The sequence below is a fragment of the Coptis chinensis genome, chromosome 4, assembly GCF_015680905.1.
Source record: "Coptis chinensis isolate HL-2020 chromosome 4, ASM1568090v1, whole genome shotgun sequence".
In the NCBI taxonomy this organism is placed as follows: Eukaryota; Viridiplantae; Streptophyta; class Magnoliopsida; order Ranunculales; family Ranunculaceae; genus Coptis; species Coptis chinensis.
In genome coordinates, this window is record NC_141459.1 from 74,658,309 (window position 1) to 74,789,804 (window position 131,496).

At 35.8% G+C, this 131,496-nt stretch overlaps 5 protein-coding genes and 3 long non-coding RNA genes across 10 annotated transcripts; 4 read left to right on the plus strand and 4 right to left on the minus strand.

Moving 5' to 3' along the window:
* Positions 1-13,083: 13,083 nt before the first annotated feature.
* Positions 13,084-14,103, minus strand: LOC147504795 (uncharacterized). Its single transcript, XR_015220457.1, has 2 exons — positions 14,022-14,103; positions 13,084-13,736 (listed from the first exon to the last, which is right to left on the minus strand). It is a non-coding gene; the product is annotated as an uncharacterized LOC147504795 (long non-coding RNA).
* A 964-nt stretch (positions 14,104-15,067) lies between these two features.
* LOC147504796 (uncharacterized) lies at positions 15,068-18,409 on the minus strand. 2 transcript variants are annotated; one of them, XR_015220459.1, is made up of 4 exons: positions 18,267-18,409; positions 17,649-17,729; positions 17,440-17,505; positions 15,068-15,482 (listed from the first exon to the last, which is right to left on the minus strand). It is a non-coding gene; the product is annotated as an uncharacterized LOC147504796 (long non-coding RNA). The 2 variants fall into 2 exon arrangements; XR_015220458.1 differs by lacking the exon at positions 18,267-18,409 and having other exon boundaries at positions 17,649-17,789.
* Positions 18,410-22,923: 4,514 nt separating this feature from the next.
* Positions 22,924-23,982, plus strand: LOC147504797 (uncharacterized). Its single transcript, XM_086605364.1, has one exon. It carries the CDS (start codon positions 22,924-22,926, stop codon positions 23,980-23,982), a length of 1,059 nt encoding a protein of 352 aa, XP_086461490.1.
* Positions 23,983-24,045: 63 nt separating this feature from the next.
* Positions 24,046-26,511, plus strand: LOC147504798 (uncharacterized). The gene is made up of 2 exons (XM_086605365.1): positions 24,046-26,265; positions 26,377-26,511. Exons 1-2 carry the CDS (start codon positions 24,046-24,048, stop codon positions 26,509-26,511), a joined length of 2,355 nt encoding a protein of 784 aa, XP_086461491.1.
* A 3,845-nt stretch (positions 26,512-30,356) lies between these two features.
* Positions 30,357-30,986, plus strand: LOC147504799 (uncharacterized). Its single transcript, XR_015220460.1, has 2 exons — positions 30,357-30,423; positions 30,536-30,986. It is a non-coding gene; the product is annotated as an uncharacterized LOC147504799 (long non-coding RNA).
* A 17,657-nt stretch (positions 30,987-48,643) lies between these two features.
* Positions 48,644-52,514, minus strand: FZR3 (FIZZY-related 3). The gene is made up of 10 exons (XM_086557532.1): positions 51,882-52,514; positions 51,359-51,481; positions 51,052-51,156; positions 50,758-50,937; positions 50,525-50,587; positions 50,238-50,432; positions 50,045-50,146; positions 49,620-49,682; positions 49,433-49,501; positions 48,644-49,349 (listed from the first exon to the last, which is right to left on the minus strand). Exons 1-10 carry the CDS (start codon positions 52,353-52,355, stop codon positions 49,296-49,298), a joined length of 1,428 nt encoding a protein of 475 aa, XP_086413658.1. The 5' UTR covers positions 52,356-52,514; the 3' UTR covers positions 48,644-49,295.
* Positions 52,515-52,742: 228 nt separating this feature from the next.
* Positions 52,743-83,663, plus strand: LOC147504801 (uncharacterized protein At5g02240-like). The gene is made up of 7 exons (XM_086557533.1): positions 52,743-52,945; positions 53,309-53,580; positions 53,671-53,707; positions 53,812-53,909; positions 54,280-54,341; positions 83,109-83,232; positions 83,328-83,663. The coding sequence occupies exons 1-7, from the start codon at positions 52,762-52,764 to the stop codon at positions 83,445-83,447; spliced, it is 897 nt and encodes a 298-aa protein (XP_086413659.1). The 5' UTR covers positions 52,743-52,761; the 3' UTR covers positions 83,448-83,663.
* A 16,866-nt stretch (positions 83,664-100,529) lies between these two features.
* LOC147504802 (oxysterol-binding protein-related protein 3A-like) lies at positions 100,530-121,658 on the minus strand. 2 transcript variants are annotated; one of them, XM_086557535.1, is made up of 11 exons: positions 121,387-121,643; positions 120,476-120,569; positions 110,584-110,700; positions 110,411-110,483; positions 110,215-110,333; positions 109,254-109,375; positions 108,181-108,357; positions 107,765-107,909; positions 101,207-101,385; positions 101,070-101,128; positions 100,530-100,974 (listed from the first exon to the last, which is right to left on the minus strand). In XM_086557535.1, exons 1-11 carry the CDS (start codon positions 121,482-121,484, stop codon positions 100,895-100,897), a joined length of 1,263 nt encoding a protein of 420 aa, XP_086413661.1. In that variant the 5' UTR covers positions 121,485-121,643; the 3' UTR covers positions 100,530-100,894. The 2 variants fall into 2 exon arrangements, with proteins under 2 accessions (XP_086413661.1, XP_086413660.1); XM_086557534.1 differs by lacking the exon at positions 101,070-101,128 and having other exon boundaries at positions 121,387-121,658.
* Positions 121,659-131,496: the final 9,838 nt, after the last annotated feature.

Sequence of the window (131,496 nt, forward strand, 5' to 3'; positions counted from 1 at the left end):
GCTAACTTATGATACCAGATTACTAGGTACACATAGTTGATGGATTATCTCGGTGCCAAATCCAATGACTTTAGAACAGAACATGTACAGTATGTTGTATTATCTTACAATACTTGTTCCTGAACTCCACAATTTAGGTGCTTCAATCATATACACACCCCTAAACCCATAATAAAATTATCACAACAAATACAACTACAGCAAACTGATTTACATTTTAATAATAAAAGCTCTAATTATTGTCAGGCAAAACAACGAAACAAAACTCTATAAGAGGGAAACCTTGAAAATAAAATAAAATCCTTACCTCTAGAAGCTCCAAAACAGAAGTAGCAAGGACTTGAGTGGATTCGAGCTTCCTTAAAAGCTCAGAATTTTCACCCTGCAATCTTGAATTGGCCATTCTAAGCCCGGATGATTCTTCCTCCAACTCTTTTAATCTCTGTAAGCCTTTTCCAATGTCTACATCCCTCCCAACAATGCCGTATTCCTGATCTTTTAAGTCGGAAACCTTGTCCTGAAACATGGAGAGTTGTTCCTTGGTATGCTCTTCATCTAACCTAATCTTTTTCTTCAGCATCTTTAGCTTCGTTCTTACTAACTCAAGTTCAGCTAAGACTTTTGAATGATCAGCCACTTGTGCCTCCAGTCTTTTCTTATCGGCCTGCAACGACTCAATCTTGAGAGTGAAAAGCTTAGCTTCCATAGGGTTTATCTTTGAAAGAAGAGGCTTAATAACTTTATTAATAGAATTGGCATTACGTACTCCCAAATGGTTTTGATTGCTTGAGAAAATGGGTTTTCACCAGAAGAATTCCAATTATAATATGCATCATGAAGAATATTGAGGGGTCAGAACATTTTAAAAATGTCTTGATGACTCTGCAGAGAGTTTACTGACATTATTATCCTTCCAATATTGATAACCGTAAAAACAATAAAACACTAATATTAATGTTAACAACACTAATACGTAATCCTACCGTTCTTACGTTTAAATCAATTCTTCTTACTCTCAAAACATAATCATGCAATACAACGAGTAAGGATTTCGTTCCACTCTTAAACCCTCAAGACTTAAATAGAATTCAATTATTCAAACACAAGGAATAGTGAGAGTGATGTGTTTGGTGTTTAAACTAAAACTAATTATAAATTTAAGACAACTAAATCTAAAGATTCTAACTTTATGAAATTTAACAAACAATAATTAAAATCTAACATCAATAACTACGAAATGACTAACAACCAAGAAATGAAATTAGATCTAAGCAATAGATAAATGACAAAATCGAATTTGATCAATAATAAACTACTTGATTTATCTAATGAAGCAATAATAATATTTTAATACTTTAAATTAAAACAAGGGAAATGAAAACTAATAAAATGGAGATTCAAAACTAGATCTAGATCTAAAAACTAATCTAGATCTATCTTTTTCTAACCACTAAACTCCATTAACCTTAGCTTCCTAACCTAACTGCCATTAACAAAGAGTCAAGCTTTTGTTTTATACTTCAGATCAAAATCGTGCATGGGCTTGGAGCCATGTTTTGGGCGGAAAATCGGACCCAAAACCCACTTCTTTAGTCCAAAATGGGCTCTTGGCTGCAGTTGGCTTCGACAGATGTTTCGTCCATTTTGCTCCTCTGATTGGGCCAAGGCTTCGACCATTGGAAAGCTCTTTTCGAGCCGGTCGTTTTGACATAAGGTAGGCCCAATTCGAGTCTGAGTCCAAAGATATGGCATTCGGAAGTTCTACGAAATGTGCCACTTTAGCGAGATAAAGGAGCAAAAGTCGCCAGAACTTTCGAATGCCATATCTTTGACTCAGACCTCCTCGAAATTGGGCCTACCTTATGTCAAAACGACCGCCCGCTCGAAAGAGCTTTCCAATGGTCGAAGCCTTGGCCCAATCAGAGGAGCAGAAGTGGACGAAAACATCTGTCTAAGCCAACTACCGTACCAAGAGCCCATTTTGACTAAAGAAATTGGGTTTTGGGCCCGATTTTCCGCCCAAAAACATGGCTCCAAGCCCATGCACGATTTTTGATCTGAAGATAAAACAAAAGCTTGACTCTTTGTTAATGGCGCTTAGGTTAGGAAGCTTAAGGTTAATGGAGTTTAGGGTTAGAAAAAGATAGATCTAGATTAGTTTTTAGATCTAGATCTAGTTTTGAATCTCCATTTTTATTAGTTTTCATTTCCCTTGTTTTAATTTAAAGTATTAAAATATTGTTATTGCTTCATTAGATAAATCAAGTAGTTTATTATTGATCAAATTCGATTTTGTCATTTATCTATCATAGATCTAATTTCATTTCTTGGTTGTTAGTCATTTCAGTAGTTATTGATGTTAGATTTTAATTATTGTTTGTTAAATTTCATAAAGTTAGAATCTTTAGATTTAGTTGTCTTAAATTTATAATTAGTTTTAGTTTACTTACGTTGTGAATTCATCATTCATTTCGTAGGTAAACTATTCATTTTACTCTTATCAAATGGCGCCGCTTCCATCTTAATCTCGTTCAAGACAATAATTCAATTGCTTGAATCCAAGGGGCAATCCCCCATTCTCTACCCACCCACCCTTTTAATTTTTCATTCTTGTTTCTTGAATTTTCGGGGAATGTTCAATTTTTTTGGGCATAGGGAGGATTCACAGAGAAAAACACTGCGGTGAAGGTATTTCTAAATTTTCGAAAATTCTGAAAATATTGATACATAATATTTAATGTGTTGTTGATTTACTAGAATATTTTCAGATTTTTCAGAGTTGGTTTACCTTGTAAAACAAATACGATCTTTACGGTACTGCATTTCAGTTTTCACACCGTATGTTCTTGCAAAACAGACAAGTAAGGTTACTTAAGGAGTTCTAAAAATTCTATAATTTTTACAGGAGTATCTATCCTAATCCAGGAGTTTGTAGTAAAAATTTGATGAGTTTTTGATTTGTTTTGACCTCCTAAATAGTAGAGTGTTTCCAGTGTGTTTCTGCAGTGTTGCAAACACTTAATATCTGGAACACCATCCAATAAGGAGAGGTTATAGAACTCCAATTGCTCTAAACTTTTTACAGGAACAACTATAATCTCTCAGGAGTCTCCAGTAAAAATTTGGAAATTTTTGGATTTGTTTTGATGGGTTAACCATTCGGTTGTTTGAATTGTGTCCGAAAACCGTTTCGCAAACTTTGAAGGGCTGTAGAGGGACTTTCACAGCTCCGATTGATCTGAAATTTTACAGGCTACTTGATAGACGTCTTAGAAAATTACTGTAAAAATTTCAGATTTTTTGGAGTACGATAAAAGGCCTAAAACTTGAAAACCCTGGAGCGCGACCCGCGCCCAAAACACTGGACATTCGACAAAACAGAGGGCACTCGCGCCCAACTCGCGCCCACTCGCGCCCTCAAGGGAAAATTCAGTGTGAACAGCCCAATTTTCACAGAAAAATGCAAATTTTTATTCCTTAAAGTTATTTAGTGTTTCTAACTTGTTAAATACACTGAAATCGCGTATACAAGACGCTTATTCAAACGCGTAGCAAGGAGGCATTCGGTGCTCCTTCTTCCACTCCTCGCCTCTTACGTCCGAGGAGTTTTAATTCTAGTATAATCGGGCTTGTTTTTCGTAGAAAATAATATAACACGCCTATCTAGAATTTCACACACTACACCTGCATCAATGGCTAAAGAACAAGAGACTCCTCTCTCGATTTTTATAAAGCCCTAAACGATGGCCCTAAGTCGGTGCATCGTTCTTGCGGACCTAGTGGGGATTTTTGAATCCCCCTAATATATTTAACTTGTTACCGGTTTTCATGGTTTAGACCACGAGAAGCCTTACCAGCACATCGTAGGGATAGACCAAGTTCTCACTACATTCCATCATCCTAGCGTAAGTCCGAACAAGTTAAACTTAGGGTGTTTTTTTCACCCTAAATTTAAAAGGCGTCTTGGTTAACTGCCCAAACGCCAAACTCGTGGACTCATGGGCTCAACTTGTTCAATTGTTCATGGAACAATTTTACCCACCACTGAAGACAGATGAAATGCTTCACAAGATTCATTTCTTCACCCGGAATCCTCATGAATCCTTTTCGGAGGCCCGGAATCATTTCAGCGATCTTCTCATTGAATGCCCAAGATCATAATCTTCGCGAAGACACGCTTTGTTCGTTCTTTCTTCAAGGGGCTTTCACATTATCATAAGGAGGTTCTAGATATCATGTCCGGGGTAGTTTTCTTAGTAAAGGAGCCTTTGGAGGCTTATACATTCTTAGAAGATCAATCTAAGAGGAACAACAATTGGGGAGGTAACGATTCCTCCCGCCCTCTCCTTCTTCTCTTGAGGTTAAACATGATCCCGAGCTTAAAACTCTTATCGATGCCCTCACTAAAAAGGTAGATGCCATCTCTGTTCAACAACAACCCACTCCAACATGAACATTAACTCTACTTTCGTTGTAATGTGCATTTGTAGTCTTGAGCATTCCGACTTCTATTGTCCTTTGTCTATGCACAAACACCACCACAACCATCACACTTCAACCAACCGGTTAACTCAACATCAAGGACAAGGGAACTTAGGTGACCGAACTATCAACATCAAGACATGAACGCCAACAAGCTTTAATTCCAATACAACCATCTACGCACAAAGTAGTAGTGACCTTGTTGGAGAAACAAAATCAAATTATGCAACAAAACTCGACTTGATGAAAGATCGGCATGATCAAAACTCTAATATGATGAAACAAACGATGCAAATGATGCGATCTTTGTGCCAAAAGGTTATTGACATGTCTTCTAACCAAAATAATAACCAAACCGGCGTGTTTCCAAGTCAAGCGATTACCTAATCCTAAGTTAACAAACACCGCCTTTGAAATAAACAAGATTTACGGTAATGGTAATATAAACCAAGGGGACCTACATGCGTCACTACCGCTTCGTTCGGTGAGTAATTGATAACCAAGTGACTATGCCTAAAGATTACCCATAAAACTAAAAATGATACCATACCAAATACTATAATAGAAACCGAAGACCCTACAACCGTAGAAGTACCAGTTAAACCACAACCAAAAGGGAAAACATTACAAGACCCAATAATAGAAAGTGAAGACCCTACACCTAGAGGTTCCAATATGGATACCTAGATGGAAAACGGATAGAGATAAAGCAAAGCCTAATAATACTTTTATCCCTTCACGTTAAAAATAGCGATAAAGCACCATATCCCCAAAGACTAGTTGTGTTTAAAATGACGAGAATTTTGATGAGATTAGGGAAGTATTTAAAAATTTGACTATAAACCTACCTTTTCTAGAAGCTATAAAAAGTCTACCTGACACGCTAAGTTTCTAAAAGAGTTGTGCACCAAGAAGAGGAAAACCAACATACCCCACGAAGCATTCTTAATCCCGAACAATATCCTCTTTATCCAACATAACGGAATTGTTAAGTACAAGGACCCCGGTCGCCCCTATCAGTCTAAATGCACCTTAGGTGATACCTTCATAACAACTCGCTTTATTAGACACGGGGCAGTGTTAACTTACTCCCTTTTTATTTATATAAACAACTGGGGTCTAACAATACTTCAACCAACCAAAATGACTTTGCGGTTAGCCGATCGTTCTATTAAGTATCCCAAGGGTGTAGTTGAAAATATTCTTGTTAAAGTTCGTGGATTTTTACTATCCCGCCGACTTTGTTATTCTCGACCACGAAGTTGCTCATGATTCCATTCCCATCATCTTAGGGCGCCCTTTCTTGGCAACCGCCAATGCCCAAATCAATTGTCGGGATGGCTCAATGACTCTTTCTTTTGGAAATCTTTCTGTAGAAGTTAACATGTTTAGACAAAAACAGGGACAACTAGGTTTGCCTGTAGAAGGGGAAGTGAAGTCCATTGAGAGTTTTGTACCTCACATTAGTGCGGCTGACACTTTAGTCCCCACACTAGTAGATACCCCTCTTATGGAAGAAGACAAGGATCACAATTTCTACTCCCTAGACGTAGATAACATCAAGGAGGATTTCCTTCGACTCTTTTGCAACTCTTCTTTGCTGCCTCACGAGTTCTCTCCTATTGACATCCATTCATCTCTTGACGCCATGACGGAAGAAGAATTTTTCGCCCTCTATCCCAGTGATTCTTCTTACCCACCTATTGAGGAATGTCTTGCATATCTTAAGGCCTCTGATGATATAGACCTAAGAACACTAGTTGAACACCATTCACCCACCTCACATCCTCATGTCACTCATTCACCTTCCATCACGAATGTTCCTCGCCCTCTACCTTTTCAAAGAACCATTGAGTTTGTACTTGACCTTGGTGTTTCTCCTATGCTTCATAACTATCTAAAACCAACTAGTGAAGAAGTAACACCCAAGGACAAGCCACCTGACACTTTTTCATTTTTTCCATTTTTTCCTTCTCAAAATTATCCACATCCTACGTATCTTCCACAACCATCAATTTTCTCACGTTCATTTACTTGGCATCCCCTTCGTAGGAGGACAAAGATGAAACTGTATGCTCGATTAGGTTTTCGATCTATAAGGCTTTGCTCTCATTCCACTAAGCTACGTCATAGGAAATCTTGGTGCTTAATTCTGTTTGATGGTGCATTCCATGTTAATTATTTATGGAAAGACCCACAACTTTTTCGATTGTTGATATATGGTAAACTGCATTTTAATACATATATATCACTTTAAGTCTAGGGAATCTGACTTTAAAAGACCCACGTTTTAAAACAAATTTTTACAAACCTGTTTTCAAAATTTTGTTTGGGGGTGGGGTGTTTGGTTTTTCCATGCTTGATCACTAAACTTCCTATTCTTACCCCCACCTCGCTCCCTTTTAAAAAAAAAAAAAAAAAAAACTCCAAGTTTTACCTTCTTTTTGCTCTAAACTCCGGTTTCAAATAACGACGGCGCTGCCAAGCTTTTGTCGTCGAGCGCTACTGCTTCTTTTACTTTTTTTGAAGAATTTTGTCGAAAGCGCGATCGCCATATCTTGAAGCGACCCGCCATCCATCGGACCTAGAGCGACCGCCCTCATAATCGAAGCGCGACCAGCCCTCGATTTCTTATGGACCTAAAGCGCGACCAGCCCTCATACCAAGCGCGACTTCGGCCAAACACTGGAATTCTAAATACCGCAGGCTACTAGTTTCGCCACCAGCTGACTTCCGACTCGACCGGAAAAATTCCAGTTTTCCGCGGGTTGTTCCTTTGTTCATTCGCAAAATGTTCCAGAGCGTAGTTCGAGATGACATCTCCTATAATAATACCGAACAGTCTTTCAAAGATTTGTTTCAAAGCACTACTTATGGTGCTTGGTTTCGCGAAGTGATCACACACGTAGGTTGGGAACCGCTTATGGTTCTTGCTAGCATTTGTTCTTGGACTTGCTATGCCCGGCTGAATACAAGACCCATGGTGCTATTGGGTAGATAATATGTATGTCTACACTTATGAGTTTTTGCATGAGTCGTATGGGGCAGGCATTTTCCGTATCGTCGACCAAGAGGAATATAACGTCGCCCTTGGTAGCCTGTCCATGAACATAGGAACTGCTATGTTTTGGATCATGCTAAACATTTTAGGGGAATGGCATTTTTCTTACGTGAATGATGCCACTTGCGCCGCTTCTTCCTTGCTTTTAGCCACGGGGGCGTATGTGCCATGACCTTCCCGTAACTTTGATGTCTAGTTTAGCTCGAGCCCATAGCATGAGGCATAAGTACCTTCTTATGCCTCGCTCTAATTTCCGTATTATGCTATGTTTCTTTCCTATTTTTGTGCCCGTTTCACGGATTGGGTTGGGTCGACATTGTGAGACCCACCAATTATATTATCGATCTTTCCGCGTCAATGACTTGGCAAGGGTGGAGGATACAACCTCATCGGGTTGCACCTTACACCCCATCCCACCAAGTGGCTTTTAATAGGTTAGCAATCATAGATGATAAATGGCGTCGCAGATGGCAAATTATCATGGCATGGCAGATCGCGAAGAACCTCACTTCTTTATAGAAGAGGAGGATGACGTAAACGCCGGAGTGGAGGTAAGTTTTAGTTTCGGTTAGTGTCCGCTTATGTCCCAAGCAATTTAATTCGCTAACCCCATAATGGGTGGAACTCTTATAGAGTTCGCGTCGGTTTTTTTATTTCCTATATTAGTATATTCTAACCTTGTTTTGCGATGTTCCGAATTTCACGCATTTCCATAGTATTTTTCTACCCTCTTTATTTAAATGCTTTGAGGACAAAGCATGTTTCTTGAAAATAGATAAATGACAAAATCGAATTTGATCAATAATAAACTACTTGATTTATCTAATGAAGCAATAACAATATTTTAATACTTTAAATTAAAACAAGGGAAATGAAAACTAATAAAATGGAGATTCAAAACTAGATCTAGATCTAAAACTAATCTAGATCTATCTTTTTTCTAACCCTAAACTCCATTAACTTTAGCTTCCTAACCTAACTGCCATTAACAAAGAGTCAAGCTTTTGTTTTTATACTTCCAGATCCAAAAATCGTGCATGGGCTTGGAGCCATGTTTTGGGCCGGAAAATCGGGCCCAAAACCCAATTTCTTTAGTCCAAAATGGGCTCTTCAGCTGCAGTTGGCTTCAACAGATGTTTCGTCCACTTCTGCTCCTCTGATTGGGCCAAGGCTTCGACCATTGGAAAGCTCTTTTCGAGCCGGTCGTTTTGACATAAGGTAGGCCCAATTCCGAGGTCTGAGTCCAAAGATATGGCATTCGGAAGTTCTGCTGACGACTTTTTGCTCCTTTATCTCGCTAAAGTGGCACATTTCTCACATAATGAACTTTGAAGCCTGAAATGTATAAAAATACGTAATCAGTATTAACTCTTACTTATTATTCACATAATTGGTCTAACAGTATGATTATTAAGGGGTTAAAACTACAGTTTTGGGCTCTTATCAAATATCGGTCTATATAAGTAGGGGTAAATGATGTTAATCAGCCAACCATAGTGTGGTAGGTGCACCTATGAAGCCAATGGCTCTAATTACTGCACACAAAGGCAGGACAAAGAAATATGTGGAAAGAGATATGAGAAGAGTAATATATTACCTGGCTCACAAACATCTGTGCACATGATTGAAGAAGCAAAAACCTTCTACCCCACTTATCGACAGAATAGATTGCGACCAATGTGCTTGACACGTTTACAAAGCCAGTAATGACAGCAGATATCAATGAAACATTGTTCTTAAATCCAACAGTCTGAAAGAGAACATGCGCATAGAACATTATAGCATTAATCCCTGTAAATTGTTGGAAAACTTGAAGCAAGATTCCAATGAAAGAAAATGGAAAATCAAGTAATAAAAAATAAACCGAAACAATTAAATAAGCATGATCAGAAATAACCTGCTTGCGATTCATAGCAGTGCTAGAGTCGGTGGTACAACGAAAGTGGGGAGAAAGGGAAAGGTTTTTACTGCTCTGTTTCCACAATTAAGTCTCCTAACACTTCTTAGTTTAATTTTGGAAGAAGAGAAGAATAAGAGAGAGGGTTTGAAGAGATGATTTTTTTTTTGGAGAGTTAGGAGTGTTTGTAGAATTGAAAAAAGAGCATGGAAAGAGATTTTTATCTATTTTGGATCACGAACAATTGAAATCGGCAAAAAAGGGCATAGAATTCCCTTTTTTATGAAAAATCTTATGTGTCACTCTCAGAGAAAAAATGGGGGCTAACGTGGGTCACTGGGAGCATTTTCCACTACTCAGTATTAATGGTATTTGATAAGTAGCTAACTAACAAGCTAGGGCTTAAATGAAGCCCTAGACTTGCGTAGGTTTTTTAGGTTGAATTGGATTATTGTTCTCTGACTTAGAATTAATGATAAAACTTGGTTGATTTATCTGATATTAATAGGATTACTTTCATTAATTATATCTTGCATATTAAATTTCATGTCTTGACTAGTTAATAGTTAGATTATTCTATTGTTGATATAAAAGCATTGTGTTTGTGTTTAATTAAGTCTATGAAAAGTTGCATTATAAAAAGATAAGTTTTGCTAGGGATTTATATAATTGTATGCTGAAATTCAATTACCACTATTTGTTATAATTGTTAAGAGTTACACGTTCACATCTTCGAATAAATAAGAGTTATATTTTCCTCGTGCTACTCATAATAAAAAGATAACTTTAAACTAGTTGAACTAAGATAATCTATAACGATCTAGAGTGGATTATATTCGAATGCCTTAGTAATTTCTTCATTGATAGTTAAATTTTATTACGGGCATAGAATAGTTTAATTAGATATATTTATTTAGTTATTAGTAATTCAACTTCCATTCAAGACGCCATTGTTCGGATTAGGTTAAGTACAATCATATCACTCAATTGTCCCCAACAAGCATTCTCTGAGGGATCGACCTCGTATTTGCATACCTACAATAGATTTTGTGCGCTTGCGAGTATTACAATTATATGGTTTAATTAGCCTATTTAGTTAGACCGGTTAAAATTCTTATAAAGTTTTAGCACCTCTTATGGAATAAGATAAAAATCACAATTCGACTCCCTAGATGTAGATGAAATAGAGAAAGATTTTCTTCAACTCTTTTGCAACTCTTCTATGCCCACTCACGAGTTCTATCCTCTTGACATCCATTCATCCCTTGACGCCATGATGGAAGACGAATTTTTCACCCTCTATCCTAGTAATTCTTCTGACCCACCTCTTGTGGATTGTCTTGCTTATTTCAAAGTTTCTGATGATCTGGAACTGAGAACACTAGTTGAGCAACATTCACCCACCTCACATCATCATGCCACTCATTCACCTTCCATCACGAATGTTCCCCGCCTTCCACCTTTTCAAAGGAACCTTGAGTTCGCATTTGACCTTTTTGCTTCTCCTATGCTTCATGCCTTTCTAAACCCATATGGTGGGGAAGTAATACCCAAGAAAGAGCCACCTGCCACCTTAATTTTCAGATGTGAGACAGTTCAAACATACCCCTTTCAATGAGTTTTGTGTTAAACCCACTTTGACAAGTTTATGGTTGTAATCTTCCAATTTGCCTTATTTTAACATTCTATCTTTGGTTTCTTTTTCTTCAGGTGTGCCAATGATGGCTTTGCAGCTGCATCTGATTTTGATTCTCTAATATCCACCTGATGGAGAAGGAAGACATATTGTTGACTTTAAAAAAGAATATTATGTAATGAGGTAGGGCATCAATTTTTTATGCTTTAATTAGCCAATTAAATTCAAGGCTCGGTTAGCCACAATGAACAAAATGGCCCAATACTTTGGGCTAGTTTTTCCTGTTGAGGGGAACATCAATTTTCGTGTTGTAGTTTGGAGATTTTTATAAATCCACATGTTACGGAGGCAAATTAGCCACATTAGTTACAACTTTTTCATTTTTGTGGAGGCAAACCAACCAGCCACGTTTTTGTGGAGGCAAATCAGCCACGTTTGTTTTTTTTATAAGAAGCTATTTTGACTTGAACTAGGGTCTAGCCGTTTAGGGTATGCTTATTGACTTGAATATATTAAGTTTTTAGAATATGCTTGTAACTATCCAAATTTGATGCAAGGTTTATAGAAATATTTTCATTAGAAATTTGATGTAATTATTCTTTATAGAAATTGTATTATTGTATGAATTGTATATATTCTTGATGGAAGTTTGACATAACTATAAAATTTTAATGGAAAATTAATACAATTCTATTCCACCATCTGAGATATTTAGCGAAATTCAAGTCAAGGTCAGTATAATTTGGAATTTCTATTTTACCAATTGTCTCGTTGCTCCGAAACACTAAACTTAGTATTTTTTTTTTTACTATTACGGAATGATTATAAGAACATTATGAAAACGAACTCCAAAAAAACTCTACCTAATTAAATAGAAGCTAATTTTTTCTGTAGATGTTCTCCACATAGAGATCGACCTCACAAAAATTTAACTCATTTGAAAATATCTAATCTCGTTAAAAATGTTTAGAAAATTATGGAATTATCCGCACTCCGTAATTCTTAAAATTAAAAATAATTGTTGACAAGGGTTATTAGACATATTCAATGGAGCTTTTTTTTTTTTTTTGTGGAGGTGTTCTCCATTATGGAATGACTACCTCCACCCAAATCAACCCTCAATTAATTTTGTAAGTCAACCTTTGATAGTACGTTGAGTTTATTTAAAGTAATGTTCTAAAAAATGCTAGGCGCTAGGCGGTTTTTTTTTTTCAAATATATCTTATAATATATATAGTACATAATACACACCTATACTACAAGAAATGAAAAAAATATATAATCATTTACCATAACTCAAAAAATAAACACAAACAAAGATACTTATTATAAAAACTAGCAAGATGCACATGCTATGCACGCGATGTTAAACAAAACTTGCCGAAAAGTGTAAACATAATTTGGGTGAGCACGCTTACAATTGACATTATGTCTGAGCAGACACACTGGCAACCGTTTAAATTTTGAATTGAATGGAACTCCATTCCTATTTGATTTCCAGACATACCTAAGCAATAAACTTTTTAAGTATAGCTCAAAATAACATGTACTTTGAGCCTCTCATCCTAGCAAGTGCACGTTGCAAACGACAAAGATAAAATGTTAGTGCATCAAAAGCATCTATGTAACGGTGTTCACTGAAATCAGTATCCAACCCTTAGGTAAATTGGGCATGCTCGATAAGCATGAACTGGAGAGGTAGTCTTGAGTAATTGCTTCTATTTAATCGAGGACATTGGCTCTGGTGTTTCGCAATGTCGGTTGGCATGATGACATGTGCTGTAGAACGTAGACAACGAAAATTTTGAATATTTAAACAAAAAAATTGATTTGTGTATCTCAAATACATGGCAGCAAATTAAAGAAAATGGTGATATACATGGTAAGAGAAAAAAGGGCTGAGCTATGATGTCAGAAGAGAAAGAATGAAGCCTTGTGAACTGCATACTACTTCAAACTAGCAAATGCTCCGAGCAAATAATATGACACTTGGATGTTGGAATAGTGTTCTGTAGTAGAAGCACAAACTTATATATCTAACCATCACAATCCAATATGTTAAATATTTTACTTGCCAAAACAACGACACCGATCCTTGATAGAAGAAGCACTAAGAGTCATGCAACTGAAATATGAAATGTTGTTTTTGTTATGTATGCAATCATTTGGCAGTTCAACCATACAACTGGACTGGGCCATTTTTCCAGAGTGGTCCAAACTTGTATAGGCAGTGGTTTCAAGTTCCAGAATACAAAAATGCATCTATAGTCTTCTAGCTGCAAAATAGTCAATCATTCTTATCCAACAAAGTAATGGGCGAGTTTCTAAATACAGAATAATTTCAATTGCTCCCACATGCTAGAGTAACTTCTTCCTAACATATTTTTTATGGATGTTACCAGAAAACTGTTATGTAGATTTGCTTAGATATTGCAAAAACTTCCTCACCATCTTGGGTTCTGCAAAACATCTGGTAGAAATCGGACTACTGCTAGCATCAAGATATTATATTGCATCATAGCCACATTCAAAACATTTCTGTCTAGGCTGGTCACATTCAAAATATTATACTCGTCCATGCAAGCTGGATACAATTTTTACTATCCATGAGCTTTTTCTCCTACTCATTTACTAAGACAGACTTGATCTCCAAAAGAAACCTGGTCATCAGAAAAAAAAAAAACTATTTATGAACAAATATAGAGAAGAAACCCCATAATTGCAGTTGGGTCATCACATACCAATTTTGAGTTTTCAGAAGAAATTTGGATTTAAAAGCACAATTTAGTATCCAAGAGTTAGTTCGACAGATGAGAAAAAACAGTAGCAAACATATCTTTATGTCAAGTAACATCTGATAGTGGTAATACTTATTTACTTGGAAACATTTTCCCATCATTCTAGTATATAGTAGTCAGGAAGTTATAGAAAACTGTCAAGCTAACCTTATGGGCACTTTCAAGTGCTTGGCCACCTTTGATCAATACACCTTGAGAAGCACCAACTCCAAGCACCAACCATAACTACTGATTGGTAGTTGCGTGCCCAAGCATGCACATGGGTAGGCTATGGCCATAACAGATATTCCAAACTGAAGAGCCAACTGAAAGCTATCCATTGAAGGAGGTATCCAAGATTTCGGGTACCAACTAAGTTTACCGCCCATATACCAGGCGAGCCAAGTGGACAACGAAAGCATAATAACCTGCAGAAGTATAAGATATCATAAGATTCTAAATGGAGCTACACTGATTCAAAACAGATAGCATACAAAATTATTCCTACGGTCTAACTAAACTCAATAGGTCTATGAAAATTATTCAACTTCACAATAAAGATTATTGATCCAATCCCCAAATGGTCCAACACCTGAGGAACACTGAATTGTAATGTTGTCTACAATAAAATGCTGTTAAAGAAAAAAATGGTTTGTTATTCTTTTGGTCTTTCCATTTACTGAAATGTATAAAAAAGTGAATTGGCTAAATTTATCCAAGAACAAATTTCTCAAACTTTGCGAGTAAAAAAAAAGGAAAAAGAAAAAGAGAAGTCTCCAACAAACTGAAAGTGAAGAAGAAAATGGCAAAAGCAAATACTAACCAGAGGCACAAAATACTTGGAAATACGGTGAGCAAATTTCTGAACCGGAGCTTTGGCCATCTGTCTTTGATTCCACAAGTCGAACAATCGTGACGAGGGCACTTTCGGACCAAACTTCGTGTTGCTTGAACATGTAATACACCATTCTCATTCAAAGTTCCTCCAATCACTACATCACCCTTTTTCTTTGCCACGGTCGGGCTTCTCTTTATTATCATACTCGTTGACATGAACTTTGTCCCCATGTAACAATTCCATCCGAAGCTACCTTTGTACCGGGAAGTACCTTAATTAAATCATTCTTTTGTATTAATCGACTATCAACTTCTTTTTCATTTGTCACATTTCCCTCGGTGTCAAGAGTTAACAAAGATAGCCGCTGTTTAGGTGCCAATTTCATAAGCTTTGCAATGGCCTCCGACGTCTTTTCCTTGGCTAACACTTCCAAGTAAAGGACGCTTGTGAGAGTCGAAGGTGTGAAGAGCTGTACTAATCTTTCGAAGGTCAAATAGCTTGACAGTTTTATCAGTAGATCCCGTAGCGACAACCCACTCAATAAAGGGATAGATTAAATGCTAGACAATTCACCTAATAAAATTTTACAGTTAAACTAGCTGTGTATACAAGTTGTATTAATCTTTACATAAAATAGAAAGAAATAAAGAAACAAAAAACAGTAAGCAAGTACATATTTTTGCATATAAGCTACATGAGATAATCATTATGCTTAGGGTTGCAGCATTCTACAAAGAACTTTACCTCAGTTAGTAAGTCCTGTCTTCATCCATCTTTCATTAGTATTACATCTGAAAATTAATAAGAAAAATAACAAATTGATAACAGAAGTAGTTGGAGCAGGTATATGTTATTGGAGTAGGACTCCTAAAAGTTGGCGCTACATTCAAAAAAGGATTAGCTCCCAGCTGTTGAGTTGATGTCAGAGACTCTGACATCCCTAGTAAGGCATTTCAGATAATAAGGTAGACCTAGATAGGAAATCACAGCCCAACAAAAAGATCAGTGTCTAAAACCACATTGTCCCAATTCCAGACCACCCAACTGCAGAGCTTTTGAAACTGGATGGGAAACCCCTTACAGCTTTCCCACTTGTCACTTCTCTATGAATCACATATGTGAATCTCTTAAGTCAACCCCCCATCATCCCCCCCCCCCCCCCCAAACAAAGTATAAATCAATCCAACAATTTCAAATTGTTTGCCCGACTATCATCTTTTAACCAATTCCTTGGCAGCTAATTTGAACAGAAATGGTGAGGTGATGAGTGATGACCTTGTTTTAGCTTTTCAATGCTTTGAAAAGGAATCCATGTTTTCCTTTTATGGGTAAATCACCTCTTTTTAACAATGGAATCCATATCCCTAAATCTTTAATATATAGAAAAATGTGGGGGTTGAGTAACAGTGTTTTGGTGTACGTCCCAGGGGCAATTTGGTAATTCCCAGTTTTTTTTTTGTTTTTTTTTGAAGAGTAAAATAATAATTTAACATTTATAATTTTTAAAAAAAAAACTCAATGAAGCCCACGTGGGTACCACGTGCACAGTGGCTAGTATAACAGTAACAAAGCCCTTCAAATGGTGTCACATTCTTTTATATATTCACCAGTCACCACCAATGACTATTCGTATACACCGACTTCTCAAAGAAATATTCAAAGAAATGTTATTCAAATAGCAAAAAGGAATTAAAACCAAAATGAGAAGTTTCTGGTCGTAGTACTGAATAGACTGAGTAGAAGTATGCAGCATTGGTTCCTAAGGCAATTAAAACATCCATATTTGCAGACCGAATTCATCAACACGCATACCTTACATACATAGATTGGATGCACTTATTTGCAAGACATTTTAAAAAAAGAGATAATATAGTAACGAAGAAAAGGTCTATTGGGAGACTGGGTGGAGAGATGGCTTGGAACAACAGCCTTAACCGATTAAATTAAAAATACTAAACAATAATCAATTACGATGTCAGTCACTCGAGCAAAAACAATAATAAACTTCGTTAATAATTATGAAAGGCAAATGGAATTATGATTCATCAACTGAGCTTCTTTAGCCAAAACCTCACTCCTAAGGGAAGTGACATGTGTAATGTATACCTGAATAAATACAGTAGACTTCCAATTATATGATTGTTTGGTCTTTTCTTGCTATTTTTCTCTTCCTAATATTTTTTTGGATTAATAACTGCACTAATACGTCAGGAAGTTCAGTCTCACTAAAATAAAAAGATTCAATCTCCAAAAGCCTCTCCTGGAAATACTGTATATAATATATGTCTTTTCAGGTAAGTTTAGTAGTGAAGAAAAAAGAAAGACATGAACCCCACACACAAGTTGCTCTTCTTTTCCCTAATGATGGAAGTAAACCATGTCCCCTTGTCTTTTACATGACAAACCAAGAAGTTTAGGTAAAATAAACCAAGATGTTTAAGTAAAAATTTCAGGCTAAATAGCATGATAGCATGAACTTCAGCTATCATCATTATGCAAAAGGCAATTATTACCGAGCCAAAAAAAAGGCAATTATTAGGTTTTTTTAACACAAAAGAGTAAACAACTTACAATATTTGCATCACGAAGATCAAAAGAGTTGTCAACCACACTGTAGAAACAACAGTTGGTTGCGAATGTTTCAACTATGAATTTCGAAACCAGGTACCTGATGATGTTCGATCAAAGTCAATATCGTAAAATTACGAAACATAAATAGTTCAACTGGAAGTCAATAAAATACACTACCTTTTCTTCACCTTGAGATTGGGTACACCAATCTTTGAACGGTCTGATAAATAACTGTACACATGTCTGGATAGTAGAGATATCAAAAACATTAGGTTTCAATTAACGAAAATTCTCTTTCACAATTTATCAACATTCTAATATCATAATTAAATTGTGATTGTTAAGTATAATATAATCTTGCTTATGTTGTGTAAATATACACTCACCTTGGTTGTTCATTACTGAGGAACTGAATCAACACCAAATTTTGCCCCTGCTATAGCCTACAAACCATCATCGCATCTCTACTGGAGTAGAATGAAGAAAAGTTCTGAGCTGCCATAATTGGTTAAATGTCCGAAGGCATGGTGTTCTTAGAAGCATTGAACATGTTATACATAATATGTTTGAATTAATAGAATACACAACTCATGTCCCTGAGTACATCTTATGAGGAGTACAAACCATTCCTACATATGCACATGCAATGGGAAGCATTCCAAATGTTATTATACGTGGTTTATGCTCGGTACATCTGACTAATCTTAAACAGGGGAATACTTATTTTTCATTTTAAAAATGTTGAATAACTTTTGTAATTTAATAATAATAAAACCAACCACAGACATGCCCAATGTAGTTAGTTCATATAAGAAATGAAGTGCACATGTCTTGGCAGAACTTGGTGGACTTTCCTGTATCTAAGATAGCTTCCACTTACAGGAAATAATTAGATACCATTTGAGCATAAAACTCTAATGTAGATTATATAAATACATACCCTATTATACACAATTTACATGGAAATAATACATGAATATCTATAGAAAATGAATGTGACATACCTTGTATACTGCAACTTGCTACAGATGGAGCTTGTAATACTGCTGCTAAGACCAGTTTTAACGTCGTCATCACTATGAATGTCTTCATTGCCATTGCGTGTAATAAGGTCAACCTCATTGTTTAATTCCAATCCATGATCCATGCCGAAAGATATAGCAGAAGTTCCTTTAAGGGACAAATATAAACTAATAAATATAGCATAAAAATGGCAAAGTAAAATAAGAGCAGATTTATAAGAGAAGAATTATGTGAATGCCACGACAATTGAAATCAATGTGTAATGAGTCATTCTAAATGCTCAAGGATCCTTTACTGTCATGACCACTTAGTATAGATGATTCTGAGTTCAAATGTTGCTGCATAACTTGGACGAAACGACACTCATCAGCATTATCAACACGTACCAGTGTCAGATGCAGAAGTAGCATACTGCAATACTAGTGTACCTGATGGTCTCACATTTAATGTACCTGGATGTTCAGTTTGTGAACCCCCGGGGAATGTGATAACATGTAATGATTTTCGTAAAAATATTTGTTGGTCGTTTGTATGTTGAGTTTGTCGTGCTTGAGAAAGCTTAGTGGCTATATGTTCGCATGCACATATTCGCTGGCGCTCTCTCACCAATGATCTTTGTTCATCAGCTAGGCCTTCTTAATGTTGTCGATAACTATCACGACGACGTTCTAAATGTATAGCACGTTCTTCAGCAGTACGTGTTCTCTTCCGAAGGCGTTCACGTTGCAGATATGCATTTCGCTCTGTTTCAGTCATTTTACTCAATCGCTTTCTATACCAACTTGTGCGAGTAGGTCCCCGGCCAGAATTTTGGATATTATTAAGCTCAGAAAAATTGTTCTTTGGTACCTCCATTTGCGTCAAACAAATCACAGAAGCCATCGAGAAAGTGTTGCACTGAAATTTTTTTGAAATAAAAAATAATTAATACAAAATTTAGATGAAGGGAAATTAAATCACATATCTATAAAAGAACTCTACCTATAAAAAGAACTCTAAAATGATTGGAGTTAGTATTGCGAGAACCTTATATAAAATGCTTTAAATTGACGGCCGCCAATTCCCATGAAGATCCTGCTACTTTTTTTACAATTGCAGCATCGAAACATGAAAACACCACGCATAACAATAAATAGATGGGGTTGAAAAAATCAGTTGCTTCAGTTTTTCTTGTTCGGGTACTCTTACAATATCCGCCTTTTAGGCGCCCATCTTTTTCTCTGTTTCTATGCTCGATTAGCTGTGTTGTTGACCCCTTTATTTTTTTGAGATGGGAGAGGTCTTCTAAGAGATTTTATGTGAGACAAAGAAGGGATAAGCATCGGTTTTAGGCTTCTGTGCTAGTTCCAGGATGTGGGAGAGAATGGAAAAGAATCGGTTCTTATTCTCTAATTAGACTGTTCCATTTCTTAACCTTTTATTAAATAACGTAATTATTGCTAATTAAATGACATTAATAGTAATGCATACAAATGAGAATGACGTGGATTTGGTTTTCTAATATACTCCCACATGAAAAGATTGATTGGCCCTATTTAAAGGTGTTAAGCAATTGTTTTATTTAAGGACAATATCGGTACTGAAAATTTATAAACACATCTATCTAATAAAACATAACTGTGTGGGGCCCGAAGGGCCCAATCCGACCGCTCTAATTCTTTTTCACCAACTTATGACCTGGCAGAAAAGAAGAATCCCACCTGATATGTTGCTTCTATCCGCAACATATGGGTCCATATGATCACTCTTTTTTTACTGCTCGACTTCTCATCTCTCCCACATCCCTCATCTCTCCCACTCACTCTTTTCTACTGCTCGACTTCTCATCTCTCCCACATCACGCATCTCTCCCACATCATCTCTCGACTATATACATGCATGGTAAGTTTTTTTTTTGGGCGAGTTAAGTAGCAAGTTGAAGGTGCATGCTTCACTTGCTAAGCAAAGTTGAATGATTTTGATATGCTTTTGTGATGTAGGTTCCCCCCTGGTACTCCAGTCATTAATGCTTGAGAGTTAATGCCCTGCTAAGGGATTGTGTTGGCTTGACCAAGTAAAGGACGCATTTTGTTGTGATTTGAGAAACTTGAGAGTTGTGTAGGAATGTCTTTTCTAAGCAGCCATGAGTCATTGTAATTTGCATTTTAAGGTAAGTTCAATTTATTATCAATGCTATCAGTCTAGCTGTTTTTGTTTATTCCTTTTGATTTTCTTAGTTCTTTTCCGATTTTTTAATGTTGAAACCGGAAGTGAAAGAAATAGTAGATGTGAAGTAGTTCTTTTCGTCATCTGATGGAACTTCATTTCATGCTAATTCATTTATGGAGCTTAATCTTTCGCGGCCGTTGCTTAGAGCTTGTGATACTTTGGGATATCAGAAGCCTACTCCAATTCAGGTTTTGTTTTATTGTCACATTTAAGTATGTTTGTATGCGATTATTGAGCTTTTTTTCTTGCCTGTCATTGATTATTAGAGTTTTTTTTTTAATAAAATTGTAGGCAGCTTGCATTCCTCTAGCGTTAATGGGGCGTGATATTTGCGAGAGTGCTATGAAGGGTTCTGGAAAGGTAAGGTTACAATGTTTAAAGTCCATTTATTGTGTGTGATTTTAAAAACCCATAAAGGAACAACCTTTTCCATCATTTTTTCCGTCCTCAGTGTCAAGGCTCGTAATGTCTTACTAAAGGACGGTCTTTTTCGTCCCCACTTTTTTACTTCTTTCTTTTTGTAATCACTTTTTAGGCGCTCTTTTTGTTATCAAACCAACAATATAGCTTCGACTTTCTACGATTCCATGCTACGTACTTCAGTATTACTGCCATTGCAAACTCCAAACTTTCATTTTCGTTGTTAATATTTTTCTGTTCTACAGGATCGCATGGATAAGGGTAAACATCCAATGGACCCTTCTAAGGATCCATCGAACAAGAAAACCCATATTTTTGTTCCGATCGCAGATAGACTCTTCCTCCAACCACCTACGCCTCAACGACCTGCTCACACCCGGGTATTACTCTCACCTGGCTCCAGTAAATGTTTAGGCGCTCTTTTTGTTATCAAAACAACAATACAGCTTCGACTTTCTATGATTCCATGCTACGTACTTCAGTATTACTGCCATTGCAAACTCCAAACTTTCGTTTTCGTTGTTAATCTTTTTCTTTTCTATAGGATCGCATGGATAAGGGTAAACGTCCAATGGACCCTTCTAAGGATCCATCGAACAAGAAAAACCAGATTTTTGTTCCGGTTGCAGATAGACTCTTCCTCCAACCACCTACGCCTCAACGACCTGCTCGCTCCCGGGTATTACTCTCACCTGGCTCCAATAAATGTTCTGCTCAGTTGCGCTTGGCCAAAAACTACTTATGTTGCCCGTTCATTATAATTTGTTGGTTTCACATTACGTTTTTTAACTACTTATTTGGTTTATATAGCTTCCGACGCCACCAATTCTCAACAAAGGGAAACGCCCTTTCGACCCTTCTAAGGAACTTTCCAAGCATAACAAATATGCTTTTGTTGCCCCCGGATATACTTTCGAGATTCAACCGCCTCCTGGCTTATGGGTATTTATTGCTCCTATTTCTTTATCTCTATCTCGCCTATATATATTTCCCCGCTTACGTTGTCGTTACTGTTGGCCTATTTTTGCGTTTGGTTTATTACCATTTACTGTTTTATTCATTTCCTTCTGGTCCCAACATTTATAAAATTTACCATTTACATATTTATTCATATGTAATTTATTCTTCTTTCTCCCCATTCGTCTAAGTTTAGAGAACTACCCCTTCCTCCGACAAAGAGACAGAACTAACAAAAAGAATACTAGCCCAGCGTGCTCGAAGGGCAAGAGAAAGGAGCGCTCAAGAGAAAGGCATCTCAGACTTTGCCAACCAAGCACGTCGTGTAATTGGCCACCAGCTCATAGGTTCATCATTAAATACCTCTCTTTCACTTCCCCGCACTCCATCTACAACTGACAGGCGGCGAACACATGGTACTACAATTACACCTCGTACGACACCATATAGCCGCCTTCCTTCTTCTGAGTTTCTTCAAAAATCTCTACCATTCCTTAATCCTGTCAGGCTGTTTACACTCCCCGAAGAACATGTCGCATCAAGTACCCATGACAATGAGATTTTCGTGCCAACGCAGTCTCACCAAAACGCAAGGTTAGTACGAGGTTCAATGAACCTTTCTCTTGGTTCTTCCTGGTTTACATTTTAAAAAAATCTATAATATTTTCTTCTACATTCTTCGCAATGTGCGTAACTGTGTGTCTACTACCTCATCATTAGTTCATCCAATACCACCTTCAACAAATGCAGCTTCAACTTCTGCACCTTCAACTTCTGCATCATCCCCAACTAACCGAAATCCGCAGTATACTTCTTCACATTTATTAAAACATAAATACAAAAATATTGGCTCCTTTGTTTAAATAATGTAATTCTTCTCTCCTGCAGGCCACAAACATTTGCCGATCCTGCACAATACTGTGAGGATATTCACAATAATGGCTTTGACTATCCGATTTCTACTAATAATGTTGACATCAGTGATGACGAAGACGAAGTTGACAATATTGCTGCTATCGTCTGGTTGAACAAGGAAGACACTCCTTAGGGAAAATGGATGTTCAGTGCCCATTCTGTAATGCACTCCATTGGATGGATGAACGACTAACAAAATCATCGTTATCACATCCTCGATTTGGGACTTGCTATTTGCAGGGGAAAGTCAGATTGCCTCCACTCCGACCATTGCCGCCAGCCCTTAAAGCTCTATATGATGGAAATGATCGCAAGTCAAAGTCATTTCGTAAGTACATAAGGCAATACAATCAAGCTTTTGCATTTACGAGCCTTGGAGGAAATGAGCGTGTGTTTACTGGACGAGGTCCCCGGCCTTTTACTATCCATGGTCAGCTGCGTCATAGGACTGGAGCTCTAATTCCTGACTCTGGGCGGCAACCAACTTACTCACAACTTTACATATATGATCCCAGTGCTGCATTGGAGTTACGTCAACTTCGTAATCCTGGTTTGAACACAGATGTTCTAAAAATAATTCATGAAACTATGCTCCAGTATAACCATTTCTCTGCTATTTTTCGCCACATATACGATGTTCTTAGATCTGCCTCTCTTGGCCATGGCGAGAACTTCAACATCCCTGCGTATTTGCATTACAGTGCTACAACAGACAGACGTCGTTACAATTTGCCAACCGCAGATGAGATTGCTGTCATTTTACCTGGGGATGGCAGCGAACGGGGAAGTATTAGAGATATTGTCATATATCTTAAAAGAGGGCAAGAATTCATGCAAATCAGTGAATGTCATCCAGCTTACTTGCCTTTGCATTATGTGCTAATGTTTCCTTTTGGAGATCTTGGGTGGTCACCTGACATGAGACGTTCGAGCAGTTTAACTGGGGTAGTCACTAATTACCGATTGACACAGATGGATTTCTATTCTTATTGGTTGTTTGAACGCCCTGGGGAATATTCTGCAATCTTGCGAGGGCACAAACTATTCCAAGAGTTTGTGGTCGATGGGTGGGCAGTGACTGAACATAACAAAATGAGATCTTACAGACAACAACAAGACAAGCTTTGTGCCGAACTTTATCAAGGTATCACTGATGTCGCAGCTGAAGCTTTCGACCCAAACCAAATAGGAAGGTGAGTGGTCTTACCAGCATCTTGTGTAGGCAGCCCAAGGCACATGTTCGAAATTTTTCAAGATTCAATGGCCATCACGCGTTACAATAACCATCCTGATATATTTCTCACTATGACTGCAAACCCACACTGGGAGGAAGTTGTTGATGCATTGTCTAAACACCAAACCGCAACTCATCGACCTGAGGTGGTGGCCCGTGCGTTTGAACTCAAGCGAAGGGCCTTGATGAAGGAAATTAAAAAAAATGGTGTGCTTGGTAAGGCAGTTGCACATGTCTACACCATTGAGTTTCAGAAACGCGGGTTGCCACATATGCATGCACTTATATATCTTCAGCATTCCGACAAGATCCGTGTACCTGCTCAAGTTGATCATATTGTATGTGCAGAGTTCCCTGATCCAGAAGCCGAGCCTGAATTATTTCGAATCGTCCTCACATGTATGGTTCATGGTCCATGTGGACTAAAAAATCCTAACTCTCCGTGCATAGTAAATGGTAAATGCAAGCATCACTATCCCTGGACTTTTGCTGATGTTACCACCATGGACAAAGATAGATATCCTATCTACCGTCGTCGTGACAATGGTAGATCATATATTGTGAAAGGGCATACAGTTGATAATAGGGATGTTGTTCCTTACAATCCTTATCTTTCTAAAATGTTCAACTGCCACATTAATGTCGAGGTTTGTGCTGGGATCCGTTGTGTTAAATACATTCACAAGTATATATTTAAAGGGCATGACAGGATAACAATGGTGTACAGTGACTTGGATGAGATCCAACAATATTTGGATGCAAGGTACATTGGACCACCTGAAGCTGTTTGGAGGTTGTTAAGTTTCCATCTGCATGAGGAGATTCCTACAGTTGTGCGCTTGGCACTTCATCTCCCCGGAATGCACCATATCATTTATAAAGCAGACGAACCAATGGCTGATATACTATCAAGAGCTGAGCGTCAGAAGTCAACTTTGACTGCCTTCTTTGAGTGTTGTGCATCAGATGTAAGAGCAAGTAACCTCACTTATCAAGAGTTCCCGGAATACTACGTCTGGAACAAGCAATCACAGACTTGGACATACCGGATACAAGAAGGAAGATTTGCTATTGGTAGAATGTATTTTGCCAGTCCTAATTCCGGTGAGCGATTTTACTTGCGCTTACTTCTGACGGTTGTAAAAGGACCTAAATCTTTTGATGATCTGAAGAGGATTGGAAATGGTCCCCCACTTCCTACTTTCAAAGATGCTTGTGTCGCACGCGGACTTCTAGAAGATGACAGTGAATGGGTGCAATGTCTACAGGAGGCTGCAGTCATGCAAACCGGATATCATCTTCGCAGACTATTTTGTGTTATTCTCTCAGAGTGCAATCTTTTGCAACCCCATACACTGTGGAATGATTTCTGGGAAAATATATGTGATGACCTTCCACACAAGCTTCGAACATGGTTCGACATTCAAGAACCTACCCCTGCTGAAGTGCAAGATTATGGTTTATTTCTCTTAAATGAGATTCTAATAGAGTCAGGTAAATCACTAGCTAATTTCCCTCCGATGCCGATGCCTCTATTAACTACCAAATGGAACTTAGTTGTTACAAACCGTCTCATATGGGACCAACGGCAATTTCAGTTTGACCCTCAAAATGAAATTGCCCATAGCAACAGGGTGCTACTTAATGCAGAGCAAGACTTTTCATATAAAGCAGTGATAGATTCGGTTTCCCAAAATGAAGGGAAGTTATTCTTTTTGAATGGAGCAGCGGGAACAGGCAAAACTTTCGTCTACAACACAATCGCTGCTACGTGTCGTGCTGAGGGGCATATTGTTATTATGGTAGCTTCATCTGGAATAGATTCATTACTGTTGGCAGGCGGTCGTACTGCTCACTCAACTTTTCACATCCCAATAGATATTCTTGATACCTCTGTTTGTGGGTTCAGTAAGAATTCAATGCATGCCGAATTATTCAGGGAAGCCAAACTTATTATTTGGGATGAAGTCCCAATGCAAAACAAGTTTTGTGTGGAGGCAGTTGATCGGACACTCCGGGATACTCGCGATAATAGTAAACCCTTCGGTGGAATAACAGTGGAGCTTGGTGGTGATTTCCGTCAATGCCTTCCAGTTATACCCAAAGGGGTTCGGGAACAGATTGTGCGTGCTTCCTTGCGGTCTTCCTTCCTTTGGAATCACATTCATGTTCTAACTCTTGCCCAAAACATGCGATTGGAAAATGGAAACTCTGTAAATATTGCGTTTGCAAATTTCTTAATGGAGGTACCAAACTTTGCATTTTCCCTTCTACTATTTTCCTTCATTTGCATCATTCTTTGTACAATTTTTTTATTCGTACTACTATCATTACTATTTTCTCCTTGCCACGCTTAGATAGGAAGTGACCCAAGTGAGATGGTTGAACTACCATCAACAATTCGACGGTGTGCAAATCTTCAAGATCTTGTTTCTACTACATATCCTCAGTTGAATCAAGCTACCACTGTTACACCCCGAATATTTAACTGAGCGCACAATTCTATCAGCACGCAATGATGATGTCAATGACATTAATGCAACAGCTTTAAATATGTTCCCAGGGGAAAGTACTCTCTTTCTAGCTGCAGACAAGATGGCAGACGAGGATGCAACCAATCCAACAAATATTAATCAATACCCAAATGAGTACTTAAACTCACTTGATCCAGCCGGCCTGCCACCGTTTCGTCTTAACCTAAAAGTTGGCTGCCCTATAATGTTGTTGCGAAATATTGCTCCCAAAGATGGATTATGCAATGGAACCCGCTTGATGGTGGTCCAATGTCAGCCACATGTTCTTTTTGCAAGATTTTTAACTGGTGAAAAGGCAGGTAATCTTGTCTTCATTCCAAGGATATCTTTGTCGCCGTCATCTTCTGATTTTCCTTTTCATATGACGAGAAGACAATTTCCTGTACGTGTCGCCTATTCAATGACTATAAATAAGTCACAAGGACAATCAGTAAAATATGTGGGAATTGACTTTCGCACTGAAGTTTTCATTCATGGTGAGTTATATGTAGCCCTATCAAGGTGCACTTCTTCAGACAGAATAAGTATTCTCCTCCCTCCAAATTCGGGAAATCGTACCCCAAACTTTGTATACCCAAAAGTCTTACTATAATTCGTAAGTTCTTTTCCCATTTACTTTGAGTAGTTTGTCATTAACTTCATGGTCATCAAATTTATACATGTGTAGTGGCTCTGACTTGGTTAATGTGCTTCTTTCTATTTATGTAGTTATGTGATGTGGAGTTCTTTCTATTTATGTAGTTATGCGACTTGGAGTGTGTTTCCATTTTGTCCGTTTTTGCGCAGGAGACTTCATTACGCACCTTGATTAGTTATGTTTGGTTGCGGAGAGTATTCGATTGGCTGGACAGGCTTTGAAGGTATGATTTGTAGATGTTAGCTGTTGAATAATTTTGCTTGCTAGAAAATGGAATGAGACTATATATTCTTGTGAAATGCAGGCTGTGTATGTACTGTACTCATAGGATCATGCCTTAAAGCTCTTGTATTTCATTGCGATGGCTGGATTTGTTTGTGCCCTGTTTGCATTTGGGATTCCCCATTTGTCCGCTTTGAGAATCTGGCTTGGATTTCAACAGTCTTGACTTTAATATATATCGTCATAGCATTTGATATCCCGAATTTTTGCTGCTTTCTTCCATTTGATATCATCGTTAGCAGAAACTTTTGTGTAAGTGATTAGTAACCGTGCTTGGTTTCTTATTATTGTCCCATTACCTGATATTAATATTTTTAAGCTTTATTACATCTTAGTGAGGAGGATGTTGCTGCAATTGCTTTCGAAATTTTTGATGAGCTAATTGAATCTCCTGCACCTCTTGGGGACTCTATAAGATCTATAGTGCAGTTTTCTCTTGAAGTTTGTTCAAGTCAAAATTTGGAATCTAATACACGCCATCAGGTTGGAAATGTCAAATGCATCAATTCTCTTTTCTCTATGAATTGATTATTTTGACAGTATTAATTTTATAGCTATGCTCATGTCCCACAATCTCTGTTCTCTGCTTCCACATCAGGCTATTCAGATAATCTCATGGCTTGCCAAGTATAAGTCCAGTCCTCTTGAAAAGCACAAGCTGGTGATCCCTATTCTGCAAGTTATGTGCCCTTCACTTGCAGAAGCAACTGAAGGAGTTGAATTGGATGATCTTGCAGCAGATCGAGCTGCTGCTGAAGTCATCTATACAATGGCTATAAACTTGACATCACATGCACTTCTATTTTTGATTGATTGAGGGAGATAATAAGTATATCTAACTATAAATTTTCTGATTGTATGACAGGGTCCACTTTCAGTTAAGTTTAATCAACAACTGAAGATGCTTGCAGGGAAGATCAACTTGAAAAAAGTAAAAGACTGCTTGCACCTTCAATTTAAATCCTTTATTTCATGTGCAAAGTTTCTGATGCCCTTTATGTACACACATGATTCCATGTATATGAAGCTTAGCGTCACACCTCACTGGGTGCACCTATTCACCTGGCCCACAAAATGCAACATATATTAGCAATTTCTGAATTTCAGTAAATCACTATATCATATATTGGCCTAAGTTTAAGCCCACTGGGAAATTGAAGAGAGCGATTTTGTTGATTAGTTCCACATAGCGTATCATTTTTAGATCAAAATCACAAGTTCTTAGATAATTGAAGTTAGACATATGAAGTGGAGTTATCCTGATCTTACGTGAGAATTCCTTGAGTGATGTCTTGACTAAACTGCTATCTTCTTGTATAGATTGTTGGGTTTATTGTTGGAGTTGTAGCTCCATTGAGAAGGTGAATGATTGGTGAAAGTGCTCCTCTTCATGTGATCCAAGACTCTGCTTCTTTGCTAGGGTATGATACAAACAAAGATATTTAGTGATGGAAAGCATGTTCATTCATACTTTATCTCAGAAAGTAAAATTTTGAGCATAAATATCATACATATTGAAACACTATGTATTTGTGGCTTTTAGCTTTTAGACCTGATTGGCTGATTGCACTGTTTTTTTTATGGAACTGACAGATTATTAACATGTGTTATATGCTGCTTTGAATAGCTTAGTCTTTAAAGCTATGTGGTAGTTGAAGAAACCTGATTTCTTTGTTAGTATTGTTTGATGTCTACTGATACCATTTTCCTTGCTAACTTTGAACATTTTACCGAAATATTCCTTTTTCAGTACTAGATCCTTGAATATTATCTGAAGTGTTTGTCTCAGTAAATTTGTGTTTTCATAGTTTCTATCTCTGTCGTATTTTAATTTCCACATAAAACCTATCTAAGCAAATCAATGAATACACATATGGTTGTTTGTGGATGACAGTAGGGTTTCCTTATTCTTGTGAAATGCGGTCGCGTATATGTCTTGTACTCGGATGATCATGCCTTAAAGCTCCCGTATTTCATTGCAATGGCTGGATTTGTTTGCGCCCTGTTTGCATTTGGGATTCCCCATTTGTCATCTATGAGAATCTATCTTGGAGTTTCAACAGTCTTGAGTTTAATATATAATATCGTCATCGCATGTGTGCTATCGTTTCAAGATGGTATGTGTTGTCTTTCCCAAATTCTCAATGTCGTGGCCCTGGTCTAATGAAGTTCTGTAGAAGCTTTTCCTTTTTCCTTTTAGATGTAGTTATTTTCTTTATACATTATAAAATCCTATGACTTCAATTGTCAACACTATTAAATTTTGATATGTAACTTGCAGCAAGAAGTCGATACTGATCTAGCTTTACTGCCTTTCAAACCAGTGTTGCTAAAGGTTCTTCAATGTTCATTTCTTTATGGAATTAAGTAAGATCTCATACTATCAATCAATCTAATTAAAATGGACGATTCAGAGTTTTGAGATACTTTGAAGTTGATACATTTGTTGATGTTGATCGGTTTAAAGTTTAAACTTAAATTTATTGCACGAGTTAGGTGAACAATCATCATTAGAAGCACCAATAGTCTCATGCGCACAGAAATCGATGTCATGTCCCGGTGTCCTTTACAATCCAAATAAATTGGAGAGCTTTTCGTGCCCTTGATAAACGAGTTTGTTGAATTCAAGAAACAAATAAGGTATTTTTCAAGTTTCCTTGTAATCAAAATAACGGTGATTGTTTGGCGAGCCACATGTTTAGAAATTCTTACGCCTATAGTCTTCTTAAGTCTTACCAACATTCACTGATTTTCAGATTTGGGAGGACATCCGCTTACGGTAGAGCTGTGGAGGATAGTTCTTTACTTTCAAAGTTCCTTCTAATTTCTTTTGCTGATTTGAAAAAGTGGAGCTTCAACTACCGGTTTATGTTACACCGCTCTCGAAGGTTGATCCTCTAGCAACCTTGATTGATTTGAGGCCGCCTTCAGTCTACTTCAATCTAGAAGAGGTACCGAATTAAATTTTATATATCTGAGTACTGCTAAATATAAATGTTTAGATCTGTTCTTTTTGTTAATTGGTATTGGTTCTGATGAGAAATGGTTTATTCTGAGTAATAGGCCGAGTCCCTGTCAGCTGCTTGTAACGAATGACGTAACTCAAGCTTAACAGCAGGTCAGCGGAGAGGGTGCAACTTTTGAGTTGTTTTTAAACGCATGCTGAAGGAAAAGATCTGGTGGTGACTGTCATGTCTTCGATGGCAGAAGAGCAGATCTCAACTCTCAAAGACATTGGCCCTACAAACTAATTTCTATTCAGCAGCAGCCTATGTGCCTACCTGGTGGAGTAACTATGTGGAATAATTACTTTGTCTTTTGCTTCTGTTAGATCTATGTCCCACTACTATGATCAGGTAGTTGAGCTGTTAGACTTGTTTCTGGGTTTCTGCAAGGATTTAACGAAAGAAGACAGGAATTTATGGTCTTTAGAGGGGCCAGATCCAGAAAAATCTTTCTTTATGGGCTCAACTTGAGTTTAAAACCTAAGTCTTTACCTTTAATATTGAGTGTATACTCATTTGGTATTTTATTTCTCAGTGTCATTAAAAGTATGTGCTTTCTCATGGAGCAACTTTTTTCTTTTATTGCTCATGTTTTACCGAAGCCTGTATAACCGTTGGCAATAGCAGGGGCCTAAATTTGCCAATGGCTGATAGCAGAATGCAACTTATTCTCTCACCAGTCACCACTGGGCTCATAGATGCAATTGAATCTTTCCCCTAGAGTTTCTACAGATTATAGTGATATGTTGCCATATATAGATCGGGAATGTTTGCTGTGGATGCTTCGGAAAATGAACGTCAGAATAAAATGAGGGTAATTGACAGTCGTTGTCAGAAACATGTCTTCAGACTTTGTATCTTAAATGTATTTTTTAGAAAAATTACAATTAAGAGGGAATCGCGCTCACTTTGCAGGAAACGTATGATCAAGAGCATGCTACGAAAGAACCCAGATTGTAGATTGACCGTCAGGAACCCATATTGTAGGTTGACCGTAAGGCACGTGGAGCGTCAAGGTAGCGCTGTAGGCACATCCACGCCTCGCGGGCCGTAGGCACGGGCATACCCTAGTAAAAAGACAAAGTAGTCCTCATTAATAAATAGCTAGGCATCTGATTTTATTATTCATCAAGAGTATGCGTCAGAAAAAGTCCCGGATGAATTTAAGAGGCCACGATCATTATAGATTATACTAGTAGTAGAGATGCGTAATAGTTTAAGAAAATCGATTTCATATAAAAACATATTCTTTCATATAGTGGCATATAATTTACATTGAATTTTAGTCTTTTAAACTCATTCAAATTTTAAGCCTACATGGGTCTTTAATTTTCAACATTTAATCAATTCAAAAAAAAAAAAACTTGACTGGACCACCTAGAGGCTGTCTAGACCCGCCTAATCAGTCCACCGATTTTTTAAACAACTTGGGTCTAGGCGAGTCGGTTGGGCACCGCCTAGTGCCTAGAGACCGCCTTGGCAGCCGCCTATACCAATTTTTAGAACAGTGATTTAAAGGCATAATAAGGTGGAGTACATATATCCATCCCCAATAATAAGTACACATTTCCGTATTTATTTATATGCAGTGTTAACATAGAGTGTAACACTTCTGTCCAATTTACCCGGTATAAAACTATCTTCTCGAAACCCTATACGGCAAAGGAGAACAAACAAATATAATTGTTTTTTTTTACTATGTTCAAGTTCGATTAATTTACGACTAAAGAATTGTAATGAAGCTTCGACTGAGTTAAGTTCTTGTATGTTCAAGCTCGAGTCAGTTATAAGATGTAGCACACCCAATAATGAGCAACATTATATTTTGCTATCAATTTAGATTTGTTTCATCGACCAATCCATGATAATGAATATTATATATGATCAATGACAATTGATTAAACTAACCTTAAGCAATAGATGACACTGTATGTGAGCAAATAAGTTCTCGATTATTTGGATGACTATAAATAAACCACAAACATATATAAAACTAAAAAGTTGTGGTTTAGTAAACCAATCATCAAAAAACAAACATATAAAACTAAAAATGCTGGCGTCAAAACCCTCAAAAAGTTGGTTGTGGTTTAGTAAACCAAAGATATATTTTATTTTTTTTCATTATATATGTATCCCTATTTGAACTCATATTTTCATGATGCCACATTCATATGAGAAAATTTGAAAAAAAGTTTAAATATAAAAAGAAAAGTGAATTATGTGTAAACCCAAAATAGAGGTGATAATTTATGTATTATACTATATATTTGTGTAAACCCAAAAGAAAACAATATTTTCTTGTTATTTTACATTATATTTATGTGATAAAAAAAAATTATTAAATTAGTTTTCAATAGGGGATAAATTATAACATAATATAATATATGCACTTTTGTAATTGATTTAATAAACAAAAAATGTAGATATTTTAAGAATATCATCTAATTTTTTTTCTAAAGATATAAGCCATATAATGAAATCACTAAAAAATAAAAAATATATCCAAAATAAAATTACAAAAAAAAAAAAAACTAGTGGCTCCCCAAAGTCCCTCTTGTTTTGTCACGGGGGCTTTTATGGTTTGAGAGGCCTTTTGTTTAAATCCTCTTGTTTTGCTGTTGTTTTGCCCCATAAAACTAAAAGCTTAAGTTAGAAACAACAGTAGTATTTCATCTCCTATATTTAAGCCACCAAAAATGGAGTAAAAGCAACCAAAATTAAAGTTATTCAAGTTTCAATTGATTGCAAACAGACCACACCACCAAGCGGGCCCATCAACAAAGTTCTATCTCTTGCTCTAACCTTAGCACATGAAACATTATTATAGTGCAAATCCTTGTGCTATAAGAGCATTCCCAATGCAAGAGTAACTTTGTTATCTCATAGGAGCTATCTTTGACAAAGTTACCTAATTTTGAAAGGGTTTAAATGCAACCAATAGCACTATTCCAATGCAAAGGTAAACTATCTTCCTTCTTTAAAGAGAAGACCATGAGTTAACATGGATTCATACATAATTGGTTTTATACCTAAACTGCCCTCTACAAGTTAACTTATTTACTCTTTGTCCATTAAAAATTACACATCCGGAATTCTGATATTTTCAAATTTTGATATATTATAAATTTTGGAATGTACATTTTGCAACCCTAATAATGTTATTTGATTTCTTCAAAAACCGAAATACATATTTTGATAGAATTCTGGGATTTTGTTTGAAATGACGAACTATGTCAATTATTCATTTGTCGTCGATCTCCATTGCCAACACTGCGAATTCATTGCCTATGAATCACTCTTCCCTTTCGATATTCTCCAAATTCTATGTCAATCCCCAATTATTTTTATCTTCTTCACGCCACACACTATTGTTATTGAAATTCCTTCGACATTTGTTGATTCTCTCTTCTCATTCAAAACTTTGGATCAATTGAACACTTTGTGAAACATTTGTAAGGTTTTAACAAATTGGTTTGAATGTTGGAGAAATCACTTCTTCGTGGGGTTTTAACCATGTGTTATGTAGAATCATACAATTTTTAAGTTAACATTAATTTAATTTGATTATACTTGGTGTGTTATATTGGGCTTCAATAATACGTTGTAAGATCTGAATTTCTCAAATTAATGCGTTCTAAGATTCCTTAATTTTGTTTTTCTTGAATTTGTTCTTTATCCAACATGCAACATGCGCACGCGTACAACACATGCAGCATATAACCAAATCCCATATATTTTTTTTAAAAGAAATGGTTTAATAGGAAAATAAAATAAAATAAGTGATCGGCATTAGGAGGTCTTTTGGGAGTAGGGCCCAGAATTCTAATGCCTGTCCATCATAAAAAAAAGTGACTGTAACACTTTCTTCTTCATTTTCTTCCTCCTCAAAATCCCCCAATCATAGGCCTGGTAACTCCACGTCATTCGTTCACTTGTTGGCAACTATTTTCCAATAGTTTGTCAACTCAATACAGGCTTGTCTATAAGAAAATCCTTAATTACTCATCCTACTGTTTTTGTAGTCAAAGCCGAGAGTATTCCAACCACCTATTCTTTGAGTGTCCTTTCTCTACTGACATCATAACAGGTATTAAACGTTTTAAGGTTCGTTGGAATTGCAACTGATTCAAGGAGTACAAATAGGGAATGGTCCCCATCTTAAGAATTTATAAAGAGAGAAAACATGTGGAGGAGATCTATAAAGTATATATATGTGCTACAGTGAATGGAATCTGGAAAGAAAGAAATGCCCTAAGATTTTCTAATAGATCCCAATTTGCTGCAGTCATTCTTGCCCGAATCAAAAGACAACTAAAGCCTTATATTCAAGTTCAAGTAACCTCCTTGATGGATACTGCTGAGACATGGTCTTTGTGTTTAGCTTTGGGCATTCAAGTAGCTTTCAAAGCACCAATCACTAAATGGTGTAACTGGAAACCTCACCCTGAACCAAGAGCAAAATTGAATACTGATGAAAATTGAATATGATCAAAACACCAAGTGTTGATGAAAAAAGACGAAGAACGTAGAAAAGTAATTAGAAAAATGATGGTGATCGGGGAATGATGAGGCTGTACCTTGCGGTTGCCTCGCGTCACCAAATTATCGGTGGGATCAAGTCTCAAAACGTAGTTACGTATGAAAAATAATTTGGTATTTATATAGGTAGAGTAGAGAGTCCTTGTAGCTCAAGTAATCTTGTAGCTTGAGTAATTGTGATAGACTATAACTTTCAACCGATAATTATCTTTTTGATAAGAAATGAATCGGACATAAATCAACGTTACATTAGTGGCAAGCCATGTGGCTAAGGTTCACCTTAGCCACATGAGTTAATGGGCAATACATTGATCCATGATATTGCGAATTGGGCTTTAGCCTGTCGGTCGCGAATAAAGTGGAGACTCTACCAATGGGCGTTTGCCGTAGGTGGGGTCGAACACCACCCCCTCTTTGGCATGCGAACAAAGTTCATATGGCAAAGAAGAAAGAAAAATGATCAGAATGATAACGAAGTGTCGTGCGAAAAGAAATAATTGGAAAATTGACTGTCGAAAAAAAATTTGTGAATTATCGGGAACGAAATAATGGCAAACCAACGTATACGGGACGCAATGTAGTTAAATAAAAGATGGCCGAAAATGCACAGAAAAAATAAAATATGCACAGAAATAAAATTGCAAAAAAAACCGATTGGCGAAAACTGTACCGAACGCGTCACGTAATAATACGAAATTTGAATTCGACGATGCGTGCCAACGGAATAGCGATACGTGGATTATACCGTTGAAAATTAAACGTATGGGGCAATTTAGTAATAATAATAATAAAATGAAGTTAAATACGAATTGGACTCAAAGTGTTCGGATGAGATAAGAATTGAGAGTAGAGATGAAGTTGGAGTTGGAGAAGAATCCCACCAGCACTGGAAAACCCGCTAATCCTATATAAGTGCTGGGCATATCCCAATCCAGAAAAACACTATACGCTCATCCAACAGAACAGACGTAGGCAAGAGAAGTTTTGAAGTCGCATAAAGCTCGTCGTCTTCCATATTACTGCCGCTTTTGAACGTTGTGTGCCGTCTTCCACCGAACAGGCACATGTTCAGCTCATCGTAGATTTTTGGTAAGTAAAACTTTACTCCTTGTATTGATCCCATCAAACCGTACTTTTGTCCAGGTTGAAAACGCCACACCTTGATAGCACCAGGTATAACCATCCTCTTACCCTTATCATAAGGATGATTCAACCTGTCTAGGTGGGGAAAACACCAAGCGGTGGTGCTGATTTTCGTGGTCGTTTTTTCTTGTCAAAAGTTGTCTTACAGAACCACTACCGGAATCGGTGATGCGGGTACCTACTTCTATGGCGGCGAAAAATTTAATATGAACTTACTCCTCCACCGTCATCTCATCAAAACGAAGAAGTTGTAGGAAGAGGAAACGCTTTATCCGCAAAACCACGACTTTGTGGTTCGCGAAAACGATGAAAAAGGAGGGCTAGAATTCAAAACCAATATTAATCAAACCTTATACGGTGCAACACCTTCTAAGGAAGGGCACCGTACCTGTCCCATTGATTTGGTGTTTGTTTTTTCTTTTTTTCTTTTTTTTTTAGTGATCATGAAGAATTGCTGGAGAAGACGGTGATAAAAAGGTACTGAAGATGAAGATGGCACTCATGTTCAAATTGGTACTAACCAATATGATACGGTCCAGCGCTTGTTAATGAAGGGCACCGTACTGTTCTTTTAATATGGGCAAAGTGTATCCGGAATTGAAAGAATAAAACAAGATCTGGTGCCGCGACCACAAAAGAAGGGCACCGTGCACTGTTTGCCTTGAGTGACCGGTTCACCCTTGTGGAGCTAGTGCATCCGGTTTTGAGCTATCGACCCTATTTTTTTTTTTTTTTTTAAAAACGATCAGTATTATTACGGATAAAAGATAATCGAGAAGAAAAAACTTCGATGACGATCGGAGACTTGGTGAGGTGGAAAAGAAGGTGCGGATATATAGCAACTACGAAACCGCGTCGATGGTTTTTGAAGGAAATCTGAAAAAATACTAGGACTCGAGAAATTTGAGATGGAAGAAGTGTCACAATTTGAAACGAAAGTCGAAGAAGATGAAGTAGTAATGACTTACACACAATTAAATTGTAGGAATACAATTCCGTTGAATAAAGAAATTGCGCAATTATTGGAGTGGTGGCAAATTGCACCGGGACAACTGCCAATATCGTTCTGGTTAATCTTCACGAGAGCACACCGTTTACAAAATGAATTTAATGAAGGTTTGGGGCTCAAGAAATATTCGGCGTTGATATGACCGAAAGCCATCTTGTGAAAAGGGTACATAAAATTTGAAGTTGAATTCAAGGATTCAAACAGAACTTTTAAAGGGTTCCCAAAAGTATACACCGGATGGGATAGATTTCTGTACCGTTTGCGAGGGAAGTGGAATCCGGCGAGTTTAAAGTGCGAACAAATTTCGAGATAAGCCAAAACATAAGTATTGAAAACGTACTCACGAAAGTAACGGTTGACTAACACGAGGTATTTTGTGTCTAATGTAAAAACGTACAACTACACCAGACATTTGAATTGGACAAGGAAGTGGAGAACAACCTTCGTTTCTTCTTTCATGAATGTTACGACAAAAGATTGGTAGATCCGAGCTACTTTGATGATATTGTTGATTTCCGACACTACGGGGGTAACGAACAACAACCCGATAGGTCCAAGGAGACACATAGTGAAATGGCGAAGAAGAATAAGATTCTCGAAATGCAATATTTGGCGGCGATAGCGATAGTGAAAAAAAGAAGATGGAACGGAATTAACACAAATGGAGAATTAGTCTTGAGCTTGCCAAACACAAATAGCGAATTGTACAAAAAGAAGATGTTCCACAAGAAAATGGGCTTAACGGAGACCAAGAGAGACAACCAACGTTACAATGTATGATGCCTCGAGGGACGAGTCTACAATGCACAAAACAGCCCGACGAAATAAAGTACATTCTCAACACAAAGAGGAAAAGGTATGTACCGTGAAAAATATATATATGTAAAAGTGTGGGGAGATGTAATATCTCGCTCTGGTTTGGTGTATACAGAAAAAGAATGGCGGGGAAAAGAACGAAACCGTGATACATACAAAAGATAGTGCAGTGAAGAACACAAAGTCGGTGAAAGAAAACAAATGGCAAAACAAAATCACGGGGAGCAAAGAAGCCAACCACCAGCGGCAAATCTTGTCGGGGGTTTAGTACTACTCATGGAGGAAAACCACATAATTTGTTAACAATAAGTTGATCGTTGACTTTTACTATTGCGTTAGGACGGTAAAGAAATTTATGTCCGACACTAAACCGATGAAATTGGTAGATGAAGCAAAGATGTTCAAGTCTGGATGACGAAGCGAAGGTATCGCCAGGGACCACGCCAATGGAGGGGCTTGAAAAATATCAAAACTGTGACCAGAATACGGAGAACATCGGAGAATATGACAGAGCAGTGTCAATGATTTTCGATAATATGAACCAGGTATGATAGTATTTTTTTATTTTGTATTTTTTATCATTTACTGCAAACTTGTGTTTAAGTCTGAAAGATTGATGAAAACAGATATTTTTTACCCTTGGTTAAAAAAACGCGGCGATGAAATGCAGACCAAAGAAATTCATGAAAAAGTTGCGAAGAAAAAAGTATCGATCCGAATGAAGTCAATGTCGTAGAAGAAATAGAAAAGTGAAAATACTCAACCGAAAATTGGAAGAGGCAAAAAAAGCGTTAAAAGCGGAACCAACGAGAGTTAGAAGATCGAAAACAAAAACTTAACCGAAATGGACGGAAGAAGCCGAAAGCGAGATCGTCACGAAGACTTTGGGAAAGCCCTCGTGAGATAATGGAAGAACACAAACACTTAAAAGCAGATGTGATAGAATTAAAGGCACTTCGTGGCGACCAAAGATCGAACTTAAACGTCGCAAAAAAGGCGAGAAAAATAACAAGCAAATGACAGATTTAAACGAGCGGCTCGACCAAGATCACGTGCAAATGACACATTGTGAATCGTCCGTAAGACAATTGATAGAGACTTTAATAGAAACGGGAGATGAACTAGAACGTGAGAAGATGAATTACAAAGATTTGTACGAGTTGTATATGTGAAAAGTTTGTAAGGAACCATTGGATTTGCCCAAACCAATGATCATGTGATTTTGCGTTTGTAATACCATAGAGCTAAAAATTCTTTTTGAATAAAAATAAAGTATGTGTTGGCAATTGAATATCATTGTGATGTCAGATAACATACCTGTGGAAAACTGACAATGTTGTTGAATTATATAGATGACACGAAATAGAATGAAACGCCCCCAATGCTAACTTTAAACTTGCAAAATTAGATTGAGCGAAAAAATGCTCCGGCCTTGGGAGATAAGCGAAAACGGGGGTAACTTCATCAAATGTTGACATAACGCGAGTAACTGACTAAGCGAGCGTAAAATCGTTCAATTTAGACTCACGAAATTAAATGTGGTAAGTTCGTCAGATTTTGTCGTAACGATAATACGACTAAGTGAAATTAACGTATTTTATGTTCGACTTAGGGACCCCGAAAAATTAAACGCGGTAATTTCACGAGTTTGTTGTAGCGATAATACGACTAAGCGAGTGTAAAAGCGTTCAACTTGGACTGACGAAATTAAACGTGGTAATTTCGCCAGATTTTGTTGTAGCGATAGTAACGACTAAGCGAGCATAAAAGTGTTCAACTTAGACTGACGAAATTAAACGTGGTAATTTCGCGGTTTTGTTATAGCGATAATAACGACTAAGCGGCGTAAAAGCGTTCAACTTAGGACCGGCGAAATTAAACGTGGTAATTTCGCCGATTATGTTGTATTAGTGATAGTAACGACTAAGCGGCGTAAAAGCGTTCAACTTAGGTTGTGCGAATTAAACGTGGTAATTTCGCCCGGTTTTTAATAGCGACTAATGCGTTTTGGTAATTTTGCGGCGTAAAGCGTTCAACTTAGATTAAACGCGGTAATTTCGCGATTTTGTTATAGCGATAGTAACGACTAAAGCGGCGTAAAAGCGTTCAACTTAGGTAACGAAATTAAACGTGGTAATTTCGCGGATTTTGTTATAGCGATAGTAACGACTAAGCGGCGTAAAAAAGTTCAACTTAGGTTCAACGAAATTAAACGTGGTAATTTCGCCCGATTTTTGTTATAGCGATTATAAGGTTCGCTAAAACCAAAATTATACCATTGGGCCGAAGTGAAAGAACCTGCTTCTTTATTGATTCACCGAGTCTTAAAAATGCAAAGATAACAACGGAAAATACATACCCGAACTTGAAACAAATTAAATATTGTATTTTTTTATTTCTCGGGATAAAAAAAACACAACTAAAATCTACTTATAGAACTTGCGCAGATGAAACGATTCCCGGCTTATCGAGAACATTCTCATCTAAATCTCGGAGAAAATAAGATCCTTTGGTGGCGAGGCGATCTATGATGTATGGACTGTCGGTTTTCTCCAAATTTACGGAATCTATCAACCTCGTCTTTTCGACAGTACCCGATCATTTTCTCAAACACTTTAAGTCGAACTTTCTTATCATATTTTCGTTTCATATCATCTTGATAATTGAATTAATTGTTGAAGACCAACATCTCTTGTCTCATCTATCAAGGCTTTGGCTTGAGCAAGTGTGATCATTCGACTCAATTCCACATTATAAGTTAAATTGTGGTTGGTGTCATCAACTTTGTAGGCAAGACCGCTTCCATCACCGTAAGCAAGATTAAATGGAGAAAATCCGGTTGAATGCTTAGGTGTGGTTCGATAAGCCCACATAACCGTAGGGAAGTTCCTTAACCCAATTTCCTTTGGCTGTTGAAGTCGCCGCCGCGAGCATTGCAAGAATGGATTTGTTAGTAGCTTCGACTTTGTTCATTAGCTTGGGATGGTATGGTGCGAGAAATTGTGATTAATCTTCAAGTCGAACAAAATTGTCGAATTTCTTCAACATCAAATTGTTTGCCATTGTCCAAGTCAATGATGTTGGAATACCAAAGCGACAAACAATGTCTCACCATAAGAATTTTTAACATCCGGAAGCATGGATCCGGGCTAAGGGCATAGCTTGACCAGCACTTGGTAAAATAATCGATTCGCGGCGAGTAAAAAGCGAACAACTGCCGGGGAGCTTTGGAAGAGGACCGAAGCGATGTCAAGACCCCACTTTGCAAACGGCCAAGGGCTCAAGATTGGATGAAGTTCCGTTCTTTGGAAGATTTCCCATGTTAGCATATTTCGACAAAGGAACACATCTCGGACAAAACGCTTAGCATCCTTTTGCATGTACGGCCACCGGTATCCTTGTGTCATTGCTCTATGGCGAGACTTAGCCCGGAGTGGTTCCCACATAGAATTTGAATGAATTTCTGCCGGGCGAGCAAACCTTCACTCTGGCGAGACAACGAAAGCATAGGGTTAAGACTTGTGCCTTTGCGATAAAGTTGCAAATGACCGTTCGAAGTCGATATGAGACAATATTTCCAAGCATCGCGTTTGACACGATCACCCACTTTATGATCGGGAGGCAAGATGTGATCATGTAAATATGTGATATAAGGAAGACGCCAATCATCTTCGTCACAAGGTGTAAGTGGAAAACTTAGCTCTATATCAGGAACCTCTGGAGCATTGTCAGCTTCATGATCGTCGTCGGTATGGACCGAGACAATATCATTGACAGGATCATTGTGGTCATCTGATAGCATAAGTTGTGGATCAAGCGTTTTCTCTACAATGATAGCTTGATTATCAAGATCACGCTTGCGCTTCCGAGTCAGCACAGGAGATATCAAATTGGCATAACGTGATTCCTCAGAAAATGTCTTGATGAAAAAACAACTCTGAGTGATGTACATATCGCGCACATCCTTGATGGACAGATCGATACTCGGTTCCTTTTGAAATTCAATGGTTATCTGGCGAGGCTTATCTGACTTAACTGCCACAGATAAATAAGCAAGAGAATCCGCGATGTCGTCATGGCATGACGGATACCACAATCTTGATAGAATTAAAATTTCGAGCAATCCGATGAATTAAGTCCACATAAGCTGCCATTCTATCGTCCGCGAGCTGCATCACGATCCACCAAAACCTGGCTAGCGACTAACTTAGAATCTGTGAATAATTATAGTTTATTAAGCCCCAGTGAAGAAGCGACGCAAAGCGCCAAAATGACAACCGTGCTTTCGGCCCTCATTATTTGAAGCGTCAAAACCCAAACGCGACTTCTTCGATTTTTTTCTCCATTCGGTTGCAAGATTACACACCCAATACGGAGCCATACTTATTATCGCGAACCATCGGTGTAAACAATCCAACAATCGCGGATACATCGATAAGTTTGGCAAATCATCATCCCCGAGAGGTAATGGCGTGTTGTCGGCGACATTCTCTTCGTCTAGTAATGTCGTCGGACATAAGAATATCCTCAATTGGAAAATCAGCCATTAAGCGAAGCCAAAGCTTGTCCTTTCTCACCGCGCGAGTTTCAAACACAATGCTATAAAGCGCTAAGGTAACTTTCCCATTCTGCGGCGACTTGATTCACGGGCATTGCGAAAAAGCTTTTCGCGATGGATATTCATTATAAACTTTGGCGACTTCGTCCACGGAAATAAGGTTTAAGGCGTCGGGCGACATGAACCAAAGCCAATGCAATTTTCTCCACTCGAGAATATCTTATTTCAGCGATTGTAAGAGTCTTGCTAACAAAGAATATAGGGCGACCATCACCACCGTTGACAAATAAGACGCACTTACGGCATGATCGATTGGCGGCTAAATCTGAACCTATAGGCTGCCCGTTCTTTGGGACTGGCAAGAACTGGAGGTTGGACTAAGTATGCTTTCAAATGGCGAAATACAAGTTCCGCGATCCTCGTCCAAATTGATCGTCTTTCAATGTTTGGAAAAAGGGCGGCATCGATCGAATACCGAGATAAAAGCGATTTAGGGCAGCCAAGCATCCTGTAAGTCGTTGAATTTCTTTCTTTGACGTCGGAGAAGGCATTTCAAGGATATCTCGAATCTTATCCGGATTTGCTTCAATTCCGCGTCTAGTCATCATGTATCCTAAGAATTTACGGATGATAAACCCGAAAAACACTTAGCCGGATTCAAACGCATGTTGAAATTGGAGAGTCTGTTGAAAACAGCTTGCAAATCAGTAAGATGATCAGGTGCTTCTGTATATTTGACAACCATGTCGTCGATGTATGCTTCGACTGTCTTTCCAAGTATGTCAGAAAAAATAGTGTTGACTAGCTTTTGATATGTGGCTCCAGTATTTTTCAGACCGAAAGGCATTACACAGTAGCGATAAATGCCTTGGTGCGTAATGAATCACGATGAACTCTTGGTCCTCAATGAATAACGGAATCGATGATAACGGAATAAGCATCCAAAAAGACAAACGCTGAAAACCGGATGTTGCATCGACCATTTCAGGATATCTGAGGCAATGGATATGGATGAACCGGACAAGCCTTATTGAGATTTGTGAAATCGATACAAACCGTAATTTGCCGTTCTTTTTAGGCACCTTGCGACAACATTTGACATCCATGTTGGATAAGTCACGGGCCTTATAAAGTTAACGGACAAAGAGGCGGTCGATTTAGTCTTTCACTTTCATCTTTCTATCGGGGGGCCATCCTTCGGGCTTTTTGTCGAACTGGTTTTGCATTAGGATCAATGTCAAGTTTATGACAAGCCACCGAAGGATCTATACCAGGCATTTGCTCTATTAAGCCAAGCAAACACATGATTATTCTTCCGCAATAACAAAATAAGCTTTTGTCTCTCATCTTACGGAAGTTAAATTTGAAATAAAAGTAGTCTCTTGAGGGAGTTGGCCAATTTGAACTTCTAAAAGTGGATCGATTGTCGGGGGTCCTTCAACATTTCTATTGGCGAGTAAACCGAAGGTCCCTGGATCTTTGTAATTGCTATTTGACGGCGTTGGAACTTCGAATAGTTAGATCCAACAACTTGGACTTCTTATAATCATCGAGAACATTGTCGCGGCAAATTAGAGATGCCGGTTGATCATTGCGCGCGCCTTACATACTTTTTTATTGAATAGGAACTTGATGGCTTGATGATATGTTGAGGCGACGGCTTCCATATAATGAATCAATCTCTACCAAGGATGAAATTGTAAAGGGATTTACAATCCATCAATAAGAAATCAATATTGACTTCATTCATAAAGAGTGACCGGAGAGACACCTTTCCAACGCAATGAGTAGCGGTACCATCAAAACCAACGATAGAGCATTTTTAAGGGTGACCAAGTTATCAATAAAAGGAATATTGCGATAACACCCGAGAAAACATGGCGCTTCAACTACTACCAATGTCAATCATTATCGTTGTACACGCATCGGTGATATCTGCCAGTTATCCGACAAAGATCATAATGAGGAACATGCACCCATTAGATCTTGGTCGATGAAACATAATGGTTTATCTTCAATAGTCTCCGTCGCGAAAACCTTCCACGAAATTGATCCCGCTAACCGTTACAAATTAGGCGGATATTTGACTTTAGAACGGCGGCGGTTTTTCAATCGAGTATTGGACAATGAATCAATGATGGCATGTCCAACCTTAATGACATTGTGATCGATTGATAGTTAAAGCTTGAGTTGTTACTTTCTTCGCACATATTGATCAAGTTTCCCATTACGCACAAGCTTTTCAATTCTTCCCGCAAAGACCGACAATTCTCCGTCTCATGACCATAATCATTATGAAATTTGCACCATAACGATTTATCGCGAGTTGTTTTAGTGTCGTCAAGCGCAAGGGGAAATGGTGGAGTGAGCAGACTCTTATTCTTGATTTTGTAAGTAAACTACCGCATATTTGGTATTAAAGCGGAGTTAATTCAAAATCGATAAAAGGCTTTCGGTCTGCTTTCGTGGAGTCTTCTTTCTTATATGGAGGCTTCTATTTGGATTGTTGTTGATCAAAAGTCGGATTCTTACGTTTATTTAAGCTGATCATTGAAATCCTTTCCTTTATTATCTTTGTCACGAGAAGTTCGAAAGGTAGTGTCGTCTTCAACATTGATAAATTGTTGAACTTCATTGGTATAACACACGTTGAGAAGATAGAATATCGAACAAGAGAGTTGTATAACCCATCTTTATCAAACAAGATAGCTTCTTTAAAAGCGTAAACCACCATTAGATCGGATTGTTCGAAATCTCAACCAGCGGCTTAAAACGAAATGATAAAACTACGGAGAGTTTCCTCACGTTGTTGCTTGATGTTGAAAAGAACTTCGGACTCCATTTGGGCGTTTGAGATTATGATGAAAACGTCTTGAAAACTTTTCAGTTAAGTCCTTGAATCGGCGAATGAAGCGGAGGTAATTAAACTAAACCATACCAACGCTTCCCCTTTTAATGTAGAAGGGAAAAGTTTACATTTTAAAGCATCATCACCTCCGATAAAACCCGGTTTGTTTGTGAAATTAATCACATGAAGCATAGGGCAACCCTCGACATCATCATATTGATCAAACTCTGGTTGTTTGAAGTCTTTGTTATGAGTAGCCCTTTGGACGACGAGAAAATTTGTCCAAAATACCATCTTCAACTGCGGATTTTTCTAGTGTCGATTCAAAAGGATCGTCGGAAAGAGCTTTTTAATCATTTCTCGACACGTTGAGGAGTCATTAGATCCGTTATATGTTGGATCGTGATCATAGTCCGCGATGGCGCTATGGGAGCGAACAGACGAGCGAAAAGCGGCGAAGATTCATCGTTTCCGTGTCGAGATGATTGTGGATGAATACGTTGGGCTTTGATGCGATAATGTTGAATGATAAGAACAGCGTTCTTTGAAGTGTTTCACCATCTTGATGGTTCCGATCATGAGTACGATCATTATTACGTTAAGCCACTCGAATTCCTCGGGACTTGACGATAATTTGTAGGATCGTGGGGTGCGATCGGACGATTATTAGCGATATCTTGCCTACCGAGAACGCGTGACCAAGTGGGTGGAGATTTCTGGCGGAGGTCGAGGAATTAAATCACCATTACTCTTAACTCATTGATGGCATTGCGCGAATATCGCGAATCTCATCCTCACCACTTAAACGATCCCACATACTATTATGTCGTTGGCGTGTGTGGCGTTGTGGTGTGGCGGATACAACATCATCTACGAGTGGAGCGTCGTTTAAGATGGCGCTGTAGTAATTATTACGTTTTGCGGACGATCTTTAACTTTTGAAGAAGTGCTTCTCGAGACATATGACTTACATTATCCGCGATCGATCTTGGAGAATCGTCGGAAGCAATAACCTCCGGAAATAATTTGGCGCGTTGGTGGAACGACGATTATTTGAAGGTATTATCTTTGTCGGTAGCCAAGTTGTCCTTGACCATCATGTTAATTGATGATCGTCGATAATCACATCGGGACCTTGAGCTCTTGAAAGTATCGTCATAACTTTAAGCTAACGTGATCGAGGGTGTAGTATAAGAACCGCAGACGGCGCCAATTATGTTTTCGACCAAATATGATCAAAACACCAAGTGTTGATGAAAAAGGCGAAAGAACGTAGAAAAGTAATTAGAAAAATGATGGTGATCGGGGGAATGATGAGACTGTACCTTGCGGTTGCCTACGTACCCAAATTATCAGTGGGTTCAAGTCTCAAGAACGTAGTTCTGTATGAAAAATAATTTGGTATTTATATAGGTAGAGTAGAGAGTCCTTGTAGCTCAAGTAATCTTGTAGCTTGAGTAATTGTGATAGACTATAACTTTCAACTGATAATTATCTTTTTGATAAGAAATGAATCTTGACATAAATCAACGTACATTAGTAGCAAGCCATGTGGCTAAGGTTCAGCCTTAGCCACATGAGTTAATGGGCCTGTACATTGATTCATGATATTGCGAATTGGGCTTTAGCCCTGTCGATTAAACGAATAAAGTGGAGACTCCTACCAATGGACGTTTGCCACGTAGGTGGGGGTCGAAACAGTCTTGACACAGGGCATGGAGGGTTAATACGAGATAGTAATTAACAGGAAGGTCTTATTGGCTTTCACAGGGTTAGGCGGTAAGTAGTCGGTGATTTTCCAAGAGTTGAAAGCAATCGAGATTGGCTTGAGCAGATGTGCATATATGGATATCCGCATGGTGGAAGTAGAATCAGATTCAATGATGGACGTTCAAGCTATCACCAAAATTGCTGCACCTCCTTGGTATTTCTTGGACTTAGTTACACGTACATATTCAACAACTCAATACTCTTTTTGTTTTATACTCCTTTAACCATGTATATAGGGAATCCAATAAACCGGATGAGTTTTTATCTTTTGTTGGGCCTCCCATAGATGAGGAACTATGTATGTTGGTAGAAGAGGATGGGGAACTATGTATGCTCGTTTTTCTTGATTAATACAGGTGGGGGTTTGCCTAGCTTATTTTTTCTAAAAAAAAAAAAAAAAAAATCATCCCCCCGATCATTATCTCAACTAACCACCAAATTAAAATCCCACAGACCATTCTTTTAATTCTTCACCTTCACTTCTTTTTCTTCCTCTTCTTCCTAAAGCCTCGACATTAGGTCTTCACCACCTTCGCAGTTTTCTAGCAATACATTACTACATACATTTGAACAATTACTTGATTTTGGGGGGAAATTACCACAGGCACAGACACGTGTAACTAACACGATCGTTGATTGTGCACAAATACTAGTAAAATCAAGAGGAAATTATGATGACGAAATCAAGAGTGACTGAATCTAATATTCTTTCTACAAGCACCATAGAAAGAAAAATATAATCGAGACGACGGGACAGAAAGAAACATTTATGTAACAATCTAAATAACAACCGTTACAGTTCTATCGATCTTTTTTCCCAGATTCATTCACTTTATTCCCCCTCCCCAAAAAAAAAAAAAAAATTAGATGGGTGAGCATGCATGTGTGGACGTTATTGGAGTGTCTCCAATGGTGGGGTTTGGGAATGGAATTTTTTGTGTAGGAGAAGGTGGGGAAACATGAAGTAGCATGTGTTGCTAAAGCGGTTGAGCTGGTGAGAAGGGTGCAGAAAGTAATGGATAACAATGTGATTGGTTCCAATGAAAACGATTGGGTTCGCTATTCATAAAGGTCTTGCAACTCAATTTGTTGCTCGCTTGACCTCCAAATCCTTTGTATGATTTATTTCAGAAATTCAATAACATATATTCTTTATAAAATTTTTTTAAAAAAAAATCTATCATTTTCAATAATTTATTCACAAGTTTTTTTTAATCCTTTACAACAAATTATGCATCAGCTCCACCATTATTATCATCCGTGTCTTTGGGCAACGAAACCACATGTTCAGTAGCATAAGTTTGATTATGATGATGTTAAGTTTCACTACGATGATATACAGGTTGAATAAGATTCCAAATTTGGCTTATAACAGTCAGCATTTAGATGCCAAAAATCAATTCACCACCTTAAATTCATCTTGGATAGAAATATAGACAGAGCTATTGACATAAAAAGCAAATATAAAAGAAAGGAAATACAATTTAACCTGGACATGCCTATTAGATATGTATTACAACATGAGAATATAGTATAAGAACAAAGGCTTCCTTAAACTCACCCACTATAAGAATATTTTTACAAACCTATGGCAGGGAAAGGGAAAAAAAGCTAAAAACTAAAAGGAAATAAAGCTTTTCTCTATGACTGAGCAACTGAATATGTATTCCAACCTATGATTACATATATAAAAATCCCTTCCAACACTTTCGTTACAATCCCAGTATCATATGTTACAAATAAACACTGTACTTACTGTCTCTTGATTTCTCCTTATCTTGCACAATGGGCTTCATCGAATCTGCGTTTTCCCTAAGGACCCCTATGATAGCATAAAACCATTATTGCAGTTTGGCTTCAATCTCAATAACTTTCTTTAAAATAGACAATGTACTGTCTCTGAATTCCTTCTCCTCATCTTGCACAATGGGCTTCACTGAGTCTGCATTTTCCCCAAGTACCCCCAAGATAACATGTATAAAATCCTTCCTGCACATTCTCTTCATTCCTCCTCCTTGTCTTGCTCAATGGGTTTCATTGAATCTAAGTCCTCCCTAAGTACCCCCACCATTGCGAGTAGAAAACCCTTCCAGCACTTTCTCTTCATTCTTCCTCCATGTCTTGTGCAATGGGTTTCATCGAATCTGAGTCCTCCCTAAAGACCACAGGCCAGAATCTCGGATTGGTGCCTTCATTAATGAAAAACTTGTTTAGCGAAATATTTCATAAATGCTTCCTAAAATATTTGTAAGAAATATTTCATCATACTTACCTGCAATTTTAAGGAAGGGAAAACATTCCAAAATCGTAGAGTTTCGTCGCCCGCTCCAGTCACAATTGTCTTCAAGAAAGTTTCATTTATATCACACGCCGTTAATAATACTTATATCGCATGCTTGCTATTGTTCAAGTACGAAAGTGAAAAAATATGTATAAATGAGCTATCAAGGCAAATGTACCTGTCCATCAGGTGACATAGCTAGATAAAGTACTCGAAGACTATGACCAGTTAGAGTTGCAACCTGTAACACCAAGACCAGGTTCAGAAAAAAGCGACCAAAGTCCACATTTGGAAAAATTCGGACTACACACAATTTTAGGTTTCAAATTTCGTGACATAGAGAAAGCTCATTTGTATTGTCATAAGTCATAACTAAATAACGCTGTCTGTTTTTTCTTCCGAGTAGAGAATGGATTATTTAAAGTATCGGTTTTTAGGTGTTATTCAGGAAATTGATGGGGTTGATGTTTACCTAGATGATTAATTAGTTGTCAAATGCTGATCACTACTTAGAGCTGACCGGAAGTAATAATTATACATGTGATCAACCCTCTGAATCAGGCTAGAAAAAATTCTAAAATGTTTAAGGTTTTATTCGGTTACCTTTCCCATAGAAGGATACTTCCACACCATAATTTGATTCTGGGAGTACCCATGGGTGCTGACAATCTCATTGACGTTCTTGCTCCATACTAGATTGCACACCTGAAAAAGTGAAAAGTAAGGAAATTTCTAATGCCATTACAGGCCAGTAAAATAAATGGCATGCATGTTTGTAGCATAAAAAGTTTGGAACCTGGCTTCCTGTGTCCACATGATTCAATTGGTTGCCGCTTGTGGTGTTCCAGAAGCGAATACATCTATCAGCAGTTCCACCTCCTGATGCAAGGAGGCCATTTTGGTGGGGTGACCAGGCAATTGCTTTGATAGCAGCTGTGTGTTCCGTTAGTTTTAAGACAGGCTGCTGAGAACGCTGGTTCCAGACCAAGAGCTGACAACATACAACAATAAACAGATATTTCTTTAGCGTTCCACTGAAAGTAGTAGATTGGAACAATAATGCAACGTGGGTCCATAACAAACCTGATTATCATTGCCACCAGATGCAAGTTCTTTGTCATCATGGGACCATTTTAGCCCACATACCTGTTATTGAAACTAAGGAATCAAATCAGTGTGAGTGGACTATATGTATGTGCACGCTTTCATTTTGTTTATTTTATCCTTTTTGTTTATATATATATATATATATATATATATATATATTTTTTTTTTTTTTTTGTGGGATTTTGACACAGAAATGCAAAGTTTGTTACCTCAGATTTATGACCCACAAGCTTGCTAATAAAGTCATTTGATACACGTAGGTCGTGTTGAAGGATGTTACGATCTCTACTTCCAGAAGACAATATGCGCGAACTCCATGCCAAAACACCAGTTCGTGTTTGATGCCCATGCATGGTTCGGACCTTCTTGCATTGAATACCATCCCATATCTGTCACAAGTTACCATACAAATGACACTAGTATATTTATACGTTGCTTCCATAAGAAGCGGCCTAGACGTGTGTGCATTAATGATTAGAACAGAACATGTACAGATCACTAACCTGAACTTCTCCAAGATGTGTTCCAATTGACAGGTATGATCCTTCGCGTGTCCATTGGACTGCGCATACGCTGTCGCTTGGTCCTAAATCACACAACTTTGTCACCTGCAAATCTAACAGTAATAAATTGACGACTGACCACTCTTCAATAAATAACTTGACCAATTTGAGAAACTGAACTAACAATTAATCAATTGCAGTAATATACTTGTTGATAACAAAAAATGAGTGGCCATGTCGGGGGTTTTCGTTTGTATCAGTTGAAATTCGAACCATAGCCTATACAAGAGAGAAGTAAGATCTTCACCTTACTGTTTGTTGCAGTCCATAGATAAACACAAGTGCCCAATCCCACAGCAAGGACATTTTGAGAGGACCAATCTACAAGGTTCAGGTAGAAATCATCTTGAAGTGAGGGTGCATCCAGAACCTGCAACCAATTTCAAAATTATTGCCCAAGCATTTATGTCATAGAGAATCTGATATAAGTGGCTAACTGCTTATTGTACAAATATTCTTATCCATCCTGTTAATGTTATTTTATCGCACAAATGGTTCTTTCCCTCACACAGACACAGTGTGACAGATGCCTATGCTGCTAATGATTTTACCGAACCAGTTAATCAGCGATTCTCAATATCAATATCCAGGTAATAACACTAATTAATATGCAATCAAGCATTTCTAGGGTAAGGGTCCTACTAATTTTTTAGTACAAATGGCACCTTAAAATACATGGAATTCTTTCCTGTTTATTATGTCCAAATAGATTTCTACCAAGTCATAACTATATTAGATGTGTCTTCTTTATGAGAAAGAAATGTTATTACCTTATGAGGTGTCTTGGGCACCTTCCTAGGCGGCTTAAGTGGTGTGTAAACCTCACTAGCAGACCCCAGATCATGGCTAAAAATCGAAGGAGAGAACGGCGAGCTCGGGGTCGAAATCTCAGTCTTAAACCGAAACATATTCTTGTTTGGACTCATAGGCGAAGCTTGACCACCTGCAGGAGAAACAGAACCAAAATCAATACCAAAAAGTTCAGCTTTAAGTAATCTAGAATAAGTCTCATTTCCCCCTTCTTTAACAGGAGAAGCTTTATCAATCAATCCAAATGTGTGAAGCCTTGAAGATGATCTGCACGGTATGAATCTGTCACTACACTTGGCTTTCGAAGAAGGTGATGAAGATAGATTTGATATCGATCGACACGACATTGATGAGAACGTGTCGAGACGAAGAGTTGTTTCGTTCATTCCAGCTGGACGATTAATTCCGCTTCGACGAGGTTCTGATGAATCCATTTTTGGGAGTTTTCTTTGTTTGTTAACCGAAGTTTAAAGAATGGACGAGTTGAAGAAGATCAAAAGAATCTCTTGGCGACTGCAGGTGCAACGCAAAGACAGTCTTTTTGGTTCTGTGTAGTTTGCAACGGACACTATTCAACACGCTCTCGATCTCCTTTTCAATAAATTACTACTACTAAGGAAAGTATTTGAATTTGGTTCCCAACGGTCGATAATGGCCATGGGCTGGACCTCTTTAAAAGATTGAAGAGAGTCCATAAACTGTATGAAGTCGGCAGAAACGTGGCATAGAGTTTTGGATAAGGTGGAGACAGATGTCGTCTCACCAAATAGGCCGGTCGGTAAACAAAACATTTCTCCTCATTCCCATTTTCTAACGAACCATATTTTTTGTTATTGGGCAATGTCAATTGTGCCACGCGTTCCTTCATTTGTATTAAATAAAAACTGTTCATTTGCTAATAATAATAATAATACTTGTTGGTCTACAAGGCACCAAAACAGTGGGAGACGAAAAAGTAGTGGTAGATTAATAGTAGCAATGGCTCCAAGCACTGTTCTCGTTACTGGAGCTGGTGGTAGAACTGGTACGTATCACTTCCCTTCCCCACTCATTCTTTATTACTTTACAGCGTTTTATTAAGTTAAGACTGTGTTTGTTAATTTCATAGTTTATGATACTTTTATAGTTTCTGTTTTTGGGGACATTACACAGTACAGTAATTTAGTCATACTTGTTCATTTAGAGGCCGTATCAAATCCAAAATTGGTTTTAATTACAAGGTTCTTTTTAGTTTGCACCCTTACAATGAGTTCTAGAACTCTTGTTTTTTCGTGGATATAGAGAGAATAGAAAAGGGGGATTCCTATTATTTTTGGCTTTCTCCTGGAAATGGTTGTGAACCAGTTCTTCTTCACGTGGCTGTGTATCTTTTGGGATGGTTTTGTAGGTCAACTTGTCTATAAGAAATTGAAGGAAAGAGTGGATCAATATGTAGCAAGAGGTTTGGTTAGAACGGAAGAAAGCATGGAGAAAATCGGGGGCGCTGATGATGTATTTGTTGGGGACATAAGGGATATTGCGAGCATAGTTCCTGCTATTCAAGGAATTGATGCTCTTGTAATTCTCACCAGTGCTGTGCCCAAGATGAAACCTGGATTTGATCCAAGCAAAGGTGGGAGGCCTGAGTTTTTTTTCGAAGATGGAGCTTATCCTGAGCAGGTAACTATTGTGTAGCTGTACTTATCTATACAGCAAACTTTTATTTTATTTTTCATCAACTCATAATGAATTGAAATTTTGGCTTTGTAGGTTGATTGGATTGGACAGAAGAATCAAATAGATTCAGGTGAGTACTTCTCTTTCCTTAATTATTGTCTTTATTTTTCTCTCTCTCTTTTGTGTTAGAGTAGAGGGCAATGTTTTGTTGAATAATATGATACTCTTATGCAGCTAAAGCAGCAGGAGTAAAACAGATTGTTTTGGTTGGATCTATGGGTGGGACTAATCCTAATCATCCTTTGAACAGCATTGGTAATGCAAATATACTGGTAGGTGATTCATTTGTACTTCTGAAAGGTACATCTTTTGCTGTTTGGCAGCTATGCTTTTCTAAGTTTGAAATTCCAAGTGATCGGTGTCTCTGTTTTGCTTTTGGTTCTCCTCTTATTTCTCAATGCGTAATATGAGATTGAGAGTAACTATTTCCCAGCTTCATAACCTTATTTGAACTGTAGCTAATATTTTTGAGATTTGAAAATAACATTCAATAATTCATATCTACACTTTTGGAAGCACTTTATTAATATTGTACTTCCAGAATTTCCTTAAAAATACTTGATGGCAGTCATAGCATCATTTTAAAATACTTGATGCAATCATAGCATTATTTAAAAGTCATTGTATATTTGGATATTACAGGTTTGGAAGAGGAAGGCTGAGCAATATCTAGCTGACTCTGGCATACCATACACGATTATAAGGTACATCTATGGTAACCTTTGAATTTTGTTAACTTCTTGTTTTATTGCTGGAAGGCAAGCACAGATAAAAAGGCTCGATGTTATTTTTTTTATAATCTTCTTGACATACTGATGCAAACACAGTGGAATAATAAGAAGAGTAATCAAGGAAATGCCAATGGCGACTTTATTAACAAAATATCTTCAATTAAGATTCTTTCTTTAAGACTTAAACATCAACTACAAAAACCAACTTACGAGAGATGGTCAATGGCCTTATTTAATATTGAGGTTTACTTCCTATCAAGTAGCCTGAAACTAGGAAACTAATGATTCAGAGAATAAAGACTGCTGACTGTGGTAAGATTCTTAGCCCTGTTGATGACTCCATCTAAACTACAATAGGGAAAGCCGTTTCCGGCTGTTGATTGCTAATCAATCAACCTAAGGAAACCTAATCAAATCACATATATGACAAATGCAAGGATATGCACCCATTAGCAAGTGGAAAATAGAAACAATTTTGAACCACATTGAATTACTTGGAGAGCTAATTAAGGTCAAGCTCACAAGAAAGGAGTATACAGACTTTTATTTGTACATGTTAGCCACACAAGATAAGACATTTACACACCAGCTTCGAAGTAATTTTCGTTCATCAAATTTTTGGCTCAGCCAATGTGTGAGGATTCTGAATAAATTGCAATAAGAAACATTTTCCAAACTTTCTTTTTTGTCTGAGTCCTAGCGGAAGAAACCCGAATATAAAGAAAAATAACTCTTGTTTGTGTTACAAGCCTCGTCTCTTGAGTAGGATTGTTACCAAAATCAACCCCTTTAATCCACACCTTAAAACCCACTCCTGGGTGAATGGAGAAAGAAGAGAGTAAAATATTTGAGATCGTTTTTGTTCTTTTCCTTAGTTTGTTTATAATACCTACGTAAGGTATTTAAAACAAAGCTAGAAAATAGTTAACTCCCACTACTCTTGCGTAACAAGAGATTTAAGATAGATTCTATTCTATCAGTAGGATAACCCATAATAGTGCGTAATATCGTATGATCCAGGGAGTAGCTTATATTAGAGATGGATCCTTGATCCATGTGGGCGGAACTAAGTGACCCGACCCACTTACATCTCCCACTCGCCGACATAGGGGGCAAATCTTTATCTCTCTCAATATCTCTATTACTAATCTTTGCATACATGGAATAAAGTGTGCGACCTCATAGGAGGAACAAAGAGCAACAAGAGCGATATTATTAAGTTTTCACCCAACTAATAAAAACACATCACCGAGAAGCATCTTGTATATGCCTTAGACATTTTTTATTACACTGGAATCAACACTCTTATTCCCTCATATAAAAAGCAGTGCTACATCCCGTCATTTTGTACTCATGACATATCATAGATATTGTCGCGGGCCCTCTACGAGTCACAAAACATGATGTAGTATCAAAAAGTCTTCCCTAAGCATTCATGCCAGTTCAGTCACTTTTCTAGAAATGTCCCATAATACAGTAAGTATCGTCGTACTTAGGAAGCACACTAAAGTAGCGTCACCAAATATTCTCTTCATGGCATAACCTCAGGTCAATAAGGGCATACAATGGGAATATATTTTTATTATCCCAGTGGCTCACACAACAATGAAAAAGGGATTCATTCATTGTTCTCACTATTGGTCGGCAAAGCGCATACAATATGTTATGTATGCTATGGTGTTATCCTATTAAAATGGGTATGTCACTTGCAAAACTGTAACACCATACGAATCTTAGTCTAGTCGCTAAACAAGCGCCTAACTTGAGTTTTATTCCAGTCACTCTCTAGTGCCTGTCAAGAAAAACACTCATATTCGACTTAACTACAGACTGCATAAAATTGTGGATAAATTTTATGTTCACCTTCGACTTTATAAGGTCTCATCTTAGCTCTAACTAAGGTGACATTTAACAATATTTAAAAAATATTCCTATGCTCTTCTAACGCCATGAATATAGATGTCTCATCTTGTTCGCTTTCTAAGCGCCAAGGTGAATCACCTATGTGAGTAGGTCGATTCAAGCCTGGTGACAAATCAAATAAAGAATGTGTAATTAAAAGAATAATCCAAAAATTTGAATAAATGAAATATACTTTAAACAGTGTCAATTACATAAAAGATGTCCAAACATATCAAATCCTATGGAGTCTCATACTCCTAACATGAGATTTAAACACATCTTGAGCAATAGAATTAGTCATGGGATCAGCCAACATGCTAAAGGTGGAGATATGCTTCAAGACCACCTTTCCTGATGCAACCTTATCTCGAATGTAGTGAAAACGAGTTTCTATGTGTTTGGCCTTCCCATGATACTTTAGATCTTTCGCAAATGTCAGAACTGCAGTGTTATCACTATGAAGTAATAATGCATCATCTGCATGAGCGTGATATCTAAGTGTATCAAGAATTTTCTTAGCCAAATAGTTTCTTGGACTGCAACTGAGCAAGCAACATACTCTGACTCCATTGTAGACAAAATATCACATTTTTGTTTATGGCTAAACCAAGTAATAATTCCACCTTTGAGCATAAAAACATAACTCGAAGTGGACTGGTGCTCATCTTTATCACCGGCCTAGTCTACATCGGTGTAACTTTTCAGTTTCAACTCTCCACCATGGTAACTTAGGACAAAGTCAGCAATCCCTTGTAGATATTTGAGCATCCTTTTAACAGTTTTCCAATGAGCGGGACCAAGATTACTCTGATAACGATTGACTAACCTGACTGCAAAACTGATATCTGGGAGTTCACATCATGGCTTACATCAGACTATCAATTGCAGCTGCATATGGCACATTGAACATATGATTCTTCTCTTCATTAGTTTTGGGACACTGATCAACACTGATCAAGGCTTAAGGCGATTCCAATGGGGTGTCTATTGGTTTGGAGTTTTGCATACGGAACCGCTCAAGAATCATTCTAATGTAAGTCTCCTCTGACAAACCAAGAAATTTCCTTGGGCGATCTCTCGTGATCTTAACTCCCAACACATACTCTGTTTCACCCATATCCTTCATATCAAAATTGGAGGACAACAACTTCTTTGTGGCAACAATGGAATCCATATCATTCCAATATGTTATGAAATAATTAATCCTAGATCTTTAACATGCTAATTTTTTTTTTGATAAAAAAGGAATGAAAAGAAAAATACCTTCAAAGCCGAAATTGGAGATTGACAATAAAGAAAGGTTTTCCAAAACTGAATCCAAAAAGTAAGTCTTTAGTTTTCTAGTAGTATTCACCACACAACACTCTAAAACACTTTTGCTTTTCTCCTACTTGTAGTTGTACGTTTTTTTTGGAAAGATTAATGGTCTCTGTCACCAAAAAGAAATTCTCTTATTATATAGAGAAATTTTGAGAATATGTATCTGTGTGTAGTAGGATCGACTTAGGATTTTAAGTTTTATCTCAAAGAGGTTAAGTTCTTGTCATATAAATACTTATATTTGATATACTAAAACACTTATAATATATCTCTTTAATATGGAAAATGCCCATTAACAAATCCATATTTTTACAATAATGCGCATGGAATTATAAAGAAAGTCTTTTTCTACCATTATTTAAATCTAAGTCTTTCCACCATTATTCACAATTAGATTATTGGGAATTTGTTATTCACTGTCACACCCATGTCTAATTGACCCAATGTGACATTCAACATCAATTGAGCATTAAGAAACTATTTTTTACACCAGCCAGGTTTGAGCTCAATTAGTTGTCACAATTTCCTAATACATAATTTCATAGAGTGGTGGATCCTTTATTGGAATTTGTAATTCAAGACATCTTACATTCATTACCCAAAACGTCAAGTCTAATATATGAATAGACATTAATTTTTAACATCTCAAAATAATAAATTTAAGACACAATGAATTTTCACAATTCATCAAATTTAGAGAATATTTGGTAGAGTGAGATTTGCACACTAACTTTAATAGTGAGTTTTCAGTGTGTTCTCACTTCGATCTCTTCAGTGTCAGTCATGTGACCACCAATATACAAACTTAAAGTCACACTCAAATGATCAGCCATTTTAGTATTCATCAGGTTTGACATTGCAATATGACGTTTAGTGCGATTTTGTTCGCCAAACATCTCTTGCAAATTGGTCATGATCTCAGTAGTTGTATCAAAATTTTGGTGCTTGAGTACGTTTGACATGGATGCCAGGAGATAACACTTGGACATTTCATTGGCCTTTCGTACTCCTCTATCAGCTTTGCACTAGCATTGGTTGCTGGTACAGGGGGCAAGGGGTAGTGAGAATGAATTTGTAACTTTCAGTAGTCAAGATAATATTAATGTTACACTTCTCGTCCACATAATTAGGACCAATCAATTTGTTCTCTTTCAAGATAGATACTAAAGGACTGAAATTTGACTGAGACATAACTGGAACATTCACATATCACAAATATTATTCTAATGCATTTAATATTGGTTTTGTAAATTTAATAAACCAATTATCCACTTATATATAATAAAAATACAACACATTTGTATCATTAAGACAAATATAAGCAATGAAAACCTAATGTTTATGAATAATTTCTTATCAGTAGGGCATCAAAATTATTCAACTTAATCAGGGGGTTCTACTAAAACCATCAATTTTTCATACAAGTAATATGATTTTCATTATCATTTCTTTTGCTAATAAAACATAATTGTACAACCGTGGGGCTGCAACTATAATTTAGTCAAGTGTACCATCATTAAAATTAAAATTTATTAATGTAATCGCAAGATAATGAATCTGTAAAGGAAAACACTCCTACTAGCTAGACATAAATTTTTATTCTCAAGAATAAATAATGGGCAAAAATATTTTCGCATGTAATTAATTTATCCATATGTAATTAACCGAATCACCCCACTTGTATAAGGATCACTATCACCAACCATTAAAGGGACCATTTTACTAGAGGATGGAAACTACTTTGTCAAAAAGTGTGTATTTTTACACTTTGCTAAAAAGAAAACACTTTTGTCCTATTATGACACATACAAATTTTTGTTTGTACTTGTATTTCAACACAATAAATATTCATATGCATAAGATGGGTAAATCTTGTTAATGCATGAGATGCATAGTGGGTAATGCCAATTGGAGATTTTAAACAATGATGAGACATGTAACAAGTAAAAGTAGTAGCTTATTTTTTTCAGATTAATTTTTGGATATTTATTAATTGAAGAAAAGACTAGGACCACATGTTAATAAAGGAACGGGACAACAAGTTGTACTACATTAAATATAGAACTACATTGTGTAATTGTTACACGTAGTCTGAATATTAGACTATATTCTCTTGTTACTAAAGTTTTGTAGGGAAGACAAAACATGCAAAAGAAACATTGAATGTTGTCAAATTGTATGAACAATATGAGTACATGGTTGATGCATGTTATTTGCTATTACATGGTCATATGAATGTGTCATGATGTATGTACATTAGTAATAGCATAGTCTATTTGTTTGAACAATACTTCCAAGAAAACTTTTAGCTTTTATTGCAATGTAATGATTGATATGTTGACTAACGTGTTTTTTGTTGTTGTTAAGATCTCTGAATACGTTATTATCAAATATATATTCATGGTACAGTAACTGTAAGCATTTGTGTTAAATTTTACTACTTTTATCAATTTAAAGGCACACAAATTGCATGCATGCTTAAAGTAATATTCTCGTTTTACGCATACATGTTTTAAATATCTTGTACATGATGGTAATTACTTTTTTAGACTTTTCATAATATTATTATGATATAATAAATATGGGTCTTTAATTTTGGCATGAGGTGCATGGTCTGTTAAAAGGATAGTATAAATATGTCATTGTCATTAACTGTTAACGTTGAATATTTGTTTATAAATACCCTCGGTCTATATATAAAGCAAGTGGTAACGACATTTAATTTACGAATTGAATCCCTTGCTACACTGTTATCAATTCGATAAGAATTATATTTTTAGACGTGATTTATATGATCTCTACGGATAAATTAATTGCATGCTAAAATATTTTTGCCTATTGTCTATTCTTGAGAAGAAAATTTTATGTATGGCTAGTGGGAGTGTTTTCTCTTACAGATTTATTTATTATCTTGCGGCTACATTAATGAATTTTGATAATGGTATACTTGACTAAAATACAGTTGTCGCCCCATGCCCTATGGTTGTACAGTTATGTTTTAGTAGTAAAATAAATGATAATGGAAATCATATTATTTGTATGTAAAATTGATGGGTATAGTAGAACTTGTCTTATTAAGTTGAATAATTTTAATGCCCTACGGATAAGAGATTATTCATAAGTATTAGGTTTCTATTGCTTGTTCTTTAACATGTTAATCTATTTTTTTTTTTTATCAAAAAGGATTTAAAAGAAAAATACTTTCAAAGTCGAAATTGGATATTGACAATAAAGAAAAACTTTCCAAAACTCAATCCAAAAAGTAAGTCTTCAGTCTTCTAGTAGTATTCACCACACAATACACTACAAAATATTTTTGCTTTTCTCCTACTTTTAGTTGTACTTTTTCTGGAAAGACTAATAGTCTTTTACGCTAAAAAGTCATTATGTTATATGGATGAACTTTTGAGGATATGTATGTGTGTGTAATGGGATTCACTTAGGATTCCAAGTCTTATCTCAAAAAAGTCAAGTCTTTGTCATATAAGTAATTGTACTTGATATACTAAAACACTTTTAATATATATCTTTAATATGGAAAGTGCATTTTAACAAATTCATATTTACAAAAAGGCCTATGGAATTATCAAGAAAGTTTTTTCCTACCATTATTTAAATCTAAGTCCTTCCACCTCACTTGTTTTTACAATTAGATCATTAGGAATTTGTTTTTCACTATCACACCCAGTGACCTAATGTGACATTCAATATCAATTGAGTATTAAGAACTATTTCTTATACCGGTCGGATTTGAGCTCAATTAATTTTGTCACAATTTTCTAATACATAATTTCGTAGAGTAGTGGATTTTTTATTGGAATTCATGAATGAAGACATCTTACATTCATTACCCAAAACGTGAAGTCTAGTCTGCGAATAGACATTACTTTTTAACGTCTCAAAGTAATAAATTTGAGACAATGAATTTTCACAATTCCACAAGTCTAAGGAATAATTGGTAGAGTGAGATTTACATACTAGTGAGTTTTCGGTGTGTTCTCACTTCGATCCCCTCTGTGTCAGTCTTGTGGCTATACCAATATACAAACTTAGAGTCACGCTCAAATGATTGAGATATCATCATCCCGTCATTTAGCAGTTATGTATATGATAGTAGTATAAGTGATGCGTCCGACTTCACCTCTAACTGTGAGCATAGGTAAATAGATATAATTAAATCTCCCACACATGACTCTTCATAGGTTTGATTGTTTCTAATTCTATTATCTATGGAACTTATGGTTTCATCATATGATATAAATACACCCATATATGCATAATAATAAGATTTGTGTATTTAATAAAACATCATCATGTATAAACAATAAATGTTCATAGGCTTTGTAAAGGCCAAATATCCCAACAATCTCTCACTGGCCTTCAAAGCCATTTAGCAACTATGCTAAGACCCATATTATCTATATAGGGATCTGTATAAACATATACCAACATATAGTGTTTGTTCTTTCGACTATATCATTTCTAATGAATGGTATATCATATATATATGAGACCAAAAACATAACTGTCTTACCTTTAGCCTTCTTGTAAAACACAAGGTTTTTCCTTTTATTGATCAAAACCAAACAATTTGATTGTTTGATCAAAGTATACATTCCAACTCCTTGAAGCTTGTTTTAAGTCCATAAATAGACTTTTCAGCTTGCATACTTTATGCTCTTGTATAGGAACAACAATCACTAGAAGGACTCTAATGGACTTAAACATGGCTACTGGTGAAAAAGTTTTCTCATAATCGATACCTTTTTTTTTAGTAAATCATTTTTCCACTAGTCTTGCTTTGAAAGTCTATTCTTTTCTATTAGCTTATCTTTTTTTTTTGAATAACTACTTATTCTTAATAGACTTAGTATTTGGCAGTGTGGATCAACAAGTTCCCAGACATTGTTGAAATACAAGGGTTTCATTTTTTATCTCATTGCTTTAAGCCATTTTCTCAAATCAATGTCAGAAATTGTTTCTTTGTAGTTCATAGGATCTACTTCTAGTTATGGTTATCTAATATAACAGAGAAAGATTTCCTTAATAGGGTTAATGTTTCGGGAGGTCTAATTGTCCTCCTACTACAACGAAGTATTGGAGTAGGTTTAGGTAAACACTGAACTTCAAATGGAAGTTTGTTATTTAAATAATTAGTTAATCCAGATTGAACATAATTAGGAATATCTGTTGACATTTCTAAGGCGTATCTCTGAGAGTGAATAACTCATAACAAACCAAACCATTTCCAATAAGGTTCCATTTCTTCATTCTGTTATGGAGTTTTTAGTTCACTTAATTGAAACAAAATCACACTTTGCATTAAATTACCTCTTGCTTTCACATTAATAGGCATGTACATCAATATATACCAATTCCAATAGCTCTTGACCCTGTAGCTTTAAAAGATTTCTTAGTTATCTATCCTTCTAAATAAGACTCACTGGTTGGGAAAGATTCTAAAAGGAGTGAATTTAAAACTCCATCTTTTACCAACCTGTCTTATACCAACTTGTCAATAATCTTGTTTAGATTGATATGACCACAAGGTTATGGATTAACAAAAGGAGATTTTCCTATTTCGAGGTACAACTTCTGATGAATTACTACTAAGGATAACTCCATCGCACCAAACCACAATAGTACAGTGTATAGAGTTAGTGGGTTAGCATTTCCAAAAGCAATGGTTTTTCTCACATCCGCCAATACCTACGGCGTACATTTTTTTTTTTTTTTTACTCTCCAGCCGCCATTGTCAAAGGCATGTGGGAAAAAAAAATTTTAAAAATTCTAGCGGCCACATAGTGTGGTGTGCAGCTTAGATTTCTTCTACGTACTACTCATACTAGCGTGTAGGCTTGACGCTATCTCGTTAAAACTATCCCTATAATTTATACCAATAGTGTTGGTAGGTTCAGAATTTTCGTGATATTTGGTGTTTTGCCGCACTATTGGACTTAGCTGAACAATTTCATTTATTTCTAGAATAAGAGAAAGTAAATAGAGACCATTTTCTAAAATTTTAGAGACAATAAACTTTCCATTTAATTTGATTACAACTGTTGAATCAAATGAAATAGAATATCCTAACTTATAAAGTGCAAAAACATAAACTAAATTTTTCCTTATTTCTGAAACATAGCAAGTCTTCTAAAACTAACACTTTCTTATCTAATGCTAAATAATAAACTCTTACCGATACTATAACAACCTTTGCCACAATGCCTAATGTCAAGTACACCTCTTTTTCATTCGACATTTTCGTCGCCTAAAATCCATGTACCATATTACAAACATAGTTAGTGGCACCTGAGTCCACACACCAGCTTTCAAAGGAAACACCAACAAATTGGTTTCAAGAATTAAGGATAGCATACATTTTCTTTTTGTTTCAAAGACAGATACTCTCTACAGTTCCGTTTCCAATGACCAAGATTTTTATAATGGTAACAATTACCATTTGCTTTAGCCCAACTTTAGTAATCAAGATGAATGCTAAGGGACTGAGATTTGACTGAGACTTATCTAGAACATTTATATATACACAAATTATTCTAAAATATTTAATATTGGTTTTGGGAATTTTATAAACCAATTATCTGTATATAATAAAAAAATACACACCTTCAATATTGTATCATTAAGACAAATATAAGCAATGGAAACCTAATACTTATGAATAATTTCTTATCCGTAGGGCAACAAAATTATTCAACTTAATCAAGTGAGTTCTACTAGACTTATAAATTTCACATATTTGTATTACACAGAATATGTTTTCTGTTATCATTCTTTTTGTTATTAAAACATAATTGCACTACCGTGGGGCTGCAACTATATTTTAGTTAAATGTATCATCATCAAAATTCATTTATGTAACTGCAAGACAATGAATTCATAAGGGAAAACACTCCCACTGGTCATACATAAAATTTTATTTTCAAGAATAGACAGTAGACAAAATATTTTAGCATGCAATTAATCTATCCGTAGGAATCATATTAATCACATCACATCTAATAATATAATTCTTGCCCTATTGATAGTGATGTAGCAAAGGATTCAATTCGTAAATTAAATGTCGTTACCACTTGCTTTATATATAGACCGAAGGTATTTATAAACAAATATTTAACGTTAATAGTTAATGACAATGATATCTTTATACTATCATTTTAACATATCATGCATCTCATGCCAAAAATAAATATCTGTCTTTATTATATCATAATAATATTATGAAAAGTCCAAAAAAGTAAATACCATCATGTACAAGATATTTAAAACATGTATGCGTAAAATGATAATATTACTTTAAGCATGCATGCAATTTTTGTACCTTTAAATTGATAAAAGTAGTAAAATTTAACATATGAATGTTCACAGTTACTGTACCATGAATATATATTGATAATAACGAATTCAAAGATCTCAATAACCAAGAAAACATGCTAGTCAACATATCACTCATTATATTGTAGTTATTGTTCAAACAAATAGACTATGCTTTTACTAATATGCATACATCATGACTCATTCATTTAACCATGTAATAACAAGTAATATGCACTCATACTGTTCATATAATTTGACAACATTCAATGTTTATTGTGCATGTTTTGTATTCCCTGTAAAGTTTTAGTAACAAGAAAATATAGTCTAATATTCAAAATATATGTAACAATTGTTCTAACTTTAATATAGTACGGTTTGTGGTCCTGTTCTTTTATTAGCATGTGGTCCTAGTATTTTCTTCAATTAATAAAAACCCATAAATTAATCTGAAAAAGTAAACTACTATTTTTATTTGTCACATGTCACATCCTTATTTAGACATCTTACAATAAGTAAAAAGTCTTCAATTGGGTTTACTTTATGCATCTCATGCATTAACTAGACTTATTCATCTCATGCATAGGAATTTTTATTGTATTGAAGTACAAGTACGAAAAAATATTGCATGTCATTAGGACAAAAATGTTTCCTTTTAGCAAAGTATAAAAAAACACCCTTTTTGACAAAGTTGTTTCCGTCCTCTAGTAAAGTGGTCCCTTTAATAGTTGGTACAAGTCAGTAACTTGAAAGAACAAGAGTGTCGAACGTTTATCACTTTTGCAATATGTTAGATGGTTTCATCCTGTTGACAGGGACCAGATGTACTTAGTTCATATTGGATAAGCATGTGAAGGAAGGAAACAACTTTACAAGAGATGGATAATCGTTGGCATCTCTAGTTCTTGTTACTGATTTGTACCATCTATTGATTTATAGACTAAGACAAGACCACTAATGGATTTCTGAATCTGGTATATATGCTAGTAAAGGATAAGGACCACCTGTAGTAGTACTACATTCAGAAAATTAGAGGTACATCATATATTGCGTAAAAATTGGAAAGATATTACTCTATTATCTCATGATGCATGTTAACCATATAGTACTGGTTTTATGGGTGCGTCAGTTATCGGGATGCATGCGAGGTTTAGTACATGTTGCATGCTTATTAATTGCATGATGATGCACATCATTAATAGCGTATTTTGCCTCGGAAAATCTGTTTTTAATGCCATGCATTTTGTCGGAAAATCTGTTTTTGTTTTTAATGCCATGCATTTTGTCGGAAAATCTGTTTTTAATGCCATGCATTTTGATATGATCACTAAAAAACTGTTTTATTAAAATATTCTTGAAGTACACTAACATTGTATAGATTAATTATTAAGTTTGCTATGAAGTAGGCGGCTTGCTAATCTATTATTGTCTTTGTATAATCATGATATATTTAGTACACTTATTTAGTATTGGCATGAGATGCATGGTCTGTTTAATAGGTAGTAAATAAGTATCATTGTTGTTAATGACATATACATGATGATACGTTCATCTTGAAAGTTAACAATATACGTTGAATATTTATTTATTAACCCTTGATCTATATATAAAGCAAGTGGTAAAAGCATTTAATTTATGAATTGAATCCCTTGTTACACTATTATAAATTTGATAGAAATTATATTTTTAAATGTGATTAATATGATTCCCACGGATAAATTATTGCATGCTAAAATGTGTTTGCCTGTTGTCTATTCTTAAGAAGAAAAATTCATGTATGGCTAGTGAAAGTGTTTTCCCTTACAGATTCATTATCTTGCGGTTAAATTAATGAATTTTGATGATGGTTTACTGGATTGAAATATAATGTTATAGTAGCAAAATAATGATAATGGAAATCATATTCTATGTAATACAAATATGTGAAATTGATTGGTCTAGTAGAACCCACTTATTAAGTTGAATAATTTTGATGCCCTACGGATAAGAGATTATTCATAAGTATTAGGTTTCGATTGCTTGTATTTGTCTTCATGATATACTATTGAGGGTGTTGTATTTTTATTATATAAGTGGGTAATTGGTTTATTAAATTCCCAAAACCAGTATTAAATGTATTAGAATAATATTTGTGTATATGTGAATGTTCTAGATATGTCTCAGTCAAATTTCAGTCCCCTAACATCTATTTTGAAATAGATACGCCTTAGAAATGTCAGCAGATATTTCTATTTACGTTCAATCTGGATCTAAGCAGTTAATATCAGATTAAATTGCCCGATTAATTTTTGGTATTTACGCCTTAGAGCGATTAATTTTTTTTGATATTTTTGGTTTCTTCTCAGTTGATTAATTCGGTGATTTTGGCTGAGATGACCGATTTCTCACCCTATCCTTTCAAAATTAATTGCCGAGATTATCGGTGCCCAAAAAAAAAAAAAACTTGACAACTTAACAATTGTTTGTGCATTTTTTCACAAATTTGGACTGAAGTTCTCTTTAAGAAACACATTTAGAACAGTCCATAACTATCATATCATCCCTCCCCTTCAAAGAATGTTGATATGCATCGTGAAACAGAAAACAAAGAAATGAGTTTTCTTTTAAAGAGAAAGACGAGACAACATAAGACTCTGGTTATTTCTTAGCGAGAGAGAGATGAGCAGTTGGGAATGAGACAGGTAGGTGTCACTGTGATGTCCAAGAACACTTTCTCCCAATTGTTTTCAGATCATACAAATGTAATACTGAATTGAATGAATGAAGAAGATCAAATAAATTGAATCAAAGTTTTTATTAATATGCAATAGACAATTACAATTTCGTTCTTTCACTCTTTCTCTCTCCTGTTTCTAATGATTTTTCTGATAATTAACTAATCCCCTTTTTTTCTCTTGCTCTTCCAGTCTTTATATAGTGTCCTGATTTGGTTTTGACCCAATCAATCTTTGACACGTGTTCTTTGTCTTCCTCTTCTTTCCCGCGCAGTACCTGCAAATGTTTAAAACCACTACGAAATATATCGAGACATTGATTCTTATTCCAATGTCTCGAGTTTTGAAATATCAGTTATAATATCTCTAGGCACGATATTTGCCCACTACATCGCCTCCTCTCGAAAATTTGAAATTTTGCTAAAAAAATTCAATTCTTCGAGAAGCGGTTATATCAATTTGGGCCCAAATATCGACTCGGTCCATATTGTCAGACAAAAATTTAAAACGAACCGTTTATCTTTCCCACAACTTCAAGCTTCTCCCATACGCTACTTCCCTTCCAGAACGCGATTTTCCTTGCTTCGTTTCTACTGTGCTGCATTCTTGCTCTCGAATTCTTAGAAAGAAATCCCACTCTTGCAGGTATGCTTGTAATCTCCTGTATCTTGTTAGTTTTGCTAGACTATATCTTACCATAATCAGTTTATAAGAAATAAAATACTTATCTCTAGGGTTTTCATGTCTTGTGGAATTTTGAATGCCATAAACTTGTCTATTCTCGTGTTTATACTATTGTAGATAGCACCTCTAGTATGTTTGATAATGTTTCAAAGTTTACATCTTTAGTGTCTTGAGATGATTTGTTTAGATATTTCTTTTTGTACTGTTTTGCCCATCGGATATATCAACTTGTTAAAAACGTATATTGAAATTTCCGATATGGTAACCTTTATATCAAAATTTCCGATAATAAATAAAAAAAACCATCGATAATATGCTATATATATTAAATTGACAATTCTAAGAATACATTTGTCCTCCCATCTTTGTTTATAGTCCTTCCAATGGCGAGTGAAGATACTCTCTCTGATGATAACATTAATAGTGAAGAGATCCATTCTGACGATAGACTTCGTAGCCATAATTTTGCCTCTACTTCTTCGAGACCCTATCGACCCCAGACTTCTTGGGATATGTCTTATGTTGTAGAAGGGATTCCTTGTCATTCTTTTGAAACCACTACCTCAAAATTTGAGCATGAAACTGTTGAAGATACAAGTCAATGAAAACATGGACTCAACCCTTTCTTCATCAAAAGACCCAATCTAGCGTTAGTTCAGACTGCTTATCAAATTCCCACATCTCTTTATCTACAACACTATGCTTGTATTCAGACCTTTACCAAATGTCAAAGTGGCACCAGACGAACGATCATTATCACTGTTGGCCAACTTGCTGCTGGATTGAGATTTCCTCTGACCAATCTCGATCGCGAAATGCTAAACTATCTGAACATTTTCCCTGGTCAAGGTATAGAAAATTTTCGGAGGTTAATGTTCATCTGCAATTATTACAATAACCACCTCCCCCCAGAAAAGTATGAAACCGATAGAATCAGATTATCCGATATCCTTAGGCACTATAAATTCGGTGAAAAACTTTCTGGATATTTTTACCCTAGAAAACACAACAAATCAACCATCAAGGGTATCATCCGTAAAAATCGTAAAAAAAGGAATTGATGAAGAAATCGATATCAGAACTGGGGCTAATAAAGAAGGGAACCCTCGTCATACTGTTGCTCTTCCTGACATCAAAAATTATCGAGCTCCTCTTTATGTTCTTCAGATTCGGGCTCTTCACAAATGGGTTAATCGCCAATTTCCACTCAATCTCCTTCAACAAATCCTTTAAACGATCCTTCTTTTCTTGTGTCCTCCTTTGCTTTGCATGAACTATCTCCTAATCTTCCCAACAGTTTCTTCGATTATTTAGATAACAATCTTACCATGACTCCAAATTTTTTTCCCCAAATTAAAAAAGAAGTTCCTGATTTTTATGAATATCCGATTTTACAAAATATATTTGACCAGCATCGTTTATTGTATACAGATATGGCATCTCAACTGTCAGCGAACCCAAATGTTAGTCGCCAATTTCCTGATAAAGGAAAACAGAAAGCTGCTGACACTACATCGGTCAAAGCTCCACAGAAACAGCATCCTGCCCCACCCTCAAACATTCGGACTTCTTCCTCTAAAGACAAATATTCTACTCTTCCTAAAGACATATCTCGTACTTCGTCTCAAGATACCCATAGTCACTCTAGTTGCAAGAAACGAAAAACTTTGGGGGAGAGTGGGCTTGCTGAAGGACAAACACTCGAATATATTCCTTCTTCCGATACCAATGAACTCTTCAAGCCTGTATTTCAGCTATGTGATGGAACCTATATTCCCTTAACTGCCTCACTGTTCGCCGATAATCTTCTTGAAGACTTATGTGACCCTGTCTTCCAACTGCGTTTTTCCAAAAGATAAGATTGTTATGCGTGCTATAACTCCTGCAGAGTACTTAACAACCTTTTGTGATTTCATAGAAAAGGTATTTACATTTTTCTTCCTTGATCAGATATACGGTGTTTCATTTCCAATTTATATCGGCTTATCGATTTTCGTTATCTTTCTAGGCTAAAGTAGTTTGTCTGGCCCAGTTTGACTCTCACTATCAGCAAGACCATGATATTGGTCGCTTTAAGAAAACAGTTGCAGCTCAACAGTTGGTGAATGATAAACTGAACCAAGAAGTGACTTGCTTGAAACGAGAGAACAACTAACTGACAAGCGATTTGAAACGGAATGCTGAGACTGCTGAATAAACTTTACAACAGAAGATTGCAGCACATACGGACATTCTAAAGAAAGAACATGCAGAACAGTTGAAGAAAGTCACCGAAGACTTTGTTATCACAGAAGCAAAGTATAAAGAAGCTTCAGAAGCTGCAGATAATGAATTTAACGATGCTGTTGCATCTTTAAACATTCTCGCTGATCGGTTGGAAGCCTTCAGACCATATGTTCCTCCTGCTGTTCTTGTAGAACATGGGCTTACTGCCGATAATGCTCCTATAGAGGAACTTCCAACTACAACTCTGTCTACTCCTGATGCTGCAACTACAACAACCACTTGCATTGCTGCTAATACCACCCCTCGTATTACTACTGAGTTTGGTGACATAGATGATCTGCTTAATACCTCTTCTGTTTGATTTATGTACAATTTGTGTAGTACTATGCAATATTGTTACTATTTTCTTTTATCCTTTCCAAAATTCTCTCTGCTCAACCGTTTTTGTACTATTTTTGCAATATACCATCCATATGTATGTACTGTAAACAAAAAATTCAAAATTTTCGATACCCTCATCCTAAAAAAGAGTATCATCTATACTTAACATAATTAGAAAAAATAATCTTTTATACTTATATCATGAGAAAATGAAATTTTCTATACTCTCAACCAAAGAGTATCAGCGAAACTTAGACTTGTATCATCAGAAAATGAAATTTTCGATACCCTCAACGAAAAAGATAGTATCGGCGATACTTAGACTTGTATCATCAGAAAATGAAATTTTCGATACCCTCAACCTAAAAGAGAGTATCGGCGATACTTAGACTTGTATCACCAGAAAATGAAATTTTCAATACCCTCAACCAAAAAGAAAGTATCGGCGATACTTAGACTTGTATCACCAGAAAATGAAATTTTCGATACCCTCAACCAAAAAGAGAGTATCAGTTGATTCTCTATTTTATCTAAAAGAAATCAACACACTGATTCCAAAAAACCAAACATGCATTGAAATAACAAGCTATTTAATTTTATTAAATTATCATTAAATGAATAACTACTTCCCAAACGTCTCATACATAGATAACCACAAATTTAATTTTTCCCCTTACTTTATTAACCAACTCCTCGTTTTCCTGCTAATTGACCTTAATTTTTCTTGTTTTCATGCTAAAATATCATTTATTTTCCTCATTTTTACCATCTCTTACTTGTATAAAAACAAATTTTTTCACGTTATGATTCAAATTTACTTTTTACTACCCATTTTACTGAAAAACGACAATCATAAAACTTAACAACATGACTCCTCTCTTCTTCTATCTTATCATTCTTGCCCTTTTAATGGTTCTTCCAGAATGGCTCGACTGGTCAGACTGCCGAACCACAGAGTACTCTAATGATGAAGAAGAAATTGAAGCAGAAGAAGAAGAAGAAAAGGAAGAAAGTGAAGAAGAATAAGTTGATGAGTGGCTTCGAGATCCTTATTGTTATGAACCTAACAATGACGGATCTCCCACTGATGGAGATGATGGTGAAGATGAAGATGAAGATGAAGATGAAGACTGAATTTTTCTTTCTGTTTTTCAGTTATCTATGCTATGTGTCCATGTTTTTGAGAAACTATTATTATCTATGTTTCGACTCTCTTATTGCACCGTAATTTATGCTTGGGACATGCACCTTTAATTATGAAAATCTTTCAATAACTACAATTATACATGCAACTGTCGTAAAAATAAAAATTTAACCAACGCACCTTTATCATTAATATGATATCGGACGCCGCATCCTTGCTGCCGATATGATTCCTTTTATACGCATGGTATCGGTCGGCCATCGCATTTGATACCATGACTCTTGACGATATGCCTAATATCACCAGTGATGCTCATACTAGGACTTTATATGCCTGGTATCGGTCATTTGTTTTTTATACCAGGACTTTTGACAATATGCTTAACACCAACATTTCTGTTGATATCAGGACTTTATGTGCCTAGTATTTGCCATTGTTTTTTATATTAGGACTTTTGACAATATGCCTAATACCAACATTTCTGCTGATATTAAGACTTTATGTGCATAGTATCTGCCATTGTTTTTTATACTAAGACTTTTGACAATATGCCTAATACCAATATTAGTGCTGATATCATGACTTAATGTGCCTGGTATCAACACGTCTGTCGATAACAGGGCTTTTGACGATATGCCTAATATCTACATTTCTGTAAATATCAGGACTTTATGTGCCTAATATCAACACGTCTGTCGATAACAGGGCTTTTGGCAATATGCCTGATGCTAACATTTCTGTCGATACCAGGACTTTATGTGCCTGGTATCTGCCATTGTTTTTTATACCAGGACTTTTGACAATATGCCTTATGCCAATATTTCTGTCGATACCAGGACTTTATGTGCCTAGTATCTACCATTGTTTTTGATACCAGGACTTTTGACAATATGCCTGATGCCAACATTTCTGTTGATACCAAGACTTTATGTGCCTGGTATCTGCCATTGTTTTTGATACCAGGACTTTTGACAATATGTCTGATGCCAACATTTCTGTTGATACCAGGACTTTATGTGCCTGGTATCTGCCATTGTTTTTGATACTAGGACTTTTGACAATATGCCTGATGCCAATATCTCTGTCAATACCAGGACTTCTGATACATAATAATATAACATCATTGCATCACGAATCTAAAACTTTTTTTATTGAAATGAATATTATTGCTACAAAGCGTATTACTTGACGAAATTGAAAAAACTACATCATTTATAAAATACCTTCAAATTATTGATAATCTGAGGTTTTGGTAGGACATCACCATCAGCATTTTTCAAATAATATGCTCCATTTATTCCAACCTTATGTACAATATAAGGCCCTTCCCAATTTGTCGATAACTTGCCAGCTCTATTCTCTTTTGTCGCTTGAGTGACTTCTTTCAACACTAGATCACCTTCCTGGAAACTTCTTTCTCTGACTTTCTTATTGAATGCTTTCCTTAACTGTCTATGGTAACAATCAAGCTGAATTCTTGCTTGCTCTCGTTTTTCTTCCAAATTTAAGATCTTTGTATGCATCCCCTATTCATTCAACCATTTTTCCACAAGTAATGTTCTGGATATAGATACTACCATCTCAGCTGGAGTTACTACTTCCATCCCATAGGCCAGAGTAAATGGCGACTCTCCTGTAGCTACTCTCGGAATTGTTCTGTATGCCCATAGCACACTATTTAGCTCATCGACTGATAAGCCTTTCTTATCCTCCAACTTCTTTTTGATATTATCCATAATAGTCTTATTTGTCGCTTCAGCTTGCCCATTCCCCTGAGCATAATAAGGTGCCGATGTGAAGTGTTTGATCTTATATGATTCTAGAAAATCTCTCACCTTGCTACCAATGAATTGAGGACCATTATCTGATATAATGGCATATGGTAAACCATATCGACATACCACTCTTTCAAACAAAAAACCGATAATATCTTGCTCCTTGATATGTTGCAAAGCGATAGCCTCTACCTATTTAGTAAAGTAATCAGTCACAGCAAGCATGAACCTTTTCTTGCCTCTCCCAGGTATTAGAGGTCAAACAATGTCCATCCCCCACAAAGCAAACGGTCATGGGTTTGACACAGTGCAATTCCTTTGCTGGAACATGAATTGCATGACCATGTTTTTGACACTGAATGCACTTCTTTGCATATCGAAGGCAATCCCTTCGCATTTGTGGCTAGAAATATCCTTGCCTTGTTATCTTGTTATCCAAAGATCTCCCTGCTGAATGATTTCCGCACTCCCCTTCATGCAACTATGCAATGATTTGATTAGCATCAACCGCCGATATACATTTCAAATGCGGTCCCCCAAGATTTTTCCAATATAAGTTATCCTCTATTAGCAGATATCTTTCAGCTCCAAATTTTACTCTTCTAGCCTCATTTTTATCCTTGGGTAATTCCCCTTTAGACAAAAATAAACTATAACTGCTCAACCATGACGCCCCCAGCGTATCTATCTCCATAATCTCAGGATGCTTCATATCAATACTTGGGTTCTGCTGAACACCCACTTGCAACATATGTCCCTCCGTATTTTCCAGCATAGCAGCGACATATACCAAAGCATGTGCATGTCTGTTTTCTCTTCGATCGAGGTGCTGAAATTTGATTCTACTGAAATTCTGGGGCTTCTTTCTAACGAAATTCAAATAATCAATCATATTGTCGCATTTAGCTGAATATCCTCCATTGATTTGGCTTACCACTAGTTAAGAATCACTGAATACAAATAATTCTTTGACATTTAACGATGTAGCCATTTCCAATCCTGTAATCAACGCCTCATATTCTGTTTCGTTATTGGACGCATGGAACCCCAAGGTAACTGCTGATTCCAATCTCTAATTGTCTGGCATTATCAGAACCGCTCCGATACCACATCCCTTTTGACCTGATGACCCATCGACAAAAAGTTTCCATCCATTTGTACCAGCCCACGGATCATCCTCATCCATCACATCATCCGGTTCTTTCAACTGTAAACCACTATCTTCTTCAATATCCCAATTTTCATCTTTAGCGGGAAAATCTGCTAAAAAATCCGTTAATATTTGGCTCTATTCTGAAACCCTATTCTGATACTCAACTCCAAATTCATCAATAAGTACTGACCACTTCGTCATTCTTCCTGATTTGGCTGTTTTGGCTAAAGTATGCTTTAACGGAAGATTTGTTATGACAATGACTGAATGGGCTTGAAAATAAGATTTCAACCTTTGAGTAGAATAAAGAAGGGCTAATGTATACTTTTCCAACATCGAATATCGAGTTTCAGCGTCCAGCATTATTTTGGATTGAAAATAAACAGGTCGCTCAGCCCCATTTTTCACTTTTATTAATACCGAGCTAATAGCAAAATCTGATACTGCTAAATATAAAAAATAAAGTATCACCTTCCTCTAGCTTTATCAAAGTTGGCACTTCTTGGAGATACTTCTTTAAATATAAGAAACCTCTTCACATTCTTCCTCTCATATGAATTTTGTATTCTTATTCAGCAACTTGAATAAAGGTTTGCATCGGTTAGAAGTTCTTGATATGAACATATTTAAAGCTGCAATTCTTCCTGTCAGCTTTTGTATTCGCTTCCTAGTACTCGGAGAAGGCATTTGTTGAATAGCTCGAATTTGGTCTGGATTCACATCTATATCTCTTTTGTGACTATATACCCCAGAAATTTCCCTGAACTGACCCCAAAAGTATATTTCTCTGGGTTGAGCTTCATATTAAATTGTCTGAATATCCGAAACATTGTATCGAGGTCCTTAACATGATCTTCTGTTTTTTTTCGATTTGATTACCATATCATCTATATAGACTTCCATAATATGTTTAATCAAATGCTTAAACATTTTCTCAACCAACTGCTGATATGTTGTTCCAGCATTTTTTAGGCCAAATGGCATTCGAACAAAACAGTAAAGACCTCCTTCCACAATGAACGTTGTTTTTAACTGATCTAAAATTGTCATGACAACTTGAAAATATCTTGAATGCCCATCGCAAAAACTCAGCAACTCAAAACTCATTGTTCGATCGACCAATTCATCAATCCTGGGCATCGAATAATAATCTTTCAGACACTCTTTGTTAACATCGGTGAAATCCACACAGATCCTAACTTTGCCATTCTTTTTTGGGACAACAACAATATTTGCCACCCATTCTGAGTTATCGATTTCCTTAATGATTCCACATTCCAACATCTTTTTTATTTCATTTTGCACCGCCTCTGCGTCTATCGGCCGAACCTTCCTATGCGATGCACATGAACTGCTCCTTCTCGCATATTCAACTTATGAGAACATATAAGAGGGTCAATACCCGGGAGATCTGCCATCGACCAAGCAAATATATCTTTATTTATCCTTAAGAAATCTACCAAATCTTGTCTGACCCTCGGACTCAGCTCTGTTCCAATAAAAGTGAAACAACTTTCATTATTCTGACCGATATTGACTCTTTGTACCTCCTCCATTGTTTTGCTTGGAACTACTTCCATCTCTGTCTTCAGCTCTGACGTAAATCTAAAATCCTGCTGATGCTTTGTGGTATCGGACTTTAGAGATAAATCCTCTGCTAATTGCTATTTGGTGTCTTCTGAGACGCCCCCAATATCTATTTTTTTCTCTTTCATCATACCTTTCACAGTAACAAAATTGCACTTCTCAGACTCTAACTGATCACCTCGTATCTCATGTGGTCCAAAAGCAGTCGGAAATCTAATAACCTGATAAAAAAGTACTGGGAACCGCTCTCATAGCATGTATCCATTTTCTTTCCAAAATAGCATTATGATCCGAGTGATTCTTGATGACTATAAACTTAGTCATTATTGTCTGTGGGCCTGCCCTTACTGGCAATTTTATTTCTCCAGTTGGTCTGGTTGAAGTTCTATTGAAGCCAAACAAATTAAATTGTGGTTCTTTTAGATGTGACTCATCAAATCCGATACATGTATATACTTTCCAAAACATAATATTGACCAAACTTCCACAATCCACCAATACTTTCTGCACATCATAGCCAGATATCCTTAATGTAATTAACAATGCATTATCATGAGGTAACATTACCTTTGACAAATCACCGGGAACAAACATAATAGCTCTAGGTATGCTTGCCGCTACTAATGAGGGGTTCACTGGTATCGGCTCTATGTTCACCTCTAGCACCTCCCTTACTGTCGATATATTTCTGATTTTATCCTTTATAATCTTCTTTTGTAGGATAACTCCTTTGTAAATCATATTGATCACTCCTAAAGGCTTATCATTCACCATAGTTGTTACCTCTGATCGAGCATCCGCTCTGAACTCGCGAAGCTTCCCATCTCGCATTAATCTGTCCACTTCTCTGAGCAGTTGTAAACACTTAGGGTGTGTTTGTTAAATTTTAACTCATGGAAAGGAAAGGAAATAAAATGGGTGGTCCACTATGGAATGGAATGGAAAGGAAATAATTTTAAATGGTATGTGTTTGGTAAACTGGAGAAAGGAAAGTAAAAACTGGGGAATGGAATAATCATGTTTGTTTGCAAAAGCTATGGAAAGGAATAATTGTATTGTTGGGTCAATCTTTCAAACCTCTTTTTCTGCGGTGGTTGGTTCTCCACCTTTGCATAAGAATCTACTGTCTTCCTCTTATCAGACTTATTGTAATTATCCTTTTTAGCGGACTTATTTGATTCCGATACTTGTAATACGGGCTGATTCGATGTTGCCATAATTCCCTCCTTAACTTGCACATCTTTTTCTATTTTATCATACAATTCTCTCAGAGTTTTGATCTCCTTCTGAAGCATATATTTGTGTATGTCAAAACCTGGAATAAGTCCTGTCTGAAACGCCATTACTGCTGTCATTTCCGATTGATCCAAATGCTCCACTAGCTGTGCCTCTGCCTTGAACCGCGATAAGAAAGTTTTTAAAAATTCCTCCTCCCCTTGCTTAAGCTGGAACAAGATTGACACCTGTTTCGGTTTTACTCGCTGATGACCATAATTGGACAAAAACTTCTCTTCAATCTCCCGATAACATGATATCGACCCTTCCGGTAGATAACAGAACCACTTCAACGCCTTCCCCTTCAGGCTTGAAGAGAAAGATTTACATAATAATGAATCCAGATAAGCTGTACCTTTGTATATCGAAAACTTATGTTGATATCCGAATAGATGGTCCATCGGATCTGACGTCCCATCATATTGGGTGTACTTCAGAAGTTTGAACTTTGGTGGAACGGGCATCATCTCGACGCTATGATGTATCGGATTTCTACTAACATCATCTGCTAGTTTCTTTATCGAAGCAGAAATCTTTTCAAGAAGCTGGTTCTGCATCATTTCCTGTATTATCTCTTTGGTGATGGGTTGCGGTATCGGCATTTCAAGTATCGGCGAAGCTTCTGTAGTTCTTTCATGTCTTTCCGATGTTTTTTCCGCAAAATGACTACCTGATTTTGAACTACACTCCTCTTCCTCATCTCCCTGGATATCCTTGACAACCACACTCGGACTTCCCTTCTTCATTTCTTGGTTCTCCTTTTGTAAAATCGCATTTTGCCATTGCACTTCCCTCAACCTTTTCAAAATTTCTTGAATTGAATTGTTACCTTCCATGTTCTCCTCTTCCTGGTATCACCGACTCACGGAAGCTCTTGTATTTCTTGTTTGTGATAGATTTTCATTATCCATTTGTTTGCTGTTTGTTTTCTTCCTTGGAGCCATTATGATTCAAGGCTCACTGTATTACTCAACTACCTTCACTCTTCTATCACTCAAATGAAGAATAACAACTATGGATTCTAAATCGAAGAAGAAGAAAACCTTTAAAGTTTCTTGTTCTCGATTCACAGACGACGCCAATATGATGTCCAAGAACACTTTCTCTCAATTGTTCTCAGATCATACAAATGTAATACTGAATTGAATGAATGAAGAAGATCAAATGAATTGAATCAAAGTTTTTATTAATATGCAATAGACAATTACAATTTTGTTCTTTCACTCTTTGTCTCTCCTGTTTCTAATGATTTTTCTGATAATGAACTAATCCCCTCTTTTTCTCTTGCTCTTCCAGTCTTTATATAATGTCCTGATTTGGTTTTGACCCAGTCAATCTTTGACACGTGTCCCTTGTCTTCCTCCTCTTTCCCGCTCAGTACCTGCAAATGTTTGAAAACCACTACGAAATATATCGAGACATTGATCTTTATTCCAATATCTCGAGTTTTGAAATATCAATTATAATATCTCTAGGCACAATATTTGCCCACTACAGTCACCTGTTTAATTGGGAATTACACATGTCTCTTTATGGGCTATAACTCTATAAGTGTAAAAAATGCCTGTAAGTGTTATTCTGGGCTTAAGCGCTAAACAGTCATTTTTTTTCCTACCTAAAATAGATTTTATCATGGGCTGATGAGCATATATATATTTTGAAGGTATAATTGTATATTTGAATATAATAATATAAAACCAATTAAATCACCGATGCTTAAATGTTTAGATCTGGATTAACTCATAATTTAGATAAAAAAACTTTCATATAAAGTTCAATGTTTACCTAAACCTACTCCGGTACTTCGTTGTAGTAGGAAGATAATTAGACCTGCAAAAAAGTTAACCCTATTAAGGAAAACTTTCTTTGTTATATCAGATGACAAGGATATAGATCCTATGAACTACGAAGAACCAATTTCTAACATTGATTTGAGAAAATGGCTTGAAACAATGAGATCAGAAATGAAATCCTTGAATTCCAACAATGTCTCGGAACTTGTTGATGTACTGCCAAATACTAAGCCTATTAAGAATAAGTAGTTATTCAAAAAGAAAAAGAGTGCCAATAGAAAGGAAGAGACTTTCAAAGTGAGACTGGTGGAGAAAAGGTTTATTCAAAAATAGGGTATCGATTATGAGAAAACTTTTTCGCCGGTAGCCATGCTTAAGTCCATTAGAGTCCTTCTAGTGATTGCTGCTCATTATGACTATGATTTGGCCAATGGATGTAAAGACCACGTTTTAAAACCTAGAGGTTATACAATTCCTAGACAAAAGCATAAAGTATGCAAGTCGAAAAAGTCCATTTATGGAGTTAAAACAAACTTCAAGAATTTGGAATGCATACTTTAATCAAACAATAAAATTGTTTGGTTTTGATCAATGTGAGGAAGAACCTTGTGTTTTACAAGAAGGTTGAAGGTAAGACGGTTATGTTTTTTGGTCTCATATGTATATATGATACACTATTCATTAGGAATGATATAACCTATAAGGACCAAACACTATATGTTGGTATATGTTTATGTAGACCCTTATATAGATAATATGGGTCTTAGAATAGTTGCTAAATAGCTTTGAAGGCCAGTGGGAGATTGTTGGGATATTTGGCCTTTACAAAGCCAATGAACATTTATTGCTTATACCTGACGATGTTTAATTAAATACACAAATCTTATTATTATGTATATGGGTGAATTTATATTATATGATAAAACCATAAGTTCCATAAGTAATATAATTAGAACAAAAAGTGTACGAAGAGTCGTATGTGGGATATTTGACTGCATCTATTTACATAGAATGCTCACAGTTAGGGGTGAAATACGACTGTAATATACACAACTGATACATGATAGGATGATGATATCTCAATCATTTGAGTGTGACTCTAAGTTTGTATAATGGCGTAGTTACATGACTAACACTGAGGGGATCGAAGTGAGAACACACCGAAAATTTGCTGTTAAAGTTAGTGTGCAAATCTCGCTCTACCCATTATTCCCTAGACTTAATGAAATGTGAAAATTTATTGTGTCTCAAATTTATTACTTTGAGTCGTTAAAAAGTAATATCTATTCATATACTAGATTTGGCGTTTTGGGTAATGAATGTAGGATGTCTTGAATCACGAATTCCAAAAAAAAATCCACCACTCTACGGAGTTATGTATTAGGAAATTGTGACAAACTAATTGAGCTCAAACCCAGCTGGTATAAGAAATAGTTTCTTAATGCTTAATTGATGTTAAAGTTCACATTAAGTCAATTAGACATGGATTTGACAATGAAGAACGCATTCCCAATAGTCTAATTGTGAATACAAGTGAGGTGGAGAGACTTGGATTTAAATAATGGTAGGAAAAGACTTTCTTGATAATTCCACCGGCCTTATTGTAAATATGGATTTGTTAATAGACATTGTCTATATTAAAGAGATATATGTTAAAAGTGTTTTAGTATATCAAATACAAGTACTTGTATGACAATGACTTGACCTTTTGAGATAAGACTTGGAATCCTAAGTGGATCCCACACATACGTATTCTCAAAGTTTCTCTATATAAGAGATTGACATTTTGGTAAAAGAGACCATTAGTCTTTATAGGAAAAGTAGGAGAAAAACAAAAGTGTTTTGTGGTGAATACTACTAGAAGGCTGAAGACACTTTTTGGATTCAGTTTTGGAAAACTTTTCTTTATTGTCAATATCCAATTTCGGCTTTGAAGGTATTTTTATTTTAATTCTTTTTTTATCAAAAATAGATTAGCATGTTAAATATCTAGGATTAATTATTTCCAAACATAAACATAACATGCTAATTTGAGTTATAGAACATATCTTAGTCCTAGTGGAAGAAACCCGTCTCGTCTCTTGAGTAGGATGGTTACTAGAATCAACCCCTTTAATCCACACCTTAAACCTTACTCCTTGGTGAATGGAGAAAGAAGAGAGTAAAATATTTGAGATCATTTTTTTTCTTTTTCTTATTGTGTTTATAATACCTATGTAAGGTTAAATAAACAAAGCCAGAAAATAGCTAACTCCCACTACTAACTCTCACAATGCTGAGTCGATGAGTCGATAAGCAAGTATGTCATAGAGAAGATGAGAACTTATCTCCAGCGAGTAATCAAGGACACTGATGACTCCTCTCCTGCGACTAGAAGAATGATTGCGAGGCTCAGTATTGAAATCAAGTTTAAGCAGAAAGTGCACGAACTAGTTCAGTGGACTAAGCCACCACTTGGGTTTGTCAAAATAAATGTTGATGGGTCGGTGACTGATGACAGTGCTGGATATGGCGGTATATTAAGGAACCATGAGGGTATTCCCATACTCTTATACATGGGTAATGCAAATCTAAGATCGGTGATTATTCAAGAATTAAAAGGTATAGAGGCAGGTCTTCTGGCAGCCCTCAATGTGAACTGTACTATGATTTTGGTTGAGTCCGATTCCATGAGAACTATTCAAGTGATTAACAGAAAGGAGGTAAGTCTTTGGTACTGTCTCGATATAGTTGAAGCCATCTGGAGGTTCATGAGCCAGTTTGGTTCGGTTAGTGTGTCCCATGTTTATAAGGAAAAGAATAGAGCGGCTGATTTGTTGGCTAAGTCTAGTACTACTCTCGATAGAATTATAAATCCAGGAGTTCCCTTGGTTAGCGTTCCCCCACTCACGTATGAGCTTAATGTAATAGTGGAGGAAGATGCTATTGGTAAGTTGTACCAAAGAGTTTGATCAATACAGGTTGGGGTCCGCCTAACCCAAAATAATCGTTTCAAAAAAAAAAAAAAAAACTCCCACTACTCTTGCGCAACAAGAGATTTAAGATAGATTATATTAGTAGCTTATATTGGAGATGGATCATTGATCCATGTGGGCGGAATTAAGTGACCCGACCCACTTACAAGAAGAAACTAAGAAAGATGAATATTTGAGAAGAATTGCAGAAAAAGAAGAAGATTAAGATTGAGAAAATATTATATTTTGACTGATTGTTAGTTGAACTCTCTAGACAACTGTGCATTGGCCTCCTTATATATATGAGCCAAACTTGTTAAGCAAAAAATAATTATACTAATTCTTATTAAACTTATAACTACTAAATAATTCAATTTCTATTAGTTATTATTAAACTCAATTCTAATTAAAATAATTGTAATTGCTAATTTTTATGGTTCTTGTCCTACATCATTCTTACTTTGAGATGAGTTGATACATAAAATTCATATTTGAAACAGAGCTGCAGGTTTGCAAGATAAAGAAGGGGGATTGCGGGAATTGATTGTTGGCAAGGATGATGAACTTTTGCAGACTGAAACAAGAAGTATCCCTAGGGCAGATGTTGCCGAAGTTTGCATTCAGGTATATCAATATGGGTTTTCTGCATGAATTGGAGTAAATTCTTTTTACTTGTTATCATTTTCAGCTGCTCATTCTTTTCCTTTTTGTAACAACAGGCTTTGCAGTTTGAGGAGGCAAAATTCAAGGCATTAGACTTGGCCTCAAAACCTGAGGGCACTGGGGAGCCAACCAAAGATTTCAAGGCTCTCTTCTCCCTAGTTACTAGTCGTTTTTAAGTGTCAATTACCATAATATTTAGTTTTACATATTGATTGACAATTTGGCATGATCTTCATTTAAATTTTTTATTGACAGAATCTGCATATAAATACTACTGATTGATCAGAAGTTAAATACTACTTACTGATCAGAAGATTAGAGAACAATGATGAAGGACGGGTGTATGACCTTATTTCGTGATTTATATAGCCTATTTATGGTATTGGAGAGAAGCCAAGGCTTAATCAAATTCTGAATAGCAAACCAATGGCTAGAAACACAGCTAAAAGCTCAAACGGCGAGAGTATACAAAAGAAAAGTAGGATTTAAACAATCGGAGTGCCAGCCAGCTATTCAACCAAACTTTATTTTCACCAATTCCTAAAATTCATTCTTGAGTTAACATAGAGAAAAGAGAGTTCTCTTTCAATACCTAACCGAAACATTTAGCGTCGTCATCTGTTTAGGCATATTTTGCGGATTAACTGTAAACCGTTTATTCTTCTGACTAAGAAATTTCTTTGCAAACTACTTAACCACTGAAGCTTTAGTTCAAACAGTTATATTTTGAAAATCAATTTTTAAACAAGGACATAAACCTTGGGCCAAGTCACAGTAACAAACAATCTCTTCTCAATTAAGCTATCTCCTTAATAAGAACAGGGAAGCAAAGGATGACTTTCAGCTGCCTGAGGAAGCAAAAGTAAGTGCACTTATCTTAAATGGGAACTGAGTAAGTGCACTTATTGTCGGTACAGAGATAAATAACTATGTAAATGAGGACAAAATTATATTATCTCCAGCTGCTAATGGTGAGTTCTCTGCAGACGATGCTTTAGGAACACCAAGAGCACAGGTAAAATGGTACAACATGGTTTGGGCCTTTGGGGTAAATTGGATGCACCAAAGCACTCTTTTGCCTCAAAGCAGCTCTTCTCAGGTAGTCTACCAATTCCAAGATAGACTCATCCAAAGGAAAATTCTCCCAACAGTCCTCATGCTGCCTATGTGATAACTCTAAAGATAACTCTAAACAAATGTTCTTCAGTTGTCCTTGTACTGTGACTATTTGGATAAGTGGGTACTGGGATTGAGTTACCAATTTTGCAATGTTAACAGGGAGTGGCACCACCTTACGAAGCTTTGTGGCAAGAATTACACAGAAGCAGAGGTCCTCATTCCTCAAAGTCTATATTTGTGTCACATTTGGACGGAGAGAAATTTAAGAAGATTCAGAGGTAAACTCAACCTTGGCAAACTGTCAGAGATGCTACTAGGTGAACGGAAGAAATATATGCAGCAGAAACTATTTACAGTCAAAAGTTACAACAGGTGCTAGAGTACTAATGAACACTGTAGGAATCAGAGCTGAGTTCCAAAATGTTATGCTCAAGAACTGCGTTTGGGTTTCTTGTCAGACTCTAGAGCAGGATATGGAGGCGTTATAAGAGATTCAGAGGGGACTACAATGTTACGTGATACTGGTGCAAGTGATAAGAAATCAGTTCTCTTCCATGAACTTAATGCAATATACAAGGATCTGCAAGGTTGTGTACTGCTACCAAAGAAGAAGATTATAGCGGCTTCTGACTTTTCATAGCTGTTCAAATTTTGAAAAGGAAGGACAAACCACCACGGATATATGGGAATCTTATTTAGACATCTATGTAAATGCCTCGTTCAAAAGATGAACTTGCACAATGAGTTGATAACTGATTTTTGGTAGAGATGATCTTTATACCATGGAGACCATCCTACCAAAAATCAGCTTATTTAAAAATGTCCAACTTAGTTAAAAGACGTTTGAAAAAATTTAACGGTTCATAATTTATGGCGTCGATCTTTTAACCAACATGCAAGTTTCCAAATGAGCTGATTTTTTGGCCATGATCTACATGATGGAACTATCTTCTCCACCCAAAATCCGCCCTCAATCGCTAGTTCATTTATTCATGTGTTAGGCAACATAACGAAGCTGCAGACTACTTAGCTAGTCTAGACACACAGATCATCATTGTAATTTCTTTGGGCCTCCTCTTGATGAGAAGCTGTTGGTTATTTTAATCGTTTTTGGTATGTTTACAAACAAAAAAAGGAAAACGTTTTTTTTTTTGCTGTAAGTCCGTAACCGACCTTTAGTTTGGAACGTTAGTTTTTGACAATAACGTTGAGAGTTGACCAAACGTTACACTCTCTCAATCCTATAAAAACAAGGCTTTACAGCAGACCAAACACACCAGTTTTTCATATCTTTCCTCTCTTTAAGAAAAACTTTTCTCCCTGATAATGGCAGTAGACTATTAGTTCTTGTTCTCTCTTCCAGTTTTGGTTTTTGCTGTGCAGTGATCATCAAGACTTTTACAGAGGCTGTCATTGTATCCTGGAGGTTCCGTGTCTATCTGCACCAGGAGGAACAGACCCGCAATACCTTAAAGAGAGCGACCTAGTCCGCGCCTCAGCTTCCAATTTCATTGTTAATCCTGTTTTTGCAGATTGTTTTCCAACAATTTTAAGGTAGTCTTTTGTCTGTTTAACAATGGAACACGAGGAAGGAAGCCAGTTCAAAAACGACAACAACAATAATCACCCTTTCAAGTTTGCCGGTCAAAACTTCAAACGGTGGAAAGCAAAGATGACATTTTATCTGACCTTGGTGAAGGTTGATAATGTTAAATGAGAAACGACCTACGGTGGAAGATCATTTGGAACCGCTCTTCTTATTCTTTGTCAACAAATGGAATCTTGAGGATTTCAAGTGCAAGAACTATATCCCGAATGCACTTCTTGGCGACATGTCTTTGCTATCTTCCAACCGCCCGATGTGTGGGATGCCCCGCGAAAGAAATATGACACCGAGGAGGTCGCTCGAAAAAGTACGGTAAGTCGTTACCTTAAATTCTAGATGGAAGATGACAAGTCGGTTGTGACTCGATGTCACGACCTACAAATAATTGTTCATGAAATACTTTCCGAGGGAATGAAGATTGACGAGCAATTTCAAGTTGCGATCGTCATTGATAAGCTTCCTCCCTCATGGAAGGATTTTAGGAACATTCTTAGACATAAATCCAAGGAGTTTTTCGATGGAGAGTCTCATTATGAGACTCGGATTGAAGAAGAATCCCAAAACGGGATCCATGATGAGGAAGTGGCTATGTCATCTGCCAAGGCTAAAGTTAATATTATAAATCAGCATGCTAATAAAACCAATTCTAATCTGAAACCTAATAAAAAGGCAATGAAGAACAAACCGAATAATAACAAGAAAGCTCCACATAAAACCAGAACCAGGTTCATATGAACCAAAGGCCACCGATGACATGACGAAGTTGTATGTTATACATGCAAAAAAAAGGGACATTATGCTCGTAACTGCAAGTACCGAAATGAGGCTAATGTCACTGAGGACACTTTTGTGGCAATGATAACTGAAGTCAATTCTGTCAATGTCTCTGAGGGATGGTGGGCTGATACTGTTGCTTCTAGGCATGTCTGTTTTGATAGAAACCGGTTCAAGAGTTATACTACAACCGTGAACCAGGAAGTTCTATTAGGCGACAACCATACTATCAAGGTTGTAGGTTCTGGTGATGTGGAGTTGGTGTTTACTACGGGAAAAACGTTTTTTGAAGGATGTTCTTCATACACCCGATATTAGGAAGAATTTAGTTTCGGTTTTATTTTAAACAAGGCTTTGGTTTTCAAATAAGTGATAAGTAGTGATCGATTATGTGATCACTAAGTCCGAATTTTGTTGGCAAGGGATATGCATGTAATGGGATGTTTAAGTTGAATGTTCTTGACATGAATAAAACTTCTACTACGCTTACATGATTGCTTATTCGTTAATGTTTGGCATGGTAGATTATGTCATATTAATAGGAAGTATGTTAAGAACATGAGCACATTGGGTTTAATTCCTATCTTGAAGAATGATGTTTTTGTACACTGTGAATCATGCACCAAGGCCAAAATCACTAAGAAACCTCACAAGTCAGTTGAGAGAAGTACAAATCTGCTAGCATTAGTACATTCTGATATTTGTGAACTTGAAGGTGTTCTAACTAGAGGTGGTAAAAGATATTTTATTACCTTCATTGATGATTTCTCAAAATTTACCTATGTTTATTTATTGAAGAATAAGAGTGATGCTTTAAATGCTTTTAAAGCTTATGTGATTGAGGTTCAAAATCAGCATGATAGAAACATAAAAGTAATTCGAAGTGATAGAGGTACTGAGTATGATTCTACTGATTTTAATCTTTTCTTACAATCACATGGTATAATTCACGAGACAATGACTCCTTATTCACCGAAATGAATGGAGTAAATTTGAACTTAAGAATAGAACACTTAAGGAATTAACTTTGCTATGTTGCTTAGCTCTGGAGCATCCTCAAGTTTATGGGGTGAAGCTGTTTTAACTGTATGCTATGTTTTGAATAGAATTGCTAGTTCTAAGACTAAGGTTACACCTTATGAGCTATGGAAAAATAGAAAGCCCAACTTGAGTTATTTCAGGATATGGGGTTGTCTGGCCTTTGTAAGGAAGCATAAGCCCAAAATCTCTAAGCTTGATAGTAAGGCCTATGAGTGTGTCTTTTTAGGCTATGCTATGAATAGTAAGGCCTATAGATTTATGGATATGAAGAGTAATGTTATTATTGAATCATCCGATGTCGAGTTTTTAGAAGATAGCTTTCCTTATTTATCTAGAAATAGTGGGGGTGCATCTTCCTCTAAGACCCCTACCAAAGATGTTTCTGCTTCTGATGTATCTAGATTACATGATAGGGACACGCATTAATCGTGAACCAACCAAGAAGGAGTAAAAGAGCTAGGGTCGCTAAAGATCTAGGATCTGATTTTGTGACGTTTTCTTTGGATGGAGATCCCTCCTCCATAGAAGAAGCTCTTGCCTCTTCCTCGACTCACGAGTTTTGGAGAGAAGCTATTCAAAGTGAAATAGATTCTCTCATGGAAAACAAGACTTGGGAGTTAGTGGATTTGCCTCCTGGTTGTAAAACTATAGGAAGCAAATGAGTTTTAAAAAGAAAGTTTAAAACCGATGGTTCAATAGAAAAGTTCAAAGCCAGACTAGTTGTCAAAGGTTTTCGACAAAAGGAGAACTTTGACTTCTTTGATACATATTCACCAGTTACTAAGATAACTTCAATCAGAGTATTATTATCTATTGCTGCTATTCATAATCTAGTTGTTCATCAGATGGATGTTAAGACAGCCTTTCTAAACGGGGATTTAGAATAGGAGATTTACATGGAACAACCAGCAGGTTATGTGGAACAAGGTAATAGTAAAAAGGTATGCAAGTTAGCGAAGTCACTTTATGGTTTAAAACAGGCACCGAAACAATGGCATGAAAAATTTGATAATTTTATGATTGCTAATGGTTTCTACATAAACGAAAGTGACAAATGCATATACTATAAGTACCATGATGGAATATGTGTTATAATATGCTTATATGTTGATGATCTACTTATTTTTGGGTCTAATTTGCAAGCGGTAAAAGAGACCAAAGACTTATTGTCTTCTAACTTTGATATGAAAGACTTAGAAGAAGCAGAAGTAATTTTAGGGATTAAAATTACAAGATCATTAGATGGCATATGGTTAGATTAGTCTTCACTACGTAAAGGTTTAAGTCTTGAACACCTTTATCTATGCTTGATATATTGGAACTAATAGTGACTGTCATATTTCTTTATTTTGATTTCTGTTATTAAAATAAGTGGGGGATTGTTGGTTATTTTAATCGTTTTTGGTATGTTTACAAACAAAAAAAGGAAAACGTTTTTTTTTTTGCTGTAAGTCCGTAACCGACCTTTAGTTTGGAACGTTATTTTTGACAATAACGTTGAGAGTTTGACAAACGTTACACTCTCTCAATCCTATAAAAACAAGGCTTTCTGACAGACCAAACACACCAGTTTTTCATATCTTTCCTCTCTTTAAGAAAAACTTTTCTCCCTAATAATGGCGATAGACTATTAGTTCTTGTTCTCTCTTCGGTTTTGGTTTTCTTTGCGCGGTGATCATCAAGACTTTTTTCTGAGGGCTGTTGTATCCTGGAGGTTCCGTGTCTATCTGCACCAGGAGGAACAGACCCGCAATACCTTAAAGAGAGCGACCTAGTCCGCGCCTCAGCTTCCAATTTCATTGTTAATCCTGTTTTTGCATATTGTTTTCCAACAGAAGCTCATGCATACGGTTGTCGGCTGATGCATACAGTTGAGGAGTACAAGGCAGGTAAAGTTTATGTAAGGTCTAATATAGGTAAAGACTAGATTTTGACCCGGGCATAAGTCCGGGATATATTAAATATTTTGTGTGCTGAAAAGGCTTTACAAAATGTCTCACACAAATTTTCGAATCAGAATATATTTTTATTGAAAATAAACTTAAATACGTTAATAACCAGCGATTATGGTGTATAAGTACTTGGAAACTAAGGGATCAAATTGAAATAGCCTCTTCACTTTGTGGTTTAGGATATTAATCCGTAATTTTCAAATAAAATTATCTTAAACTCGATCTAACGTGTATAATAGTTTTTTTAGATTTATAGTGATTTTGCAGTAAATTTTTAAATCAGAATATATTTTTATTGAAAATAAACCGAAATACGTTAATGAGCAGCGATTATGGTGCATAAGTACTTGGAAACTAAGTTATCAAATTGAGATAGCATCTTCACTTTGTGGTTTAGGATATTAATTCGTAATTTTCAAATAGAATTATCTTAAACTCGGTCTAGCTTGTATAATAGTTTTATTAGATTTATGGTGATTTAGCGGTAAATTTTTGAATCAGAATATATTTTTATTGAAAATAAACCGAAATACGTTAATAAGCAGCAATTATGGTGCATAAGTACTTGGAAACTAAGTGATCAAATTGAGATAGCATCTTCACTTTGTGGTTTAGAATATTAATCCGTAATTTTCAAATAGAATTATCTTAAACTCAATCTAGCTTGTATAATAGTTTTATTAGATTTATGGTGATTTAGTGGTAAATCATCACCGTTCAGCCTACATACTAATGTGTACAAATCACTAAAATAGATTGATTGTTTATATATCCTCAAAGAATACACTACTCCCACTTGAAAAGATTTATCACGTGAACGTGTCCTACGAATGGGTGTCATTATATTAAATTATTCTAAAAAATATTAGCAACTATGCATAGCTATGAGATATGAAAATTATATTAACTACCCATTTAAATTTCTTGCACCACTCTCTATAAAAAAGAAGCACCAAACCTTGATAAAACCCATCGACTTCTTTTTATTGTTAGGTTTAATAACAGAAGTTTGATTGAAGTTTTGTGAAAATGTCTAATGTGGCGAAGATAATATTGAAGTTACTTGAATAGCAAGGCATTCCCAATCACAATAAAATAATTATAATAAATACTATTTAAAATGCAAAACTATATTTGTCAAGACATTTATTCCCCCTACATATAATACAAATATGTTTTAGAGTTATTAGTTCAATACATTTGCATCAAGTTTCTAATTTTCCATTAATTATTCTTTGAGGCTAGTTTAATGTAGTATGTTGCATCTAGTTTCCAATTTCTCATTAATTATTCTTTGAGGTTAGTTCAATGCAGTTGCATCAAGTTTCTGATTTCTCGTTAATTATTATTTGAGATTAGTTCAGTGCAATTGCATCCACTTTATGATTTCCCGTTAGTTATTCATTAAGGTTAATTCAGTACAGTTGCATCCAGTTTTCGATGTTTCAATTCGTTAATTAGTCTTTAAGATTAGTTCATTGCATTTTCATCCAGGTTCCAATCTCCTATTAATTACGCTTTGAGGTTAGTTCAATACATCTGCATCCAGTTTCTGATTTCCCGTTAATTGTTTTTCTAGGTTAGTTCGATAGTTTACAATTTCTATACAGTTTGTATACATGTAAGAATCTGTTTTTATAAACTTACTTTCATTTTGGGTTCGTAATTACTCATGTGAGAAGGCTAAACAAGTGGACATTTATGTTTTGAGGTCAGTGCAATGTAGTTATATCCGACTTCAAATTTCTAGTTAACTATTTTTTGAAGTTATTTCAATGCATTTGTATCCAATTTCTGATTTCACGTTAGTTAATCTCTTATTTTATTTTAATGCAGTTGCATCCAGTTTTTGGTTTTCCGTTAATTGTTCTTTGAGGGTAGTTTAATGCAGTTGCATCCAATTTCCAATTTTATGTTAATTGTTCTTTGAGGTTAGTTCAATGCATTTCCATAAAGTTTTCGATTTTCCAATAATTATTTTTTGAGGTTAGTTCAATGCAGTTACATCAAATTTATAATTTCCCGTTAATTATTCATTGAGGTTAGTTCAGTGCAGTTTCATCCATTTTTCAATGTTTCGTTAATTAGTCTTTGAGATTAGTTCATTGCATTTGGATCCAGTTTCCGATTTCTCGTTAATAACTCTTTAATGTTAGTTCAATACATCTGAATCTAGTTTATGATTATTTATGCTTTGAGGTTAGTTTGATACAATTATATCCGGTTTCTGATTTCCCGTTAACTATTCTTTGAGGTTATTTCAATGCATTTTCATTTAGTTTCCGAGTTCCCACTAATTATTCTATGAGATTAGTTCAATGGAGTTGCATTTGGTTTTTTATTTTTTGTTAATTATTTTTTGAGTTAAGTTCAATGCATTTGGATCCAGTTTCCGGTTTTCCATTAATTATTATTTGAGGTTTGTTTAATGTATTTGCATACCGTTTCCGATTTTCCGTTAAATATTTTTCAAAAACTTGCATCCAATTTCTAATTTTCCGTTAGTTATTCTCTGTCGTTAGTTTAATGCAATTTGTATAAAGTTTCCGATTTCCCGTTAATTACTCTTTGAGCTTAGTTATGTATTTGAATCCAATTAATGTGGTGTGTAATACCAACTTCTACTTATCCATCAGTATTGTCCTTGCAAACATGACATAAAAAGTAAATTATGCTTAATTTACTATGTGGGGTCATCGAAGATTATCAAGTTTCCGATTTCCCGTTAATTATTCTTTAAATTATGCATGACTCACTATGTGGAATCTTCAAAGATTATCTACGAACGGGTGTTGTTATATTTATCATTCTGAAAAATATTTGCAAATCTGCAGAACTATTATATATTAATATTATATTGATGACTCAACTAAATTTCTTATAACGTGAAAACCTCACTCTCCATTTTTAAAAAAAGAACTCCCCTTTGATAAAATCCTTCGACTTTATTATGTTGTTTAATAATAGAAGTTTGATTGAAGTTTTGTGAGATTGTCTAATAAGGCGAAGTTCATATATATTGAAGCTACTTGAATAGTAAAGAATTTCTAATCATACGTAAAGAGATAAGATAAACACAATTTTAAATGCAAAACGATATTTATCGAGACATTCCTACAACATATAACCCAACTATGTTTTGAGGTTAGTTCAATGCATTTGCATCCAGTTTCTAATTTTCCGTTATTTATATTTTGAGATTAGTTCAATGCAGTTGCATCCAATTTCCAATTCCCATTATTTATTTTTTGAGATCAGTTCAATACAGTTGCATCCAGTTTCTGATTTCTCGTTAATTATTCTTTTTGGTTAGTTCAATATATTTGCATCCAATTTCCAATTTCCAATTTCCTGTTAATTTTTCTTTGAGGTTAGTTCAATGCATTTGCATTCAGTTTCTGATTTCCCGTTAATTATTCTATGAGATTAGTTTAATGTATTTGCATCGAGTTTTCGATTTCTCGTTTATTATTTAATAAAGTTGCATTTGCATCTAGTTTCCGATTTCCCGTTAATTATTGTTTGAGGTTAGTTCAATGAGTTTGTATCCAGTTTCCGATTTCCTGTTAATTATTTTTTGAGGTTTTGTATCCAGTTTATTTTTTTAGATTAGTTCAGTGTAGTTGCATCCGGTTTCCGATTTCCCGTTAATTATTTTTTTAAATTAGTTCCACACATTGCATTATGTTTCCAATTTATAATTAATTTTTCTTTAAGGTTAGTTCAATGCAGTTGTATTCAGTTTCTGATTTCCTGTTAATTTAATCTTTGAGGATTAGCTCAATGCATTTGCATCCAGTTTTCAATTTTCCGACAATTATTTTTTGATGTTAGTTTGATGTATTTGCATCCAAATTTTGATTTTTCGTTAATTATTCTTTGAGGTTAGTTTAATGCAGTTGTATCTATATTCCGATTTTCTATTAATTACTTTTTAAGATTAGTTTAATGCTTGCATTTGCATCCAGTTTCCGATCTCCCGTTAAATATTATTTGAGGTTAGTTCAATACATTTGTATCCAGTTTTCGGTTCCCCATTAATTGTTTTTTGACGTTAGTTTCATTCAGTATTATATATATTTTAAAATATTTGTCATTATTGCTTTGTCGTTATCTTTTTTTTTTTCATTTTCTATTATATATTTTGTGATGTTATTTTTTATATAATTGTTTTTAACTATGTTTTAAGGCTGTATTAAGGATATATTCGAAATAAGTCGGTGTTTTATCATAGACACTAAAATTGTATGATTTTTAATAGAGAATTATGATAAGAGCCCAAAACTGTAGTTTTAACCATGGCCCAAAATATCGCCGAGATATCCGATATCTCGCCGATATATCTCGGTAAATTGGTACACCGATATCGATATTTCCGACATATATCCACCGAATATTGAACCCCTTTTTTTCCGAGATATATCGGAATTTCCGATATGAAAGTTTATATCGCCGATATAATCGATATATATCAGTTGACTTTTTGACCAATTATTTATTGAAATTTCCGAAATATCCGATATATCCGAGATATATCGACGAGATATCCGAGATATCCGAAATATATCGGTGAGATATCCGATATTTTAGAAACTTTGGACTAGTCACCAAAAAAACCGAGATATCCGATATATCCGATATATCTCGGTTTTTGGGTACACCGATATATTAACCGATATCGAAATTTTGGGCCTTGGTTTTAACCCTGTAACAGTCATACTATTAGACCAATTATGTGAGTAATAATTAAGAGTTAACACTGATTACGTGTTTTTATGCATTTCAGGTTTCAAAGTCCATTATAATGCGAAAATGTACCACTTTAGCGGATAAAAAGCAAAGGTCGGTTCTTAAGGAGTTCCGTGATTAAAGGCCAAGATTCAAGAAAACAAAGCCTTTCTAAAGCCTACAAAAAAGTTGAAAAGTTGGCGCGTAAACAACACACAAAAGTCGTGAGAACTTCCGAAGGCCATATCTTTGGACTCAGACCTCGGAATGGGGCCTACCTTATGTCAAAACGACCGGCTCGGAAAGAGCTTTCCAATGGTCTAAGCCTTTATCCAATCAGAGGAGCAGAAGCGGACGAAAAGTCTGTTGAAGCCAACTGCAGCTGAAGAGGCTTTTTTGGACTGAAAGAATTGGGTTTTGGGCCTGATTCTCTGGCCCAAAACATGGCTCCAAGCCCATGCACGATTTTTTGGATCTGAAAGTATAAAAACAAAAGCTTAGCTCTTTGTTAATGGTAGATAGGAGGTCAGAAAATAAAAGTAGCTTAGAATAGAAAGTAGCCATTAGAATAGCTTCTAGATCTAGATTTAATTGTTTTTAATTAAGTTTAGTTTCAAATCCAATTCTTGTTTTAGATTAAACTCTTAGAATCATTACTCTTAATTAGTTTGATTAATAAAATAGCTAGTTTGTTAATTTCGATTCTTGTCATTTACATTTGTGTTAGATCTGATTTCATTTATTACTTGTTATTCCATTCTTAGTTATTAATTAGATTTTAATTATTGTTTAATTTAGATTAGTAAATTCAATTCTTTATATTATGTTTAGTTTTAATTTAATCGAAATGATTATTAATGATTTCTCGGCTAAACCTCCATTAGAGGGGGTTGAGAAGCCTTGATGAAAGCTTGATTCGATTATCGTAGAATCATCGTAATTTCCTTCCACTCTAGAAAACGATTAGTTCACCATGAGAATGGGTTTAATCGCTCACATGCTAGTTATGAATTGGTAGGAATGCCATGTGTAATTAGGGATTAGGAAGAACCAATTGTTCTGCGGGGCGCTCAAGTCGATTTCACGATTAAATGGTTAATAAGATTAAGTTGAGTTAAGGTGGAATCAATCCCCTCTAACTCGTTATCATCGAATCAACGTAGCATTCCCATAGTTATTTTGATAATCGACTAGTTGCATCTTGTGGGTAGTTGCATCGTAGTCTAGTTGCCACTTCGTAAATCTCTCATTAGACTTTAGAGTTAAGAGTACTTATCGTGAGAGAACATTAATATATCTTGAAGGACTAGGAGTGGAACGAATCACTCTACTCCACTATATCTCATAGGATTGAGAGTAGAATCTTTGATAAAATATAGGCACATAGATTAGTTTTAGTTTACTTACGTTTTGAGTTTTATCGTTCATTTCGTAGGTAAACTATATCAATTTCATTTTATGTTTTATCAAATTAGTTTCTACAAATCACCTATTTTTTAGCAATTTTTTTTTATTTGATCAAATATATAAGAATTAGAACACTAAAAGTGTTTGATTCGTAATAGGAAATTACCTTCTACAAATCACCTATTTTTTAGCAATTTTTTTTATTTTATCAAATATATAAAAATTGGAAATACACTGAAACTCTCCAAATAAAAGAATTAGAAATACACTCAAACTTTCCAAAGATGTTCCATATACGTGGGATTGTAGGCTATTAGAAAAAACTATCTTTCATATTAGAGTGCCACATAGGAGAGAGAAAATGCAAACTCTCATATTATAGTGCCACATAGGAGAGAGAAAATCCTCCATTAAAAGTCTCTACTTTAGTATATAGATAGTAGATGCAATTGCATTCGGTTTTTGATTTTCTGTTAATTATTTTTTGAGTTAAGTTCAATGCATTTGTATCCAGTTTCCGGTTTCCCATTAATTATCATTTGAGGGTTGTTTAATGTATTTGCATACCGTTTCCGATTTCCCGTTAAATATTTTTCAAGGATTTGCATCCAATTTCTAATTTCCCGTTAGTTATTCTCTGACGTTAGTTTAATGCAATTGCATCCAGTTTCCGATTTCTAGTTAATTACTTTTACTTTTTTATTTTTGTTTATTGCATTTGCATAAAGTTTCCAATTTCCCGTTAATTACTCCTTGAGCTTAGTTATGTATTTGAATCCAGTTTCTGATTTCCTTATAATTATCCAATGTGGTGTGTAATACAAACTTCTACTTATCCATCTGTAGTGTCCTTGCAAACATGACATAAAAAGTAAATTATGTTTAATTTACTATGTGGGATCATCGAAGATTATCTAGTTCCCGATTTCCCATTAATTATTCTTTAAATTATGCATGGCTCACTATGTGGAATCTTCAAAAATTATCTATGAACGGATGTTGTTATATTAATTATTCTGAAAAATATTTGCAAATATGCAGAAATATTATATATTAATATTATATTGATCACTCAACCAAATTTCTTATAACGTGAAAACCTCACTCTCCATTTAAAAAGAAAGAACTCACCTTTGATAAAACCCCTCAACTTCATTTTGTTGTTTAATAATACAAGTTTGATTGAAGTTTTGTGAGATTGCCTAATAAGGCGAAATTCATATATATTGAAGCTACTTGAATAGCAAGGAGTTTCCAATCATACGGAAAGAGATAAGATTAACATCATTTTAAATGCAAAACTATACTTATCGAGACATTCCCACAACATATAACCCAACTATGTTTTGAGGTTAGTTCAATGCATTTGCATCCAGTTTCTGGTTTTCCGTTATTTATATTTTGAGGTTAGTTTAATGCAGTTGCATCCAATTTCCAATTCTCGTTATTTATTTTTTGAGATCAGTTTAATGTAGTAGCATCCAGTTTCTGATTTCTCGTTAATTATTCTTTTCGGTTAGTTCAATACATTTGCATCCAATTTCCAATTTCATGTTAATTGTTCTTCGAGGTCAGTTCAATGCATTTGCATCCACTTTCTGATTTCCAGTTAATTATTCAGTGAGATTAGTTTAATGCATTTGCATCCAGTTTCCAATTTCCAATTTCTCGTTTATTATTTGATAAAGTTGCATTTGCATTTAGTTTCCGATTTCTTGTTAATTATTATTTGTGGTTAGTTCAATGAATTTGCAACCAGTTTCCGATTTCCCGTTAATTATTTCTGGAGGTTTTGCATCCAGTTTATTTTTTGAGATTAGTTTAGTGCAATTGCATCCGGTTTCCGATTTCCCGTTAATTATGTTTTAAGACTAGTTCCACGCATTTGCATTATGTTTCCAATTTATAATTAATTTTTTTTTTTAGGTTAGTTCAATGCAGTTACATCTAGTTTCCGATTTCCCATTAATTTAATCTTTGAGGGTTAGCTCAATGCATTTACATCCAGTTTCTAATTTTTCGACAATTATTTTTTTATGTTAGTTTGATGTATTTGCATCCAAGTTTTGATTTTTCGTTAATTATTCTTTGAGGTTAGTTTAATGCAGTTGTATCCATATTCTGATTTTTTATTAATTATTTTTAAGATTAGTTTAATGCTTGCATTTGTATCCAGTTTCCGATTTTCCATTAAATATTATTTAAGATTAGTTCGATACATTTGCATCTAGTTTTCGATTCTCCATTAATTGTTTTTTTACGTTAGTTTTATTTAGTATTATACATATTTTAAAATATTTGTCATTATTGCTTTGCCGTTATTTTTTTTTTTTTTTTTCATTTTCTATTATATATTTTGTGATGTTATTTTTTGTATAATTGTTTTTAACTATGTTTTGAGGTTGTGTTAAGGATATATTTAAAATAAGTCGGTGCTTTATCATAGACACTAAAATTGTATGATTTGTAATAGGGAATTAATTTCTACAAATCACTTATTTTTTAGCAATTTTTTTATTTGATCAAATATATAAGAATTGGAATACTAAAAGTATTTGATTCGTAATAGGAAATTACCTTCTACAAATCACCTATTTTTTAGCATTTTTTATTTTATTTTATCAAATATATAATAATTTGAAATACACTCAAATTCTCCAAATATATGAATTAGAAATACACTCAAAATCTCCAAAGAGGTTCCATGTGGATTGTAGACTATTAGAAAATATTATCTTTCATATTAGAGTGCCACATAGGATAGAGAAAAGACTAACTCTCATATTAGAGTGCCACATAGGAGAGAAAAAATCCTCTTTTAAAGGTCTCTGCTTTAGTATATAGACAAGGTTTTGGACCCCGGCATATGTCGAGGTTCTATTAATTTATTCCTTGAGTTTGTATGTTTTTTTTTTTATTAGACTTAATAAAAATTTTAGATCGTATAACAGAAAGGCATTCTTAGGTAATTTTGAAAATTTACTGTGATCATAAACAAAATTTTGCTAAAAATAAAATTAGCATGACTTTCCAATCCAGCTTACAATGGCTATCAGTTCCTGCTGTCGTTCGCCACTATAACTGAGTGTAAGCAAACTGGACATTACAAATTACCTATCTTGTTATTCCTCTAAAGCCATAATTATTTAACCTTGAAGAGCCATCAAGTATCGAAACCAAATTACAAAAACCTAGTTATACTGACCTTTCTGCCTCAAATGCCGAGTCCTCTTAGTGTTTCTTTGGGTTGCCTCGGTTTTCTCCTTTGGTTAACTTCATCCCCATGTGTTATTCACTCCCCATCTGCTTCTGTGTTTGTTTGAATGTAAGGCGACAAACAAAAAGATCATAAATAACAAATATTCCACAACCTTTTGGATAAGCTCCCTAGTCTTCCTAATGTTAGAGATGCTACTGAAAAAAATCTCATCAAGTAGTATTATAATAATGCAATGAACATTATCATACAAATATAACAAAAATATATAGTGAACCTGCTTATCATGAACCATGTTCCTATATGCTTAAGCCATCAATAGTATCTTTAAAGTCATGACTCATGAGTGTATGACATTATAAAAAACTGGCATTCATTCGTACTCCAGTGAGGTTTCTACTTGAGCTCCCTTGTAGTTCAATATATATAAATGTTCCAACAGTGTGGTGTAGTCCTTGGCCTAGTAGGCCGACCTGTCACCATTTTATGTATGCAGGACTTCTATTGTGTGTGAGATAATTCCCAACGGTTTGTCTACCTGCAGATTTTTCCATTCTATATTTCCACTAATTTTTCTTGGATGCGTGTTTAGAGCATTTGCCATATTAAACCAAGTAACGTATTACATACATGTTTTCGAAAGCATTCCAGTCCAAGTTACTTCTAGCCATATTATTGTCGCACAATAATTTCATATGCATTGTTGATGCATGGTGAATGTGGGTTTAGCTAGCTTGTGGCTAATTTCCACATAGCTTGTGTATCTTGTATGTGTTGTTTTCACAAAGGGGTATCTCAGGGAGGGACTTGGTCTGATGTACTGTCTTCCGTTAATTAATGATTCACTATTGTGGATGATAGGTACCGATTTTGGTATATTATCTTTAACGTATGTATGCCTAATAGTCTTCTAGCTAGTGTTGTTGCGTTCTAATGTATGCATGATAGTCTTCTAATAGCCAGTGTTGTTGCGTGCCAAACATTTTTCTAATGTACCCAAACGGAATCAATCAGCCAAAAGGATATTGTGCCAGAATTAAGTGTCTTCTTCAATTGATCATATGATACTGTCGAGAGAGAGAGAGTCGTAATTTTAATAGGAAACTGTTTAATACGTATTGCACTTGCACTCAAATTATAATCATATTGTTAAGTAATCCACATGGCATAACCAAATACGTAGGAAATTGCCACATGTGAAAGAAACTATCCACCTCATATGTACTCTGCTTTAATATAGAGAGAGGTGATAGTAGAAGTAGATTGGGTCTCCTTAACCCTAAGCTTCACTTTTAAAAAAAGCTATATGAAATTGTTATTAGTTGGTAATTTTCTACTTTTCATGGATTGTGTTACATATTAGCCAGTGACTGATCAGAATTACATATTGGCGCAGTGAAATCTCAGCCACCCAAACAAAAAACATAAAACTAAATTAATCTTGGGATACTTGCTTCTCAACCATAATTTCTAATTTAATTTTCAAAATTCAAACTTGAAAAACAGGGTAAAATGGAGATCATATGAAGAGCACCGAACTTGAGATCAAATTCATACGGCAGAACTCCGAAAAAAATAAATAATCTATTGTACAGCAGAACACTCAATCTCTAGCCAAAGCCAAATTAGCATACTGCCATGGATTAAAGTCCACGGACTGGAAATCAACCTCCTCAATGTCATCCAACCTACCAGCAGCAGCAGCACGATGTTCCGCGTACTTACCATTGTATTTATACACTTCCAACTCACCCCAAGGTGTAGCTGTAACCTCGTCAGTCAACTCAAACCATCTGGGAGTAAACTTGTCTCCCTTTGCTTCCCGATTTCTCTTTTCAGCTCTCTGCCTCTCCTCCAGACTGAAAAGTAACATAAACAACTGACCAAATTTAAACCAAACATTTGAACTCTGCAGTACTAGTATCATTAAAAAAGAAAATCTTAAAGTTATTGCCTCCAACGTTTTCAGGCCTTGATCTTCCAAACAGTTCGGCTATCAATCTATCAGATCCACTGAAATAGAGTGATCGAAAAATACACTTGGTATGGTTTTGAAAGACACATTAGGCACCTGGGGGGGTGGAAGAGTACCTGCTCTTTTCAACAGCAGCTTTTGATAGGTCACCCTTCTCAAGTGCATTTCGATCGGGACGCAAACGTGCATCAGATGACAGTATATTCTTGGGTGCTGTGTTGAAGCTGTTAATTTTATGTGCAAAATATGTATACTGGAATTTGTCATCCTCTGGGGAATCAGCAACTCTCCAAACCTAAGAACAGTGTGCACATTTCACAACAATGCATAGCTGCAATAGAAACACATCAAAAGTAATAGCTAATCCTATACAAACCGGGAAGAGATCAGAATACATCTATATTTACATAAATAAATGAGCAATGAATAGCAACAATCATTTTGACATCAATTACATATTTTTTTATTGTTTACGATTAATATAACTACAACTAAGCCCAAAGGCTACCTTTACGGCTTCACAAGCCGTGAAGGGTAATTGAACAAGGAATCAATATTGGCTCTAGTGAACCTGGCCTGAATGCCATATGAGGGTTGTAGCACCAGAACCCTCTCTATGAAGACAATGCGATCTACCTAAGCAGCCAACACAACCCAGTTCCCCTGCTTCGACCATTGTCTCTCCAAATAATTCTTCAAGGGACACTTGCTCTAACTTTAGTATATGTTATGAAATCAATATCATAATCACCATATATGAAGAGTATGAGAAAAATCATCATTCTTCCTAATGCGTTATTTACTTAAGACTAGTACACTGGCACATGGCAGTCGCCACGTGTGCGGTCAGCTTTTGGTCCGGGCAGCACAAAAGTTTAAAATTCGGTCAGTGGCAATATCGAAAATGACTGAAAAAATAAGGGCAATATATTACGCCACGTGTGCGGTCAGTTGGGTTGGGCCGGGCAGCACAAAAATACAAAATTCGGTCAGCGGCAATTTCGTAATTTTTAACAAAACTGATGGCAGTGTGCTAAAGTGAGGGAGAAGCATCTGAATTTCACTGTAGAAACAGACAATTTTACCCCTCCATAAATTGCGTTATTACAAAAATCATTAAGATACATATCCGTAATTATCGAAACCGGATAGGGGTAAAATCGTAAAGTACTATTGTTCACGAGACAATTCTCTTTAAAGTAGTAAGATTACATAAAAAGAGCCCATACACAGCAGAATTAGACCAGTAATCCCAAAATAGCTCCTTAGATCTTGTAGACAAATTCTCCTTGATGCTTTTTTCTTCTCCACTGTAAAATCTCATCCTCGTGTTATTTTTCCCTTGGCTTCACCTTCTCCCCATTCCCTAGCACTCCTTTCTTCTTTGGATCGACAAAGCAATTTTTCGTTCTGTATAACATAATTCGAACAGGTTTTTAAGTTCCCCCCCCACTAAGTTTGCCAAAATGACTTCCACCCCCAATTCTTTGCTGTTTAGATCCCTCCCTCCCCCCAAGACTCACAACAGGACCGAGTCAACCCAGGTTGACCGTGATCCTTCCATCCAAGCCACATGAAATGTCCTAAGCACCCTTTGGAGCATGACATTGCACAAATACCCCTTGACTCTCTCAAAACCAAAGGGGAGTTAGTGACACGTGTCAACGTCTCAAGCACTCAAACCAACGGTTATGATGTAATCAAATCAAAATATCTATTGGTATCTCTTTAGCGCCATTTGAGACCGATCGTATGACTAACTCATCTCCTTCTCTATCTAGCCAAAAAAATTCAACTTTAAAACTTCTTATCTTGATTTCCCAATTCAACTTCATTTTCCATTTTCGATGTGTATCAATAACTTAATCAACAATGAACTAACCATTCACCATTAATCTTCTATTTAGTTTTTATGGGATTTTATCCAGCTTAAGAAGGTTACTATGCTGTGAATTGAAGATTGATTTGTTCTAGCAGTACCTACAAAACTTAGCTTTTACCCCGAACTTAATTAGAAGCAGTACCTACAAAACTTAGCTTTTACCCCGAACTTAATTAGAGGTAGTGGTGATGTTGGAAGCTCTTAAAAATTAGTTCTTGAGAATTGGAGTTTGGGAGGGGGGGGGAGGGATACTGCTAATTTTTGTAGATACAGTGGGGGGTAATAGTAATTAATGCTTTTATGTGGTTTTTCGATATCAACCATTAGATTAAGTTTGTAAGATAGTGACACGTGTTTTGATTTGATTAAATTGTAGCCGTTGATTTAGGTGCTTGAGATCTTGACACATGTCACTAACTCCCCTTTGGTTTTGAGAGAGTCGACGGGGATTTGTGTAATTTCATGCTCCAAAGAGTACTTAGGACATTTCATGTGGATAGAAGGATTAGTCAACCCTAGTTGACTCGGTCCTTATGTGAGTCTTGGAGGGGGAGTCTAAAAAGCAAAGAACTGGGGGGTGGAAGTCATTTTGGCAAAGTTTGTGTGTGTGTGTGTGTGGGTGTGTGGGGGGGGGTTGTTAAGCCTTGTAATTCGAATTTTCTACCATGTATGTGGTTTCATTTCACCCTTTATTTTCCCTACCTCTCTGCTCTCGAGAGATCTCAAGTTTCCATGTTAATTTATGGATTTTTTCTTTTTCTTTTTTTTACCATTAAAACAATAACTTCATTAATAATAGGTGTGTAATAGAGGGAATCACACTTTCATTCGTCATACAATAGCATTACAACAATATATGAGCATTTAGTACTACCCCTTCCCAACTAAACATAAATTCATTCCATGTTAAATTATGGAATTAAGATTATGTTAAAGTAGTTTAATAAAATTAATTCAGTTTTGGTTCCATTGTTGTTTATACACTTGACCGGTAAGATTATTAAATGCCCTACTGAGAGATAACCGTCCAACATTTGAGGGATGTCTTTCCCTTGGCAATATATATAGGATTTCATTGGCCTAAGGGGTGTGCCACTTGGGGGTACACAGTTGGGTTCCACAATGGTTAACACTACAGAATAAATACGCACGCACCACACCACCGTGCACCTCATTGAACCAAGTCGGGCTCAGGTTTGGGTTCTTCGTAGAATCTTGTGCTCCCTTTACACTAATGGCTAACTTGCAGAGTTCACCCAATTTATTAAGGATCACGAGAGGTCGCGTGTTATATTCTCTTCCCCACAACAATCTGATTTTGATCTTTCAAAGGCTTTTGTGTTTCTTCTTCCGTACGATTTTTCCTATAGTTCTACCTGGGCAAGATGACAAGTCTTTGTGTCGCTTTTCTTCTCTTCTTTTGTGTAGCGGAGTAAACATTTTAACTTTTATCTTTCTATATCATTGCTTCTGGGGATTGCATGGCCTTGCTAATGCACTGTGGGAGAGGCTCCCTCAAGATTCCACTGATAGTGAGGCTCATCTGTGTTATTAAAACACTAATGCAATCGCAATTGCAATTAAACGAATTCTCAATAAAACCAATTCAATTCAATCTCCAAAACTAACTATGGCCAATGGCCAAAGGCCAACAACTCTTTATATAGGAAAACAACTTCGAAATCAATTAGAACACCCTAAATTCGGAATTAATAATAACCCTAAAATACCCTTATACTAAATAACCACAAAATACTAAGACCCAATTCTAGTACTCCCTAATGACATAGAAACTAATAGAAGACTCAATTATCATGTGAAACCCTAATTCACATCATACTCCCCCACTTGAAGAACTCGACTCCAACGAGTTAAAGGTCTTCTTGGATCTCCAATCACTACGACGATGAGGTGGCAAATAAACAACGGCAGATTACGCAGTGTAAAGACACGTCTACCCTGAGAAAGACGATAAGTTTGCTCCCATGCACGATAAACAGCTCGGACACTATACTGCCAAGTGGTGCCCAAAACCAAGTCACATGCATCAAGACTACTCATCACATGACAAAGAACATAATCACTAAAATCTCCCATGCAAACACCAACTCAAACTGTCTCTACCAGTTCCTCAAAATCTCTCTGAAAGAATGCACCTTCCTAGGTCGATGATGTACCATAGTAGTCAAACCAAGTGTGTCAACCATGCAACGAGAAATCAAAGAAATACTATTGCCTTTATCCAAAACCACGTGAGCCAGTAGATTATATAAAGTAGCACTCTGTCGAAATAACATTACCATGTGTAGACTCTGCAATAGGCGAAACATGTGCCATAACTCCCATAAGCATAGGGAACCCTGTATCTACTAGAGTAAGAATTCCCTTAGATGTCTATCCTTGTAGTTCCTCTTTCGTCTCAAGTTGAGATGTCTCCATATCAATAGTCAGAACCTTAGCAACCTAAAGCGTGGCCTATGTATACCGATCACACACTCAAGTCTTTTGTGCTTTTAGTACAAATGCGTGATGAAAACGCACACTGTCAAATTGGAAAGCGTGTTTTGTCATGTTGGAAAGCACACTAGTGTTTCGAGGTCAATTGGCCAACTGGACAAGTAAGGTAAAGATAAAGGTGGGACATAACGCAATAAATGTGACAAAAAGGTCTAAGTAGTTAACAAAATATACTTTATGAATGATAAAGCCAAAACAGTTTCAGTGCATTAGCGTCCCTTTTGCTTTCAGTATGAACTTATGAACTTAGTTTGGAGTTTGGAATTTGCTTAATTTCTTTAGAAATAAATTTGAGAACAATTACTAGACATTAAGTAATGTTTTATTCTTATTATTGACACACGCTCTCAAAGCACTTTAATATTGGGATTTTTTAAGATTCGGCGCTTTTTAAGATTAGTCGCTTTAGCGCTCAAGCTCTCGCACTGCGTTTTGGTTGCTTAGGTCAAAACTGGCTTCTTAGGACAATTTGCTTGAACATGACCTTCTTGTCCACAACTGTAGCACTTAACAATTTTCTTAAGAACTATGGGAGTGGCTCTGTAAGATGACATGGAGGACATGTAACTCATTTTCTTCTCAGACTCACTAACAAAACTATAAGCTTCCTCCAAGGTATTAATCCGTACATGGACTAAATCATAACGAATGTCTCCCCTAAGACTATGCATATAACAGCATATGCGGACTTCTTCACTCTCTAGCTGGTTGCAACGTGACTGTAGATGGTAAAAGGACTCAGTATACTCTTGCACAGTCTTAGAATCTTGTTTAAAATCTTGCAACTTCCTGTGTAATTGTTGCGCATAATTCATAGGAATAAACTTAGTAACCAAAGCTTCTTTCATGCGCTCCCATGTAGTGACTTGACCCAAATTTTGGCACAGGCGCTGTTGGAGAAACTCTGTCCACCAAATCAAAGCAAAACCTCGAAGCCTAGTAGCAACCCAAAACACCTTGCGATCTTCTGACATATTTTGATAAGCAAACACATTCTCTATTGTGGCAATCCACTCAAGGCAAACCTCGGAATATCAACATTTGGCTTGAACTCATGCTCAGTTGGTGGAGGACGATTCACAATAATGGGAGAAGGCAAATTATCTCTACAAGGTTCATTTCCATTCGTCAACAAATCTCATAATTCCACAAAAAGTATATTGAGAGAAGTTCTCAAATCCACTTTCAATTTCTCAATTTTTTCATCAAAAGCAATGAACTTCTCATCATAACCAGATATTTACTCAATTATATCATTCACTCTTCTCTAATGCCTCAATTTTCACATTAAGTTCTCTAATTGTTGTCGCCATAAGAATAATATTTTTTATTTTCAGTGTACAGTGCCTATTAACAGTAACGTGAACGGCACCACATTTTTTTTTTAATCCTAAAAATATCAAATATTTTTTCAAAAAAAAAAAAAAAAAATTGATATACCTTTGATAGAGTTGCGGAAGCAATTTTTTTCTCCACTAATTCTTTTATCTTTTTCAATCAAGACCTTCAAAAGCAATATAAACTTTGAAATCTAGCTCTTGATACCAATTTGATGCAATCGCAATTGCAATTAAACAAATTCCACGAATTCTCAATAAAATCAATTCAATTCAATCTCCAAAACTAACAATGGCCAAAGGCCTACAACTCCTTATATAGGAAAACAACTTCTAAATCAATTAAAACACCCTAAATTCAGAATTAATAATAACCCTAAAATACCCTTATACTAAATAACCTCAAAATACTAACTAGACCCAATTTTAGTACTCCCTAATGACATAGAAACTAATATAGGACTCAATTATCAATGTGAAACCCTAATTCACATCAAACCCTGATAGTGACCAACAAGATTCCACCTTTCCCACTGTAAGAATATATCTAGATTATTCTGAAGATATTAACCCAATAGATGATTTGTGTCAATATCTTCACATATTCTTACACCCACCAACGGTCATATTTTCAGGAACAATCAACAAATAATATGTACGATGGGACAAAATTTAAACACGCTAATAATCAAATCATACATCAAACCATATTTCATACAAAACATACTTTCAAAACAAATGTATTCTCCATATTGTTTTTTTTCTTTCTGTTGCTAGTTATGTTCTCTACTACTTCCTTTTGATAAACAGCCTAACTAGACTATAAACATCTATTATGATGAGAGACATTGATTCTAGACCGCACCAAAGTAGAAACAGGACAACAATATTTCAGGATAAGATGCCAATCAAAGGAAAAAAGAGTTAATGATAGAAACCTCTTTCAGTTCACTGCCTGGAATGGGCTCCCCTTCCTTATCACATGGCTGACAACTCAATGACTCATTCCATTTTCCTGTAATTAAAATTTTGGGTTCCTCAGAGGCATTATACACATATCCATCAACTTCATAACGATTGGCCCTGGAAAGAGTAATGAAATCAGATAAGATACCGACTATAAGCATGATAGCTAGAAAGAGACAAAAGACAAATAGAAGAACTACTTAGAGAAACAAAAACGAAAGCTAACAACTATAATAATCTTCCATTTCCCTATCCTATACCGAATGCCCATGAATTATGTTCACAATAAGGCCATATTTCTTTATGTTTCTTTCAATGTGGAATACCAGCAGCCATGCAATCAAGTCACCATAACTGCACTTAAAAAGAAAATATAACATGGTCATACCCAAACCAGCCACATGGTTGAAAATATAGCACAACTTTGTCTCCAGTTGTCACATTGGTCATAATCATCTCACCCGCATTATCAATCCAAGTCCGACCAAATATAAGGTTGTTAGCTTTTGTGGGAGGGGGCACCAGATCAAGCACTACACCTTTTCTTTTAAGGGTGACACATGTCCTGCACAGAGATTAAGTTCAATATGCTGAAGAAAAATGTATTCAAAATCTTAAGTCATTAGACGCTATTGCTTTGGATATAACTGAATAAAGGAGCAGATCCTTTAAGACGACAGGCAACCTAGAACAATTGGGACAAGGAGAGGTTCTTAATTATGGTCCAGTTGGGATAAATAAAACAGTTTTGACGGTTATAAAGATAGAGAGTTTCGAGCTCCAGACAAAGTCAAAGTTGTAATGTTCAGCTCCCAGCTAAAAATAAGTATCTCCCTTCCTTTATTTGGGTATGTAAGTTTCATTAACCGCATTAGTAAACACAGCACGCATTAAATTTAATTTCTTTCACAGAAGATCCTCCCATGTTATGGTTCCATTGCTCCTCCAAGGCCCAAGCTGACAGAAAGTGACAAAAGGGACCTTAATAATGGCGACAAATTCTTGATTATACTAGCTGCGTGCACGCACGCTGTGCAAATCGAATAAACCAGTGTGTTGGTTGTTCACTTACTTTTAATTAATGAAATTTTATTATCTACTTTTCTTAATAAAACGGAACAATAAAGTTATCAAAAAAATAAAATAAAATAGAACAATAGAAACCACCTGAAAACAAAATAAAAATCATGGAGCCCACGCATTTTCTGCATTAATTGCCTACCCAATCTATGCATACAAAGAATTATGTTTCTATCCCTACAATTCAAGAGCAATTGCAATTTTCGGAACAGCCCATCCATTGGAGCATAAGAAGGGCAAAATACTCCTTACAATGAAAAAAAGAGGGATGTTTTTTATAATATTTTAACTGTAGCTCACAATAGAATATAATTGTATATATATGTATATATAATAAGCATCATAATCAAACATTGTGAAAACCAAGTAATATCGTCTAACCTTCCCATGGGATAGATATCTACTGAATTTCCCAGAAATTTAGTCTTTATCTTGGACGTAACTTCATAAACAAAATGCTCATTTTCAGCATGGCCGGCACCAATTGGGGGATGATGACACACCTAACATTAGAAGGCATTTATAAAGTCATACTGCCAGAAAATTACAAGGCAAAACGCACTTCGAAAAGCAACACCCAGATGTTTAAGAAAAGTCAAAATAGATTCCTGTCCTTGTTGAACTAACATGTGCTATAAATAGAGAATTTACCAAATTTGTCTCAGATAGGGATTTTTCTAGACTTCGTGCACAACTTAAATTTTCTGGACCAAGAGGCCCAGAACCACTCCAACCAAGAACCATACGGATCAAGAGGAAATTCAACACCTAACTTCCATTTTGATAAATATGCTCTGCTTCACTTGCATAAAAACTCAAACACAGTCATCAACTTTCTGTTTACTTTTACACAAAATCATTGTAGGTGTTTATTAAGAACAAAATTTTGCAATTAGCAGTGGTGCAAGTGATTTGGTGCAGCAAAAAGAGCAAATTTATAATAAAAAAAAGTCATATGCGTGATACTAACACTCATGGTCCGAAGGACAAGGAAGTGTCCATACAGCGTGTAGTAATAAGTGATAATACATGTGTTACATGGACACACCATATTTTGAATATAATCTGCGACGGATGTGTATTTACATGTCAATGTCGGACACGACATGGACACATATTGTGTGTGATATACCTCGATGTTTGAAATTTCGCCGTGTCAGATATGAAGATATGGACACACGTATCCATGTCAATGTAATTTCGGATAATACTATCAAATCTAAAAAGTGCCAAGACATTCAAAGATTGAGAAATCATTTATATTGGTGTTATATAATGAAAATATATGTGAGAAAAAAAGTATTATATAAGACAATGAAAATAATGCTTCTGGTCAACTCACCTGCTCAGCGATGAATGTGATTCCCCCGTGGTTCACCATTTCATAAGTCTCACCAAGTATGGGATTGAAAGGTTTCCAAGCTCGCCGGAAGGCATAGAAAACAGATACCGCCCATGATGCTGGAAATTAATAACCAAGAACTCAGTTGCACCATAATATGTGCACAAAATAGAAGTTGCGTTAAGGAAAAACATACATGCATACACCATCTGCATGTATGGATCTTCACATTCATCTGCCCGGTCCAACAAGTGGGAGTACTCCATTATCTTTCACAGGAGGAATAAGATTCAGAAATGTCAGAATGAGAAGAATAAAGCATACAAAATCAACCTTGAATTACGACTTCAAAGTTCAAAAAATACGGACCTCTGCCATCTTCTGAAGATTAGTCATTGGTTCACAAATAAGGACTGGAAGTGACACCAATGACGTAACATCAGACCCAATATACTTCTGCATAATCTTCCAATAACTGTTACGATCCTGCAAGAACACGAAATGAAAGAAATTTTTTCACTTCAAGAGCTTTTTTTTATATCGATAAATCCATTTCATTCCATTTGAATTATAAGGTTACATAATACAATAAAGTATGTGAGTCTCAAGTAGCAAGGAGCTACTAAAAGAATGCAACTTTGCAGGGAGTAGTATTCCTCCAAATTCTTTTGTACGGAAAGTTGATGATTATCTCTCCATTACCAAGAGCAATCGAAGCAAATTCGTTAGCCAAGACTACGTAGAAGGATTTAACAGTGAACTCCTCTTTCTCCTCCCAAATCCACTTCCTTGCATCCTCCTCCCCAAAAGTACTCCCCAAATTGTAAATGGAAATTAAGAAAGCCTCATAGCTATCTAACTCCTAATAGTTTAGGCCTCTCTTAATGGTATATTCCACACCACACCATCAATACCCATATAGTCCGAAACCAAGGCTTGTTTGTTACTTACCAAGTTATATATTAGAGACCAAAAAATACATCAAACTTTGGGCCATGTTTCAAAAAATACAACATACTTTGATTTGGTTTCAATTCATACACACCGTCCAATTTCTCTAACGCTCTGCTTACGTGCACTGTTAGTTTCATACCCAAATTTAAAATGCTTGACATGTCATCAGATTTGAAATTTCAAACATCCAAGTCAGCACATACCATTGAAATTTATTGAAACAAATATTGAAATCTTTCACTCTCGAAATTATTAGTCACGTGAGTTGCTTATGACCTTTGTTCCCTCCAATTTCTCTAACAATCTAACCTTTCCCTCAAATTTATGTTCTAATAGAGAGCACCAAAGGTGATAGCATCCGCTTTTGGGAGGATATATGGCTAGACAAGAGGCCTATATCACACGTTTTCCCTAGATTATATGTCGTTTCTGACTTAAGGAACCTGCCAATTCGATCATTCATGAGGGAACACAATGGTTTTATTGCTTGGGACCTGGGTATTCATATTGCTCTCTCTGACAGGGATATAGTGAGTGTGGCTGCTCTCACGATAATGTTAGACTCTATTTCTTCCGTGAGACCGGACAGAGATAAAAGGCTTTGGTCTATTGACAAGAAAGGGAGATTTTCTTCTAGATCTTTTTACTTTAAGCTTCGTTCACTAATCTCTCGTCATGATCTTAATGCCCTTCCTAAATTTCCTAGTCATATTATCTGGGGTTCTAAAGTTCCGTCAAAAGTTGCCTTTTTTGTTTGGTGTGCATCTCTTGGTAAAATCCTGACTATTGACAATCTCAGAAAAAGACATGTCAAAAAAGTTCTTGTCAACTTTTGTCCGCTGTGCTTAAAGGATGGGGAGTCTGTGAATCATATTCTTTTGCTTTGTCCTTTTTCATGGCGGGTTTGGTGTCATTTTATTCTAGAGTCGGGGGGTTTCTTAGGTTTGTCCGGTTTCAGTGACGATGTTATTAGCCTCATGGGACTTGAGAGTCCACTATGAGAAGGGGAGATGACTTTGGAGCATGTTGCCTTTTGCAATTCTGTGGGGCATTTGGTTGGAGAGGAATCAAAGACACTTTAAGGGAGCAATAATGTCTATGGAGAAAGTTATGTTGGCAATCAAAGCTCTATTATGTTTCTGGTCAAAGATGCATATTGAGACACGAGACATACCTTTTGAGGCGTTTGTGTTTCGATGGGAGTCAACAATGAGATGATCGGGCTAAGAGACTTGTCACTAATGTTTTTTCATTTCTTTTCTTTTTCTATATGTATGTAATGGAGGATATCTCATCCTTATGTATCTATCTTTAATTATATTAATAAAATTATACTTTACCGATCCAAAAAATAAAATAGAGAGCACCAACAATTAGGGTTATGTTCATCTACGGTTAGGGTTTTTTGAAATTCTTGATTAATTGATCAATCTCTTAACGATTTCATACCAAATTACCAACAATTATTAACTCAGTTAATTCTCATTCAGTATGTGAATGTGGATATCCAGTCGCATTACAACTTTCACACACTCCACGAAACCCAGGAAGAAGATTTTATGGATGTGGCAAATATAGCCAGTCTTCAACAGATGCTTGTAGGTTTTTTAGTTGGATTGATCCACTAATGAATGTTGATTGGAGGTCATTGACGTGTCAGAATAACACATTGGAGCAAATCAATGAGCAATACCAGCTTGGAATATTTCGTGCTGAGAGAAGAGTGCTGAAGCTTTTGAGGTGGCTTGAAGAGTTCAAAACTCTCAACGATGATTTGAAGGAAAATGCTGCACTGAAGAACAAAAGTGCTATGGTGGACAAGACTGTTTGGTTTTCAAAGTTTCTAATTTTGTTGGTTTTAGCAGTTGATGTATTCCTGATTTTGGTGTAAGAAAGTGGGCATTTTTTCTTTTGGTTTTAAGTAGTTGGTTTAGGCTTGACCTTCATCTTTTTTGTAGTTGTTGCTTTGGTAGTTTGGTCGATAGTTGTTGCTATGTCATCTAGTTTGATGTTCATCTACTAATAAAGAAATATTTTGATTTTATAAGTGTCATTCTCTGTAATGCAATGTAAGATTTTAGAAGAGATCTCATTTTAGAAAGATAAGAAGATACTAAAACATTTGGGCTATTACAAACTTGCAAACACTAAAAGAGAACAAGACACTTGCAAACATTCAAAACATAACTATGATGCAAAGATACTGCTGTTTACCTATTGCACCGGGGTCGAGTGGGTACGATACTGGTACTGGATACACTTCGTATATTGCTGAAACGTATTGTTCCATATCCATACATAGCTATGAATAATACGATGGGTGGGGGTGTGGGGAGTATACACAAATATTAGATGGAACAGAAGAAATAGAGTAACTCATACCTACTTCATTGCTAATAAATAATCACACCACCACCTTGTGTTCGAAATTATATTAAAATGCTATTTTTTCTAAGAATTTTATATTTATATTCCCCGTATCCCTATCCGTACCCCCGTATCCTTGATTTTCAAAAAACGTCATACCGAACCCATGTCGCTATATCAGTATTGGTACCCACATCCGTGCATCATAGAACATAAACCAAATAGACTCTAAACCAAATAACATAAACCTAACAACAGGAGCACTTAGGGCAATAACAATCACTTCTTCTTGTAGCACACACCAGTAGAGAGCTAAAGCCTAAACCCACATCCTTAGATGGAAGAGGTCCTTTTGCTGGTGGAGCTGTTGTGGAGGTGGAGGCGTCTGGATGAAGCCTTGGTGATCTCCTAACATTTTCAAATCCTAGTGGTTGACATGGTTCTTTTGTCGGTGGAGCTCATTTTGGTGGTGATCTCTTTTATTCAAATCCTGGTGGTGGTGGAGATGATTCTTTTGGTGGTGGAGCTTGTGGAGTTTTTTTTTTGCTCATCTTTTTTCATCATTGTTGGGCATAGTCTTTCTTCTCCTTCAAACATTTCAATGAAACATAGTGTTCACACTTACACTTAGTACAAACGTTGGGTTTAAGCTCTCCATCCTTTCTTTTTTATTGGCAAGCCTGTTTTAAATGAGATTAGTAACTCTTTGATGCTGGCGGGGTTCGAACCCCAGACCTCTGGTATCATCACCCAAAGGTTTTACCAACTTTGCTAGTCGACACCTGCTGAACTCTCCATCCATGGTACTACTGTTGGAACGCGTAGTCTTCCTTGGTACTTGAACAGAAAAAAAGACTATGTATACTTTTCTACTTTCTATTCATGCATTCATTCTAGATAGAGCAAATTCAACTTACAAGGCAACAAAGATGGAAACTACATTCATTCGATAGATCTCTTTAGTCAAAATAAAAGATAATAAAATCCAACTATAATATATCCTCAGATATTCATTTCTTGAATAAAATCAATGTATTAGTTGACTTTTACTTTTCTGTCAAGATATGAATCTCTGATGATACATTCTAGTTGGATTTTATTCTCTTTTATTTTGATTGAAGAGATCTCTTGAATGAATGTAGTTTTCCATCTTTTATTTTGTTGCCTTGTATGTTGAATTTGTTTTATCTTGAATGAATGCATGAATCAAAAGTAGAGAAGTACAGGCACAAATCTTTATTTTATGTACAAGCTATGATGCACGGATACTCCTAAAATACCAATTGCACCCGTACGGGTACTGGAATCCCTGAAATAGGCCTGATCCTATGATGCATGGATACAACATTTTTGCCGTTGTACCGGTTGGACACCGATACGATACCGATACTGGTACAAGATACAGATCTGCAACAGTTGATGATACCTCACCCAACCAAAATCCCAACAGTATATAAGTTTTTAATAAAAAAAAAAAGAGAAAAGGGGGCATAGAAAAAGAAAGGTTGAAAGAAGAAGTTGTTGTTAAACTAGTGCTTTAAAGTTTAATCTACAGATCTGCAAGAAGAAGATCTAGACTTGTTGATTTTTACTTGGCACAGTCTTCGAAAAAACAGCCAGTAGATTAGGTGAAGATAAGAGATACGTGTTCAAACTTAACAGCCTGTACGTTGACCAGGTGTTTTGTTGATGAAATAGACAATGCGAGGGTAGCCTTAGATGAAAAGCCCATATTAAAGCCTACTGGACATTTAGACTTTCAGTTGGGCTAGGATGTGATACCTGGGCACCAATGAGTTGGCCCCATTATATTGAGCCCACCTGTTTTAATAAGCCTGTTAAGCCCATTACAAATAATTAAAGCCTGTACAACAGATCTGGACAATTACAGACTTTAAGGCCCATTCAACAAATGGTCTAGTATTAAAATCAACATATAGTTTTATTTTTAATAAAAATAATATTAATTACATAAAATAGCCGTATCCAACTGCCATACCCGTATCCCATTTTTTTTAAAATCCCGTATCGTACCCCATATCCGTGTCCCCGTGTCGGTACTCGTACCTGTATCTGTGCATCATAGACCTGATCTAATAATTCTACTCCATTGAAATGTAAATTGTTTTTGAGGCTTCAAGCTGTATTAACTTTGACTTGTGTTATAATAGTTTTTCACATGTTCCTAACTAACTTTACTCAAAGAACTACTAACATAATTTTCAGAATTCACATATATTTTAAAATATTCATATTAATTAATCGTACCCATAGGCCGCACCCGTATCCTAATATTTCAAAAAAGTTGTATCGTACCCCGTACCGGTGTCGCCGTATCGGTACCCTTACCCGTATCTGTCCATCATAGTGTACAGGTACCAAGGAAGACTACGCGTTACAACATTAGTGCTTTGAGATCTCTAGTGCTATAAAAACAGGCACTCTAATCTCTTCTCTCATTTATCTCTCATCTCTTCTATCATCTATCAAGTCTCAATATCTTTCAAAAATGGTGGGGAAGGGAAATATGTGCACCATTCAGTTCGATATTTACAAAATGGATGAATCTTATGAAGTCATCTGAAGAATGATGAAAATGAATGAATGTAAAAGGATTTTTATGGAGATGTTGGTAAGGGATGGGGAGCCTAAACCCAAAGTTTGTACTAAATATGAACAATTGTGCTTCATTGAGATGTTTGAAGGAGAAGAACGACTATGCCCAACAATAATGAAAAAATTTGAGAAAAAACTCCAAAACAAGCTCCACACCAAAAGAATCATCTCCACCACCACCAATGAATGTAAAAGGATTTTTATGGAGATGTTGGTAAGGGATGGGGAGCCTAAACCCAAAGTTTGTACTAAATATGAACAATTGTGCTTCATTGAGATGTTTGAAGGAGAAGAACGACTATGCCCAACAATAATGAAAAAATTTGAGAAAAAACTCCAAAACAAGCTCCACACCAAAAGAATCATCTCCACCACCACCAGGATTTGAAAAGAAGAGATCACCACTAAAACGAGCTCCACCACCAAAGCAACCATATCCACCACCACTAGGATTTGAAAAGGTTAGGAGATCACCAAGGCTTCATCCAGACACCTCCACAGCAGCTCCACCAGCTAAAGAACCACTTCCATCTAGGCATCAAGTGAAAGAAGTGGATTTAGCTCTCTGTTGGTGTGTGCTACAAGAAGTGATTGCTACTACCCTATGTGCTGCTCTTAGGTTTATGTTTATGTTTATGTTTGGTTTATGTTGTTTGGTTTAGAGTCTCTTTGGTTTATGTTTTGAATGTCTACAAGTGTCTTATTCTCTTTTAGTGCCTGCAAGTTTGTAATAGCCCAAATGTTTTAGTATCTTATCTTTCTAAAATGAGATCTCTTCTAAAATCTCACAATGCATTACTGAGAATTGCACTTACAAAATCAAAATATTTCATTATTAATTGAGCAAATTCTAGAACCTTATTGACTGAGAAGATACCAGGGTCCCAAGACATCCAAATTTTTCCTCCAAGAGCACTTGCATAGTATTAAGGAATAACCACAAAGCATGCTCAAAAACCCAAATTTTCCCTGTTTAACTCTAGTCTCAAGCATACACAAAAAACTTGGATTATTTCCAATCCTGAACTTATTCATTTCTTGCTTTATTATGATTGTTTAGACCTCTAACATTCCACACATCTAGCTTTGTCATTGATTAGTTTTGTTGTTATTTGTCATTGATGATTTTTGTTGTTACTTCCTTTCTTCTCAGACCCTTTAGGCCTCACCTTGGCTTCTTCTGCTATTCTACTTGATCTTTTCCTTTCATCCGAGCTCTTGTCTGCACTTATTGAATGAACATTTTTGGTATATGATCATCAAACGGTTCCCTTTCTTCTTCTGAGATCCAAGGTTTTCTTCTGTATCCACAACTCCAGCAATTCAAAACTATTTTTCTCAGTAGTAAAGTGTCTTTGTTTTTCCACCTCTGTAACAAAGGCGTTAGGAGTGCTGGCATCATAAACAGGAATGGCAGTGTCTGTGTTTGCTTGTTTCATTGTAGCATACTCAATTAAGTTTCTAGGAGTGCTCTTCCTGTTCTTTAATACACAGTGTCCAAGGACTAGAATTCTGTGAGTCTTGTTGATTACTCTTCCCAAAAGTGGGAGTTGGTCTATCTTGAGCTGTATTCTTAGAAATTCTAGCAACTTCAATAATCCCTTGAGTCTGCACTGGAGTGGAGACATCTCTTTCTTGTGCTTCCACATTCACTACTTCTACTACCTCCCCATGTTGCTGCTGCTGATTACTTGGTGGGGCTTCTCGTACTTCTTCAGACATACCACCACTTGGTTCACCTACACTTGTCACATTTGTATTTTTTGCCACCCATACTCTAGTGGTTTTGACTGGCTTACTTAAGCATTTAAAGTGTTTATGCCCAAATTTTATAAAAATGGAGCAAGGTGGAATCCAAGGGTATTCAACTTCTAAATTCACTGTCTTCTGTCCCACGGTCCCACCTCGACTGGAATAGAGTTTTTCTATGTAACATGGACACGCCATATTTCAAAAATAATCTGTCGGACACATATTGGACACATTGTATGTGATATACCTCCATTTTCGATATTTCGCCGTGTTAGACACTTTGTATTCGTGTCAAATACGAACACACCTCTCTGTGTCAATGTAACTTAGGAGTTTTTAAATTCATGATTCACAGGCACCTCCACACACACTTTCGCAAAATTTAGCCTTAGTCTTGTCTTAGTTTGCTCATCCATGCATATAGGGTTGCCAACCAAACTAGTGATATAGCCTAAGCCATCATCACCCCATAGTTCCTTTTGTAAATTCATAAACTTAAGCCAAATTGGTAAAGTTTTCAGCTTGCTTCTGTGAGCCTTAACCTCAGGCGTCCAAGGCGTCCATTGTCTAACAACAAACAATTTGCCATCAATGAAAAATGGCTCAGCTTCAAGTACTTATTTCTTGTATGTATCATCATTAAAGTTAAAGTAATAGAAATCTAAATCAGTTGCTATTGTAAAGCAACCCTTACTATTCCAGTGTTTGGTTAGAAAATCACACGCCATGGGAAAAGGTAGTTTCTTCTCAATGAAGAAACCAACTACATACTCACTCGACTCACAGATGGCTTGGTTGATAATACTCATTAACACTTCTGCAGTTCTGCTACACCATCTATCAGAGTAGGTTCAAATTGTTTAACAGAAAACAAAGAGTTTGTTGAGTTACCTCTTTTAAATAGAGAACTCCAACCGGCTGGAGATCCATTTTTGTCTCTGGTATATTCGACAGACCAGATGTTGAAGGTTGGAGGGGAGGAAAATATTCATCAGTCACCAAATGACTCACCGTTATGAAAGAGGAATAAATCATCTCGAGAGGAAAGTGGATCTATAGTCTGAGAAGCTGAGACCAGTCAGACAAGAGGAAAGGCGTAGTCAATGGTACTTAAGTGAAATCGAATCACATTAAACAGAAGCTTTCCCAACGGCCCAAAAGTAGTTATAAAGAAGATTACTAGAAACGGTATAAAATTTTAGATAGGGTTTCTCTTGTCTAAAACAACTCCTAATTCTAATTGGAATCCAAACAAAAAATCACCGTAGTTCCTATTCCTAATTGATTTTTTATTTTGATCGGTAAAATGTGATGTGTGTGTATATATATCATCATAAAGTTAAATTTTGTAGGATGAGATATCCCACTCAAATACAACAAAGGGAAAGGCAAATACAAGATCAATCCTAGAAATAACTACAATTGTGAGAAAAAAATAAGCAACGGGATGCGATCATGCATGGCTGAGCAAAGAACCCCATCTGAAAAATAAAGTCCCCAAACAATGTATTTGTCCACTCCTCCCAAACCTTTGACCATAGAAAGATGAATCCCTAGACTGCAACAATCACTTGTGCCATAGTTGTTGCACATCCATCAAAGGGTCTCTTGTTCCTTACCAGCCACAAAGTCCACATGATAGCAAAAAATAAGATGCTCCACAATCTGCATCCCTTAGGGGAATAGACCCTAAAAACCCAAGAGCACAACAGATCTTTCACTGACCGAGCAACAATCCAATACATCCCAGAATGGCCCACAAAGTAACTCCTTTACTACTATTCCTAATTGTATTAGGAAACCAAATAAAATATAAATAGAGACTACTAAATGGCCTAGTACTAATTCCATACGAATACTAATAAAATACTTAATCAATATTCTTCCATGCTCATGCATCAGCTCTGCTCCTACGCTTTGACTTAGTTTTTTTACACCCTTATTTTTCAACTTCGTGATGCATGACCAGGGACTTGGACCAGCTACCAATGGCGTAACCTTGCTCTTAAAGCCTCCTAGATCATGGATGTTGTTGACTCCCACATTTGGACACAAAACGGAAGCTTTTAAATGATTAAAACCTTAATTTAATTGTTGTACCTTGTTATTAAATCGTCCTAAATCCCTAATATTACTAAAATTATATCTTGGACTTGCTTGTCATTTACTTTGCGCTCGACCAACTACGCTGCTAAGCCACACGTTTTATATTGTAAAGTTCTCTTTGGCAGGTGTGGTACCAAGAACCAAAATCACTAATATTGGATGAGATTTCTACAGTCATTGTATGCTAATAAGCAAAGATTTCGAGCCATCATGTCAACTTTTGTCACTTCTCTTTCAGCATTTATTATGTGCATGTCGTACACTGCCTGTGTACTCAAGATAAAATCATAAACAATTCCCTAACAATTGGAAGCTTTGATGCTATTCCAAAGGGAAACCAGATAGTTAAAGAAGACATTATTGCTATCCAATATCATTACCACTGGTTAACTTCCTCACTGTAAAATAATCAAAAGTACAATATGATAAAAGAGAACACTGGAAAGGGGAATAAGAAACAGAATACCTCCTCCTTCCATCTTCCTTGATGAGCTTCCGCTTCTGCATCTTCTTTGCCTCCTTCGGGATTTATAACTTCTAGGCCTTCGTAACTAAGCATTCTGTACAATTAAATAAGCACAAATAATAGCTTAAACATCAGAGTCTTCAAAGACTGCAATGTAATCTTTCAGGCTACGTTATCAATTACAATGTAATCTGAAAACTAGACAACTGTAATCCATATTAGCATGCTTCTAGACCTCATGTGTGCGTGTGTATATATATATATATATATATATATATACGCCTTGGCTAGAGTGACATCCTTATAATGACATCCTTATTGTACATCCTATCAAAAAGTGCATTTCAACAATGAATTAGTGGCTGATTTTTTGTAGATATATTCTACCCACCATGGATTATATCCCTACAAAAAATTAGCTCAATCCAATATGTGGAACTTTGTCAAAAATAGTGTTTTAAGTTTGCAATTTTATCTAACAGTCTAGAAATAATTTTAAGTTTGACAAGGCTAGAAATATCGAATTGAGCTAATTTTTTGTAGAGATATAATCCATAGTGGGTAGAATATATCTACAAAAAATAGCCACTAATTCATTGTTGAAATGCACTTTTTGATAGGATGTACAATAAGGATGTCATTATAAGGATGTCACTCTAGCCAATATATATATATATATATATATATATATATATACTAAGAAACGATTTGCTTTGAGTTCAGATCAGTTGCCATTAACTATTGTACTGTTATATAATCAAAACCGCAAACAGTTTCAATTTGACATTTGGATGTTCATAACCAGATTTGCCTCGAGTTATTTAAACAAAGATCTACAACTTGTGGAAATAAACAGAAAGACTAAAAAAGTGAAAAATGGGTAAGTAGAGAACAGTAAAAACAAAAATTACCCTGTGACAGATTTCTGCATCGTGTTTCCAAAACTAGTCAAGCTAGAAGCGATCGAGGCGAAAAAGCCTCCGCCACTTTTGTCACCATTCGTAGACATTTTAAAAACTTAGGCCAAAGAATGGGGAGAGAGGTTTTGAAATTATAAGACACGAAGAGTTTTAGTATTGTTTTGTTCTCGTGCAAGTTTGGACTCTGGAGCCGCCAATATTCGGGTGTTCAACTTCCACGTCTACCTACTGTGTAACTGTAATACAGTAATACGTTTTTCCCTGTTGACGGACTTTTCTTGACGAGTGACAGAAGCCCAACAACGCGGGTTTGGAAATGGGTCCCAGTGGACTGCTGCAACCATGCAACCCATATGGAAATGGGGTATACTAGGAAATGGGGTATTACTATACTATATATAACTGCTAACCCAGTGGGGGCGTGAGCGGAGGGTGGAGAAAAGAGAGGGAGAGATTGGTTTGTGGGTGGGGAGAGGGAAAGAGTTAGAGTTTGGTTAAAAGGGAGAAGGAAGGAAAGAGAGAGAGGGTGAGAGAGAAAGATAGGTGAGGACAGACAGACAGAAACCTACCAAACTCCCTTTTGTCCCATGTACCCCCACTCCTCCCAAAAACGTTCGCTCCGCTCACTTGATTAGGGGTGTTCAACAAAAACCAGAAACCAAGAAACGGCCGATTCTTTGTAGACCAAGATCGGTTCGAGGGGGTCGATATGGTTCTCGATTTCATGCCTCAGTTAACTGGTACCAACCGAATCGAATCGTGTTTAGTTCTTACCCTAAGTTTTATACTTTTTGTTTTGGAATGTTGTGTTTTATTACAACCGTTGGATTAGATATAACATTCTAATCCTCCAGCTCGAATATTCTCGATCATCCTTCTCCACCAAAAGAGGTTTCAACTCACCTTCTCCATCTCCACTCTCCATCATTCCACTTATACCAACAAGAGCACCATTACAAGTAACTCTTCGCGTCCACAACAAGACATTCCCAAGTAAGTGTTTGTTAGAAAAAATGGATTTGTACAAATCCATTGAGATATAAATGAGTAATTTGTCTTCCAAGTTATCTCACATTGAGATTAAATGGGTTTATCTTGAAACAGTACGTAAAGTGAGAAAAACTTTTTCAAAATAGTGTACTGGTTCGAAATAGTGCATTATGCTAAAAAGGTGTGACATTTTGAAATGTGCACTGGTTCGAAACAGTGCATCATGCCGAAAATGCGTGACCTTTTGAAATAGGCACTGGTTCGAAATAGTATTTTATGTCGAAATAGTGTTTTTTCGAAATATGTGATTTTTTAAATAATTGCTTACTTTTTCCTAAGAGTCACTATGTTGTTTCGAAGATGCACCACTCACTTATAAATAGTTGATGAATTTGGAGAGAAAGACACACCAGATCACACAGAGTTCTGATAGATCTTTCTCTTCTCCTTCTGTTCTTAGTCAAATACTATGTTGTGTTTACTGATTTTATATAATTGAAGTGCTAGCTTTCTATAGAAGGAAATTCGTTCTATCTTGAGAGACAGTTTCCCATCAACCTTCAAGCACCATGAGGGGGAAAATCTGTCTTAAGGACATAGTGATCTCACTAGGCTCGGATTTAATCGTTGGTAAATTAAGTTCATTCGTTGAATTAAAAGGTTTGTTTGTTTGTTGAAATTAAAGGTTAGTTCGTGATATATTTGTTATATCAATTTGATTTTTTGTTTATTTAACATTAAGTATATTTTTTGAATAAGTTTCCTAACAACTTAAGACAGATTTTCCCCTAGGGGGAAATTTGATGATAGCTCGCTTAGACCATTTTCAAGTCATTCTTGGAATGGATTTCTTGAATGCAAACAAGGTGGTGGTAAAAACTCCTTTTCCAGTGGTAAAAAGGGCTTACATTATGATCTAAGATTCCGAGAATCCTTGTTTAATTCCAGATGTTAGGAATGGCGGGTGCTAAAAGGGTTCTAAAATTATTTTATTATTTGTAAGATGTATGTGTTTTACTATTGCGCCAAAAAGTGTCATTAAAGAAAATTGCTTAAGATATTGTTTTGTAAGCAAAATTGAGGTCTTAGAAGTGTTTTCGACACTATATGAATGATATGTGACATTCTTTAACATGACGCCTCACTTGAAAAACATATATCTAAATGATTTTCCAATTTATAGACTTTGTCATGAGAAATTGGAAAATGTGGGGGATTATGTATCTTATTGAATTAATCAATTCAAAATTGGAATTTTGTTGAAGCATTACTCAAAAGACATCCTAAAGAGCCCATCATGAAGATAGCCCTTTCCCACGAATATATCATTCTTAGTTAGTACAAATTTATCATAAACAAATACTAACTTAAAGCCATTCTTGCTCAGTAGTGACCTAGAAACCAAGTTCTTGCGAATGTCAGGCACATAGAGCACCTCATTCAAAGTTAGTTCATTCCCAGAAGTCAGCCTCATCACCACCTTTTCTTTGCCTTCAACCTTGGACGTAGAAGAGTTTCCCATAAAAAGTTGTTATTCCTTTTCCACAGTATGATAAGTGGTGAACATCGACTTGTTGGAGCATATGTGGCGAGTGGCACCAGTATCCACCCATCATTCCCTTTTATTTCCAATCATGAGACATTCAGAAACCACAGTAGATAGGTTCATGTCATTAACATTATCAGAAAATGTGTCCATTGTCACATTTGCTTCAATCTTTTGCTTCTTGTACTTATTTGGCCTGCGACATTTACTTGCCTTATGTCCAGCCTTTCTACAGTTGTAGCACTTGCCCTTGAACTCAGTAGGCGTATTACTCTCTTCACCTTGAGTTTTGTCTTGGCACTTCCTCTTTCCCTTAGCACTTGATATTTCCACAACATTGGCTTTTGCCACCATGGGATCCTTGCTCTTCTTCTCAGATAAGCGGTTATCTTATTCTATCCTTAGACGGACAATCAGTTCTTCAAGATTCATATATTTGCATTTATGCTTAAGATAGTTCTTAAAATCCTTCCAAGATGGTGGTAATTTCTCAATCATAACAACCATTTGGAAAGATTCTCCTAGGGTAATTCCTTTAGCAATGACATCATGGAGGATTATTTGAAGTTTTTGGACTTGGCTTATGACGGTCTTACTATCCATCATTTTAAAATCAATAAATCTGCCAACTATGAATTTCTTCATGCCAGCATCTTCACTATTGTATTTCTTGTCCAACAAATCCCAAAGTTCCTTAGCAGTCTTGAACACATTATACACATTGTATAATGAGTCAGCCAACCCATTAAGGACATAATTTCTACACAAGAAATTAGCATGAAACCAAGCATCCTTAGCCAAAACCTTCTCCTTGTCGGTTTCATCAGGGCTTACATCAGGAGCCTTATCCCATAGAAACCTTGCCAAGCTTGAGTTAAGGGTGGTCAGATAGAAGCACATCTTCTGTTGCCAGTGCTTGAAATCAGTTCCATTGAACTTTTCAGGTTTCTCCCCATGAGGAACAGAATGGGGAACATCAGTAAGAATAGTAACAGCAAGTGTAACTGGTGGTGTTGCCATATTCTGAAACACAACCACGCTTTGTTATTCCTTTAAACCAAAAAAGAAAATAAAACAAAAACAAATTCTATTCGGTAAATAAAAAGAAGAAAAACATATGTGACATTCTTTAACAAGACGCCTCACTTGAAAAACATATATCTAAATGGTTTTCCAATTTATTGACTTTGTCATGAGAAATTGGAAAATGTGGGGGATTATGTATCTTTTTGAATGAATCAATTCAAAATTGGAAATTTGTTGAAGCATTACTCAAAAGACATCAAATGTGGTGTTTTACTTTAAGAGATATGCATAAAATTCAAGGAAATCCTCATAGCAAATATGCATAGCAAGGTTCACTATGGAATTAGAATTCATAGCGTTGGACAAGGCTAGAGAAGAAGCAGAGTGGCTTCGAAAATTCTTAAAGGATATTCCAAATTGGGTTAAACCTGTGCCAGCAGTGTGTATACACTGTGACAGGCAATCTGCTATTGGTAGAGCACAGAGTAGCATGTATAACGGAAAGTCTCAACACATACGTCGTAGACATAACACCGTTAGACAATTGCTCTCAAATGGAGTTATCTCAATCGACTATGTAATGTCAAAAGATAACATTGCGGATCCGCTTACAAAAGGTTTAACAATAGAGCAAGTGGAAAGATTATCAAGAGGAATGGGCTTAAAGCCTTTGAGATAATCAACCAAGAGTCCTCATAATGGAAAACCAACCAAGTTGACTAGAGATCCCAAAATCTAGGTTCAATGGGCCAACTGAATTATGTTTGTGACTCAGTTCGTACTGGAGAGTAAAATTATACTATAACCCATTCATATATAAGACAGTGCATATCTGCCGCGAGGACCAGAATAAGTCAAGTTTTTAATGATTTACTATATCTTTGAAAGTTATGTTATCCAAGTGGAGTATTGCAGGATACTATTTATAGAAATTATCTATGTTAGTGCGAAGTGGGGCCACTTATATGAGAATTTTAAAGGTAAATGTCTTAAAAGCACTATCTGAAACCAATAAGTGTTTAAGGCCAAAATGAAGACAAACGTGAGAACCAACAGTATTCGAGAAGGTACTGCGTGAAAATGATTGTCTAGGTTTATACAAACGGCTGACAATTCAAGGACATTAATTAAAGTCTACTGATTGTCCAATTAAATTCGATCGTCTTTCACTAAGGCACGCCCAAGGCCTCCCATGCTACTTGACCTGATGTTGTATATTTTCATTTGTAAAAAAACAGAAATCCGATGTTTATAATAGAAAAAACCAAAATTTCATTCATGTGGGGGATTGTTAGAAAAATGGATTTTCACAAATCCATTGAGATATGAATAAGTAATTTGTCTCCCAAGTTATCCCACATAGAGATTAAATGAGTTTCTCTTGAAACAGTACGTAAAGTGAGAAAAACATTTTCGAAATGGTGCACTGGTTCGAAACAGTGCATTATACCGAAAAAGGTACGACCTTTCGAAATGTGCACTGGTTCGAAACAGTGCTTTATCCGAAATAGTGTGTCCTTTCGAAGCATGTGACTTTTCAAAGAGTTTCTTACTTTTTCACAAGAGTCACTGTGTTGTTTCGAAGAGGCACCACTCATCTATAAATAGTGGATAAATTTGGAGAGAAAGACACACCATATCACACAGAGTTATGATCTTTCTATTCTCCCTCTATTCTTAGTCAAATATTATGTTGTGTTAACTAATTCTATAGAATTGAAGTTCTAGCTTTCTATAGAAGGAAATCCGTTCTATCTTGGGAGACAGTTTCCCATCAATCTTCAAGCACCGTGAGGGGGAAAATCTGTCTTAAGGACATAGTGTATCTACACTAGGCTCGGATTTAACTAAGAAGTACAAGACACGTACAAGACAAAAAGTTTGTATAGTTTGGTAATTGGTAAAGAATAAGTATAATTAAGCTGTATATTCCTAACAGTGTTTACTTACTTCAACTAATTATTCACTCTCTAAGTCTCTATTTCCACCTTCCCAAAGAAAGTTTGGTGGTGTTATGTAAAATTTGTTTTTTGTTTTAATGTCATTTCATGTGTGTCTAAAATAGTAAAAGAATAATAGAAATATTTATGATAGATTAGTGACTTTTTTGGTTATTTAGGTCCTGGAATTAAAATTAAAGAAATCATCTTGTTTCTCTTATATATTTTTTTACTTAATATATGCAATTAAATCTTACCAATTTCTACTTGATGGCCTAATATTTCATCCCCCATCTTACTTAGATTCATGGATTCTTCAATGAAACAAACTGATGCAAAAACACAAGCTGCTAATGTGATACTTTAACCTGATACATCTAACGAGAATGAGGTAGCTGCTACAAAGCAAAGGTAGTGTTCCTTTACTTTCTATCTGTAACTATTGTAAGAAGCCATTTAAGTGTGATTCTGTTATTAATGGGACATTAACATAAGGTCTCACATTGCTAGTGTTTGTAAGAAATACCTGAACCGTGTACCAAAGGAGTCGAAGTGATCGACATTGACTTTCAAACCCAAAAAATAAGCCATCACATTTAGTCAAGAGTCTTACGAAAAAGCCATTGCCCAAATGATCATTGTTGATGAACTTCCATTTAAGTTTGTGGAGTGTGAAGAGTTTTTGAACTTTTGTCGAGTTGCTTGTCCACGACTCCATGTCCCAAGTCACACAACAATTACTAGACACTGTATAGCTTTGTACTTGGAGGAGAAAAAGAAGTTGAAGTGTGTCTTGAAAGGTCAAAATTTTTGTGTTACGACCAATATATGGACTTCTATTCAAAATATTAATTGCATGTGTCTCACCTCTCATTATGTGGATAGTGAATGGAAGTTAAAGAAACAAAATCATTTGCTTTTGTGCAGTTCCAAACCATAAAGGTGAGACCATTGGGATAATGGTGGAGAAGTGCTTGCTATAGTGGGGTATTGATAGTCTTTTGACTGTTACAGCAACAATGCAAGCTTGAGCAACGTAGCCATTGATTGGTTAAAGAAAAAAACTAGTCATTGGAAAAATATAGTCTTAGAGCATGAATTTTTACAGGTTAGATGTTCGGCTCACACTTTAAATCTTATTGTTCTTGATGGCTTAAATTTTTTGATGAATCAATTGTTAAGATAAGGAATGCAATAAGATATGTGTAATGACCGTTATTTTTCTATATGGTTAAAAATTAATCGAAAATGTAATTAAACACCGTATGTTTCACACTTTCTAATTATTGTATTAAAATGTTATGCTCTTGTGTAAAATTTATTTATTATAAATAATAAAAATCAAATACGGGTTTGTTAGAGTTATATTTGGGTTTATTTGATAAGTCAAAAGTAGCCCATGGGTTAATATAGGTTCTTGGGCCTTTTTTAGACCCATTAGAAGCCCAAATATGGTCATAATATGTTTTTTTAAATTAGGTTTTAATTAAATACGAATTTAAGATCTATTTCCATTACTTTCAATTACTTTAAACCTTAAAACAAATTAAATTAAATAATGAAGAAAGAAAATGATAGAGTGGTGAATAAATGAATATAAAAAATCGAGATATATAATTTTCGCATTAAAAGGTGAGTAGACAATATTTAATTTTAATTTTTGTTATTGTTATTGAAAATACTTATAGGGTTGATTAAGAAAAAACAAATGGTTGTATTTTAAATAAATTATAATGTAGATTTACAACACAGACCATGATTTCATTGTTTCCTTGTTTACAAGTACTTTAACATTTAGCCTCTCTCTCTATACTAACAATGCGGATAACTTAGTTTCTTCTATCCCTCCTCGGACTTTGTCTCAGAAAAAATTGTAAGGGAGGAGCAGTTTTGTAGATGAGGGTTTGTCTCAAAAAAATTATTATTACTCTAGGAAAAATACATGAATGCAGGTGAGGGTTTGCCTAGCCCTAGCTTAATTAAAAAAAAAAAAAATAATAATAATAATTTGTAGTTGTTATAATTTAATGATTCTAGGCTAGTTAAATATATATTTTTTAGACATTCAAAATGCATATCTTGTTTGAATTGTTTGGATAGTGTTTCAATTTTATAATAATTTGTAAAGTTTATGTTTTGCATGGATTTTACAGTCTTAGTTGGTCGTGATTAAATTCTGAAAATTTTAGGGTCTATTCAAATTACTCAGTATTATGTTCCAATTTAATTTTGTAATTTTTAGAAATTTGTAGACTTATTGAATAAATATGTTCCCATGTCAAATACGTAGATGGCACGTATCTATACAAATTAATTGTGTGGTCAAATTTTATGTGTATAGTAAATGAATATGAGTTGATTTGTATATATTGTGGGGCAAGATCTAATGTAAAGAGTTAGAAAATCATTGTACCTTAAGTCGGCGTGGAATTAATATACACTGATATTGATTTTACAATTATGAATGCTTGTGCTTATTATTTGATTTTGAAAGATTGTAAGATGATTTTGTTTGGTGTAAATATTAATTATTAATTAGTTACCGTATGAGGATTATGTTTATTTACGTGGAAAATATATCATGGAATGATAACATGCGAATGACCACCCAATAAAAGAACTATGGTGATCGCCTTGAGGGTTGGTGTCAATGTAGGTGGTATTCCTAGAATGTGTGAGAATGACCATGCATGGTACGTTTTATGCATTGGATTGCAGTGTCATAAAATATGTTTAATTACAAGTGAAGAGTTTGAATATATGATACGAAGACTTTTATTAGTGATGTTTAACCCTGTTATGCAGGAGAGTGGACCTATTAATACTTTATATATAAGGGTAGGACCTATTAATACTTTATGCAGGGATGACGTCCTACGATGATACGTGCATGGTTAGCTTAAAAGTAATGCATGAATAAGTGCTACGTAAATTAAAATGTATGAAATTGCTTGGAAGAAACTTTTTGTCATTTTTCAAGAAATAAAACTACTTGTTCTCCAAATTGTAATTACTTTTATTAAATAAGTTGTTGTTAGAGTATGGTTTGTGGTATGCCTTGAGTTTGTTTTTGTTTTGTCTATTCACACCAGCAAATTCAATTTGCTGACCCCATGTTTGCTTTTGTTTTGCAACGGGATGCGTTATTGGGAGAGTAGTTGGTGGAGAGAAATGAAGTGATGAGACATTGGATTTAGACATGATAAGCTTTTGTTTTGCAACGGGGGATGCGTTCTTGGGAGCATAGTTGGTGGAGAGAAATGAAGTGATGAGATGTTGGATTTAGACATGTTAAACTTTGGAATCATCTTTGTTTTTAGTTTCCATATCAATACTTTAGGAAGGTTGTAAAATTTGGAGTATTAATTTATATTGGTCAAAATTATGTTATGGACTATTGGGATAATAGAGGTGGAGCTTTTACAAATATTTATTGGTAGTCAGTTGGTATTTATTTGAAATTTAACGATTGAGTTGGATATGAGATTTCTTTTGTAGTTTTAAATGATTTGATTATATTTAGCCAGACGTGGACATATATGTTGTTCCCAGTTCACACCCTAGGTCTTGAATGATTAGATACTAGTCGGAAATGTGTTTTTTTTTATTAAATATCAGATTACTCAAAATTTGGGGTGTGACAATATGTGAGATTATCTCTATCAACTACGCTCCCAAGAACCTTGGGTCTTCTTCATATTTATCCATGAGCTCCTATGTGATCTTTAATGCTCTAAATTGTTCATTTTTGTCTCTTTAACTCTAATGTTTTGGCAAAACTCTCTTTTTCACATGTAAAGTCATAAAACACAACTTACAAATACTATTAGTCCAATAAGATGACTAAAAAAAATGTATAACTGAGGGTTAAAATATACTTTTTGAGCACTTATCATGCGCCATATGACTTTGGTTGTAGAGCTTCAAACTTTATACAGTGCTTTAGGAAGTCCTCATCATGTTATTTATTTATTTATTGATAAGCCTATTTTAAATGAGATCAGTAACTTTTTGATACTGGCGGGGTTCGAGCCCCAAACCTCTGGTATCATCACTCAAAGGTTTTACCGACTTTGCTAGTCGGCATTATATTATTTCCCGACTCGCATCGAGCATTCTTCCTGTAATCAAACCACAATAATTTTATAATCCTTTTAAAAACTTAGGTTTCAGTCAGTTCCGTCGCATTTATATCGATTTATGTAAAACCGATGAAATAAACTGATCATAATAACTTATATTAATTAACTAGACAAGTTAATATAAATATGGGCATGAATATGTGTAGCATTTATGTGCTTATCAACTATGTATGCTAGATTTTATTAATTAATACAGGTGTGGGTCTATCCAACCCTAGCTTATTCCTTAAAAAAAAAAAAAAAATTCAAGATATGCTCAATTTTTGAAATATCGTATTTACACTTAATCTCATTACACATAATAATAATAATAAAAGGGTCTAGTGATGAATACATATTTGTTATACTTATTGAGTAAATTATTCAATCCTTTCAAGAAAAATATTAATCCTCAGCTCCGATCCATTATGTCTTTGTGTTATTATTCTTTTAGTTCTAACAACAATGATATTGATGA

Coding starts and splice junctions, on each gene's coding strand:
- LOC147504797 (XM_086605364.1), top strand. CDS start 22,924: ATGGATGTTCAGTGCCCATTCTGTAATGCACTCCATTGGATGGATGAA.
- LOC147504798 (XM_086605365.1), top strand. CDS start 24,046: ATGGCCATCACGCGTTACAATAACCATCCTGATATATTTCTCACTATG. Junction 26,266..26,376: donor TTGCAAATTTCTTAATGGAG/GTACCAAACTTT, acceptor TGCCACGCTTAG/ATAGGAAGTGACCCAAGTGA.
- FZR3 (XM_086557532.1), bottom strand. CDS start 52,355: ATGGATTCATCAGAACCTCGTCGAAGCGGAATTAATCGTCCAGCTGGA. Junction 51,157..51,358: donor GGACTGCAACAAACAGTAAG/GTGAAGATCTTA, acceptor TTAGATTTGCAG/GTGACAAAGTTGTGTGATTT. Junction 50,588..50,757: donor TTGTGGGTCATAAATCTGAG/GTAACAAACTTT, acceptor TTTCAATAACAG/GTATGTGGGCTAAAATGGTC.
- LOC147504801 (XM_086557533.1), top strand. CDS start 52,762: ATGTCAATTGTGCCACGCGTTCCTTCATTTGTATTAAATAAAAACTGT. Junction 53,581..53,670: donor ATGGAGCTTATCCTGAGCAG/GTAACTATTGTG, acceptor TTGGCTTTGTAG/GTTGATTGGATTGGACAGAA. Junction 54,342..83,108: donor ATACCATACACGATTATAAG/GTACATCTATGG, acceptor TATTTGAAACAG/AGCTGCAGGTTTGCAAGATA.
- LOC147504802 (XM_086557534.1), bottom strand. CDS start 121,484: ATGTCTACGAATGGTGACAAAAGTGGCGGAGGCTTTTTCGCCTCGATC. Junction 110,484..110,583: donor ATCTTCAGAAGATGGCAGAG/GTCCGTATTTTT, acceptor CTCCTGTGAAAG/ATAATGGAGTACTCCCACTT. Junction 101,386..107,764: donor CAGGCAGTGAACTGAAAGAG/GTTTCTATCATT, acceptor CACTGTTCTTAG/GTTTGGAGAGTTGCTGATTC.